This window comes from Mauremys reevesii, unplaced genomic scaffold, assembly GCF_016161935.1.
Source record: "Mauremys reevesii isolate NIE-2019 unplaced genomic scaffold, ASM1616193v1 Contig136, whole genome shotgun sequence".
NCBI lineage: Eukaryota > Metazoa > Chordata > Testudines > Geoemydidae > Mauremys > Mauremys reevesii.
Window position 1 is genome coordinate 1 of NW_024100756.1, and position 101,049 is coordinate 101,049.

The following is a 101,049-nucleotide window of genomic DNA, read 5'->3' on the forward strand; positions in this document are numbered from 1 at the left end:
ATTATTCAGGGCAGGGCAAACAGTTCGGGGAAGGGAAAATACCAGGGACGGGGACGTGGTCGAGGAGGGCAAAGGAACTGGTTTTTCGGGTTATGGGGATGTTTGTAATTACTGTAAACAGCCCGGACATTGGAAGAACGAATGTCCCAGACGGCCTGGTAATTCTGTAAATAACCAGCTAGACCCCTGCCAGCACAGCCAGTCAGTCCCCAGCCTTACTTTGTCTCACAGCAATGATGGGATGCCGGGAACCTCAGGAAATTTTAACTCCTTTACTACCACTCACTCCTACGGGTGAGTGTGTGTTAACTATCAATGATCTTTCTCTCCCTTTCCTTGTTGATACGGAGCTTCACTCTCTGCAGTTCGTACTACTGATCTGCCTGCGGTTCCCCGCTCCGGAAAAACTGTGTCCGCTGTGGGCATTACGGGAGTCCCAACCTCTTATCCCCTTTCAAAACCTCTACCAGTCCAGGTTGGTCCCCTTTCTGCGGATCATGCCTTCCTTCTCTCTGATTCCACTCCGGTAAACCTTTTGGGTCGGGATCTGTTATGTAAGCTTGGCTGCACCATATACTGTTCCTCGGATGGGGTCTATTTACAAATTCCCCAGTCCTCTCTGAGTGATTCTGTAGCCTCCCTGCTGTCTGAAACTTCCCTTTCCACTCCAGTCCCTTGTTGCCCACTGGTCCCATCCCTTGAACACCTAATTTTGCAGGTCCCATCCTCTCTGTGGCCAACCCATCCCTCTGAGGTGGGCCGGCAAACACTGACCCCGTCTGCATTACTGTGGACTCCTCCAAACCCCTGCCTCGCCTTTCTCAATACCCTTTAAACCCTGAGGCAGAGGCTGGCATTGCTCCAGTCATAACTGCCCTGCGGGAGCAAGGCATTATTGTTCCCTGCTCCAGTCCCTGTAACACCCCTATCCTCCCAGTTCGAAAAGCTGATGGCAAATCATGGCGATTTGTTCAGGACCTCCGAGCCATTAATCGTATTGTCATACCCGCCTTTCCTGTTGTCCCAAACCCAGCAACGATTCTGGCTTCTATCCCACCAGCTCATTTTACTGTTGTTGATTTGTGTTCTGCTTTCTTTTCTGTTCCAGTTCACCCTGACTCCCAGTACCTCTTTGCCTTTTCTTACAAGGGACAGCAATATACATGGACCACGCTTCCCCAGGGGTATACAGAAAGCCCATCTTACTTTTCCCAGGCATTAGCCCGAGACCTAGCTGACCTTGTTTTCCCATCCGGGTCCACTCTAGTCCAATATGTGGATGATCTACTCCTCTGTTCCCCCTCGTTATCTGCCTCAAAAACTGATTCTTTAGTGCTCCTTACTGCCTTAGCAAACAAAGGTCACAAGGCTTCTCGCTCTAAACTACAGCTCTGTCAAGCCTCTGTCACATACCTTGGTTTTCTCCTCTCCCAGGGTTCCCGTATGCTCTCTCCCACCCGTGTCCAGGCTATCCTTAGCTTTCCCCGACCCTGCTCCCCACGCCAGGTCCGAAAATTTTTGGGCATGGCTGGATTTCTGAGGCAATGGATTCCCCAATATGCCTCCCTTGCAAAACCTCTCCAGGAACTCACTCGACTCTCTGTGCCTAATCCCATGCCATGGCCCCCTGAAGCAGACTCTGCCTTTGTTTCCCTCAAACAAGGTTTAGCTTCTGCCCCCGCTTTAGGGCTGCCAGACTATTCTAAGCCTTTTACCCTTTTCTGCCATGAACAATCTGGATGTGCACTTGGAGTTCTTACTCAGGTGCACGGAGAAAAGAACCGCCCAGTAGCTTATTTCTCTGCCACTTTGGACCCTGTGGCCCAAGGCCTACCCCCCTGCCTGCGTGCTGTGGCTGCCGCAGCGCGCCTAGTCGAAATGTCTGAATCCCTTGTCCTTCGCTCTCCCCTTACTCTTATGGTCTGCTCTGCTTGGAAACTCTGCTGTGACGTAACACAAGCCACCTCTCCTCCGCTCGCCTTACCAGTTACGAACTTCATACTGCCTTAAACTAGTATATCACCATAAAGCGTTGTTCTCAGTTAAATCCTGCACTCTCGCTTCCTTGTCTAATGATGGTGATCCCGCTGACTGTCTTGCAACTGTGTCTGCTGTCACTGTCGGCGCCCTGACCTTTCCGATGTCCCTCTCTAACTCTGACCTTGTTTTGTTTACTGATGGTTCCTGTTTTCCAGGAACCTTGAGTCTCGTCTCCTTGCAGGATACAACTGTTCTATCCACTCTCTGAAACCGCTTGAAGCTGCGCCTTTACCTTCTGTAACCTCAGCACAAGTTGCTGGTCAATGCGCCCCTCACCGTGCCTGCTTTTTGGCGGAGGGCTCCGCCAGCATTTACAGCTCCAGCTATGCTTTTGGGTTGTACATGACTTTGGCACCCTGTGGCAAGCTCGGGGTTTCCATACCTCCGCCAGTACCCCCATTAAAGCAGCCCCCTACATTGCTGCTCTCCTGTATGCAGTTTTACTTCCCTCTGCCCTAGCTATTGTTAAGTGCCCTGGCCACTCGACGGCAGATACTGATGTTGCTAAGGGTAACGCATTTGCTGATGCCTCTGCTAAACCGTCTCTGGCCGCCCTGCTTCACGGTGTTTCGCATGTCGGAAAGGAGGGGATGGTCTCTGCTGTAACTAAGGTGGGATGGTGGGCCCCCCCATTTCAGCTCTTTTGCAGCCTGCCACTGTGCCGCCTGTACCAATTGTCAAAGCCACAATATTGGTAAACCTGTAAAAGTGGCTCAGGGATTCCGGGGCCTGCCCCAAGCACCCTTCTTGCATTGGCAACTTGATTTTGTACAAATGCCCAAGTGCCAACGATATGAATTCATTTTGGTTATGGTATGCTTATTTTCTGGTTGGATTAGAGCCTTTCCTTGTCTAAGGCTGATTCACTGTCTGTTGCTAAATGTTTGTTAAATCATATTATGCTTACTGCCAAGGGAATTCCTGCCACTCTGTCCAGTGACCGGGGTACATTTTACTGAGGACAAATTGTTTCAACACTTGCATCATTATATTACATATCCACACATCTGCACTGCACTGTCCCTACCACCCACAAAGTGCAGGTGCTGTGGAAAGGCAGAAATGGTGTACTTAAGAGAATAAACTTGCTAGTTTGTGCCTCCACAGAGGTTAAGCTGGCCAGCAGCTTTACCACTAGCCACGCTTTATGGAAATGCGATCCACTCCATCGCCAAAGACATAAACTGGAGTCCCGCTTTGAAATTGTTATGGGACCAGCCACTATGCGAGCTGTGGCGCACTACCATTACTCCCAGTCCCAGACTTCGAACTTGACTCACAGTACGTTCCTTCAATGCTGCAAGGGATTAATGCAAGACTGTAAGTCACTTCCATTCACAGGTTCGAGCCGCCTGGCCGGCGGAACCCACCTCCAACGCGCACAACCTCGAGCAGAGTGACTACAGGTCTCACGTGTGGCACCATGTCATCGAAAACACCTTGATTTGGTGGAAGAGATTCCTCATCAGGTACTGCTTACTGCCCAGGCGGCTGCATTTCCGTGAACTATCATGGCATCGCGACGTGGATACATGCTTCGCAGTGAAAGACACCCTCCCGGCGAGACCAATCGTCATCACCTCAGGTTTCTGCGCATGAAGTCAATTTTGACTCAGAAGAAGATATGCTGGAGGAACAGCCTGCCAATACACACACAATCACGGCTCTGCGTAAGAGGTTGCCAGAAGCAGACTGACAACCTAAAGCAAGGCCCACCAAAAGAAGCAGTAGTGAGCCTAGCGCCTGCTGCCTGGTGGATGTAAAACGTGACTCACGGTTTCCTCAGTTGAAAGGTTGTCCAGAACCAGAAAGAGCCCCTTGCCTCCAACATGCACCTCTGGTGGCACGCCTGTTCGCTAAAGCTGCTGGGTGTGCTTCAAGGTCTGGGAGCCCACAATGACAATTCTTTTATCCAGCAGCAAAGTGCAAGATGCTCAGACCCTTAATATTTCTAAATGCTGGAGTCTTCAGCCACATCCCAGCCATTCTCAAGCTGGTATTCCTGTCTGGCTATCCACTCAATTCCCAGATCTCACTGGGGACACTCGTCCGTTTAACAAAACATGGAACAGCAATGACACTTGGGAAGCAGTGGGAATAAATGTAACTAACTGGATAAGTGTGGTGGAGGGAAAAGGGTCACTGGTGTTAGGTGTAGTAATGGGACAGGGGCTGGATCACTGGGAAAAAAAGCCACGTTGCCTTCAATATACTCGTAGCCAATGGTGTATGGGATTATTCAAACAAAAGCTAAAAAATGGCGTGGGCTGGGTATGGGGATATGAATTTTTCTCAGCCTGGGATCAAACAGAAAAATCAATCTCATGTTCCCCTTACAGTAATCTTAGTAAAATAATACAATCTTTCAATGCCATACAAACACTACCATCCTCGTAAGGAGAATTACCCTGTCCCCTTTGGAGGATATTACTCCTCATTTAGTAGACACCTATGTACATGAAATGGATGCAGTCCCGACCCTTCCCAGCCTTAATAGGCCATCATTGAGGTTGTGGAGACCAAAGCTTATACTGCATTACCAGCTAACTGGTCAGGTATCTGTTATCGCCCAACTCTTCCCACAATTCTGGAGTGCTAGGTTCCTTCCGAGAAACGCCTCCGTAATTTCAGGCGAAAAGAAAGGGACTTACAAGATGCCCAATGGGTATATAAATAACATAAGCCCCTTAACCTGGGAAGATGCCATTGGCCGGTTCCCCTTATCCGCCAGGGAAGTAATACACCATGCAAAAAAGGCTCCTGAGGTTACAAGCAGTAGTTGGGGAAATATTAGCCAAAGACAGAGCCGGAGAGGTTTAAAAACTCCTGGCCAAAGGGAGCAGAGGCGATCCGACAGGTGGCCCTTCAAACCGACCGTCAGGCATTGCTGGACATAAGTGCTGGCGGCCAAAGGAGGACCTGTGTGCACTCATTGGAAAAGAATGTTGTGTGTATATACTACTGACAATACCAATGAGGTAATAGATCGTGCTAGCACACTTAGAACCAAATCGCATATCTTCCCCATGAAGAGCCGAGTTCTTTATGGAAGTGGCTAAACAACCTGTTCAATTTCTCTGGCCTAAAACTGGTTTGTTTCAGGGAGCCCTAACTATCCTGTTTGGAATCCTAGTGATTTTTGTATGTTTTCAGTTAATCTCCTGTTGTATCCAAAATTGTATAAAATATGCCACTCAGGTGACTGCCCCAAAACAGAGTACTAATATGATGATTTTAAATATTGCTGATGAACAAAGATAAGAGCATGGTTCAATATATGGAATGACCCAGTCCATACGTTGGTCATAGCGTGAAGCGTGACCAAAAGGAGGAGATTGTGAAAGTGAGAATGAATTATATTACAAAAATAGAGTAGGATTAAAGAAATGCTGTCTGTACCTTTAAGGAAAATCGCTGGAATGCACGAAGTCCAGGTGTCAGGAAAGAACAGACATGGTAACATAAAACAATTGCACCGTTTAAGGGCAATTGTTGGAAGCGTGTGTAGATCGATAGGAGTTAGTAAGGAAGTAGGATATGTACTATACCCCAGGTGAATTTTGCTGTTTTACTCTTTTGTCCTTTGTTTGATTTCCGCTCTTTTATCTGCTATCGGCCTAAGACTGTGCTGGGCCTTGGCCTCCACATTATCTGGAGTGTTATTGGCGGAGCGCGCTCACGCACAATAAAACAGAGTGGTCTGACAAGTTGTGTGAGTCTTGATTCCCTAACTTTGACACTAGTAACATGGTGTACCAGTGCTGCCTAGGCCACACCAGAGCGATCATGATAGCGTGCGCTCTGTCCCTGCAGAGTTTTAGCAGGACCCTGTGAACCAGCGGGCACGGTGGGAAGCGTGCAGCAGAGGGCTCGCCCACGGCATCAGAAAAGCAGCCAGATCGAGCCCGGGAAGGCCTTGGAATGAGCAGAACTTCCCTCTCGTTTCTGTTTACGCAAGCGAAGAGGACTATGCGAGAAAACCCCATCATCACTTCCCGGAAATGGAATGGATAAGATCAACAGAATCAGCACTTGAGAGACAGGAAGGATCTGCTGAGGCGATCAGCCAAGTGCTCCGGACCACTGGGAGAAAGGACGGTACCAGGTCCATCAATTGGGCTGTGCAGGAGTCGGAGCTCTGCAAAGAGGGGAGGACCGTGCTCCTCCGTGCTTGTTTATGCAACGCTGTCCGTTGTGTTGTTTGTGAACACCGAGACACAACAGCCTTGCAGGTGCTGCTGGGCGTCTGTTACACAAGGCAGACTGCTCTCAACTCCCGGACATTGATGTACAAGGCCAGCTGGTGAGCCAATCAAGGCCTTAAGTGTGAAACTGCCCAAGTAAGCACCCCAGCCGAGAGATGGGGCGTCCATCATGAGGGACACTGAGGGTGAGGTGGATGGAACAGCATCCCTGCACATCAGGGAGGGCGCCGACCCCCAGTCGAGGAGCCTAGGGCGCTCGGGGATCGAGCGACCATGGCCATGTCACCTTTGGCCGGGTGGTACACTGAGGTGAGTCACGATTAAAGTGTGCGGGCGCAGCCTGGCATGTTTGGTTATGAGCGTGCAGGCAGCCATGTGACCCAGGAAACCTAGGCAAGTTCAAGCCACAGTTGTCAGGAAGGTCCATAGACCTTGTACAATGGTTACCATCGCGTGAAACCAAGGCGTAGGTAAGCAGGCTGTGCGATACTGGAGTCCAAGGTGACCCCCAGTTAAGTCTATTCCCTGTGTGGGAATCAGGTGGATTCCTCTTTATGGATCATCAGGCCTGAACGCAGGAATAGGACCTTGTCGACGCCCACATGAGTGGTAACTTGGGCCCGGTGGTCCCTGGAATGAGCCAATCGTCTAGATATAGAGAACGTGTATCCGCGGTGGCGGAGAGGTGGCGACTACAGCCAGAGCCTGTGGATACACATGGGCTGTATAGAGGCCAGCCGGGAGGACCGTAAACTGGAAATGACGGTTGGCCACAAACCGGAGGTACCTTCTGTGCGGAGGATAAGTGGCGACGTGAAAATATGCGCCCGTTATATCGAGGGCGGAATACCCATCTCCAGGATGCAAGGATGAGATGACGGTCCCATGGACACCATGCGGAACTCCAGGTCTATCATGAACTTGGTGAGCTCCCGCAGGTCTAGGGTAGGTCTGAGACCTCTCTTCGCCTTGGGGATCAGGAATCAGAGGGACTAGAACCCTTTGCCCCATTCGTCCTTAGGACCTCCTCTATAGCTCCGATGGTGAGGAGCGTCCGCACGTCTTGCAAAAGGAATTGCTTGTGAGAGGGGTGCCTAAGATGGATGAGGAGGGATAGGCTTTTGCCCGATTGGTGGTTAGGAGGACCCTGATTTTGGCCCCTTTGAGGTCCCGACCAACGCTTACGATTGCCTCAGCGACGCCTGCTGGCAAAGCCCTGTCTTTGTCTAGGCGCAGGGTAAGGGCAGTGAGGCTGGGCGGAAAGGTCGGCGGTGAGACATCGGTATGCATATGCCGAGAGGAGTGCATAGTGACCTTGCTGTCCTTGGCCTTGCAGCCTAGGGTCAGCTGTGAGAACAGGCCTTTGTCATTGAAGGACAAGTCCTGTATAGTGTGCAGCAGCTGCGAGGGAGGCTCAATAACTGGAGCCATGAAATGTGCCTCGTGGCTACACCGAGCCAGAGTCGTGGCTGGAGTCAGCTACATCCAACAAGGCCTGGAGGAAGCTCTCACCACTTTCGCTCCATTGTTCCAGGAGGGCATCAAACCCCTGACAGAAGTTCAGAGAAACCGACTCTGTAAAGTCTCCCAGCGCCGCCCATAGTAACGGCTGAGCAGGGCTTGCTGGTTTGCAAGGCGAAGTTGTAGGGCGCCTGCCGAGTACATCTTATGGCCCAGGGAGTCCATTTGCCTAGCCTCCTTGAATTTAGGGGCTGGTACCTGTCGGCCATGGCGTTGCATGTTATTGACGGACTAAGTGGCAAGGGAGCAGGGGAAAGATGTACCTATAGGTACCCGTCACCTGGAGGATACCATGCACACGCATTCGGCTCCCCGAGCCCACGGGCGGGATAGTGACCACTTGGAGATTCATAGTGAACGCCACTCGTCTCGGGAGGTCCTGATGGGCCCCCAAGCCGATTAGGGGGAGGCCGAAGGAGTACGCTCCTGCCAGCGCCTCATGTGGGGAGGAGGAAGAAGAAAGGCCAGGGACAAGTGGGTCCTGTGTGGGCTCACGCTCCTGGACGACCTCCTGATCCAGTGGGATGTAGGGAATCCGGTGGCTGAACTGGGCTTCCTCCATACCGGTCGGAGGGCGGCCAACCGTCGCCTCTGGCACCCAGTGCTCTGACAGAACAAGCGAGATCGGATCACAGGTAGGCCCTTGGCCTGGCACGCCGAGACGTGCAGGGTAGCCACTGATGGGGTTAGGGTCCTGGCCTGGGGCACGTGGGAGACTCTGGTGTGCACACCCGAATGGATGGCCATGGAGGAGCTAAAAGCCCTGGGCATAGTCTACCTCTCTAGCTGATGTCGTCTCAACACGGTACCGGGGATCGGTACCGGGAGGCATACTGGTATCGGGAGCGAAAATGGGACCTGCGACTGGAGCGGTGCCAGGAGGTCGACCGAAATCTCGAGGCTGGATGCCAGGAGTGGCTACGGGAGTCCAGAGCCTGGAGCGGTGCCAGGAGCTGGATCGGCACCGAGTGTGCCAGGTCGAACAAGGCGCTGATCGGTGCCGGTACAACCAGTACTGAAATGGAGAAGCGGTGCCAGGACCGTGGCGGTGCGGCACCTGGCTTGGCGGCGGGACCGAGAACATCTGCGGGACGCGATCGTGAGCGCTGCTGCTCTGAGGTGCCGGCGGAGGTGGTCTGAGCAAGGCAGGCTTGCCGATTGACAATATAACCCGCACGGCGGTGCTGGACTCGGCGGCTCTTGCGTGGCGGAGTCGACGGTGCCGATAATGTTGGTGCGCAGCAGGTATCAGAACCGGGCAGACCAGCGTTGGTATAGCGTTCAGGCTGCGGAGCAGGCGGCTCCGGCGCAGCTGGAGAGTAAGCTCAACCACGGCTTGTGCGGGAGCTTTCGGTACCAGACTCGACAGCTCTTGCATGGCGGAGTGAGCGGTGCGATACCGTCGCTGCCGCAGCAGGTATAGGTGCGGCCAGTGCAACAGGAAGCGCTTCGGGCTGCGGGCAGCGGCTCTGGCGCAGCTTAATGGCGAGCTCGACCGCGGTTGCGTGCCGGGAGCTTTCCAGCACCGGACTCGGCGGCTATTGCATGGCAGAGTTAACGGTGCGGATATTGTCGGTGCGCGGCGAACATCGGTGCGGGCGATCCGACAGCATAGCGCTCGGGCTGCGGGCAAGCGGCTCGGGCGCAGCAAGAATCTTGTGCCTCTTCATACTCCAGGAGAGGATCCATGCCGAGTGGGCGTCGGAGCCAGCGGCGGCGGTGCGAGAGGCCTTGGCGGTACCAGCGATCGGTGCCGAGGGCGCTCCTTGAAGACTAACCAGCGCTCGGTGCCGAGGCGGAGGAGCAAGAGCTGCCTCCCTCAGGAGCTGCTTGAGACGAAAGTCCTGCTCCCCTTTTGTTCTCGGATTAAAGGCCTTACAAAAGCGGCACTTATCTGTTAGGTGAGATTCCTCAAGGTACTTAGGAGAGGATCTCTTGTCGGCATCGGCTTGTGGCGGCGAGCATTGTAAAACCGTGTGGACTGGGCCCCTATGAATTAAATATTCTAACTATACTACTATAGAAATCTGAACTATAATTAACGAGAAACTATGAGTAGCTAGGGAAGTGGAGGTCAGCTAAGCCGCTCCACTGTTCCAACGACCGACACGGGCGGTAGAAGGAACTGAGGAGTGGGTGGAGTGGCTGGTGTATATATCCGGCACCATGGTGGCGCCATTCCAGGCGCCCAGCCGACCCACTGAGTTGCTAGTGTAAAAGTCTTCCGACGAGCGTGCACGCGCATTCACACACCTACATGGAATGGATATGAGCAATCACTCGAAGAACAACCAGGGATTGCATAAATTAACAACAAGCAGTAGGGTGCTTACACTGTTTCTTTACTGAAAATCTCTCAACAGCTTGACGATGCCTTTCTAGAGGCCTCTGAGAACTTACACATCGGTAGCCCTGTGGGAAAAACTATATCGTGCATCAGCTGTTTTGCTCATGCCTGAGACACAGATCTCAAGAGGAAAATCTGGAAAAGGACAAAATGGAAGAATGAATTGTAGTGAGATGAGGCCTGAGGCCTGATCTGAAGTAAGTCAAGATGTTGCTAAGCAAATTTAGGCTGTGAGCCAGAGGCAGGCCCTGCTCACAGAAATTGGCAAAAGAGGGCTGCTAGAAGAGGAAGGGTTTCAGCTGCTGTGTACAGATGTGGTCTCCTCACCTCAAAAAGATATTCTAGCACTAGAAAGGTTCAGAAAAGGGCAACTAAAATGATCAGGGGTTTGGAGAGGTCCCACAGGAGGAGAGATTAAAGAGGCTAGGACTCTTCAGCTTGGAAAAGAGGAGACTAAGGTGGGATATGATAGAGGTATATAAAATCATGAGTGATGTTGAGAAAGTGGAAAAGGAAAAGTTATTTACTTAGTCCCATAATACAAGAACTAGGGGGTCACCAAATGAAATTAATAGGCAGCAGGTTTAAAACACATAAAAGGAAGTTCTTCTTCATGGCGCACAGTCAACTTGTGGAACTCCTTACCTGAGGAGGTTGTGAAGGCTAGGACTATAACAGCGTTTAAAGAGAACTGGATGAATTCATGGAGGTTAAGTCCAGTAATGGCTATTAGCCAGGATGGAGTAAGGAATGGTGTCCCTAGCCTCTGTTCGTCAGAGGATGGAGATGGATGGCAGGAGAGAGATCACTTGATCATTGCCTGTTAGGTTCACTCCCTCTGGGGCACCTGGCATTGGCCACTGTTGGTAGACAGATACTGGGCTAGATGGACCTTTGGTCTGACCCGGTACGGCCGTTCTTATGTTCTTAGGAGCATTATGCCAAAACAGCACCAGAACAGCTGAGTGCAGACACATCCCACACAGATAACAAGGAACAGGCAGACCCAGCCTAAGGACAGTTAAAAGCACAATATGATGAATAGACAATAGGAAAGGATAATATGATGGACAGACTGTATAATGGAAGGATTTGTTCGAAACGACCTGTGCCAGGAGAAAGGCAGTAATGCGCAAAGGGGCTGCACCTCAATGCATCAGGAGTGATGAGTAATCTGTTCTGCACCTGTGTATAAGAATACGTGCGGAGAGCACATCTTTGTCCAGCCTAGGGAGCAGTGGAAATCCCACCACTGACTGAGCTGTGTCCATTGCAGGGAGCATCACACCAGTAGCTACTGACAACAGGCACCAGCTCAGACTCCCTTATGGTAGGGGTCATGGCATCCATTTTTACAGGCGGCGCCACAAGGTTGTGTTCAAGCAGGCGATTAATAAAACATATTTAAATGTGTCAATACGAATTTGTCCCCGCTCCATACTTGTGTGAGTAAAACATGGTACATGACATGGATATAAATTGGCAGTCGGGAAGTTTAGGCTTGAAATTAGGCGAAGGTTTCTAACCATCAGGAGTGAAATTCTGGAATAGCCTACCGAGGGAAACAGTGGGGGCGAAGGACCTCTCTGGCTTTAAGTTTAAGCTTGATAAGTTTATGGAGGGAATGGTTTGATAGGATAACACTATTTAGTCAATAGGTAAATAACGTGCCGCCACTGCTAATTAGTACCGAGGGTCAATGTTGGGATATTGAAAGTCTTTTCCCGAGTGTCTGGCTGGAGAGTCTTGCCCGCATGCTCGGGGTTCAGCTGATCACCATATTTGGGGTTGGGAAGGAATTTTCCTCCAGGGTAGATTGGCAGTGGCACTGGAGGTTTTTCACCTTCCTCCGCAGCATGGGGCAGGGGTCGCTTGCTGGAGGATTACCTGCTACTTGAAGTCTTTAAACCAGGATTTGGGGACTGCAACAGCTGAGTCAAGGAGAGAATTATTTCAAGAGTGGGTGGGTCAGCTGTTGTGGCCTGCATTTTGCGGGAGGTCAGACTAGATGATCATAATGGTCCTTTCTGATCTTAAGTTCTATGATTCTATGTCTCCACAGACGGCTCTGTTAAATAACTATATTACACCCCCCCGGAAGTTGGGAGCTTTGGTGGGGTGACCCCTACCATAAGGAAGTCCATTTTGTCCTTTTCCAGATTTCCCTCTTGAGATCTGTGTCTCAGATGTGAGCAAAAACAGCTGATGCATGATAGACTTACTCCCACAGGGCTACCGACGTGTAAGTTCTCAAAGGCCTCTAGAAAGGCATCTGTGACAGGTGGGATCACAGAAACCCCCTGGGAGCTGCCACCTGATGTGCCCAGACTACTGCTACCCCTGCTTTCCCTGCCAGCTCAGGACCCCAGCACCCTGTCTTGCTGAGCCACACACTCCCGTCTGCTCCAACACAGACCCAGGGTCTGAATTACTTGCCCCAAGCTGCAGGTTTACCTGAAAGCAGCTAACAGAAGTGTTCCTGTCTTTAACACTCAGATGCCCAGCTCCCAATGGGGTCTAAATCCAAATAAATCCATTTTACCCTGTATACAGCTTAAAATGCGCAAATCTATATCTAATCAAACTGAATACAGATAAGATCCCCACCAGTTCCACAATGCTCCTTTGACAGACTAATCTCCTTTTAGCCTGGGTCCAGCAATCACTCACACCTCCTGCAGTCACTGTCCTTTGTTCCCATTTCTTTCGGGTATCCTGGGGTGGGGGTGGAGGCTCTCTCTTTAGCCAGCTGAAGACAAAATGGAGGGCTCTCCCAGGGGTTTAAATAGACTTTCTCTTGGGGGTGGAGATCCACTCCTCACTCCTGTGCCGAGTCCAGCTCCAAGATGGAGATTTGGAGTCACCTGGGCAAGTCACATGTCCATGCATGACTCACAGTTTTTACAGGGAGCATCCATTGTTTACATGCTACCTTGAACTTCCTCAAGTAGACTTCTTATGTGGATTGGAGCATTCCAAGATCCATTGTCCTTTCAGTATTTCTTGATTAGGTACTTAATTTCCCCAGGAACTGACCAAATGCTCTACTAAGGTTATTTAGAAATCAAGCCGGTACACAGCCAACATTCATAACTTTGAATACAAAAATGATACATGCATACGAATAGGATTAATACATTCAGTAGATCATAACCTTTATGGAGATATGTTACATGGCATATGTAGCATAAAACACATTCTAAGCATATTTCCATAGAGCCTTATGGGAGGTACCGTCACACCCTCCCCCTGAGCTTACTGCCAGAGACTTGGACACTGTTCATCGCGGAGGCAGTACATGTAAAATCCCTCTTTGTTTTTGGTTCCACTCCTTTCAAGTACCTTTATACCATATGATGTCATTCCTAAGGGTCCTAGCCAGTTTTGGGGGTCCTGGTCCTCAGATGCCAGAAAACAGGTTGGGGTGTAGTATTGTTAACAGAACGCAGACAGCGATATCTGTTACAGCGGAGGCGTTTTGGCAATTAGCCACCAATGCCATGAGGCAGTGTGCCTCAGTTTCCCCTTCTACACAGCAGCATGGGGCTGTTATGCTTTTGCTGCTGTTCCAAGCTTCCAGACTGTTTACAGGCGTAGGCTGAAAAGTAACTTGCTTGTGGGGCTCTCCTGTCACCATCCCTAGCATGTACAACAGTTTCTTCCACAAAGCAGGTATGTCCCACATCTTTAAAGGGTTTAACACTAGTACGCATTCCTTTGTTTTATCCCATAGGTGAATTAGCAAAAGACACAAGGTTAACAGCAAATCTACGGTGGACAGGCTTCGTTCACTCAGTTTGACTCCTTTAGTGTCTATTGCATTTTCCCAGCTCTCTGTAGCCTCTGGTAGGCACTCTGCCTCTTTGGAGAAGGCTTTTAATTCAGGCATGTGGTTGAGCCTTTGGCAGGAGAGGGTGCACTGCCACCATGCCTGCCCTCGGCCCCTCCCTCTGGAATGTCTCTGGGCTGGACCGCACTCCCTTGTGAAGTGCCACCCATGCAGAGATTCCCCACCACCCCCATCTTGGAGAGAGAGTTTTATCTCTTACAGGTGCAGAAAGAACACCACCTTTCAATGGGGGGCTCTGGACCCCTTGGGCACCCACTTTCTGTTCCCAACAGGCCAGCTGGATGGACTCCCCCGTTCAGGAGATCTGACCCTCAGGTTTCCCTTACAACATGAACCATAGGAGAAGGGGCTGGCATTTTAAATGCAAACTTTTCACCCTCCTCCTGGGAAGGTCCTTCCCACAAAGGTGGGCAGACTCTCTGCCCCCTTCCATCTGGGCTTCCTCTCTGGGCTCCCCTCTGGGTCAGACACTCCTGTGTCCCCGAAAGGAAGGTGACCCTGGTCCAACTGTGGGCTCACAGCTACCAGCTATGGCAGACTTTTCACTGGCCAGCAAAATTCCCCCCTTTTCACTCAGGTTGGGTTTGCTTCCAGCTACAGCGATCTTGGGGTCTGTTTCCACCACTGTGGTCACCAGGACCCCAACTTCCACCTTTGGCACACACCTCTCTATGCACTCCAGGGCAGGCCCTGCCCTCTGCTGACCTGCAATTTCCTGGCAGTCAGCAGCTGTGGTGGCCCCTGTTACAAGGTGGTTCCTCCCCTCCCCTGGGAGATGATTACAGGACAGGAGCTGCCTTCATCCAGCCCCTCCCTCTGGAACTTTCCTTGAGCCCCGGGACTACAGAAACTGGCCACAACCATCCCTGCCCCCAAAGCTGCATTCTTTACTGCTGCAGAGGAATCTAGGAGACACCCTCCTATTCCCCCAGCAGTCCATGTGACTTCACCCCGCACCGACCCCGACTGCTAACCAGCCCTGGGACAGATTCTGCCACACTGGGAAATCGTTTCCCAATAGAAACGGTGCAAAATTGTGTCCCACCGTTGCAACAGTCGGTTCAGCCTGCAAATCCTTAGTTTGCATGTGTACTTTAGCTAAAGGTGCAAAGACTTTGTAACCCGCTAACAGCTCTAATTCTGCCATTTTACCTGGCAACAGATCCTTCTTCTGGATAAGGTCCCTCCTGACCACAGAAATCTCAGCACCTGTGTCCCTCAGTCAAACTGGACCTTTTGTGTCCCTCAGTCCAAGAAGCACTGCTTCATGTGTTGCTTGTTTCTACTCAGAAAGGGACACTTAGTCCTCAGGTGCTCAGTTGACTTACAATCATAGCACCTCTTGGGCTCCTCTGCTTGCACAGGAAATTTGGGACGAGTTCCAGGGGTGGGAGGTTCCCAGCCTCCTTTTTCCCAGGGGTAAAACGGTGATTCTGCTTTCCCCCAACCCTGTACCCCTCTCCCAGTGGTTTATGTTTGATTGCAGCTTGTGCTTGCTCATAAGAGTCTGCATACCCAGCTAATTCACCCACTGCATTTACCTTTTTGTCCCACAAATACTGTTTTACATCTTCCCTGCCCATATTCAGGAAGTGTTCCTGAGTAACCAGATCACACATCCCTTGGAAGCTTGTAATGCCCTTCCCCCACACCCACTTGTCTACCAAATCTCTCATTTCATTGGCATAAACCACATTACTCAATCCAGATCCCTCTTAAGACTCCTGAATTTCACCCTGTAGGTTTCAGGTGTAATCTGAAACTCTTTCAAAACCAGATCCTTAAATTTACTGTAGTTTGAAGCATCATCAATAGGCATCTTACTGAATATGTCCAGAGCTCTACCAGTCCATTTTGCTATCAATGTGGTCATCTTTTGATCTTCAGGGATGGCATGCAGGGTGCCCAGTCTCTTGAAGGTGATGAAATATTCGGCGATCTCGCTGGATTCCTCATACTGTGGACACAGTTGCTCCCATTTATGAATTTTTGGGGAAGTGGAGCCAGCAGGTGGAGGTTTTGTCTCTTTGACTCCGTTACAGCCAGTTCATGCTTCTGGGCCTTTCTCTGGGCCTGCATAGCTCTCTCGTGGCCAGCCTCTTCCCTGGCTTTTCTACCTCCATCCTTGCTGTCTCTGCCTCCATAGCTCTCTTGTGGGAAGCTGCTTCTGCCTCCACCCTTGCTGTCTCTGCCTCCATTGCTCTCTCGTGGGCAGCCTCCTCCCTTCCATTAGTCGTTTATGTTCATTTTCTTTCTCTTTTGCTTCCAGTCTAGCCAACTCTAGTTTGTAAGCTGCTTCACTGCTAGTCATTTTCCTGCTTTCTTCTTCTGGGCCACATCCCCTCTGCAGTTCACTGAAAGTGGGATGCACTCAGCTCAGGGGATTCTTCATTAACAGAGACTTTCACAGTGCCCTGTGTTCAGCCTTTCTGGGCAATTTGCACCCTGTGCAGTTTAGCATCTTCAGATCTTGTCTCTTACTTATTTTGCTTCCTTTTCTGTCCCTACTTCCCTTACCCAAAATAAGCAAATAGAAAATAACAAACCAGTAACCACTTGGGCTGTTCTTCAGCCACCGACCACACTCAAAACTCACTTAAAATCACTACCAGTACCTCAAAGCAATCAGATGTGCACAGATTCTGCTGACTACGCCACTGTAACAGGCTGGATCACAGAAACCTCCTGGGAGCTGCCACCTGATGTTCCCAAACTACTTCAAGCCCTGCTTTCCCTGCCAGCTCCCTGTCTTGCTGAGCCAGACACTCCCGGCTGCTCCAACACAGACCCAGGGTCTGAATTACTTGCCCCAAAGCTGCAGGTTTACCTGAAAGCAGCAACAGAAGTGTTCCTATCTTTAAACTCAGATGCCCAACTCCCAATGGGGTCTAAACCCAAATAAATCCCTTTTACCCTGTATAAAGCTTATACAGGATAAACTCATCAATTGTTTGCCCTCTGTAACTCTGATAGAGACATAGGCACAGTTGTTTGCTCCCCCAGGTATTAATACATACTCTGAGTTAATTAATAAGTAAATAGTGATTTTATTAAAGACAGAAAGGAGGATTTAAGTGGATGCATGTAGTAAAAGACAGAACAAAGTAAGTCACCAAGCAAAATAAAAGAAAATGTGCAAATCTATATCTAATCAAACTGAATACAGATAAGATCCCCACCAGTTCCACAATGCTCCTTTGACAGACTAATCTCCTTTTAGCCTGGGTCCAGCAATCACTCACACCCCCTGCACTCACTGTCTTTTGTTCCAATTTCTTTCAAGTATCCCAGGGAGGGGGAGATGGGGCTGTCTCTTTAGCCAGCTGAAGCCAAAATGGAGGGCTCTCCTAGGGGTTTAAATAGACTTTCTCTTGGGGGTGGAGACCCCCTCCTCACTCCGGTGCCAAGTCCAGCTCCAAGATGGAGTTTTGGAGTCACTTGGGCAAGCCACATGTCCATGCATGACTCACAGTTTTTACAGGGAGCATCCATTGTTTACATGCTACCTTGAACTTCCTCAAGTAGACTTCTTATGTGGATTGGAGCATTCCAAGATCCATTGTCCTTTCAGTGTTTCTTGATTGGGTACTTAATTTCAACATTCCTTTCCCCAGGAACTGACCAAATGCTCTACTAAGGTTATTTACAAATCAAGCCGGTACACAGCCAACATTCATAACTTTGAATACAAAAATGATACATGCATACCAATAGGATTAATACATTCATTAGATCATAACCTTTACGGAGATGTGTTACATGGCATATGTAGCATAAAACACATTCTAAGCATAGTTCCATAAAACACATTCTAAGCATTATTTCCATAAAGCCTTATGGGAGGTACTGTCAAAAGCCGTATAGGAGGTACTGTCACAGCATCGTTAAGCTGTTGAGAGATTTTCAGAAAACAAACAGTGTAAGAACCCAACGGTTGAGTCAAAGGGTCCTCCTTGGAACTGTCATTGAGGTAGCGCTTTCTCCACACAAGTCTAAAGGTGCTCGGGGTTAAAACAAAGTCCGAAGTTCTCATGGGGGTGGTAAAGGAGTCACGTTTCCTCTCAGTAGCCTTTCCACAATTTCTAAAAAACGTGTCCTTGGTCAGAGATGGCCTCCTCTGCCCGGAGCTGGGACTTATGGGGTAATGGTGCTGCTCTCTGATTGGCAGAGGGCGTTGGGAGGAGTTCTTAGAGGGTCACGACCCACTTCGAACAGGTCACCCCACCCCAGAACTCACTCTGATTGGTCAAATCTCCTCTGAGGAGGTCCTATCAGGGTGATCCCCATCCTGATTGGCAGAGGGAAGTAGGAGGAGTTCTTAGAGGGGTCACATGACCCACATCCAGATAGGTCACTCCACCCCAGAACTTGCCTTGATTGGTCAAATCTCCTCTCGGGGTGGTCCCCAGCGGCTGAAACCCTTCCTGAGTGGTAGAGGATGGTCACGTGACACACCTTGCTTCCGGTCATGTGGCATCTTGACCCTGGGATTAATACCCCCCGGAGCGGGACTTCTGGTGACAGGTGAGTGGGGTCTAAGGGGTCAAGGGGCAGAGTTTAAGGGGTCAAGGGGTGCGGTTAGGGTTTGTTTCATGGTATACTACTTATACTACTCAGGTTTACTGTACCATACAGTTTTTGTCTTGTTCATTTTGATCAGGTAGTTTTTGTGTGCTCAAGGAACATCTGCCTTGGTGTGTGTTGAGATTCTCCCTCAAGTTCTCAGCAACAGCTTGTGTGTTTTGCTTCTTCATGCAAAGAGGAGATCTTGAACTAGATTCCATGGGTTCAATAGCTGTTTCTGCTTGGCACTGCTGAGTATCATCTACCTGCAATACAAAGAAAAAAATTCTCATGCTTTAGTGGTATTGGAGAACCTTGTTAATTACCAGCAGGAAGTGAAAGACCCATTCCAAGCGACTGAATAATATGAATTAGCAGACACACGCAGAATCTTCAATGTTTATAGTTATCACTCTGAAAATACAACAGCGCTATGCAGAATGCTTTACAGCAACTACCTACTCCTCACCATGTTCAAGATAGAATGGGCATTATCATCCATGCTTTACAAATCACAAGTCACATAATTTAACAAGGTATAGGCAAAGCTAAGGAGTAGTACACAGGAGTTCCTTGTCTAGTCTCTTCTTGCTCAATCACTAATCTGCAGAACTGTATTTTGAGATATGTAATTTAAGTTTAATTACTGATATTTCATAATGAATTTGTAAATGTCCTATAGTTTATTCTGTAAATATGATAGCACTTGAAAAAGTTGTTTAGTACTGAAGCATTTACATTGGCCTGCAGAGGATATCCTGTCCAGACGTATTATGAACTATTCAGGAGAATGTCATGTCATTCTAAATATTTAACATAACCTTCACAATATGTTTGTTGTGATGGTCAACACTAGCTTTGTAAAACTGTTGAAAAATTTCACAATGTGTACACCTTTGGGGTTCTCTCAAATTCCAGTCCCCACTGCTATTACAATCGTCCTTGTCTCTGCACTCCCTGCACTCCCCACCAAATTCTGACATGATTTTAGCATCAGTTAGCTAAAACTTCAGTAGTTATATATGTGTGCTTCATGACCATTGAAATCCTGAATGCCAAAGCTTCTGATAGTCTAGGTAATTGGCCCCAATTCTCATCCCATTTACACTGATGTGGGTCCTGTGTGAGAGGTGAGCATCAGGGCTTATCCTTCTAGTGCCAGCAAAACAGAATTGTTACCAACATATATTACTGGCAAAGCTAATAGGACCATTTATTATTAAGGGTACCTGACTCCTCCCATTACAAGAAGACCCTGTTTTCTGCTGCTTCTAACTTTACAAACTTTAATTGCTTGGGCTGAAATTTTCAGGGTGGGGACAGAGGCAGAATTTCAGCCAAAATGGTTAAGCTATTCCCAAGACCAAGGCTAGGAAATCTACATTTTCTCATATTAAAATATTCTGGCAACTTTTCTTTGAAAAACTCCATGTGTTGGAGCAGGGACTTGTAATTTGGCAGGGGGTGGCCTTTGTGCAGAGAATGTGCTTTTTGCCATCCCCATGAAAACCTGCCCACATTTGGCCAAATTATAAGCCTTTGAAAAATCACAGTTCACAGATACTCAGAGAGAATTCTTAGACTTGTAGCAGCTAAAATCTCTGAAGATTTCGTCCTCGCTGAGTATACTTGAATCTCGCACAGCCCTTAGTGCTAACCAAACTGTGCATGAGCTATTCCCCACAGACTGACTGCACATGCTCCATTTCCACACAGCTCCTGGATGTGAAAACACGGCACACTGTGCCACCCATGAAGCAGTTGATATGCTCCAGCCCAGGCCTCTAAGGATCAAAGCCAGAGTTTCCCTGCAACGGTTCTTCCCAGCTGCTTTGGTCCAGGCACCAGAACTGAGAGCAGGAACTTTTCTCTCAATAAACTCCCAATGACCCCTCCAAGCTGCTGCACAAGCACGCTGATGGAGGAAGATACTGGACTCAAATGCAGAGGGGACAAAAGACAAATGGAGGAGCAGGGGCGGGAGGGGCAGACTGGGACAAGGAGTATGCCAAGATTGGGACTGGAATGGGAGTGCGGGGAGGGGGCCAAGGACAGGGAGCTGGTAGGCAATGCTAGGACTGGAAGACTATGAGAGAAGGCCGGGGAAGGGGGAAAGGAATGTAGAGGAGACACTGAGAGAAGACACAGAGCTAAGAGGAGGAGGAGGAGGAGACGGGAGTTTGTAGGGGGACTTTGCAGGGGAGACTAAGAGACTTAAGGAGAGGAATTGACAGGCTAGTGAAGGGAGTGGGTGGTGTTCTGCCAATGTTCTGGTGCCTGTTGGGGTTGTTTTGCTGTAGGTGGTGGTGGTTCGCCGGTTTGTGTTTCCTGGACTTACAGGTTTTAGGTGGGAAGGCTATGACCGATACAGAGGCAGCAGTGAAAGACAGAATGAGGCTGACTGGATATGGAAGCTGCTGCATGTACATGATCCTGGAGGGGGTACCTGTAAAGAGTTTCGTCTGCCTGACGTGCCGCCTGATAGAGCTGATGGAAGAAAAGATCCGAGGACTGGAGATGCAGGTGGAAACTCTGTTGAGTTTAGAAGGGGATTCGAGCGGATGATGGAGCAAAGACATGAGGAGGCTGAAGGGAAAAGCTCAGTCTTGCAGATGGAAGCAGGACCAAAGAATTCTGAGGGGAGACTGCTGGGTGAGGAAAGTGGATGGTGGAAGCACGTGACTAAGAGAACCAGGCAGAGAAAAAGACGGGCCAGTGAAGGAGAAATAGAGCTCAGGAACAGGTTTGCAGAGTTAGAAAATGAAGAAGACGCTTAATGAAATTGAGGCTCAGGTGATCTTCAGTGGGATTCTGCCTATTCCTAGAGAAGGGCAACAAAGGTGTGAAAAGATTATGGCGATCAACAGATGGCTCAGGCAGTGGTGCTATAAGGAGGGCTTTGGGATGTATGGCCACTGAGAAGCATTCATGGACAGAGGACTGTTCTCTTGGGATGGACTTCACCTGAGTAAGGAGGGAAATAGACTTCTAGGATGGAGGCTGGCACAACTGATTAAGAGAGCTTTAAACTAGGAATTTGGGGAAGATGGTTGGGAGATGTCCAGGTAATCTCCAAAATTCCCATAAAAGGGTAATCTCCCTTCTTAGCATTGAGAGGGAAGAAAACAGAGTAAGAAAGGATACAACCATGGGTCGGAGAATGGAAATAAGGAGGAAGGGTAGTGTAGATACCAGTCTAATAAGTGATACTGGGGGTAGAATGTCTGTGCCTAACCGGGTAAAGAATGTCAGTGAAGCCAAATGGCAAAAATTAAGATGTTTGTACACTAATGCGAGGAGCCTAGGTAACAAAATGGAGGAAGTAGAGCTTCTGGTGCAGGAAGTGAAACCGGATATTATAGGGATAACAGAAACATGGTGGAATAGTATTCATGACTGGAGTACAGGTATTGAAGGCTATGTGCTGTTTAGGAAAGACAGAAATTAAGGCAAAGGTGGTGGAGTAACACTGTATATCAACAATGAGGTTAACTGTAAAGAAATAAGAAGTCATGGAATGGACAAGACAGAGTCTATGTGGGCAAAAATCACAATGGGAAAGAAAGCTACTAGAACCTCCCCTGAGGTGCTTGGGGCTAGCTAGAGACCACCAGGATCTGATTTGGATATGGATAGAGACCTCTCATGTTTTTAATGAAGTAAACATTAATGGGAATTGTGTGATTATGGGAGACCTTAATTTCCCAGATATAGACTGGAGGACAAGTGCTAGTAATAATTATAGGGCTCAGATTTTTCTGGATGTGATAGCTGATGGATTCCTTTACCAAGTAGTTGAAGAATCAACAAGATGCCATTTTAGATTTGGTTTGGGTGAGTAGTGAGAACCTCATAGAAGAAATGGTTGTAGGGGACCACCTTGGTTCGAGTGATCATGAGCTAACTCAGTTCAAGCTAGATGGAAGGATAAACAAAAATAGATCTGGGACTAGGGTTTTGATTTCAAAGGGCTAACTTTAAAGCATGAAGGAAATTCGTTAGGGAAGTGGATTGGACTGAAGAACTTGTGGATCTAAAGGTGGAGGAGGCCTGGAATTCCTTCAAGTCAAAGTTGCAGAAACTATCAGAAGCCTGCATTCCAAGAAAGGGGAAAAAAATTCATAGGCAGGAGTTGATGACCAAGCTGGATGAGCAAGCATCTCAGAGAGATGATTAAGAAAAAGCAGAAAGCCTACAAGGAGTGGAAGACGGGAGTGATCAGCAAGGAAAGCTACCTTATTGAGGTCAGAACATGTAGGAATAACGTTAGAAAGGCAAAGGCCAAAAGCCATGTAGAGTTGGCCCTTGCAAAGGGAATTAAAACCAATAGTAAAAGGTTCAATAGCCGTATAAATAAGAAGAAAACAAAGACAGAAGAAGTGGGACCGCTAAACACTGAGGATGGAGTGGAGGTTAAGGATAATCTAGGCATGGCTCAATATCTAAACAAAAACTTTGCCTCAGTCTTTAATGAGGAGCTTAGGGATAATGGTAGGATGACAAATGGGAATGAGGATATGGAGGTAGATATTACCACATCCGAGGTAGAAGCCAAACTCAAACACCTTAATGGGACTAAATTGGAGGGCCCAGATAATCTTCACTCAAGAATATTAAAGGAACTATCACATGAAATTGCAAGCCCATTAGCAAGAATTTTTAATGAATCAGTAAACTCAGGGTTCTACTGGACAACTGGAGAATTGCTAACATAGTTCCTATTTTTAAGAAAAGGAAAAATGTGATCCAAGTAACTATAGGCCTGTTAGTTTGACATCCGTAGTATGCAAGGTCTTGGAAAAATTTTTGAAGGAGAAGGTAGTTAAGGACATTGAGGTCAGTGGTAATTGGGACAAAATACAACATGGTTTTACAAAAGGTAGATCGTGCCAAACCAACCTGATCTCCTTCTTTGAGATGGTAACAGATTTTTTAGACAAAGGAAACGCAGTGGATCTAATTTATCTCGATTTCAGTAAGGCAATTGATACGGTTCCACCGGGGAAGTTATTCGTTAAATTGGAAAAGATGGGGATCAAGATGAAAATTGAAAGGTGGATAAGGAACTGGTTAAAGGGGAGACTACAACAGGTCATACTGAAAGGTGAACTGTCAGGCTGGAAGGAGGTTACTAGTGGAGTTCCTCAGGGATCGGTTTTGGGACCAATCTTATTTAATCTTTTTATTACTGACTTTGGAACAAAAAGTGGGAATGTGCTATTAAAGCTGGGAGCCAGAGAAAGACCAGGATATCACACAGGAAGATCTGGATGACCCTGTAAACTGGAGTAATAGTAATAGGATGAAATTTAACAGTGAAAAGTGCAAGGTCATGCATTTAGGGATTAAGAACAAGAATTTTGGTTATAAATTGGGGACGCATCATTTGGAAGTAACAGAGGAGGAGAAGGACCTTGAAGTATTGGTTGATCACAAGATGACTATGAGCTGCCAATGTGATATGGCCATGAAAAAAGCTAATGCGGTTTTAGGATGCATCAGGTGAGATATTTCCAGTAAAGATAAGGAGGGTTAGTACCGTTATACAAGGCACTGGTGAGACCTCATCTGGAATATTTTGTGCAGTTCTGGTCTCCCATGTTTAAGAAGGATGAATTCAAACTAGAACAGGGACAGAGAAAGGCTACTAGGATGATCCAAGAAATGGAAAACCTGTCTTATGTAAGGAGACTCAAAGAGCTTGGCTTGTTTAGCCTAATCAAAAGAAGGCTGAGGGGAGATCTGATTGCTCTTTATAAATATATCAGAAGGATAAATATCAGGGAGGGAGAGGAATTATTTAAGCTTCGTACCAATGTGGACACAAGAACAAATGGATATAAACTGGACACTAGGACGTTTAGAGTTGAAATTAGATGAAGGTTTCTAACCATTAGAGGAGTGAAATTCTGGAACAGCCTTCCAAGGGGAGTAGCGGGGGCAAAAGACATATCTGGCTTCAAGACTAAGCTTGATAAGTTTATGGAAGAGATGGTATGATGGGATAGCCTAATTTTGGCAATTAATTTGGCAATTGATCTTTGATTATTAGCAGGTAAATATGCCCAGTGGTCTGTGATGTGATGTTAGATGGGGTGGGATCTGAGTTACTACAGAGAATTCTTTCCTGGGTGTCTGGCTGGTGAGTCTGGCCCACATGCTCAGGGTTTAACTGATTGCCATATTTGGGGTCGGGAAGGATTTTTCCTCCAGGGCAGATTGGCAGAGGCCCTGGAGGTTTTTCACCTTCCTCTGCAGCATGGGGCATGGGTCACTTGCTGGAGGATTCTCTCACCTGGAGCTCTTTAAACCACGATATGAGGACTTCAGTAACTCAGACACAGGTTAGGGAGTGGGTGGGTGAGATTCTGTGGCCTGCGTTGTGCAGGAGGTCAGGCTAGATGATCAGAATGGCCCCTTCTGACCTTAAAGTCTATGAGTCTAAGAGAACTGGGGCTGGCTGAGCAGGGAGATTGGGACAAGGAGCCTTAATTCCAGCATATACGAATTTTGAGTGCTTTGCGTGTAATCCATATATGCACGCGCACACCCCCCCCTGCTCTAGGCATCCAGGCCTTTCAAGAAATAATCAAATATTTGGGATGAGCATTAAAGTGGGAAGATTGACCTCATTCCCATTTACCAAGTTAATGAGCACTTGGCATGAGATCACAGATTTGATCATACCAACAATTTTAAGTTTACCATTATGCCCAGATCTTTGTTATGTGCCAAGCTTTATTCATTTTATTTACATTCACTATATTCATGGCAGATATAAAGGAGGTATGAATAACACGGCATATCTTCAAACTCACTTGGAGAGATAAATACATTATGTGGATTTCCCAGGCCCTGCACATTCAGATACATTTTGACGATCAGTTACCTTTGGTGATTTGCTGCCACCAGCTGTCGGTTTAGAGATCTTGGCAAAATTAGCTGACCTGCCTTTTTGTAAACGTTGGCCATATGGTGACAAATTTTGGCTTTGAGCAGCAAGACGGGCACTGGTCTTTAGGTTTAGCGCTGTTCTGCGCAAAACACAGGGGTTGGTTTTCCCAGTAGGAATATCAGCAAAGCCTGAAAAATAAACAACAGCCATTAACCACAGTTGATTAAATTACTTTATTGTTCCAATCAATCTGATCTTGCTCAATTCAAGATGGAGATGACAACGGGTAATAATTTAAGAAAGTACAATGGAATTTACTCACTGAATAACAGAATGGGGGAATTATTAGGACTATCTTGCGTTCCTGGAATTTTATAGGTGAACTCAGGCAAGGGTGTGGATCTGTGTAACAGCAACTCTACTAAAATGGCAAAAAGAGTTTTCCCCAAGCAAATGTTCTCTTTTTCCTTTAAAGGGACACCATTAACTGGAAAATCATTTCCATCTGAAAACGATGTCTCTCCTATTGTTCTACATAGAGCCGGCCAGAGGGAGACAATTCTGTTTTGTTACCCCTTTCGAGGTTTCACAATTTGTTTTTATTCTAGATTGGAATGAAAACATAAGCCTTTCAAATGCTTTCATAAAATGAAATTGAATCAAAAAACATCAGGCTTTCAATTTGGGGTCTCCTCCTGCTCAGCAAAAACTTTGTCTGAATCAATACATCTCCGTAATACATTTCGGTTTGACAATGCAGCACATTTCAATGAAAAACATTTAGTTAAAAATGTTTAAGCAAAAATTTCCTTCCTATCAACCAGAAGAAAAGGTGTTTTATAATGGGAATGGCTGGGCCTAGAATCCCTCTCTTGCAACCTATATGAGGGCTGGATTTGGCCAATGATGTCCAAGTTTTTACAATGCTTCCATGTCACACCTATGACAACACGATTATTTAGATAAGCGTGCGCGCACACACTCCCCACAATGTGGACCATTCTCCTCTAAAGAAGTAACAATTACCTTTTCTGACCACCTCTGGGAGTCCATCTGGCTCATACTCTGGCTCGTTGTCCTGGGTCAGTGAATGTAGGTAGATGGCAACCTCATCAGCACCTGACCAAGGAAAGAGTCGTTACCTGTACAAATAACTTTAAGGAGACTCTGGAAATATGTGTTTAGAATGCAATGATCTCAATCATTCATTTGTTAATTAAGTACATAAGACGTGTGCTTGTGCAACCACAGTCAACTATAGCAGAGCTTCAGAAACTATACTGATTTATGAGGATCTGGCCCCTCATCTGAATCAAATGTAATAATGGAGGTTTTGAAAACATGTGTTCTAAATAAATGCATTAAGGTTAGAAACAGGATCATGATTAAGGCTATGTTTTAGTCGTTGGTATTTTTAGTAAAAGTCATGGACAGGTCACGGGCAATAAACAAAAAGTCAGGGCCCCGTGACCCTCCATGACTTTTACTAAAAATACCTGGGACTAAATCTTACCGCCTGGGAGAGGGACGCTCCTGAAGACTGCTGGGGAGTGGAGAGAGAGAGCAGGGCAATGCTGGTGCGGGGGGAAAGGGGTGGCTCAGGGCCCCACCACCACTAGTCCCAGACTGCTGCTCCAGGGACCGTGCCTGGGGCTGACTGAGCAACGGCCAATGCGGCTGGCTTCTGGGCTTCCCCAGCTGCTGGGATCCTGGCATCAGCTGCACCAGCACTGCAAAATTCACAGAGATCCCAGAAACCGTGACTTCCATGAATGATTTGCAGCCTTACAATCATTCTAGTATAGCATTTCCTTCTTCAACTACCCCATACTTGGCTTGTGCTCCTTTAATAGAGCATTATGGTCAGCAATTTGTTTCGGCAACATTTCTTTTTCCTTCCCCAGCTGCTTACAGGATTGCATCCATGTCTTCAGTTTACTGTCAGCGAATCCATTTTGCTTCTTCAGTTGATCTAAAGCCTTCAGATTGTCTAGCTATAAAATAAAAAAAAAATTTTAGTTGCTAATAGGAAAATTCATTCTTCTGTCTAAGCATTATACTCTCACTAATGGCATCTCACCTACCATTAAAAGTTCAGTGCAACTAAAAATCCAAACAAAAGTTATAATACGAATTTGTACAGTAGAGTTCACTTAGTAATATACAATTGAATTATAGCAGCTTCTAATTCCAACAGAGAAACATTAAAGTCATGTTTATTGGAAAGCTACGTGTGTGTAGATTTCCTTGATAGAGAAATCATAATCTAAATATAATATTCAAAATAACCAAATGACAGAACCCAGCCGAAAAGCATGTGGTCCAGGCATGTTTGTCCACCTTATGTGCATTGGGGTGCCAAAATGAATGGATGGTAGATATCTGGCAGCCTTATAAAACACACTTCAGGATAATGTAAATATCAAGCACAGTGCTCCATCAGCTGGGCATGGAGTGAGTACTGTCACTCAATGCCTGCTTGCCACAATACCGGCTCCACACTGTGCTACATGAGTGCTTTTTGATGTGTTTATTTCTGAAGCGAGAGCATAGAACTACAGTCCCTCATTCACCATAAATGGAAGTAGAAAAAGATTGCAGACTAGAAAATGCAGAGGGAATTGATAAGAAAAAATTCACCTAGATGGACAGGTTTAAAAACTTTTCCCCTTCTGCTTGGCAGTAAACACCCAACCTATGCGTGTTACAAATAAAACTTCATATAGTCATTACCAGAATTTCTCTTTGCAGTGGCACATGGAATTGTTCACATGCCTATCTAAATTATTAGCAAGAATAGTGCTGTCATAAGAAGAATCACTTCATTAATAATTTAGATGGAAATTCTGCATACATCAGAACTGATATGCTCTCCCAAGTCGAGTGTGACATAAGGAGGTAGTAGAAGCAGTTTAAAGATAATAGGGGCATGTCTGCCCTGGGAAATTTCAGAAGATATTAATTAATGTGTTCATTAACACGATGTTACAACATGCAGTGTAGACACTGCCCTGTTATGTTTAATATCACATCAGTCAGTTACGGTCAACCTTAGGGGCAGAGTGAAAAGACATGTTTAAACACGGTCTCATTTTGAAGTAGAGACCCTGGCAAGTAAGGTATTGTTTCCTTTGCACCATAAGTGAAACTTTACCAGAACAATGAATGAAAGTTCCTGATTGAATTCTGCCTGGATACCAAAATGTATCAGTCAGGCTAAAAAAGTGTTTTTAATTTATAAGGAGGTGGGGGTGCACTCAGAGGCTTGCTATGTGAAAGGGGTCAACAGGACAAAAGTTTGAGAATCACTGGGCTAAAGGATAATCTCTGCTGAACTACACTTTCCTTTTGATATCCAGGCTGTCAAACTGTAGGCAGCTCAGGTACAGATGAAATAGAGGCCCATGCGTCAAGAGATCTGTTTTTTCTGCTGGTATAGTGGAGATTCCTTAGCTATCAATCAATCATGTCCAAAAATTCCCAGAACTTCTGGCTAGTGAAGAACTAGAAGGATGATTTCAGCTCTTTCCTCTTCCCTTTATGCGAAATGTCTTGTAAAGCAGCGGATTCTTCTCGACATCTGACATTATTTCCATGGCCTCTGAGAGAAGTTCTGACCTCTGGTTACTCACTTATGTTGAAAGGGATATAAACATTCATACTTCAGAGCACAAGCCAACCTCTAACAGGAGATAGGAAGAAATTTCCCTTGTGGATTAGTTATTCCATAACTGCCCTCTACAGGTTTCTTGAACCTTCCTCTGAAGCAACTGCTACTGGCCACCGTCAGATGACATACAGGAGACTCAATGGACCACTAGTTTGAACCCATCTGTCCATGCCTATGTTTTTGTTCCAACACTACTGAATTCTGTAAAAGTAAACATACTGAAAAACGGTACAGCACAAGGTGTGCGGTTCAGAAAGCTGGACGCTCTTTTTTTCTGTGACACCCACCATAACCCTGGGGGCATCTTGTCTTCCAGGTATGCTCTTCACCAAGTGAGGTGTGTTCCTGTAGCAATCATACAAGGGCCAAAGTGAAAACTGGGTTGGCTTAAAGTATGTTCCTTGTACTTACCTGCCCCAAAAGAGACATTTGGACAGGATCTGAGAATGACGTGTCCACAAATGGAATTTCTGGAGACACATTGAGAAATCCCACTCAGAGGACATTACCAATGCATGGCATCAGCAAACCTGGTCACTGGGGAAAACTAGCTCCGGGGTGACTGCTGCCAGGATACAATTGATGAGATGAAGTTTTGGGTCTTTGTAAATCTTTACCAGAGTGGTAAATTTAGAGTCAAAGCCATGCCTATTTTAACCTGGTTGAACAATGTCCTGCACTGGATTCAGAATATTCTGATTTTGAACTCCAGGGGGGTTGGAATCCTTTCTAGCAGCTGGCAAGTTGGGAATGGATCTGTTTCGCTGGTCAGGGCACAAACAGTGATGTTGTCTGTAAATGGACAGGGTTGTGTAACTTGAGACCTCAGCCTTGCTGTGATACTACCAGCCATTTAAACCTCTCAACACAGAGGATAGGTCAAAACGAAGAGTCTTGTATAGGAATTGTAAACTCTTCACACACAAATGCTCATTTTGTCTTTGTGATGCTGAAGATTTAATTGTTTGGGAAGAAAAAGATTTAGGTCATCTATGTGAGCTTCTGCTTCATACTCTCCCCTCTGCATGCTAAAATAAATTTGTTAATCTTTAAGGTGCCACAAGTACTCCTGTTCCTGCTACTCTGAAACCATTCCCTTCATGAATACCTTTGGTGTTGGCAGTGACCAATGGATTACTATGCCGGCTTTGACAAGGAGGGTTCAGGCTTCTGTTGTCTCAGCTACTAATTTCACTGGTTCCCCAAATAGCCTTGCACTTATGAAAGTGGATGCACGGGGTATGGATGATTTTTTTCACGTTCATGAGTGTAAACAGTTTCCTTGTAGCCAGAGAGTAAGAATGCTTTGCTACAAATCACATCAAGATACAGAAAAAATTGCCATGAAAGAATATCTTACACAACACCTCAAGGATTTGACAAGAATGTAACCCAGAGAACTCTCACAATCAAATTGAGGATCATACCCTAGAGACGATGGCCCACTTGCTTGCCACCAACTAGATTTTCCTTACTAAGTCTAAGAAATGGCCACAGTTGGAGTTTTGAAATGTGCTGTAGTGTCCTCACTCTTTTGGTCAATGGAATCTTTTGGAAGGAACCCCCTTCTGGAGGCATGGCCATGTCTCTCTCAGGTAGGACTACTGCTGCACTTAGGTTCCCCAAACTTACACATTTTCCTTATCTTTTTATATAACATTTTAGTTTAACATCTAGATTTAACCGGAAATGAATGGAATTCTTATGTGCCTCTCTTCTGGGCACACACTGGCTAAAGTGCTCTTTAATCCTTCAATGCTGAGCAAGCCTATGGAGAGGGAGAGGAGACTCCAAACTCCTTTCCTTGGTAAAGCCTGAGTCCTTGACCTGATAAACAGACAGGGACAATTCCCACTCCATTGTGACCTAAAATTTGGGTCCCCTTCCCTGCTTGAAAGAGGGTCCCAGGCTGAAAACAGAGATGAACAAACTATATTACCCTGCCACCTGAGAATGGGATTCACAGAAGTAACACATCTCTCTGCACACCCAGATATACTTGGGGGGGAGAGAAGGGAGGCAGCGAGTCTGATACAGAGCACTCCAGGAGACCCGTATATAGGAGAAAACCACAGCAAACACATCCTAAGGGTACGTCCAGACTACCTGCCCTATCGGCGTGTAGGGATCGATTTATCGGGGATTGATATATCGTGGCTCATCTAGACACGATATATCGATCCTGAACAACTCCCCATCAATTCCAGAACTCCACCGGAGCGAGCGGCGGTAGCGGAGTCGACGGGGGAGCCGTGGACATCGATCCCGTGCCGTGAGCACAGAAGGTAAATAGATCTAAGATACTTCGACTTCAGCTACGCTATTCACGTAGCTGAAGTTGCGTATCTTAGATCGACACTCCCCCCCACAGTGTAGACCAGCCCTAAGGGTGGGAAGGCAAGAGAAAAGATTTAAAGACTGATGTTTATACAACCTACTCATTAATGGTACGCATTACTTCTTTACAAAGGGGACAATTCTTTTTGCCTTTTTGGGACCCAGCGCATACGGAGTTTCCAAGTATTATTCCTGAGCAGACTATGTCGGGTTCTCATCTCCTTGAGAATCCTCATGCTCCTGATCAAGCCTTCTCACAATGGAGTCAGGGCTTCCAATGGGTGTGTTTATGGACGCATGCATGGCACTAGTGCGCTGGTCCAACAAAGCCCCGTCCCCTCACAGAGCAAGGGTTGGTGGCTTGGAGCAGCAAGACATAGGTAATCCTCTAAGCCCCCTAAAAAGCTGCCCCCTGAACTACTTGGACTTAGCTTGATCTTGCAGGGCTTTTCTAGCACTGCAATAGCGGTCAAAGGGAGTTACTGAGAGGTGCCGTGTTTGCGGATCCACAGAACTTACTTGAGGAAAGGGAAAGAGGAGCAAGAAGTTGAAATGAAATCAATATGGCAGAAAAATGAACAATAATTAATTAGAAAACAAAGTGTTGGGAGAAACTGAACCGCCAACTTGTTCTGCTGGTGGACACAATTTCTGGTGGCCTGAGGTGAAGGGTGGAGCTTAGTCCGGGGACCTTCAGCAACAACACTGGTCCACCTCCCAGTTCTACAGGGGAGAGGAATCACCTCTTTGTTACCAGTGAGGAGAAAACCTGGGCCACAGAACAGACAAAACGTGCACAATTTTATCACGTTTTCAGGTGTCCTGCTAAAGACCTCCTGTATCTTTGATAGCCAGAAGTTGAGAAGATAACAGATTTAATCACATTTCCATGCTACTAATGGAGAAGTTATAGCAAATGTTATCTTAGAATAGAGAATAGATATTAAAAAGGACACAATTTAATATTTGGGCTCTTAAAAGCTAAATGCCTCATTAACTGTCAGCAAAGGATATTGATATTGCTCTTATCTGGCATTGATAACAGAGACTGAAAATAACATGGCTTTGTTAGTTTCCGTATTGTACCATTTCAACCAAGATATAGGACAAATCATTTGAAATAGTTTCCATTTTCCCTGTCATGAACTAAGTAACGTGCTACTGATTCATTCTTTCTTTTTATTACCTTGCTCAGTTGCTCATTTTCTTGAAGCGAGTTGTTAAGTTGCTCTTGAAGTTTCTTTTGCTCTGCCTTGATGTTTACTATTTCCTTTTTTAAACAAGCCAACTCGGCTGCAGATAGATTTTGGAGATGAGCGATCTCAGCTTGTTTAAGTTGCAACTCTGACTGCACTTTCTCAAGTTCCTCAGTCAAATCTTGATTTTCCCCTCTAAATCCCGAATCTCAGCTTCTTTCTTTTCTAATTGTATTTCCTGAGACAAACTCTTCTCTATAGTAATAAAAAAAAATAAGTGCTTAATTTGTGAAAGCAAACTATGTCAAATATGCAATATTAGCTTTTATGGATAACACTATAAAATGGCAATATTGCCAATTTTCAATTTTTCACCTAGCAATACATTTTCTTAGTATTTCAGAATATAATTACTTCTGTGTTCTAAAACTGCCTTTATTCCCAAACCATGACATTGGATAGCTGAGACAATTTTAGCATTGCCAGAATTCAGTTTTGCAGAAAGAACATACTGCTAGTCAAATCGCTCTATGCTTCACAATTGTAACTCTTTCTACAGCCCATCTTCCCTGAGGTCCGATGGCTTGTACTCTGAAACTCATGGTTGACAGGTAACAGTACCAATGGCTAGATAAAGAATGTTGGTGCCCTATTTGTCCATTTTCCTCTCTTTAAAATCCAGCATATATAAAAATGTTCAAGGTGTTTGATAAACTGATGTATGGAGTAAAATTAAGAGACATGGGCAATACAAGAGATTTCCTGTATTGCAAAGAGAATTCTATTGAATAACACCAACTTACCATATGAAACAAGACTACGCATTCCCTTCCTACAGGACAAGGAAAATTCAATGTCTCCAAGACCCAGAACTTGGTGAGAAAGAGGAGCAGACAGAGGGGAAGGGAAATGATAGCAATCAACAGTTATTTGAAATATATCAACACCTAGGGTGGAGAAGGATTATTTAGGGTGGTGATTCAAAGGGGGGAGGGGTGGCAGGCCGGTTGCCCGCTCTAGCCCTGAAGGGGTTGGAACAACCCTGCAGAGGGCTGTGGCTGGGGAAAGCAGCAAGCCTGGGCTGATTGGGGAGGCAGCTACAGCTGGGCCAGTCCCCAATCAGGCCACAGCTGGTCCTTATAAAAGGGCTGTGAGCCAGGCACTCAGTCAGTCTCCCTCTAGCTCTGAAGGGAGAGGGACCTGGCTGCTGGGGTACTAGAGTGAAGCAGGGCTAGGGAAAGCTCCAGACTGGCAACTCCCCAGGCCGCAGGGCCTTGTCCTAGTCCCACAGAGGTACTGAGTTGCAGGGAAAGGCAGCAGGTCCAAATCCCCCAGCCAATGATGAGTGGCCATTACAGACTGCAGTCAGCCTCAGTGAAAGGGGGCTAGATGGTACTGGCAGTAGCCACTGAGACAAGGTGGAGAATAGGGGGTGGGGATTCCCTGGGGTGGGGAGACCCAGATAGTGGATTTCTGCTGGGAGCAGGAGCCTGACGGGGAGGGCACTGGGGTCTGGGAGGGACATGGGGGCCAGTGAGGAGAGGGATAGTGACCAGCAGAGGATGCTCCAGCTAGAAATGAGCTCAGTCCCTGGATGACCAGAAGGAGGCACTGCAGGGGTGAGAGGATAGTCAGAGACTTGTTAGAGAGGAAGAACTGTCCGGGGGTTAAGGGTGACAGCCTAGGACTCTGAGCACCCACATTCAGTTATGTTTCAATTAAGACGAGGTATTGTTGGTTGCAGTGCACAGCTACAGCACAAACATCTTCTGACTTATTTTTGTTCATAATTATTCCTTCAGAAAATGGAGATAATGCTACCATTTGACACCGTAAGAACCACAGCTAGAAGATAGCGAAAGCAAGAAAATGGACTTAGAAGGCGTTACATTTTATTAGCTAGCGAAAGTGCTGCCACTTGCCAAGAATAAGATCAAAACACAAAGCACTTATTTGGATGGCCTCATGGATTGAGAGTGCAAAATACTGATTAAAATGGGAGCAGGACTGGGTCCATACATTTAATTTTGAAATCTCATTAAGTAAGGTTAGACTTCTACAGGGATAAGCGGGAGCAGTCTCCTTCTTTACAATGGCTATTTAGCAGAATTACCTGTTCTCTTAAACCTCAATCTGCAAATTGCATTTTCCCAACCAAATAGACAAATGTAGGGAAAAGTCAAATTACGGCTCGGCAGGTAACATTTCACCACGTTTAAGCTTGATGGCGTCCATACACAAGCTAAAAGGATAATAGTTTGAGGTATATTTGTTTGCTTGGGATTTTAAAACACAGGAGCACATTGTAGTATTTAATATGCTGACCATATAGTTCTCTTTGGGACATATTTATTCCTCATTTTAAATTGCTTTAAAACCATATAATTTTATGAGTTAGTACTATATATTTGTATAAAGAAGTTCCATCTCAGTTTGGAAAGAGAATTGCGTGTATTAGCTGAAAGTTAATTTAACTATATCACACAAAGGGAACTTTTTTTCCTTGGGTATTCTTCAAATCACCATTGATAATGAGGTTTAAAGAACTTCCACACTGAAGTAATAGTTTGCAACAGGATTTAAATAGGTAGAAATGTGTATCTCACTTTTCATCTCTTCCGCATAATTCTGGGTCTCCTTCAGAAACTGTTTAGCTGTTTTCAGTTCTTCTTGCAGCTGATGGATTTCTTGAGATTTTTGATCAGACTGGCAGCGAAGAAGGTTTTTTTCCTCCATTTCCTACAACAAAACATTAGTTACAAAACAGTTGATTAAGTCAATAAACTGAGAGTAGTGTGATGTGGAATACTACCCATCTGAGTCCCATGAAGACTCTGGAAACATATACATGAGTTAGGAACACAAACGGCACTCTTGGCAGTCCTCAGAGGGCAGACAATCCTTTTGGGACGTCTCCCAGCTGGCACAGATCACAGCAGTACTTAGGTGGCTCAGGATACGGAACCAGGGAGCTACAACCAGTTCTCTGGTGCCTGCCTATAGCAGATCTTGACACAGGATAGAATTCAGCCCACAAAAACTGAGCGTCAGTGAAGTTAAGTGACTTGCCCAAAGCCACAGAGGGGAGTCAGTATCAGAACACAGGAGAACTTTCCAGTTCTAGCTCCTGTTCTCAGACCACCCATCTCTCAGCGTGGATGAGTCAAATATATGAAGTTGCTCTTGGTAGCAAGGTAGCATTTGAAGTAAAGTATTATTAGTCAGTAATACCTGGGGGCTCGGGATAGTACATTTTCTAAGCATCTTTTTTTCCAAATATTTTAAGAAAAGTTAAAATACCCCATACAACTATGTCCTACCTGGGAACTGAAATAAAAGTTATTTCTAAGAAACTAACTCCTTCCACCCAACTCCTGCATTGCTGGGTAACAGACGGCATGGCACTGGTGGGAATCTACTGGAAGCAAGCCATCATTTCTTCATCTACTTACTACGAGCAGATGGGCACCAGTGCGCAGAAGCCAAATTCAAGAAAAGGGAGGGTCTGGATGGAAAACAAATTAAAACCTTGCCGACACAGCAAGTCTGTATTTTCAGCTATTTAAACAAGTCACCCAAAGAACATAACTAAAACCGTTGATGCTTCCAGTTATTTTCCTTTTGTCTCACAACCTTCTAGTCCAAACTGTCCAACTGCTATACCGTAACAAACACACACACACACACACACACACACACACACACACACACACACACACACACACACTCTATCAATCATTCTAAAAGACACAGGTGTCAAGCGACAACATTTTCAGACAATGCTGATGTATGACAAATGTTTCAAAGCTGTATGAATTCTCAGCTTCCTGTGTTCAAAATATCAACAAAATTCAAGGGGTTTAAATGGCTGAAACTCACAGCCCTCTTGCTGTGACTCAGCACAAGTGGCTCTGATTAAGAAGCATTCAACAAAAAGCTGGAACCAACAACCTAACATAGCTGCACAAAAAAATCCCATGCTCTGATGCAGGACGTTCACAAAACCATTTACAAGAAATGCATTCTCCTACCTTAATCTGGTAAGGCTACATCCCATCATTTGTATTTACAATTTGGCCTCAATCGCATAGGCCATCATTAACTCTTGCTTGAATCATCGCAATCCAATGTATTTAGACTTGAATGCTTCTGCCCTGCAAAATCTGCAAGAGTTACAGAACACAGCAGCACACCTCCTCAGTAATACAGGTTCACTTGAGTACATCAGTCCTATGTTTCACTCACTCCGCTCATTCCCCAACAGAACACTGAATCAAATCTCGGTCTTTATTTTCAAAGCTGTAAAGGAAATGGGCCCAATATACCATCTTACTCTCTCAGACTTCAGTAGCTGTGTTCCTCAGGAACAACTGTCTACACATCAGAAGTAAAACTAGCAGATGCAGCAGACAGGGCTTTTTCAGGAGCTGGCCCAATACTATGAAATTCACTCCTGCAAAAACTTAGAATGACAACTAACATCACCATTTTTCGTATTTACACTCCCCGCGCCCGCTCCCGCCCTCCACACTTTGCCCTCTGGGACAGTGGTTTTCAACCTCTTTTCCATTTGCAGACCCTAGAAAATTTCAAATGAAGGTGCAGACCTCTTTGGAAATCTTAGATATAGTCTGTGGACCCCCACAGGCCACGGCTTGAAAACCACTGTTCCGTTGTAACGACAACCTTTCGAGAACCCCTTAGACAGTCTGCAAACTCCCAGAGGTCTGTGCACCACAGGTTGAAAAGTGCTCTGGGGGATATGGGAGAAATAGAAACCTCAAATAACAGATGCTAGTCACTTAATTATTCTTAACTCTGGAAAGCTTTCAGATACAACAGCAATTGGCACATTAGAAGAACTTAAAAAAACCTAGTCACTGATGTTGCTTCTACGACTATTTTGAGTTCTCTTCCCTTTCATTTTCCTTCTAATGCCAAATTAAAGGAAAAATCTTTTAATCTACAATCAAGGTTTTTTAAAAATCAAAAGTTACAGCCAGATGCTTTTTGTGTAAATTGGAATAACTTTACTGATTTCAATGGAGCTATGCTGATATATGCCAGAGCAGGATCTGGCTTCATAGTTAGAATTTTGTTGATAATGCTAGTCTATAGTCCTTGAAAAAGTTAAAATGTATAAATCATTTGGGGGATTTTCTCTTGCTTTAAATTGATTGTGTGACCAAAAAAGTACCCACTCCTCCATGAAATCTTAGAATTAGGCAAAACACACTTATACTTAGGAAGCAGCTACTGATTCTAGAAGTTCCAAATGAACTCAGATATTTAATATAGTCTATTTTTTAGGACTAAACAAAGAGTCTCTTGAACCATACTACATAATTAGATTAAACAAATAATTCCATATGAACTGTAACCCTATCTGTAGTATGCTGGTGCAAAATCATTTTTTAAACTCTGACCATACAACCAATTTTTGGCCTGGGGTCAGTACACATGGAATTAATTGAAAAAACTGCAAGATCGGGGCCTTATCTTGTATCACAGCTATAGGTCTTGTGACAGGGTCGGGCCAGAGGGCTACAGGAGAGTGATCCTATTGGGATGCAGGAAGTGGGGAGCCCACTGCTAAAAGATCCCCCCAGCCTTAAGGGGGGGATCAACAAGACCTGGAAACCAAGTGGTTTCAGGGGACAACTAATGAAATAACAGGGACAGACATGCTGTCAAAGGCTCAAACGAAGGGAACCAGATGGGGACACCGAGCAGAGAACCCCGGACAGCGCCCACTGCTCCTCGAAGGCATGAAGGGAGTCAGTGGACGCCTCCCAGAGGATTTCTGCCCGGTTGCATGAATGGATGGAGGACCGGAAAGAGGCCCCACAGTTACAGGAGACTCCATCGGCCAACCTCCTCTCCCTGGTTTTATAGATGGCCATTTTAGCCAGGGCCAGGAGGAGGTTGACCAGGAGGTCCCGTGACTTTGTGAGGCCACCGATAGGCAGTGCATAAATAAGGAAATGAGGGGGAAAGTGCAGCCAGAAATGCAACAGGATATCTGTGAGGAGACAGAATAGAGGCTGCAGCTTGGCGTACACCAGGTAAACGTGCACCAGAGTCTCCCTCACGCAGCAGAAAGGGCAGGTGTCCAGGATGGGGGTGAACTGCACCAATTACACGCTCGTGCTCAGACCCTTGTGAAGAAGCGACCAACTGACATCCCCGGCGGGCCTTGGGAGCAGGGTGGAGTATAGGCTGGCCCACCGGGCTCCTCACCCTCTAGAGGTGGCAGGAGGTCCCTCCACTTTGTGTCAGGTGGGGACAAAGGTGAGGAAGTGCAGAGTGTGGAGCACGAGCGCGTATAGATGTTTCCTTGGCGTGGTCTGAAATGAACCGGCTTTAAGTCGTGCAGATGGCTTATGATGAAGGGGCACGGAGGCGGTTGGGTCCATGGGGCAGGGGCCGCTACAGGAGAATGAGAGAAGGCAAATATATTAGCCCCCGATTAAGCAGGTCCCTTTTCCCTGGGTAAGATAACAGGGGCAGTTCCAGAAAAATCAGGAATTTGCTGGAACCAATGAAGGCAGGCAGGCTAATTAGGACACCTGGTTTAAAAAGGACCTCACTTCAGTCAGTGAAGGGTGCGCAGTGCTGAGAGAGAGAGGGCCTGCGGCTGGAGAACTGAGGAGTACAAACGCTATCTGGCATCACGAGGAAGGTCCTGTAGTGAGGATAAAGAAGATGTTGGGAGGAGGCTATGGGGAAGTAGCCCAGGGAGTTGTAGCTGTCACACAGGTGTTACACGGAACACTGTAGACAGCTGCGATCCACAGGGCCCTGGGCTGAAACCCAGAGTAGAGGGAGGGCCTGGGTTCCCCTCATTCCCCTCCCTCCTACTGGATATAAGAGGAGTTGACTTGGACTGTGGGTCCCACCAGAGGCGAAGATCCCTGGCCTGTCTCCCTGGCCCACTAGGTGGGTCAGCAGAGACTGTGGGGATTGTTCTCCTTCCTTTTCCCCATGCTGGCAAGTGATGTGGTTAGCTGAGTGAATGGCAGGTTTGAGCCATAAAACTGGCCAAACTGAGGGCTGCCCTGAATATCTGAGGTGAGCAAATCCGCCAATAAGTGCAGGACCCACCAAGGCAGAGGAGGAACTTTGTCACAGTCTTTTAAGATGCTCCAAAAAAGGACAGCCAGAATAAGACAGTATCGAAACACAACTTCTGGTGGAAATACACTATTCTCCAACATAGAGCTTGCAGAGTTCCCCTGGGAGTCGGTAAGGCATAAATGGCACCAGTTCTTACTGATTTCCAGTTTAAATTATTCATTATTCCAGTTCCTTTGACTGGTTTGCTAGTAAAGCCTGTTCTGCTCTGCACAGCTTCTGTGTTAAGCTCACTGGAGTCCTTTTCCAAACAGTGTTTCACTGCTATTGCCTATGAGGAAAACACATCACATTTTATTTGTAGTTATATTGAATCTATTTTAAAAAATTAAAAATTCCTGATGTCCCTTTCAATGATGAGCTCCAGAGATACCTTAGAAAACAAAGCCAAAAGAATAAGCTACGTTCTGCTTCCTCCTACAGAAAGAGAAGTTTGGAGTAACTGTTGACTTCTGTGTTGTATAACTAAGAGCAGAATTTGGCCCTAAACCTTGAAACTCAGCATAATGGCTTTAAAAAAGTGCAATTAAAAAAAGCCCAAATATCTGAAAAATCCATCCTCCTTTCACTGTCCAGTCCTGGGTTCTAGATAATGTATCATACCAAAAACAGTACAGGTTAAGGTAACATAAATCTTTAACTCAAGACTGGGCAAGGTTATGAACAATATTTTCAGGCACATTTTCAAGTATATAGTTGTAATGTATAAATATATTCATAATTTAAGCCATAGTCATAGTACAGTCTGGTAATCATTGGGAATCCTAACCAGTGCTTTCTTTTAAGCTCAATCATAAGGGCAGCAGATTTAACACTTGCTCTCCATTTTTTTTAACATAACATATTTTGTCAAAGCGAGCACCTATTGGGCTTAGAAGATGCTTCCCCATTCCCACTCAGTCCTCAGCTGCTCATTTGAGAGGTAACATTTAGGTGTTGGACTGATGATCAGCTATCACCAAATATGCCATTGAACAGCCAACAAACAGAAAGGATCAATACCAAACTAGACTCAATTCGGTACAATCCAAATACCAAGAGATTGACAAATTACTCTACCTTTTCCACTTACTATATACTCAAGGAATAGGTTACATGTTGTGAAAAACCAGTATTTGTACATCTTAATTCCCCATATTTATGGACCAACAAAGACACTCAGCTTGCACCTCTGTCTCCATAACCACATTCTTCAGGGGAAGGGAAATTAGTGTCGTGCTATCCTCTATCTTAAATTTATCACCTGACTTTATATCGCAAGGATAGGCAACTTATGGCATGCGTGCCACAGACGGCACACGAGCTGATTTTCAGTGGCACTCACACTGCCTGGGTCCTGGCCACTGGTCCAGAGGCCTCTGCATTTTAATTTAATTTTAAATGAAGCTTCTTAAACATTTTAAAAACCTTTTTTACTTTACATACACCAATAGTTTAGTTATATATTATAGACTTATAGAAAGAGACCTTCTAAAAACGTTAAATTGTATTACTGGCACGCAAAACCTTAAATTAGAGTGAATAAATGAAGACTCGGCACACCACTTCTGAAAGGTTGCCGACCCTGTTATGTCGCTATCTAAACCAGGAAGTTAACAAGATCATAACTGTACCACCACCAAATTCTAACTGGTTTTCAACCTTTTTAACCTGTTTTATATCAGTCATAATAGCTCCATAGTACTCCAAATTAAAAAGGAAGTAAAAAATGAGAATGAAATAACCTAGTTCCATTCTAGAAAGGAGTAGGCTTTTCTGGATAAAAACCTATAGATGTCCAAGTTTGAGTATGAATCGAGTGTTTCAAGAGTAAACCTGGAAAGAAGAGTATGTGTAGAGAAAATACTAACCACCTCTGTAGAAAAGGTTTGATTAATGTGCTCACACAGCTAGGATGACACATAGCTATGCCGGACAGCTATCGTGGACAAATTTAGAACCTCTGTATGAAGTCAGTGTAGACCATGTCTATCATAAATAAAAAAGCAGTTTTCTATTAGAGAGTGTGGATAGAAAAGAAGCCGTGCTCATAACCGAACACGGCTAACGGGAAGGTTGGTAGGGCATTACCCCAGATTGCCTTTGGGCCCATCTGCTACCTCAGTTTACCTTTAATCTTGCATCAAACCAGATATCACATGTGGTGATTTTACAGTAGTGCTCTCTTCCAGGTTGGTTTATTATCATAACACAAGACTCAAACATACCCTTAACCAGCCTCAATTATTCTTTTCCGCATATAATGCCTCAAGTTTTTCCAGGTCTTGATCAGAGCAGGCCCATCCTTGTAGTCCCACCCTCTCCTAGCTGGGACTTCTGCATCCTGCAAGTCCATCAATGGAGGCTTATCCCTGCACAGTTTCCAGTTCCTTGTAATTCTCTTTCCCCAAAGGCTTCTGCCTTGGAGTTCTGGAAAATTGTCACCTGTCCTCTTCACAGGCCCTCTGCCTGGGCTCTAACGAGAGAGTCTCTCTCTGAACTTGTGGGGCAGGGGGGAGGGGTCTCTCTCTCTTGAATGACCACAGGCTGCCCTTTTACCTGCCAGCAGGCCCGGTTTAGATGCATGCTTCTGTCACATGACCCTTGTATTTATTCCCATCATACAGGGAGATGGGCTAAACCTGACAAAGGTGCAGCTGTGCCCCAGTCTTTTAATGGACCAGCTCACCCTGTGACAGGAACATACTGCAGCTTGCTCTGACCTGTGATATTTTTAGTTGCACTTAAATATTAGTCATGTATAGATCTTCAAGCACAATAAAGAGGACAGTTAAATTTTACATAAAATAAAAACTCAGCATCACCACTTCCATTTGAATAGTTCAGATATTAAAAATCCTACTTTGTTGAGTTCTGCTCGTAGAGCATCGTTGGCTTGCTGCAAGTCCTGGTTTATCTGGTCGCACGGCAGATCCCCTGTCAGTAAGTCATGTAGCTGATGAAACACTTCTTAGAAATGTAGAAGACTGGGGGGAGGGTAGGAGAGAAACACTATATTTACATGTTTCTTGTCAAGTTACTATAACTATTAACACTGGAAAACGTGGGGGAGGGACTGTAAATTGCCTCTTTAAAAAGTTACTAATTACACTAAAGCGCTCTCTGACAGAAGCAAAAAGAGTTTAAAACCCATTTTTAAGTAAAGCATAAATTCTGTTATGGCCACTAATGGCCATGACTCACTTTGGCCAATCAGAGTAGCCTACTTCATCTGCTACACCAAGACAGGTGGATCAAAAAATACTAGCAAATAATGGAATGAAGCTTATATATCGATTCAAAAGTAGATCTCCATAACAACATTGAGCATTACAACTAAGCAACCAGACTAATCCCCAATAATCATGATCCTTTGGGGTGCGGGGAATTCCCTTCTTTGCTATGATTACATGTTTAGCTTATTGCTGTCAAAATGTTTTTCATGAGGAAAATGCCTTAGTTATTTTCAATTTGACTTAACACATGACTGGGCAGCAACAGAAGTTTGGTAGAGGGGCATTGACTCCTCCCGCCTCAGGTCTGGGGGAGCAGAACTTCACTAATGCACACCTCCTAAGATCCTTAGGAATCTAGCCCATCTCCTGCAACCATTAGGAGATGCAAAGTAGATATCCATCTGGGTATAATTCGTTTTTGAGGCTTCTTCCAGGCCCCACGGTCCTTATGGTTGGGGCTCTACATGAATTTGAGAGGGGATTTATATGAGGGAATAGGGCTATGAGGGGCACAGGACTTTTAGTCGGGGGTGTTGGGGTTGGTAAGGAAAAGAGAGGGCTGAGTGGGGGAGCAGAAAGCAGAGGAAGATAGGGAGGGAAAGCACTAGTGGCGTCTCCTGGCAACAAACCTCTCTGCCAAACTTCTCTTGGCAGCAGCTGCAGGACTCCCCTCTAACAAATCATAGCAGGTTTGTCAGCTGGAGAAGATAGTGAAGTGCTAGTGCTTCCCCTCAGCTTTCTCCTAAGCACCCTCCTATCCTCCAGCAAGACACCTGCTCCATCCCATGTCCTCAAGCTCCCCCACAGCCTGTTCCCACTCTCATTGCCAGCCAGAGACCCATCCTATGAAGTCCCCACCCTCTTGGATCCCAGTGATCCATTTCCCCAAATCTTTATGTCTCCCCACCCCCTTATTATACCCAGCCTCTCTGCCCTCAGACCCTTTCCAAAGGCCCACTCCTACCCTGGCTTGGCCTGCCAGGAGCAGAAGAATGCAGGCGGGGAGGGTCAAACTCAGGAAGAAGTGAGCAAATTATTAGCAAAATGTTCAAACTTTTTTCTGATTTTATTTTTTGTCATCGAACTATAAATTAGAGGTGAACACATTGGTAGCCTGCCTGCCCAGCCTACCTTGAAGAAATACGGATTCACTTCCTCTTACCAAGTTATAACCACCAGACTACTATTATCACCAGCTAGGGAACATGGCTTTAGTCAACTTAATTCGTGGTAGGCCAGTAAATTGTTTCACTAACAAATACAGATCCATTCAAGGAACTGAGAGGGCGTGGGACCAGCAGGGCCCCATGTACCGGCGCATAAGCACAGGGCTCAGAGGTTGCCAAAGCTGGCCCTGGGGTACCATTACGGCGAAAAATTCTGACAGCGTGCATGTGGGCGCACACATCAAATATGGAATCGTCAGCGTTTTTTCTTCTACATGGACAAATACTCAATGAACAACTTGTTCGCTCTGGTAATAGCAGTCTGGAGGCAACTTTAAACTTGTGAAAAATGGGTCTTGTCTTACCTTTTCCTTTTCTTTTATTTTCTGTTCTAAGGACCGACGATTATTTTCGACAAATTGTCTCTGATGACTCAGTAGGTCGTCCATTTTTTGCTCCAACATTTCACGCTATACAAAGTTTAATCATAAATCACAGTGATGCAAGGGTAATATTTATTATTTGTACTACAATAGCAATCCCGCCCCCGCAATCAGGATTGAAATCCCACTTTAGTAGGCAGTGTTTAAAAAAAAACAACAACAAAAAACGACATACATACGAGGAAGTCATGGTCTCTGCCCCAAAACTCCTTACAGTGTTCCATGACTTAGTGAACACTCACACAGGTATCCCATACCAAACTGAGAACAGATTACACTTGGCTAGAAGACAAGTGTGTGCTAAAGTTTTAATAAGTTTTTAGGCACAGGAGATAAATTCAATGCAACTTTAAATTTACAGAGAATCGGCACATTGATTGATCAGAAAAAAATTACTGAACTATTTTGAACATATTTACTAATATAATCTGCAATTCAATCGGATTTCAAACTCATGTAAAGAAGCTAGACTATAATAAGAAAAGCTCTCAACAGTCACAGCTAGAGGTTATGGTGACAGCTATGCCAGTAACTCAGGTAATTTACAAGTAGCATCACTGTGACATCAGAAGCAGCAACCAATCAATCTTTCCTCTGCACTTTGCTATCAGTCAGTGAAGTGGAGAGGGCCTATTCACAGGTCAAAAGTTCTCATCGTTAACTTACTTGAACATCTGTATACAAACATGGTAATAACCCTGGATTGACTCATTGTCCCTGGCCTCAACCTACTCGCAGCCAAGACCTTCTCTCAATGGGGTCCTCACAGAGGTAGCAAAGAACAGCCATTACCGTACCTCTGCAGAGGCAAATTCTTAACCTCCATTCATATGATGGTATAATCTTCAGCATCCCGTATATAGCATCCGGCAGCGCGCCCCCTGCGGCATGCCGCCCTGCTTGGGGCGGCCGGATTACTAGAGCTGCCCCTGCCTTTAATTAGGGGGTTAGAGTAGAATATATATGCATAAAGACACAGATGAGGTAGCTTCCTCTACTGAGTCTGCGCAAAGATACAGAACAGAGGATTAAAAAATAGATGATTGACATAATAGTGGAGAAGAGACAGAGGAAAAATAGCCAAGCATAGCAGAGATTTGAGAAGAGTCACCCTGTCCCCAAGAAAGATAACTTGAGCACTTTCTTGTCTTGCCTTATCTTTTTTTGCATGTTTATGTAATTCATACGTGATAGTAGCATTGTCTAAAAACATATATAATAAAGGCTAAAATAAATTGTTTAAGCCTAAATTGAAGTGGATTTGGTTTTCACCCAACAGGTTGACGTTTGCATTTAAAGTGGAACTAAAAATCCCGGTTTCACAGTATAATAAATGAATCTACTTTCCAAGTTCAGCAGAGTTACACTTTAGATTACATTATTTTTTGCATAAAATAGTTTCTTACTTTGCCAGAGACATTTTTTTAAAAATCACAATATTAATAAAATTCACTGCTTGTTCTCTCACCTTATTCTTGGCTTTGATTATTTCAATGACAGAAGACCCCAAACTCTTCATGTATTCCCTAGTTACTAAAAGCTCTCAACAGTCTCAACAGAGGTGATGGTGACAGAGCTATACCAGTAACTCAGGTGATTTACAAGTAGCATCATTGTGACATCAGAAGAACCAACCAATCAAACTTTCCTGTGCAATTTGCTCAGTAACTCAGGTGATTCATAAGTAGCATCATTGTGACATCAGAAGTAGCAACCAATCAATCTTTCCTCTGCACTTTGCTATCAGTCAGTGAAGTGGAGAGGGCCTATTCACAGGTCAAAAGTTCTCATTGTTAACTTACTTGAACATCTGTATACAAACATGGTAATAACCCTGGATTGACTCATTGTCCCTGGCCTCAACCTACTCCCAGCCAAGACCTTCTCTCAATGGGGTCCTTACAGAGGCAGCAAAGAACAGCCATTACTGAATTCTTTCCTGTCATGGAAGGGATCCAGAGGTACCACCAGAATTTAGAGGGTCCAAAGGATAGAGAAAAATCTGTCCTGGATCATGCAGGTCTGTGACTCTAAGTGGACAGCACTGTTCTCTTTTCTTGTTTATGTACCAGCCTCACAGACTGCAATACAGTTCTACTAATAGGCTTTATTAACTTCTGCCTGTGCTGGTGCTGCATAAGCAAAAGTATGAGATGTTTTAGCTCATATAAAGCTATTTAAATCTTTTAAGGGCATAGGGAAATGGTGGACTTAAATATACAGTAGAACCTCAGAGTTACCAACTCGAATGGACGTTGTTCGTAACTCTGAACAAAACATGATGGTTGTTCTTTCAGAAGTTTACAACTGAACATTGTCTTAACATAGCTTTCCAACTTAACTATGCAGAAGAAAAAATGCTGCTTTCCCTTCATTTTTTAGTAATTTAACACAGTACAGTGCTGTATTTGCCTTTTTTAGCCGGGGGTGGGGTGGGGTAGAAGGGATGTGTCTCTGCTGCTGCCTAATTATGTTCTTCCGGTTCCAAACGAGATTTGTGTGGTTGACTGATCAGTTTGTATCTCTGGTGTTTGTAACTCTAAAGCTCAACTGTAAATTATGGAGCCACCATTAGCAAGCACATACATAGTTAAGCTTTGTTGGAGAACTGTGTAATGAATTGTGTTAGTGAAATGTGTACTAAGTAATGTTAGAGAAATTATTATATACAATTCTGGAAGAAAATAGGAATGTTTGCTTTTTGTATGTAGTTCTGCTGCTTGAGATTGTCAGATTTTGCTGAAACAGTCTGTAAATCAGAAAATTGGTTTTTGTGTCTCATCTATAAAGTTCTTGACCAAGCAGATAGCAGGGTAGAGAAGAGAGCTGTTAGCTTTCAGTAAGTCAGGTACAATCCCTCATCCCCCCACCCATCCATTCAATCAGCTAACAAGTTTTTTTTTAATCACAATATTAATAAAATTCACTGCTTGTTCTCTCACCTTATTCTTGGCTTTGATTATTTCAATGACAGAAGACCCCAAACTCTTCATGTATTCCCTAGTTACTAAAAAGCTCTCAACAGTCTCAACAGAGGTGATGGTGACAGAGCTATACCAGTAACTCAGGTGATTTACAAATAGCATCATTGTGACATCAGAAGAACCAACCAATCAAACTTTCCTGTGCAATTTGCTCAGTAACTCAGGTGATTCATAAGTAGCATCATTGTGACATCAGAAGTAGCAACCAATCAATCTTTCCTCTGCACTTTGCTATCAGTCAGTGAAGTGGAGAGGGCCTATTCACAGGTCAAAAGTTCTCATTGTTAACTTACTTGAACATCTGTATACAAACATGGTAATAACCCTGGATTGACTCATTGTCCCTGGCCTCAACCTACTCCCAGCCAAGACCTTCTCTCAATGGGGTCCTTACAGAGGCAGCAAAGAACAGCCATTACCGCATTCTCTGCAGAGGCAAATTCCTTAACCCCCATTCATATTGTTGGTGTCACTAGGCCTAAGTAAACCAAAGTTGTGACTACAGGCCTGAGTGAACCAGAGGTCTTCCATGCTGTGAACTTTAACCAGCCTAAGATGCTAACAGACAGCAAGCAAAATGTGTAACTGTCAGCTGTTTCAGCTTGCAGATGCAGGAGTTTGAAGGGGAGGAGGGGGAGAGGGGGGAGAAAAATCTGTATGCGTTTGTGCTGTGAAGGCCAGAGATAAACATGCGGATGAGAACTTTTCTAACACGCTGAAATGTAATGCCTAATGTAACTGCTGTTGGGAAGGGAGGGGTGAGGGAAAAACCGAACAAAAGGCTTACACAAACAAGGGGGGTATAAATGCTGGGATCCCGCCTGCGCAGGTGGGCAGGATTTGAGAATGGTTTCTCCCTGGCACCTTATTTGGGCTCAAATAAACCTGGTTTTTGCTTCTCCACCCTGGTGTGATAATTAGTGCTACGCACCAACGAACCTGCTGTTGTTCGCCGGCCTTTGAGCCGGCAACAATATGATGGTATAATCTTCAGGGATGTAGGAAGCAGCAGAATTTTCTAACAAGCAGCAGCATTTTCTGTAGGCAGCAGAATCTGCATGCATAGATAAAATGCAAAGAGTGACAACCAAGAGTAGGTGACAACCATCACTTACAGAAGACATATGTGGTGGTGCCTTTCCCACAGCAACATAACTTCTTTAATCTAAGTGTGTATGGAGGGGCAGAAAGGGGATGGGAAAAGAGTTAAGCTAAAGAGAAATATGAAGAATCGTGGAATCCATGACTTGCATGAGTTATAATGTTCTACCCAATACACACGGAAACTGTGGAGCTGCAGCAATTGGCAGAGGCCAAAACATTCAGCTGGACTAACTTCCCCATGTTCTCAGGCATTCCTGCACCCCTCAGAGTTTCTCCACTAATCTCAACTCAGAGTGCCTGCAAAGTTCAGTAGCTCCACCAGAACCTCCAGTTCTCCTGGTAACCACAGAACCTGAGGGACCCCTATCATACTTCTAAGTATTACAATGTTCCCCGTTTCTTAGCTCCCCCATTGTTCTCTGCATAACACCGGGAGCTCTCTGCCAGTTTCCCCGTTCTAGCTCCCCATTGTTTCTCTCATAAACACCCGGAGCTTCTCTGCTTTTCTTTGCATGGGAAAGATTTCAAAATGTCTTAAAGAAATTATCAAGAAAATCCCCAGGCAGAAACCAAACAAAACAAATCATTAAACTCTGTGAGTAAAGTTGAGAAACACTGGTCTCCCCCATGAAATCTGTATAGAATAGGATAAAAGTACACAAAAGACCAGATTTCATGGTCCGTTTGGACAGAAGCCGTGGCCCCGTGCCTGCTGGGGATAGAGAACTCCAGGGCTGTGGGCGCCGGTGCTCTCTGTCCCCGGTAGGCACGGGGCCGCGGCTTCTCTCCCCTGCTCAGGCACTAGGCACTAGGGGCACTAAGCACTAGGCAGAGCACATCAATGAACCGCATTGGGGACCACTGACTTAAACTGACCAGCTTGAAACCCCGCTATACTGCGACCCTGCATTTATCGCCATGGAATTTTTTGGACCCCAAACATCGCGTTATAATGGGGTTTCACTGTACTTACAGTATTAGTACTTTAAAGCAGCCTACACATTCTAATTAGACACTTGATAAGATGCAAATTAGAAAAAAACTATTTAAAAACTGCTTATCAGGTTAAATATGTAGCAATATAAAAACATTTTAAAAATCTATTATCAAATTGGAAAAATTGAAAGGCCTTTAAAAGTCTGGTTGGCACAATTTATATTTATTTTTTGAACTTGGATAGTGGCTGTAGATCAGTTTCACTTTGTTTTTTACTAGCTTCATTTTCTGATTCTTATGCATTGGCACAACACTGCAGTGTTTAGGCCACAAATTTTGCAGAGGTTCTTTGTCAGGGGTTCTCAAACTGGGGGTTGCAACCCCTTAGGGGGTCGTGAGGCTATGATGTGGGGGAGTCTCAAGCTGTCAGCCTTCACCGCAAACCCTGCTTTGCCTCCAGCATTTATAATGGTGTTAAATATATTTTAAAGTGTTTTTAATTTATATGGGGGTGGGGGACTTGCTATGTGAAAGGGGTCACCAGTACCAAAGCTTGAGAATCACTGCTCTTTGTTTATAAGAACTACCTCCACTGGAATTTTCTAAAACATTATTAAAACATTTCTATTTGGTCTTAAGTTTTGAAAAAGCTGCTTCTGAAGAAAAGCTATTAGAAACCTATATTTGGGGCCAAATTTAACCCAATAGTGTTCATTTAACTTATTCAATGCATGTCTCCCTTTTTGGAAGGGGCCTTTTGTAAATATCATATAGGGTCTTTTTTTTTCACATCACTAAAACCACTTATCTAAAAATCAAAACTGTTTTTTTCATGATACACGTGTGTGTGTTTGGGGAGGCTCAGAATCTATAGTTTCTTTTCCACAGACTTCAATGGAATTTTGCACATGAAGAACAGTAGTCATCAATTTCAGATTATTAGCATGTGAAATGAATGATCTGATCATTCTTTTATGAGGACCTATTCCACTGGTACTCTATCTGCGAACAAACAGATGGCAGCCAATGGCAGTTGAGAATTTTCCTTTTTTCGGTCACTGACCCTTCTCCCTGCCCCATCCCCTTCCTCCCCCCCCAACACCCCCCAAAAAAACCCAGACAAACTAACAAACAAACAAACCAACCAACCAACCAACCAACCAACCCTTCAGGCTTCCAAAGCTGAAACTTCATCTTAGGTTTGCAATTAACTTTACAATGTGACCGTGCACATAAACGAAGCCTTGAAATGAAAACTCTTCTTTAAAACTAACAGTAAGCAAAGGGTGAGTGTTTGAATTGAGATAACTGACCTGCAGAACAGCATTACCATTTAAAAATGATCTTTTCAAAGACCACTTGCCAATGATTTTGGCTTAATTGGATTAAAGCAGAAATCTAAGAAAGGAGACCCATCCATTCACTGAAAAAATGGAGGATACAGACACTGTCCCAAACACTTCCAACAAGGTAACAAAATTTACTGACAGAAAATCTGAAGACCAAAGACAGAATGGCAGAGCAGAAGACATGAAATGGCCTGTCACCTGTCACCTTATCTGCTGAAGATAAGGTTCTTCCTATAGTGTTTATTAAATGTTTACAAAGACTTCCAAGTGGGTATCCTGCACAGCTGCACTGACACTAGGGCTACACTACAGCTTAAGTCGACATAAGGTTTGTTGCTCAGTTGTGTGAAATTAGTCACCCACCTGAGCGACATAACTTACACAGAGTTAAGCGTCGGTGTGGACAGCACTGTGTCGACAGGAGACATAGCTGCCACCGCTTGCGGGGCCCGGATGAATTAAGCCAACGGGAGACCTCTAGACCTCTATCCCATCGGCTTAGAGTGGCTACACTAGAGAGCTTAAGCTCAGAAGACTTCTCAGTTGAAGAAGCTCCAGATGCTCATTCTACTATGGTTCTAGTTTAAGCAGGCAAGGATCTCCTGAAAATGACTTCTTGATAGAACAGATTACTCTACAGAACCTGCCAAAGAATTAAATTCAAAACACAATAAAACAAGTCAGTTTCTGAGCTCAGTTAATTTTTTCATACTGGAAAAACTTTATAAACCAAGAAAATAATTAATAAACATGTATATAGGGTTTTTTACCCAGAGATCTCCAAAAGTCTTACACGTTGAGTAGGTATTTTACTCCCCTTTTATATATAAAACAGTCTTCAATGAAGTCCTTAAACACAGAGGGTTTTAATTCTCTTTAAAAAAAATAAGATGTTCTTATTTACAAAGTAGATTTAAAGTCATAACTACACTTGCAAGATACCTTGGTTCTGTGTTTTTAACTGCTCGATGACGGAAGAATTACCACCATTTTCAGGGAACTTGTTGTTGAAATCTGTCTTCTTTGATCTTAAGCCACTGTGACTAGGAATTGCCTCCTATCCCCATGGAAAATGGGATGAAGTAAAATCCTCTCTTTAAAGGGTTTCTTGACTGCTGGATGAAGGACAGCTGTGTGTCTTTTCTTGTTGCCACGAGAACACTGATGAAGAAGCCTGATGCCGAGCAATCTTTCTGTGACTCTTAGTACTTTGAGGATGAGAATGATTTATTTTCTATTTAAAAAGAGTGGGGGAAAGCATATCTACCTTTACATAGCTGACAATTCATAAGAGAATTAATTCACTTCTGTATGATGGAAATAAGATAGGCAATTGGTCAAGCTGTCAGTTGCAATTTTGGATAACAGAGTCCGCGACACAGATCGTCCATCAGCACAAAGTACTATATGATTTACACCAGTCTGCTTTTATACCCCCAGCAGTCAACTGACTGGAATACTTTGCTGATTAACATCACAGGCAGCTGAAGAGGGTTGGGGGAGTACTATCTGCAGTTCAGATATATCTAAGCTGGCCAGCATCTCAATGGCAAGAAGTTTGACCTGTGGTTCCTTATATTTAGTATATCAAGTTTTTTGTTTTGTATTTTAAGAGAGGCATCCTATCAGTTAACATTGAGGTACCTTCCTGCACATTCCTCACGATCAGATCGGTTTTGTCAAGCTAGCTGTTGACAGGCATAATATTCATTTTTGTATTTCGCTCTAGACTTACTGTGCATTAGAACGGATCCTCATTTGTGTTCTGTGGACAAATATAGCTACATTTTAGACTGTGGGCTCTAGTCATCTCCAAATGTGTGGTGATCCCATTAGCAAGAATTCTACATGTAAATCATTCCACACACAAGAGAGAGACACTCATTTATTTGCACTTACTTTTACAAAATCCCTGGACTCAAAAAAACATGCTTTGGCTCTAATATCAGATATTTTTCTTTCCCTAAACCTCTGACTGCCAGAAGCCGGGACTGGATGACAGGGGAGGATCACTCAATAAATTGCCCTGTTCTGTTCATTCCTCTGAAGCATCTGCCACCATCCAGAAGCCAGGATAATGGGCTAGATGGACCATTGGCCCTACTGGATCAGACCATTCTGTTCTAAAAAAACAACAAAGCTGCTATTGGTACTGACAGAACTTGGTTTTCAAATATGTCTAACATTTGAATGGGGTTTTGACTAAAGCACTAAGGGCCCCAATACTGCTCCCCAAAATTCACAAGAATGTAATCCCTGACATCAGTAGTGGAGCAGCTTCCCCCCTCCAGTAAAGCAGGGCTTCAAAACAGCCAAGCGAAGCTGATTGAGGAAGCAGCCACAGCTGTGGCCAACCCAATCAGGGCCCAGCTGGCCCTGATAAGAGGCCTGTGAGCCAGCACCTGAAGGACTCTCTCTTCAGCCCTGGAGGGAGAGGGGTGAGCTGTCTGCAAGCAAGGTACCTGAAGCAGAGCAGAGCTGGGGGAAAGGGCAAGGGGAGCTCTAGCCTTGCAACTCCCCAGGCTGCGGGTCTTGATGGAGGTCTATGGAGGTACTGGTGCTGCAGAGGGCAGCCCAGGAATAGGCAGAGGCAGCTGGTCCTAACCCCTGGCCAATGATGAGTGGCCATTACAGACCGCGGTCTGCCCCAGTGAGTGGGGGCAAGAGGATGACTGGCAGTAGCCACTGAGGCAAGGTGGTTTTAGAGGGTTGGGAGCTCCCCTGGGAGGGGAGACCCAGAGAGAGTGGGGGTATTGCTGGGGCAGAACCCTGAGGAAAAGGGCACCGGGGTCTGGGAGGGACATGGGGCCTGAGGCTGGCGAGACATCCGCCGGCAGAGAGCGCTCCAAAGGCTGGAAAGAGACGAACAGCAGGAGGTGCCACAGCGGTGAGTCTTCGCCGCTACAGAGCGCTATCAGTCTTTAAAAGTGCTACAAAGGAAGCACCTACTGAAAAACAGTAATGGGAATATTCCTGGATATTTACACTGAGTTTATCGTGTAAATCAACTTCTAAATTTACTAGAAAGTGATTGTACACGATTTCATTAATTTTGTTTGTAGGTTTTCAGTACACGTTTCCTAAAAAAAGGATGTAAGCATGTTGAAGTAGTATAAATATTCTTAAGGTGGTAAAACAACTGTGCCCAAGTTGAGTAGGTTAGGTTTTTTGTTTGTTTTGCTTTTAAAACAGAAAACATAAGAGATCATTTTCAGATTTTAAATGCAAAAACATATACATTCCATATAAATTCTATACATCGTTATAAATAATTATTGAGAAATTCTCAGTCGTGTGATTATTTAAAAGAAAACAAAATGTTTAAAAGTCCTTTTGTGTATTCTAATTAGTACTAACTTTTCAAAAATGCTGTCAGGAAATTAACCATACCCCCTGCTTACTCTTCTTAAATCTACACTTTAATCTCAATGGTATGAACAATGAGCACATTTAATGTTACCACTTTCCCTGAAAAATCATATGGCTAATTTTGAAGAACTGCACCTTTCTCCATGTCACACATTAAATGAGATTCTAATGCTGAGATACTCTAGCCCCATACTTTAATCTGGATATTTCTCAGCTTTTTTCTTTCTTCAACTTCTTTATTGTATTGTTCTTGGAGTTCTTCAAACTTAAAACCTACAAATTGACAGTGAATATTTGCTAATAATCTGCCTCATTTCATACATAATCTTTCCTTTCCATTTCTTATGCCTAATATTAGACAAGGGTGATAAAAGCAACAGCCCTCATTAATCTCTAGTGATATATTAAGACAACAACTCAACGGGAGTTCTTCTAAAACCGAACTGCTCAGAGACTGAAAACTGAGATCTGGAACTCAGTGCCACAATGAAATTGCAACCACTAGACTGAGGGACCAATACCAGGGGTACAAATGTATATTGTAATATCTCCTGAATGAAGAATTTTTTCCGCTCCCCGGGCATTAACATTCATTTGTAGCGTGAATTAAAAATCAGGCATTAAGGTTCAAAGGAGCTTCAAAAGAAAAATCAGTGGGAGTTGGACACCTAACTTCTTGCTAATGGGACTCACCACACATTTGAAAATCTCAGCCTAAAGTCACATCTTGCTTCTCCACTTTAACTCCTACATAACTGTAGCAGCCACTTTCTCAAGGAACACCATAGCCAGAGTGCTTTGCCTCTTCCAAAAGCATCTGAAATCTCAGCTTTCAAATGAGAACAAGGACTGGGGATCTCCAACTCCAGCTAGGTAGCCAAATGCAAGTTTTGGCAGTACCTTCTTTTGGTGTCCATGAAATCTGAGTGTTTTTGTTTTATATTGTAGAGTCTGAATTTCACAACCCTAAACTCAAGCAAATTGTGTGATGGTACCTTGTCACTGGTATTAGGCCTAAATAAAATGTAACCAAAATCCAGTTGTGTCAACCTGAACAAAGTCATGCTAACACCCTAACATAGGTTTATGGGTAAATCATAAGTGGAAAGTCCCAGGAGTTACAGGTCTGTCTCTCACAAAGTTAAGCAACCATGAGATAAGAAAGGGACTGTATTCCTAGCATGGTACCAAACGTACTGAGGTAGAAACAATTCGTTTAAAGAACTCATAAGAAGCCAAGTTTCCAAACTTCCAAACTCCCTGTTTCTGTTCTATGTCTATTCCTAACAATTACATTTTAGATTGATTAGTGATTGTTAAAGTATCATAAATCATGTAAAACATTTAATCTTGTAGAACATAAAAATGAATGTATGGTAACAGTTTCTAGTTTCAAAAGAAGGGGAGTGACTACTTAACTAGGTAATTGCAATTATGATGATGCGACGGAACTGTCTATATAAACCTAGGTTATTTTGTAAAGAGGTTAGCTGGTTCTCTTTGGAGATGAGCTCGCTCTCTATTGTCGTGGTGCACTCTTCAATAAAGAGCATTATATTTGAACTTTGCTGGTGTTGCCTGTCTCTCGCGGTCAGACAACGAACTTTGCCGTTTGGGGTACCAGAGTCCCCAACACTGGTAAGCATTTCCAACTCTGAGCACTTACTACTAAATCCCTCAAGCCCCCGATTCACCAGCCGGCAAAACTGAATTTCAATTATTTTGAATGAAAATTTTACCTGAATATTTTGTTATAGAACATAATTAGTTAGGATGTATGTGTGTTCATGGGCGCCAACTTATATGGGCTCTTGGAGCTAAAGCCCCAGGAATATTCATAATCAGGGGCTCTGCTCCACCAATATTTGGAGCTAGATTTTTTCCCCCTCCCCGTAGCTTCCCTGCCTGAATGTAAAGAGAGCGCACAGCGCGTCTCTCTCTCCTTTGCTGCTGCTGCCGTAGCCTAAGGGCTGCAGCATTAGCATAAGAGGAATGCTAACTGCTGCTGAAGCACTCAGGAGGGGGAGGGGAGGGGGCCTCCCCTCCCCTCCCCTCTCCTCTCCTGCCCCTACCTGGAGGAGACACAAACGGGCCAGGAGACACACATCACTCACCTTAGCAGCTGTTGGGGCTTCCGTGAGTGTTTGACCCTATGATTTTTTATTATGTTTGAGTGTTTGACCCTATGATTCCCCCCCTGCCCCAGCCCCAGTCCCAGCCCCTACTCCTACCCCCAGTGAGGCACAGCAGGCTGCACAGGGGAGGCAGGAAGCCACATGTGAAGGCAATGCCCCCTCCCCCAGCACCCACCAACCCACCCGCCACAGGAGGGATGGGAGACGGAGGCTTCCTAGACCTGAGCAGCTAGGGCTTAGGTGAATTTTATGACACCTTGCTCCCCCGTCCCATAGCCAGCCACCACCCTGCCTACCCCACTTCTGCCCCATGCTGGGCAAGGGGCAGCCCCATCCACAGTGAAGTTATGGTGAGGGGCAGCAACATGGAAGGCCACCTATGCCCCCCCCAGTACCCATCATAGGGGAGGGGAGTGAGCTTTCTGGACCTGAGAGGGGCCCTAGGAGCATGTGCAGAGTGTGTGTGCCGTGGGGGGCAGGAGGGGTCCCTCCCCTGGAGCTTGCTGCTGCCAGTGGTGGTGATGGGGAGTCCTCTCTGGCCCTAGCCCTGGGGCAGCCTGTCTGCACCCCAAGTTCCTCATCCTCAGCCCTGCCTCACCCCAAAGCCTGCACCCCCAGCACCGAGCACGCTCCTGCACTGTGAACCCCTCATCCCCAGCCCCACCCCAGAACCTCACCTGAGGGGAAAACATGCACCTTAAATTTGGTGGTCACTTTGGAGTATCATTGTATTTAGCACAATATTTGATTATTTTACACCCTTCAAAGTATGTAACTGGTCATATACAGGTGTTTTCTCTGAATACTGTCTGTGTGCCTCAGTTTCCCAATGCATTTCTTAAGGCTCTAGATGGTGGGATAAGGGGGTGTGATTGTTGTAAAGCCCTAGAGGGCCAGTGTGATGCCGTCTTCACAGAGAATGGCTGCAACCCTGCCTCCAGGCAACTGATGGCCTGGGCCACTCTCCTGCAAGGTGCCAACTGAAGGTGTTGGAGAACAAAGAGATCAGGTGGCCTCCTAATGCCTGGAAAAGAGACAAAGGCCAGAGGAGGGAGTGTCAGTGCCTGTGCAGACTTCCGGGAAGCGCATGGTGTGGAAGGGGATGCTGGGATGCTTTGGAACAACTCCATACAAAGCCAGTCAGGACTCTGGGGGCATGGGCGGCGAGTTCTATGGGCCGGTGGAGCCCAGGGCCCACCTATGATCCTAGAGGGGCGGCCTGCTCCAGCAATGTTTAGCCCCAGGCCCTGTGCTTTGGGGGGGGTCCCTGCGTTGCAATGCCAGGCGCTCTCACTGCAGCAGCAGCTCCCGGCAGAGGCCCCAGCAGCGACTGGGCTCACAGCCCATTGGCCGGGAACCCCAGCCAATGGGAGCTGCCGGGGGCGGTGCCGGAGCTGCCTGGCCACGCCTCCACAGCAGGGAGGGGGAGCGAGCCACCGGCAGCGTCTGAGCCCTGAGCCGAGCAGCAGCAGCGTCTGTCCCTATCAGACAGACTCAGCCGGTGAGCTGTGGGGGCAGCCAGACACAGAGACACAGCCGGGGAGGGGGGATTGGTGGGGACAAACAGACACAGCCAGGGAGTTGTGGGACAGACAGACACAGCCGCGGGTGGCGGGGGCAGCCAGCCAGACACAGCCAGGGGGTTGTGGGACAGACAGACACAAGGACACAGCCAGGGGGTTGTGGGACAGACACACACAGCGGGGGGGGGGGGACAGACAGACACAGCCGGGGGTGGTGGGGGCAGCCAGACACACGTACACAGCTGGGGGGTTGTGGGACAGACACACACAGCCGGGGGTGGTGGGGACAGACAGACACAAAGACATAGCTGGGGGGGGCGTTGGTGGGGACAGACAGACACAGTCGGGGGTGGTGGGGACAGCCAGCTAGACACAGCCGGGGGTGTGTGGGACAGACAGACACAAGGACACAGCCAGGGGGTTGTGGCACAGACACACACACAGCCGGGGGTGGTGGGGACAGACAGACACAGCCGGGGATGGTGGGGACAGACAGACACAGCCGGGGGTGGTGGGGACAGACAGACACAAGGACACAGCCAGGGGGTTGTGGGACAGACAGACACAAGAACACAGCCGGGGGGTTGTGGGGACAGACAGACACAGCGGGAGGGGGGGGACAGACAGACACAGCCAGGGGTTGTGGGACAGACAGACATAAGGACACAGCCAGGGGGGTTGTGGCACAGACACACACAGCCGGGGGTGGTGGGGGCAGCCAGACAGACACAGCCGGGAGGTTGTGGGACAGACAGACACAAGGACACAGCCAGGGGGTGGTGGGGACAGACACACACAGCCGGGGGTGGTGGGGACAGACAGACACAGCTGGGGGGTGGTGGGGACAGACAGACACAGCTGGGGGGTGGTGGGGACAGCCAGCCAGACACAGCTGGGGGGTGGTGGGACAGACAGACACAAGGACACAGCCAGGGGGTTGTGGCACAGACAGACACAAGGACACAGCCAGGGGGGTAGTGAGGACAGACAGACGGACACAGCTGGGAGGTTGTGGGGACAGACAGATGGAGCCGTGGGCGGGGAAAGGAGCAGCAATGGGCACCCCGGGGCTGGTATAAAATACACAGGATGGGGGGGAGCTTCCTGAGGGGACTATAGCAACACCCCCCGCAGAGCAGACCCAGGTTGCAGCTGGCTCTGCCCATCACAGCCCCCTGCCCCACAGATACCCACACAACCCTCTGCCCCCTCGAGAGACTCCCAATGACCCCTGTCACTCCTCTCCAGAGAGCCCTCCCCGTTGTGCCAGCCCACTCCCCACCCCCACTGCCTTCCCTCCTCCAAAGCTCCCTACAATCTCCCCCTTTGCCTTCCGCCCCCCAGCCCAGCCCAGCCCAGCCCATTCCATTGGCCGGGAGGCTCCCAGTCTATTGGCTATCAGGGCCCACGGGAGCTGCACCTGAGGCAGGGTGCCTGCTTACAGATGCAGACCTGCCTGGCTGTGCCTCCACAGCACAGGGAGCGGGAGCCACAGGTGAGCAAGCCCTGGTCATCATCACAGGCCCAGTAATTCTCTGGATATTTAATTTCACTGAGGCAAAATGTGTGCAATTTTATGGGTTGAATGATTGAATGACATAATACCCACCTGCCCGCATTGTCCATCACTAAGTCCAGTAATTTTGTCAAGTGTTTGTTGCACAACATGATGGTGCCTACCCCTACCTTGTGCTTCAGGGGGTGATGGGGTCCAGGGCAGCCTGTTATAGAACTACCTGATTAGTAATTGGATATGTTGGCTGGCATCTTTTTTTACGTGTTTGCTCCCCCTGACGTTAGAACCTGGCTACACCAATGGGGAGGGGAGCTTCCTAGACCTGTGCAGCTGGGGCTTAGGTGAATTTTGTGATACTGTGCCCCTCCCCAGCTACCACCCTGCAGTCCCCACTCCTGCACCATGCTGGGCAAGGGGCAGCCCCATCCCCAGTGGCAGCAGGAGAGGCCACACGTGATGGCAACCTCCCCCCTCGGTACCCACCATAGGGGAGGCGAGTGGGCTTTCTGGACCTGAGAGGGACCTAGGAGCATGTGCAGCGAACTGCGGGGGAGAGGAGGGGTCCCTCCCCTGGAGCTTGCTGCTGCCAGGGAGGGTGGAGGGGAGTCCTCTTTGGCCCTAGCCCTGGGGCAGCCTGTCTGCACCCCAAGTTCCTTATCCCCAGCCCTGCCCCAGAGTCCTCACCTGACGGGAAAAACACGCAACTTAAATTTGGTGGTCAGTTTAGAGTATCATAGAATATCAGGGTTGGAAGGAGCCTCAGGAGGTCATCTAGTCCAACCTCATGCTCAAAGCAGGACCAATTCCCAACTAAATCATCCCAGCCACGGCTTTGTCAAGCCGGGCCTTAAAAACCTCTAAGGAAGGAGATTCCACCACCTCCCTAGGTAACCCATTCCAGTGTTTCACCACCCTCCTAGTGAAAAAGTTTTTCTTAATATCCAACCTAAACCTCCCCCACTGCAACTTGAGACCATTACTCCTTGTTCTGTCCTCTGCTACCACTGAGAACAGTCTAGATCCATCCTCTTTGTAACCCCCTATCAGGTAGTTGAAAGCAGCTATCAAATCCTCCCTCATGCTTCTCTTCTGCAGACTAAACCATCCCAGTTCCCTCAGAAGTCATGTGCTCCAGCCCCCTAATCATTTTTGTTGCCCTCCACTGGATTTTCCAATTTTTCCACATCCTTCTTGCAATGTGGGGCCCAAAACTGCACGTAGTACTCTAGATGAGGCCTCAACAATGTTGAATAGAGGAGAATGATCATGTCCTCGATCTGCTGGCAATGCCCCTACTTATACAGCCCAAAATGCTGTTAGCCTTCTTGACAAAGGCCAGAGGAGGGAGTGTTAGTGCCTTTTAGGACTTCTGGGAAGTGCATGGGGTGGAAGTGGATGCTGGGATGCTCTGGAACCACTCCTTAAAAGCCAGTCAGGACTCTGGGGAGCCTCCTCTGAGCAGACTGTCTCCAGGGCAAGAAGCTTACACCTTCCTGGGTCTGACCTCAGAGCATTCAGCATGCCCTTCCACACCATGCACTTTCCGCAGTGAGTCCGCCCAGGCGGGTCCTGGGGCAGCCAGAGGTCCCTGCACCCCAATTCCACAGTCAGATGTGACTCTCAGCCAGACAGTAAAACAGAAGGTTATTAGATGACGGGAACACAGTTTAAACAGAGCTTGTTGGTACAGAAAACAGAATCCCTCTGTCAGGTCCATCTTATGGGTGGGGAGCCCAGAACCAAGTTCTGAGTCTCTCCCCATTTCCCAGCCAGCTCCAAACTGACACTCCTCCTCTGGCCTCTGTGTCTCTTCCGGACAAGGAGGCCACCTGATCTCTTTGTCCCCAACACCTTCAGTTGGCATCTTGCAGGGGAAACTGAGACACCCACACAGTATTCAGAGAAAATATTAAGAACATTCCCACTTCATCACAACAGGTGCAACAAAATATAATACTGTATATTGAAGTAGGCAAGTGCTGCTTCTGACTTTCCACTTTTAATTGACCCTTGTAATCTTGTGGCGCTGACGCGTTGTAGCTTCATTTTATATCGGCTTACAGGGCGGGAGCGGGGGGGCACCACCATTTTGGGCCCCACCAAAAATTATACAAACCTGCCGCCTATGCACCCAACTGTCATTCTGCACATGCTGAGCTGGTAGCTGAATCTTTCCTGGGTGCTGTTGAGGTGGATGCCTTCATGAGCCAATGGCGCAAGGGGTAGGTTGGGTCCTCCCAGTATCGCTACTCACATTTCAACATTGCCAATAGTAATCTGCCAGTCAAGAAAGTCTCTGATTGTAACTTTCAACAGTCTTGTGTTCTTAACAATGCAAGCATCACGTATCTTCCCTAACCAGCCAACACTGACATTGGTGAAGCATTTTTGATGACCCACAAATGCTTGCACAACCATATAAAGGTAGCCCTTTCTGTTGGTTGAGGAGGGGTGGCAGGGAGAGGTGACGCATACAGGGTAAGGGGGCCAAGGCCAGGGCTGCTGCTGGAGGGCAGGGTCTAGCGCCAGAAGCAGGTCCAGGGTCTGGGGAGAGAGGCTGGGGGTGGAGCCACAGCCAAGCTGCCTATGGGGCTGGCAGATGAGCTCACAGGCCCCATACCCTTGAGGTGAGAAGCCACTCCAAGAAGCAAGCAACAGGGAGAAGTCTTAGGCCACGCATCAGGGCTGGGGTTACATGTGTTATAAAACCCTAGCGAAGACATGCCCTAGATTAGCTGTGTCCTCAGCTCTACCAGTGAGTCTTATCCCAGAACATCCAGACATTCTGGAAGGCTTTCCATGAAGATCTGAAGTGAAATCCTCAACAATTTAATAAACAGCACCTTGACCCTAATCATACAAACTTGTAAAGACTCTGGACAAGTCATCCAAGGTGGCAGCAGGAAAAAAGAGGTAACATCCTATCAGCAGGCCAAATTGCTCACCACTTGCTGCAAAGAAAGAAGAAGTTTTCTTACAACAGTTGGCAGCAGTCACAAGAAAAACAGTGCAACAGGAGTCAGAAGATGCTAAACAAAGCGACCTGCACACAAACAAACAGCTTTTCAAGCAGGGGTGTACACGAGGGGGCCTGAGAAAGAGGGACCTGCTGGCACTTGCCGTGGAGTGTCTGCCGCAAATCGGCTCCTACTGGCCAGCGCCGCCCACTGCCCGGGAGCACGGGCGGCCCGTTATAGGCCAGGCTCACACACGCAGCTGAAGCCAGGGCTGCAGCGGGGGGGCTCAGGGAGGCTGATTTATACACAGCTGGTGCTGGGCAAACACCGCCCCGCCCGCCCCGCCCCTTGTCCCCGGGCAGGAGCTGGTTTTACACAAACCTTTCCAGGGACGAAGCCTAAACCGCAGCCCAGAGACCGGGGGGGACAGTGACCTCCGAGCGCCTGGGGAGAGCGGGCCAAAGACCCGGCGGTGCCCACGGGGAGCGGCCGCAGCCACACTGCGTGACCCAGGCAGGAGGAGAAGGGCCGGGCCGAGGCGCCCCCCAGCCCCGCTGCCTGCGCGGGGACCAGCGCCCGCTCCTTCACCCCGCCCCCGCCCCGACAGGAGGCGGTGCCCGGCTCCTCGCCCCGCCCCACACTCACCGGAGCGCCCGGGGCTGCCGGGTCCCCGCTCCCTTCCCCAGCGCCCAGGTTCCACCAACCGGCGCCGCACGGTCAGTTTTTTACACCCCCCCCCCAGGATAGCGCTGATTGGCCATTAGCGCAGCCACTCACGAACCTGCTGCCACCATGGACCAATGGGCTGTTTATTAGGGAGGTTCGGCAGCAACACGTCACCCAGTGTGGCCAATGGGAAGGTAGATCGCTCAGCGAGCCAGGGCTGCGTTCTGTGGGGCGGGGGAAAGGCAGCGTGGAAATGTTCTGGTGCCGGATAGTGAGCGGTGCGTCTGTTCTAACTGTGCACATCTGCCCCCCCCACCCCCACCAGGGCTGACCCTGCAGCTGGGCTCCTACTTACCTCAGTGGGACTCTTGCCTAGAGATCAGCTGCCTGGCATGGTGCCTACAAAGCCCGCTGGTCTTGGCTAGACAGGCGAGAAGCTGCGCCTGTTCCTTTCCTTACGCCTTTCTTTCCTTCCTCTAATGCCTAGTTCAAGGGGGGGGGAACATCCCCACAATACAAGTTGCTCAGAAAGCTCTGCCAGCTCTTCACCCTACTTCACCTCAGGGCAGTGCCCGGGCGAGGGGAGTGAGGCACTTGCCTCAGGTGCAGAAACTGGCGGAGAAAGAAAAACACCGCCGCTGGCCCGGAGATATTTATAACCCAGGTGATCCCCTCCTGGCCCCACCTGCTGCCCCCACGCCTCCCATGAGTGCCCCCGGCCCCAACTTCCTCCCACCCCCCTCCTCCGGGACAGAGCAGCTCCATGCTGCCACCCAGCCGCAAATGCTGCCGCAGGGTCCAAGCGCCCCCCAATTCCCGACCCGGAGCCGGCCCTTCCACCTCAGACTTTTTCATTTTCCAACGAGACCTCCAGCAGCACAGAGCCCTCTCCCTCCGCCTGCAGTCACTGCTCCTGCCCCATGCTGGGCAAGAAGGTAGCCCCATCCCTCGCCCTCAGTGAGGTTACAGTCAGGGGCAACAGCAGGGGCAGAGCCGCATGCAGCACCTCCTGGCACCCACCACAGGGGAAGTGAGGGAGATTCCTGGACCTGAGAGGGTCCCTAGGAGCCAATGCAGTGACAGTGGTGGAGGTGAATGTGCTGCTGGGGGGGCAGGAAAGGGGGGCTCCTCCCCCAGAGCTTGCTGCTGCCAGCAGGGAAAGGGCTGGGGGAAGTCCTCCTCTCTGGCCCCTGTCCCGGAGCAGCCTGCCTGCACCCCAAACTCAGCCCCAGCCCTGCCCCCCCCCCCAGCCCCCACCCCAGTCAGAGCTTTCACCCTCCACTGCACCCTCTGCCCCCACCACAAACCCTTCATCTCCAGTCCCAACCAGAGCCCTCATCCCCCTGCATGCTGCCCCTCTCCCCCAGCCCTGAGCCCCTCCCATTTCCAGCCCCAGACGGAGCCCTCACCCTGAGCCCCTCCCACACTCCAAACCTCTCACCTTCAGCCACAGTCCTCACCCCTGCACCCCGTCCCTCTGCACCCCTTCCATCCCCAAACTCCCTCCCAGAACCTGCACCCTCCCTCCGCACTCCTCCCACCCCAAACTCTCTTCCAGAGCCTGCACCCCATTCCCTGCCCCAGCCTAGGCCTGCACCCCAGACCGCTCCCTCACCCAAACTCCCTCCCAGAGCCGTGGGCAGAGTTTGGGCAGAGCGGGTTCTGGGCACCACCAAAATTTCTACAAACCTGCCACCCTTGATCCTGGCTGCAAACCTGAACTCCCAGCATTCTCAGGACACATGCTGATCCCTAGTGGCCACTGCTGATATCCAGCACCTCCTCCTCTCTTAACCTGTGAGTCCCTCTCTGCATTGGAACTAGACTGGAACCAAAGACCATCTTGGAAGCAACATTACCAGCCCAAGCAGTCAAAAATCATGAGTTGACCCCCCCAAAATCACAGGTTTTACTGCCGCCACTTCATTCATTCTTCGGCGGCAGGCCCTTCCCTCCGAGAGGGACTGAGGGACCTGCCGCCGAATTGCTGCAGAAGAGCCAGCCCTGGGGGAGGGCGCAATTTTATATTCTTGCCTGGGGCTCAAAAATACCTAGTAACGGTTCTGCATCAGGGGTCTCAAACTCAAATGACCATGAGGACTAGTACATTGTCCTGAGGACTGCATTTACTGACACACCCCCCCCATGCCTCCTTCGGCCCCCCCCCCTTTCCAACCCCTTCCCAAAATCCCCTCATCTCTGCCCCTCCTGTCCCCAGGGGTGCAGGAGGGGTGAGGGGTGTGACAGGGGGCTGAGGGCAGGGTGTGGGGTGAAGGAGGGATGCGGGGTGCAGGGTGAAGCAGGGGGCTCAGGGAAGGGGGTCAGGACAGAGGATGCAGGGTGCGGCACGGGTCTCAGGGCAGGGGGTCGGGGTGCAGCAGGGGTTTCAGGGCAGGGGATCGGGCCAGGAGGGGTGCGGGGTGTGGCAGGAGGTCGGGGTGCAGCAGGGGTCAGGCAGGGGTTGGGGTGCAGGAGGGGTGTGGAGTGCAGCAGGGGGTCGGGCCAGGAAGGGTGTGGGGTGCGGCAGGGGGTCGGGATGCAGGAGGGGTGCGGCAGGGGGTTGCAGGGTGCGGCAGGGGTTTCAGGGAAGGGGGTCAGGCCAGGAGGGGTTCGGACAGACTGCGATCTAGAAACACATGCCATTGTGCCAGTACTCACTTCTTATTTATAGACCCGGCGCCCTCTCCTCGCTTCACAGGCAGGCATTTTTTCAGGGCTTGGGGAGGTGTTGTTTGACTAAATGGAAAAAGAGAGAGAAGAAAGGCCCAGACCCAGGATGGGTTTGCTGCTGCTGTGCTCAGATTCCGCGCGGAGCGGAGCCTGGCGTTCTCCCTGTCCCTGGAGAGGTGTGTATGATCGTGTGTGTGTGTGATCACCCTGTAAGAGAGAGATCGCTCTGTGTGTGTGTGTGATCGCTGTGTGTGTGTGATTGCCGTGTGTGCGATCAGCCTGTCTCTTGTGTGTGATCATGACCTTGGCTGCGTGTGTAAGATCACCCTATCTGTGTGAGATCAGTGTGTGTGTGTGTGTGTGTGTGTGTGTGTGTGTATCTGCGTCCCGCTCTCGGTCAGCGTGGGCGGGGGCCGGTCTTCTCTCGGCCCCTCTGTCTTTCTCTCATGTGCATCTCAGCCCCGGTGCCTGCTTCTCACACGGTGTCTGTGCCCCCTGCTCTGTCACTTTGTCTCAGGCACTGGGCATGGGGTGCCTGACTCTGGGTGCAACTGTGTGTGTGTGTGTCCTTGCTCTCCGCCTCTCTCTGTGTGTGTGGGCACCCGCTCCTCTCCTCATTCTCTTTCTCCCGGTGTACCCCAGCCGCTGGGCTGCCTCCCTCCCTCCATCCTGCTCCAGCGCCAGGGGCAGCTGCACCCTCATCTCGGTGAGCTGATAGGCATTTCTACCGTGGACCTTCGCTCTGCCGTGCAAGGACCAGGCTGAGTCAGATGCTTCAGGGATGAAGCGGGGAGAAGGAGGTTAAGGGAAGAGGTCCGCCTAGGAAAGATAAATCCCAAACTGGTGGGCGCTGACTTGGGAGCCCCCGGGGGAGCGCAATGGGGTGGAGGAAAAGCCAACAGCCACCCCCACCACCGAGACACAAGACCTGCTCCTGGTCTTCGCCACGGCCCCTAGGGGATCTTCCTCCCACAGCTTCCCAAGGGAACTTTTGAAGGGGACGAAATATCACTGTAGCGAGCAGAGAGCCCTCAGGCCAGGCTTGGGAAAGTTTGAGTGTAGTGAGCTCCCACATCCCGGGACCCTGCCTATTTCTTCCTCCTCCGCAGCTCTGCGCTGTAGTCTCCGAGTCGGTACTTTGCTGGGAGGAGTTTATCACCTGGGATCAGAGAGTCACCGCTGGTACCTCTCCCATACCATGAACAAGCTTCAGCTTGCTTCCCCTTTAAATCGGCACTATAAAGGAGAGACTCCGCTTCCACTGAGCTTTTAGCCCTTGAGACGCACGAGATTATTGTTATGTTTGTCACAGACTGATCTGAGGTCTCCTGGTTATCTGTCACCTGTGACATTACCCTTGGGTCCCTTTCACAAGTGGTTAATTGGTGGATGCCCCTGCAGGGTAAAATGTCTGGCTACAGTACCATCCATCTGCGACCCTTCCTCCCCTGGCCAAAAAAAACAAAAAAAAGAACAAATACAAATATTCAAGAAGCAGGAATAATAAATTGGTTTGGGTCACAAACATTTGAAGCCAAAGACTGTCTCCTTAAAACTGCAGAAGTACGGCATTCCTCCCATAGTTCATAGGCCATAATCCTCCTTGAATCAGAAACACTGTCCCTGAACTGACTTATTTTAAAGCCTCTCACTATTAAAGTTACATCATACAATTGGACAAATGGATACATTGCTGAGTTACCCAGAACTCTGATTGCAGAAGTATCCATCATGCAAGTATTCTCTAGGGCATTTGTGTCTCTACAAGACTCAGTGTATAACTGTAAATCTCATCTGTTGTTTCAGTCTGAGCTTTGTAGCTCACTGGCCACCACTGTGGCCTAGCAAAACAGTTGTTGAGTAATAAGAGACATTGGGCCAAATCCTAAAAATCCAGTTGCAAGTTGTGCTTAAATCACACAGTACCGCTTTCTTGCCTTAAGAGCCCAATCCTGAAACAATACAAAACAGGGAAGTAACTTCATTCATGCAAGTATTTTACTCAGACTTGTCACCTGCGTAAACTGACTCATTAGCTTAAACAATTGCAGGATTGGGCTCTAATACTACTGAGGAAAGCAAGGGTTTGCAGGGTCAGGTCCCCTTTAGTAGAGAATCCAGAGAGCCTGGGGGTCACTGCTTATTTACATGACCCAGCTCTCTTCCTTTAGCGTGGAACATTTCATACATAAAACAGCACCATCTTTTCCCACTCCCTAAGCCTGTACAAATGCTTTCTGTTCTTCTCATGTGGCAAATAATCATTTCATAGGATTCCTTCCAATCCCTGTGGGATAAAGAGCATGAACACTTTCTTCCACACAGTGCTGAGACAGTAAGGAATAATATGGAAAATAGTACCACATGCCTTTCTTTAGTTATCTAACTATTTTGAATGGGATTCTTTTCCTGAGTCCTTACAAAGTGCTCAAATGGGGCCAGATCCACTGCCCATAATTTTAAATCGGTGGAGCCTTCCAACGACTTCAGTGGGTTTGGATCAGGCCCTAAATCAATACGTTTTGTGAAACAGGTAGAACCTATTTTGATTACCCAAGAAACTCCACTCCAGGAATGACTGTATTGTACCCACAAATCTGATACCTGAGAAGCAGTCTCTAGGAAATTAATATCAATCTGTCAACTGCATACAATTTTAGCTATCACTTTCCACCTGAGGCAATCGCTGGTAACATTCTTGATTGACGTCTATTGCTTTCGTAGAAAGGAGTCTAGCTGTGCCGTGGCACCCACTTTCTCTGCACTCAGCGCTAATGCTACCAGATGTGGCATTTTTATGAGAGGCTTTTTATGTAACCCTTCTGCCCCTCTGAGTTGGCAGCAACAAGGGCCGGGTTCAGTATCCAGGGTTCCGCTTCAATAACACAATGCAAAACCGGCTCGAGCCCCCACCCAGTGACCTGGGACAATTACCTACCACTCTCGGCGCCTCTAGGAGGCAATACTTCCCCACTCGCAAGCACAGAGTCTGAGTGTAGCAAAATCCTTTTAATAAAGGAGGGAAACAATGCGGCATCACGTTGGAGAGACACCACAAACAGGACTATACACAAACCATAAGCAAAAAAAAACCCACCTCCAAGTACATTTGGCACTGTCCTCTCCCCCTTAGGGTCTTAAGTCCAATCACCTCAAAGTCCAACAATCCAAGAGTCTCTGTCTCTGGTCAGTGCCACCCCAGAGTTCAAAAGTTTATCTGCAGAGTTTTACCCCCCCCCAGCCTGGGTGGAAATGGGGGGGGCACACACAGGGTGTTAAGGGACACCTTACATGGGCCAGGGCCGACTGCCCCACTTCTCCGTGGAGTTCTGCTGCAGCGCCGCTCCTCCAGCCAACCCGTGAACCGCATCAGCCATCCACGCAAACCGCTCCACACTGCTCACTGTTCCATGGGCTGCACCAACGTGCTGCAGACTGCTCCGCTCTGCCAGCTGCTTAGCGATCTCAATCTTCAGGCTCTGCCACTCAGTGATCTCAGCTCAGTAAGCTTAGCTCTTCTAGTGATTTCAGCTTGTAGTAGAGGAGCCCCAGTGCCACCTTGGGCCAACATGAATTCAGGTCAGCAGCCTCCAGATGGACTCCTAAAGGATTCAAAATTAGCTCTGCTCTTTAACAGTGGAGAGAGGAGGATGTGCAATTGGTGTTCCAGGCCCTCAAAAGGGGCCCATACCATCAGGTACACACACCAGTCCCCAGCCTCTCTTCCTTCACTGGGTTTTGGAACCCATGTCCCTTGTCTAGCAAGTACTATTTAATGTAGGTTGAGTCATTTCTGTCATAAAGCAGTCTCATAGTTCCTCATTCACATAATTAAGGTAACAGCCCTTTTTTTTCCTTCCTGCCCCAATAACAAAGAAATTGGGGATTCCACAGTGTGAAAATAACTATCCCATGCTGCTGTGTGTTATGCTAAGTGGAGTGGGTTTACCAATGCAAATGCACATTCCTAAAATTCCTTTGCCCACTCCTCATAATGTACCACCAGATGTCAGGGTAGATCTCATCCTGACTCTGCTTACATTTAAAATCCAGAAAGAACAACGTTTCCGTTGGTGGGGTACAACAAAAATTGTTGTGTAGAGGAACTCCTTTCTTGAGGCCTTCTAGAGCTCCTGCATCTATTCTGTAGAGTCATGACCTCCTATGCATTTGTTGTAACCTGCACCGCACACTGTTTGAATATTGTGTGTGATCATTTTTCCCTCAGAATTGAAGCTGACATTTGAACAGTTTGAAGTGTCAGGATTGTAGCAGTTCTGAACTTTACTGAACAAACACACTGAATGCAGCTCACTTCTGACAAAACATACCACCACCCAGCATGGACAGGATTAAATAATAGGAGGGGTTACAACAGGAGAATCTAAAAGGAGAATCTGCACAAACTCAGAAGTTCTAAAGTGTGCAACACAGGGAAGTAAAACAGTACAGGAAAGTGTTGTCAAAACTTGTCTATTACATGTTAATTACAGAGAGAGTGAGGGGACATATTACTGGCAGAATGGCAAAATCAATCATATACAGTGTCTGCTGAAAGCTGCTCAAAAGGTGGGATATGCTAAAAGTAGGTTCAGCAGAGATGGATGGTTGGGAAGAGTGCAGGTGAAGGAGTCAAAGTTACATGATAAACAAACAACATATTCCTACTACAAAGAGCTTTAGCCAATCTAAATATAGATATGACAAGAACATACCTGTGGGGAAATTTGGTTGTTTCACAAAAATACATCACCATCGACAGAGTTGTTTCAGTGTAACAGGAAAAGGCCTGACTGCCAAAATAGCCCCATCTCTTGGGGGGACACTTCCTTTATTCAAGTGCAGGGGCACTTCCTGTCTGAAAGGCTAGTCCTTCACCCTTAATGAAAAGCAGTTGCATGAAGTCTGGAGTTAGTGACTTCCTTAGTCCTCTCATGGCTCACTTGTGGCAACTTCTCCTCCCTTTCTGTCTCTGCTCAGCCTGATAACAGGCTTGCAGTGCAGTTTTAATACTTATTTGGTCATTTGGTGATAATTTCTGTTCCCAAAGGATTACCACAGTGTGATTTCACTATGGGGGAAAATTCTACTGCCCTCCCTGCAAGACAGTTTGGGGACCCCTGTCAGAAACACAGCATCCCAGACCTAACCACACAGGAGAGGCGGGATGCTTGGCAGAGCAAGGCAGGACAAGAAGCTGGGCATCTTTTCCTACCTGCAGTCATATCTATGCACCATCTTCCTGCCAGTGAACAGGAGTGCAGCTCTGGTACTGAAGTAGTGGTTGTGAAGTGGGTTTTTTGCAACTTGGAAGAGGATTTGCACTTGAAGTGCCATGTTTTTCCTTACAAATTCCTTGACTTTGATGGGACTATTCACACACTTAGAGCTCCACATATGCTTAAATGCGTTATGGTATAGGATTCAGGCTGTGTGTTGGGGGGTATGCCATCTGGCCCTATAAACATAGAGTAGCTTCTGTGTAGCAGGAGTGCAAATTCACTGAAATGCATAGAGGCAATTTGAGACTTTGGAAGAAGGTCAGACCCTAGATCCTTTTGACGTCAATGGCAAAACTTACATGAAGTTTCATTACAGCTGAGTTCAATATAAGCAAGTTCTACTGTATTTGGTTTACAAAGTTAATTTTAAACCTCATTTTATTCATTCAGCAGGTCTTTTTTTAAAATAGTCTGTCTCTAAGTTTCTTTGGAGACATTAAGACGTACCTGTCAGGTCTAAGGATGGCTAATGAGAATGAGTATTAGTCATATCCTTCCATGGAAATCTGCATTAATAACAAATTAATGACCTAGGGCCAAGGTTATCTTTTGTTTATTCTGCTTTCTCGTAGCTGATCACTATTTGCTAGGCCTCTGGCCTCTTGACCAGACTCTGGACTTTGGGCCTCTAAAAGCGGACGCAATCCATATACACCTCTACCCCGATATAATGCTGTCCTTGGGAGTCAAAAAATCTCACCGCTGCTAGAGGTGAAACCGCTCTATCGAACTTGCTTTGATCCGCCGGAGCGCGCAGCCCCGCCCCAGAGCGCTGCTTCACCACGCTCTAACCGAATTCGTGTTATATCGGGTCGTGTTATATCGGGTAGAGGTGTACCAAGTTGTTATGCACACAGCACGAGGATTTTAACCCTTCAGAGCTGAAGCTGCAGACTCAAAGGATCCAGTGAGTGGGTGGGCCCAGAACACTGAGGGCTGTGGGCTTTGCAGTGCACAGATCAATCTCAGAAGCATTCGTGATAAAGATCTGACAGCTTGTCAGGCATGCAAAGAAGACAAAACAATGCAAACACATTTGAGGACACTGAATTGTTTTAAAGTTACCACGCTAGCTTTTCAAAATGCTGTTCAGTTTCTGAGCACATTATACATTGAAAAGTTTTATATAGAACTGTACCATCTTTGGAACCGCAGTCTTACCAGTTCCATTATGCTGCAAATCCAGGAATTTACCTAGGGTTTATAAAATCAATTTCAGTACTATCATGGTTGAGATTATAATATAATCCACATTTTATAGAAGACAACCAAATACTCATCAGCATCACCAGAAAATTTAAAAACTTGTTTTGAACAACTGAACTCTCCACAGAGGATTGAAAGCCTCAGCAGATCTTGCTTAATAAGGCTGTTGCTAGGTAGGCCATGTTTTCCTTCATAGTAGTGAAGGGAATTAAAGCCATTACAAGGGTCAAGTTGGCCTAAGTCCTAATGAACGGGAACACGAAGCAGGCAGGCAAAACCAGTCACAGAGGCAAATCTATAGAGCTGGTGCCAAGAAGGGCTGTAATCTACACCGAGAGGCAATAAGAAGTTTTTCTTCAGGACAGGGCACATTTACCTTGTTCTGACAAGTTTTCATTTGTAAAATGAGCACATTTGTAATTCCTAAGGCAAAGAAAATCCAGTTTAGTACATGTTCTACTTCCTCTCAGATCGTCATCTAAGGATTGTAGGACTATGTGGAATTATATTCCAATGTACATGTGACACAGGTGCGTGCAATCAATATCAGCAGCAGACAATAGAGCGAAGCAGAAAATCAGCAAGATGGACGGCGTTAAAGCATTTCTTCGCTTTCTCAAGAAAAATCCTTACAGGACTAGTAAATTCTGTGAACAGTGCGATGTATAGTTAGCATTAACTGCTGCAGTGGTGTACACAACAGGGCAGCCCAGTGTTCCTTTGAATAGTGGCGCTCAAAACGCAGCATAGGATGAGGTTTGGTAAATGCATTTAATTCATTTGAGAGCTAGATATGTGTACTGTTGGGCATGAATGAACTAAGTTACTAGGTGGGCTGTAGTTGTCATGGCAAATGTTGAGAAATCATGATAAGTGGAGAAAGTGAATAAGGAAGAGTTATTGCTTCCTTCATGTAACACAAGAACCAGGGGTCACATAATGAAATTAATAGGCAGCTGGTTTAAAACAAATGTAAGGAAATGCTTCTTCACACAGTCACTTTATGGACTGTCACTTTATGGAACTCATTGGCAAGGGGTGTTGAACAGTCACTTTATGGAACTCATTGGCAAGGGGTGTTGAAGTCCAAAACTATAAAAGGCGTTCAAAAAAGAATGAGATAAGGTCATGCAGGATGGGTCCATCAATGGCTATTATCCAAGATGGTCATGTTACCAGATGTGCCCGTTACTTTGGGCTATGCCCATTTATTAGGGTCACTCTTCTGGGTGGGGAAGGAGGGTGCTGTAAATCTGTTAATATGCTGCTTATGTCATTTGTGTGTTCATATGAAGCTCTACTTTTCCCTTCTGCAAGGTCCCTCCCAATGGAGCTACCCTGCAGGACCTAGGTTCCCCAGGGCTGGGTTCCTCCAGCCCTAGAATTAGATGAACACACACACACACACTCCCACCCCTAAGTCTGAGTGGACCGGGTCAATCAGCACCTCCAGCTGATCCCCTCATGTGTCTCTGTACTCAATGGGCTGGGTTGAGCAGCACTTTCAGCTGCCCTCCCCTTATGTGCCCCAAGTTTAACACGTCCCTATCCCACTTTCACGTTACAATAGTACTGGTAGTAACTCACTTAATGAGCAAAGCCCACAGTATTTTTGGGCGCTACAGGGATCTTTAGCTTAGGTAAAGGAAGTGTTGCTGCAGAATTAATGGGGGAAGCTGAAAACACAAAAGAGTAAAATTCAGAGAGAGAGAGAGAAGCAACCAGCTGAACCATAAAAGTAATTTATTGAATAATAGTGATAACTGCACAAGGAGGGCTAAATAAATATAACAGTTACATTTTAAAGGTTAATACCTGTGGTAGAAAAGAAAACAGAGAGAGAGAGAGAAATCTCACCCACTCCATGAGGCTTGAACTGGTCGGGGTTCCCACGTGATGGTGGTAGCTCTGGGTCCTGAGTGCTGGAGACTGGCAGAGCCCTCAACATGATCAGTCAGGAGATGGTGTCCAAGTGGAACTGATGCAGAGTTTGAGTCTATACATCAGAACACTGACTTGGGCACAGGTAGGGGTTTTTGTAGAGAAAATACAGTAGTTCAAGGGAGAACACTAGATTTCTTTGTGGGTAAACTGATGACTCGAGGGTTTTTTTTAGCTAGACAATAGGAACTGATCACTCTTGGCTATGGGTAGTGTTTTCTTCCAGGGAGCTCACAATGCAACTAGGCTCCTTCAGTATTTTGGGATATCAATTGAAGATTTATTACTAGAATTGGTCTGATAATTGCTAAGCTGAGTGTGTGCAGGCGTAGGTTCATTAGCACCTGGAGCAGGGATTCCCATGATGCACTGTGTCCCTGTTTTTCTGGTCTCAAAGTTTAGTGAGGTTCTCTGTTCCTCATTCATTATGCTAATCCCTGTCCCATCTTTCATGCAGATGAGGCTAGAGGAGTTGTCTCTGTTCTTCATTCTGTATGCGAATAGAGATGTCTTAATCTTGTCACCCTTGTTAGGAGGGGTCTAGGTGTGTCTCCCAATGCCCTTCATTGTTCTCTGCAAGCCTTTTCTCTGATTGGTTTTGGCTCAAACAGAGACTGGAGGGGGGTGTCTTTCATGAGTCAGACAGGCTAGATACTGTGCCCTGGTTCCCCAAAACACAGAGCTGGCTGGTATCAAGTCCCCCCGTTGATGGGGTACTTGCACTGAGTGAGTATCCCCATCGCATCCTTAACGCCGTGGTACCGGGTCTGATCTTCCATCCATTGCAGCCGCTGCATCAGTCGTTGTATCCAACAAACCAGCAGAATCAGACCAATTGCTAGTATAATTTGGAAACCAGTGATCACCAAATGGGGTGAAGCATGAGATTTAAAAGACCTGTTGCACTGGGGCTCCACCAAAGCAAAGTCTCCCACCAAGAGTGATGGCCTGTGTTTTTACCTTAATGGCAATGAGACCCATTCCCAGTGAAATGGGAGAAACCTCCTTGTAGAGCTCAGGATAGGCATTTAACTGTTGTACAGTCCATATAGGCACAGTAAATGTACTATCACAACCAACAATGATGGTTATATTATAGAAACAGCGATTAGCATAAGGCCCCATGGGTTGGACCCAGTGCCCATTAATCAACACAATATTACATCATGTCCTTACACACATACCTGCTTTGCCAACATAGACAATAACAGACCCTTCTGCGTGGATAACATTGAAGGAAGAGTGAGAATATTCCCAGGTTACCCATTCATCCCAATCCTTATGGCTAGTTTCAATCAGGAGAGCACATGCAGGTGCAATGTGAGAGCTATTCATGCCCTTTAAGTGGATTTGACCCTCCTTCAGAGAAGTCTGAGGTGGAAGAACCAAATGTTCTTGTTGATCCAATTTTAACACCTGGGGTCCTGAAACTGGGGCTCTTAAATGTCAGAAGGGAGCACAGTTTGTGATCAGAGGGTTGGAATTTAAAGCTGTTTTTTGTTGTTGGCCCAAATCCACTCTGTACAAACCGGGCTCATGAAATCTCTCTGAAATGGCAATGTGCCTATAGAATTTACACCAAATTGCTGGCATGAGCTTGTCACAATGTGTGTCCTTTAATGGAACTGTCCAGTCTGGGGGACCTTGCTGAATCAAGTCATGTGCAGCTAAAGTCCAGTTCAGCAGTTTACGAGGAACCATGTGATATTCTTGCCTGCTGGTGTGATCAGAGACAGCTGCAGTTCCTCTCCAGGTAACGGAGGTGTCTGAGTTCCAATGGCAATGATGACACGTAGGGGCATGGTTGTTCCTCAAACAGCAGAGGAAACCAGGGCTACCCTGCACCTTTCACCACCCAGGAGGCTGTCACTGAGTGTGTTTGTCTCCTTCGAACTGATAGTGACGCTGCAGGGCCAGGGGGTTGCTCCCATTCCCACAGAATCCATGCATGTGGCACAGCAATTTAGCTTCCTGGGCTCCAGCTGGCAAGCACCTCCAGAGGCTCAGAGGGGTCACAGGTACAGCATAGAGCCTGGACAGCATCAGACTCCAGACACTTATGAACAGCAGGGTGCTGGCACACCAGTGGGATGTCATGGCTCATGGACGGGCCCTGTGAGGGGGCAGAGAAGAGAGAAAAACTTCCCACACTCCCGTATATATTGGGAGAATCTGGGATCAATATTACAGAGTGATCATGAAGCGTGACCTACGTGAGGGTGGGCATAATAAGTCAAGGATTTTTCTGGCCTTTTCCTGTCTTAACATCAGGGTAGGCACTGACCAGCCCACTTGATGCTTATTTTCCAATGGCCCAAAGTCGTTCCTTCTTGCTGGCCAAGATGGGTGGCCAACAGGATGGAGAAGACAGGGTCAGGTGGTTTATCCTTCCATACTTTGAGCTGTGAAGAATGAAACCATTTTCGCCAGGGTTTCCATTTTTTCATTCAGGATTTCTCCTGACACACACTGGGGCTGGCCCAATTCACCAAAAGAGCAGCGGCCATCCCAGGTGCATGTAAAGAACTGCTTAGCAGTGACAGAGGCGGTGTGGGTTTTAATAGGGATGGCTTCCACCCTGGATCTTTCTCAAACAAAGTCAGTGGATTTATACACAGTTGAGGAACTGTGACAGCTAGAAACAGGGCCGCCCAGAGGATTCAGGGAGCCTGGGGCAGGGTCGGGTCTTCGGCGGCACTTCAGTAGCGGGTCTCTCTCGGAGGGAAGGACCTGCCGCCAAATGCAGACGAAGAATGAAGTGGTGGCAGTAGCGCAGCCTGAGTACAGCCGATCGCGGCTTTTTTCTTTTTCTTTTTTTTTTTTTTTTTGGCTCCCGCCGCTTGTGGCGCTCAGACTACCGGCTGGCGCCCGAGGCTTTGGCAGCACTTCAGCAGCAGGTTCTTCACTCGCCCGAGTCTCCGCCACTGAAGGACCCGCTGCCAAGACCCGAGCGAGTAAAGGGCCCACTGCCAAAAACCCAGAGCAGCTCGGGGCCCCTGCAGGGCCCGGGCCTGGGGCAATTGCCCCACTTGCCCCCACTCTGGGTGGCCGTGGCTAGAAACTGAACCAAATTTCTCAGCACCTACACTCTTGCTTGCTACAGGCAATGATTCATTCTGAGCTAACTCAGTCAACTCACTTCCACACCCTTCAGTTGCAGCAAACTGCTTGCAAAAGCTACATGAGGTTTTAGTCCTTCAGGAGCAATTTTAGGCAACAATTCATTTCCCCCAGAAATGTTGTCCTTTCCCTTTTCAGCTAGGGGTTGCTCTAGAGAAACATCTTCCTGAGCATCTTTCTGGGTTTCAGCTGAATCCAGAACAACTTCTGAGACAACAGACATATCCTCCATCAGCATAAGCTGAGAGCATGGGTGGCAAGTTTGTAGAAATTTTGGTGGTGCCTAGAACCCGCCGCCTGTCTGCCCCCCCAAACTCTGCCTCCCACCTGCCTAAGGCTTTGGGAGGAGGTTTGGGGGGAAGTGTGGGGTGCAGATCCAGGGCTGGGGATTAGGGTACAGAAGGGGTGCAGGGTGCAGGCTTTGGGATGGAGTTTGGGTGCTGGGTGCAGGCTCTGGGCTGGGGCAGGGAGTGGTGTGCAGGAGGGGGTGAGAGGTGCAGGCTTTGGGATGCAGTTTGGGTGCAGGCTGGGGTGGGGCGTAGGAAGGGGTGAGGGATGCAGGCTCTGGGAGGGAGTTTGGGGTGGGAAGAGGTGTGGGAAGGGGAGGGGGTGCACCTCTGGGAGGGAGTGTGGGGATAGGAGGGAGTGCAGGGGTGAGGGCTGTGGGGCTGAGGATGAGGATTCATGATGCAGGAGGGGCTCAGGCTGAGGCTGAGGATTAGGTGCGGGGGATGAGGGCTGGGGCTGAGGATTAGGTGCGGGGGATGAGGGTTCTGGCTGGGGATGAGAATTAGGTGTTGGGGCTGAGGGCTCTGGCTGGGGATGAGGATTTGGGTGTGTGTGTGTGTGTGTATCTATCTATCTATCTAGTTTCTTGTCTGGTGAAAAAAATTCTGGAACCTAACCCCACCCATTTATATTAATTCTTCTGGGGAAATTGATTTGCTTAACAACGTTTCACTTCAAGTCATATTTTTCAGGAATGTAACTACAATGTTAAGCGAGGAATTACTGTACTGCAATGTTGCACGGTAGCTAAACATGGGTGCTGACAGAGGAGCAGGAACTGTCTGGAGAGGGTGATGGAAAGAAGAATTCTGGGAATTTCAATCCACAACAAAGTCCCCAATGAAGAGATCAGACAGCAGAGTGGAGTGCTGGGCATTGTTGTTGAGAGCATGCATAGTAGAATGCGATAGGCCTGGCATATAGTGAGGCTCACTGACAATCGATGGACTGCAGCTGCACTCGCCAAACTCCAAAGAGATGGGAAGATGTTATCATGAAAAGACATGGCCGCACATGGGGAAGGAAGGCCATGATACGAGAAGAATGGAAGATGTGTTGTGATCGTGCAAATGAGACGACGGCTGAAGGACTGATCGATCAAGGTGAATTTCTAGTAATAAATAGTCTCAAAATGTGTTTTGGAAATTTAATGAAACATTGATATACAGAAGGAATACTGCTAATGTAATGTGTGGTTTGGTACTTAACTGAATTTCTATTAAATTTTATTTCAAACAAGTTTCTACACAATTATTTACAGAACATTGTACAACAATCACCTATATTAACAACATGTTGAGAAATAAAATGGATCTGTCCATTCATTCAACACAGCTTTACTGACATAGTTATCAGTAAATGTTTAACAACAAGATGTGTAAAAATGATTTCGTGTTGAAAGTATTATACAAATTATTTTGACAAAAATAGTGAGCATATAGTTTTCATACCCTCTAAGAATTCCTTCCACTGCCCTCTACCCATCAAGATGGGTTTTGTCCCATTAGCAGTGCCCTGTGAGGAGATTTGACCAATCAGGGTGAGTTGTGGGGTGGGGTGAGCTGTCCATAAGTGGGTCGTGTGACCCCTTAAGAACTTCTCCCACCATCCTCTACCAATCAGGAAGGGTTTCAGCTGCTGGGGACCACCCCAAGAGGAGATTAGACCAATCAAGGCAAGTTCTGGGGTGGAGTGAGCCATCTGGAAGTGGGTTGTGTGACCCTCTAAGAACTCCACCTACTTCCTCTACCAATCAGGATGGGGTTCGCCCTGATAGGACCACCCTGAGAGGAGATTTGACCAATCAGAGTGAGTGCTGGGGCGGGTGACCTGTTCGAAGTGGGTTGTGTGACCCTCTAAGAACTCCTCCCAACGCCTCTGCCACTCAGAGAGCAGCATCATTGCCCCATAAGTCCCAGCTTTGGGCAGAGGAGGCCATCTCTGACCAAGGACACGTGTTTTAGAAGTTGTGGAAAGGCTGCTGAGAGGAAACATGGACTCCTTTACCATCCCTTTGAGAACTTTGGACTTTGTTTTAGCTCCGAGCACCTTTGGAATTGTGTGGAGAAAGCGCTACCTCGGTGACAGTTCCAAGGAGGACCTTTGACTCAACGTTGATGGATACGTTGAATCCGACCAAAACTTTGTTAGGCATCCCAATTAGTGTGAAGGCCTCTCATTGTCCACCCTCGAGGTGGAAGGCGATCATGGCTTGGGGAGTCACCGCAGACAAGGTGAATGGAAAAGACGCCGCCGTTAAATGAATGATTAAGAAGCGACGGTCGAGGATGGGCTGTAATGGGGCTAGGAAAAGACGGTTACTCACCATTGTAACTGTTGTTGTTCGAGATGTGTGGCTCGTATCCATTCCATGTAGGTGTGCGTGCGCGCGCATGTTCGCCGGAAGACTTTTACCCTAGCAACTCAGTGGGTCGGCTGGGCGCCTGGAGTGGCGCCACCATGGCGCCGGATATATACACCAGCCGACCCACCCACTCCTCAGTTCCTTCTGCCGCCACTCCAACAGTGGGGAAGGAGGGTAGGTGGAATGGATATGAGCAACACATCTCGAAGAACAACAGTTACAACGGTGAGTAACCGCTTTTCTTCTTTGAGTGATTGCTCATATCCATTCCATGTAGGTGATTCCCAAGCCTTACGAGGCGGTGGGGTCGGAGTGAGATGTTGCAGAATGCAAACTGCTGAGCCAAAGGCTGCATGATCTCTGGACAGTTAGACCAAAGAGGCAAAGGTCCGGTTCGAGGACCAGGTAGTAGCACAACATAGCCCCTGGAAGGGTATGTGAGTCAGGAAGGCAGCAGAAGAAGCCTGAGCCCTTTCCAAACGAGCAGTAAGGTGGCTCGATGGAACATGGGCCAAGTCACAGGAGGTGCAATGCATGACGTCATCCAAGATGAAAACCTCTGGGAGGAGACAGGTAGGCCCTTCATCCGGTCTGCCAAGACAACGAAGAGTTGGGGCGCATAAAAGGGCTTGTCCGCTTGACATAAAAGCGAGCGCCCACGGCGCCTAGAGAGGGCAAATGTGCTCCTTCACGATGAATGTGGCTTCGGAAAGAAGACCGGAAGGAAGATATCCTGGATGATAGGAAAGGTCAACAGCACCTTAGGGAGGAAGGCCGGACGTGGTCACAACCGCACCTTGTCCTTGCGAAACATAGTGCACCGTGGGTCCACTGTGAGAGCCTGAAGCTTGGAGACTTGTCTGGCCGATGCAAAGGCTACAAGGAAAAACTCTCTCAGGACAGGTATCTCAGCGAGCATGTTGTCAGTGGCTCGAATGGGGCAGGCATAAGACTGCTTATAACCAGGTTGAAGACCCAGGTTTGGCGGGGCGGCAAAACTGGGGGTATAAATGCCCCAAGCCCTTGAGGCCCTTAATGATGAATCGCGCCAGGCGCTGATGTTTGAAAGATCAGAGGTAATCCAAGATGAAATGTATCGAACCTCGGTGGGAGAAACATTGTGTTTCAGAGCAGCAAGAGAAACACTTCCAGTTGGCCAGATACGTTAACCAAGTGGAAGGCTTCCTACCACCCAGGAGAATCCTGTAGAACCGAGGCAGAGCAATGTGACTCGATCGGTTTAGACCTGCAGCAGTCATGCTGTGATATTCAGGGATTGCTAGTCTGGGTGGTGAAGTTTGCCGTGATCCTGCGTTATGAGGTCTGGGCAAAGAGGCAGGGGAATAGGGTTGGCTATCGACAAGTCTAGTAACATGGTGTACCAGTGCTGCCTAGGCCACGCCGGAGCGATCACGATAGCGCGCGCCTGTCCCTGCAGAGTTTTAGCAGGACCCTGTGAACTAGCGGGCACGGTGGGAAAGCGCACAGCAGAGGGCTCGCCACGGCATCAGAAAAGCAGCCAAGATCGAGCCCCGGGAGAGGCCTTGGAATGAGCAGAACTTCCTCTTGTTCCGCTTCTCGCAAGAGCGAAGAGGACTATGCGGGAAAACCCCACTTCCGAAACGGAATGGATAAGATCCGGAGGAATCAACCACTTGAGAGACAGGAAGGATCTGCTGAGGCGATCAGCCAGAGTGCTCCGACCACTGGGAGAAAGGACGGTACTAGGTCCATCAATTGGGCTGTGCAGGCGCCCCGGAGCTGGATAGCTCCCTGCAAAGAGGGGAGGACCGTGCTCCTCCGTGCTTGTTTATGCAACGCGTGTCCGCTGTGTTGTTTGTGAACACCGAGACACAACAGCCTTGCAGGTGCTGCTGAAGCGCCTGTTACACAAGGCAGACTGCTCTCAACTCCCGGACATTGATGTGCAAGGCCAGCTGGTGAGCCAATCGAAGGCCTTAAGTGTGAAACTGACCCAAGTAAGCACCCCAGCCGAGAGATGGGGCGCCCATCATGAGGGACACCGAGGGGTGAGGTGGATGGAACAGCATCCCTGCACACATCAGGAGGGCGCCGACCCCAGTCGAGGGAGCCTAGGACGCTCGGGGGGATCGAGGCGACCATGACCATGTCACCTTTGGCCGGGTGGTACACTGAGGTGAGTCACGATTAAAGTGTACGGAGGCGCAGCCTGGCATGTTTGGTTACGAACGTGCAGGCAGCCATGTGACCCAGGAAACCTAGGCAAGTTCAAGCCACAGTTGTCAGGAAGGTCCATAGACCTTGTACAATGGTTACCATCGCGTGAAACCAAGGCGTAGGTAAGCAGGCTGTGCGATACTGGAGTCCAGGGTGGCCCCCAGTTAAGTCTATTCCCTGTGTGGGAATCAGGTGGATTCCTCTTTATGGATCATCAGGCCTGAACGCAGGAATAGGACCTTGTCGATGCCCACATGAGTGGTAACTTGGGCCCCGGTGGTCCCTGGAATGAGCCAATCGTCTAGATATAGAGAACGGTAGCCGACGGTGGCGGAGAGGTGGCGACTACAGCCAGACACTGTGGATACACATGGGCTGTATAGAGGCCAGCCGGGAGGACCGTAAACTGGAAATGACGGTTGGCCACAAACCAGAGGTACCTTCTGTGTGGAGGATAAGTGGCGACGTGAAAATATGCGCCTGCTATATCGAGGGCGGAATACCCGACTCCGGGATGCAAGGATGAGATGACGGTCCCATGGACACCATGCGGAACTCCAGGTCTATCATGAACTTGGTGAGCTCCCGCAGGTCTAGGGTAGGTCTGAGACCTCCCTTCGCCTTGGGGATCAGGAATCGGAGGGACTAGAACCCTTTGCCCCATTCGTCCTTAGGACCTCCTCTATAGCTCCGATGGTGAGGAGCGTCCGCACGTCTTGCAAAAGGAATTGCTTGTGAGAGGAGTGCCTAAGATGGATGAGGAGGGATAGGCTTTTGCCCGATTGGTGGTTAGGAGGACCTTGATTTTGGCCCCTTTGGGGTCCCGACCAACGCCTACGATTGCCTCAGCGACGCCTGCTGGCAAAGCCCTGTCTTTGTCTAGGCGCAGGGTAAGGGCAGTGAGGCTGGGCGGAAAGGTCGGCGGTGAGACATCGGTATGCATATGCCGAGAGGGAGTGCATAGTGACCTTGCTGTCCTTTGGCCTTGCAGCCTAGGGTCAGCTGTGAGAACAGGCCTTTGTCATTGAAGGACAAGTCCTGTATAGTGTGCAGCAGCTGCGAGGGGAGGCTCGATAACTGGAGCCATGAAATGTGCCTCGTGGCCACACCCGAGGCCAGAGTCGTGGCTGCGGAGTCAGCTACATCCAACAAGGCCTGGAGGGAAGCTCTCACCACTTTCGTTCCATTTTTCCAGGAGGGCATCAAACCCCTGACAGAAGTTCAGAGAAACCGACTCTGTAAAGTCTCCCAGCGCCGCCCATAGTAACGGCTGAGCAGGGCTTGCTGGTTTGCAAGGCGAAGTTGTAGGGCGCCTGCCGAGTACATCTTATGGCCCAGGGAGTCCATTTGCCTAGCCTCCTTGAATTTAGGGGCTGGTACCTGTCGGCCATGGCGTTGCATGTTATTGATGGACTAAGTGGCAAGGGAGCAGGGGAAAGACGTACCTATAGGTACCCGCCACCCTGGAGGATACCATGCACACGCATTCGACTCGAGCCCATGGGCGGATAGTGACCACTTGGAGATTCATAGTGAACGCCACTCGCCTCGGGAGGTCCTGATGGGCCCCTGCCGATTAGGAGGAGGCCGAAGGAGTACGCTCCTGCCAGCGCCTCATGTGGGGAGGAGGAAGAAGAAAGGCCAGGGACAAGTGGGTCCTGTGTGGGCTCACGCCCTGGACGACCTCCTGATCCGTGGGATGTGGGAACCGTGGCTGAACTGGGCTTCCTCCATACCAGTCGGAGGGGACGGCCAACCGTCGCCTCTGGCACCCAGTGCTCTGACAGAACAGAGCGAGATCGATCACAGGTAGGCCTCAGCCTGACGGCACGCCCGAGACATACAGGATAGCCACTGATGGGGGTTAGGTCCTGGCCCTGGGGCCCGTGGGCGACTCTGGTGTGCGCGCCCGAAGGGATGGCCATGGAGGAGCTAAAAGCCCTGGGCATAGTCTACCTCTAGCTGATGTCGTTTCAACGCGGTACCGGGATCGGTACCGGAGGCATACTGGTATCGAGCGAAATGGGACCTGCGACCGAGCGTGCCAGGAGGTCGACCGAAATCTCGAGGCTGGATGCCGGAGTGGCTACGGAGTCCAGAGCCTGGAGCGGTGCCAGGAGCTGGATCGGCACCGAGTGTGCCAGGTCGGCGAACGGACGCTGATCGGTGCCACGAGTACGACCAGTACTGAAATGGAGAACGGTGCCAGGACCGTGAGCGTGCCGCACCTGGCTTGGCGACGGACCGAGAACATCTGGCGGACCGCGATCGTGAACGCTGCTGCTCTGAGGTGCCGACGCAGGGTGGTCTGAGCAAGGCAGGCTTGCCGATCGACAATATAACCGCACCGGGCGGTGCTGGACTCGACGGCTCTTGCGTACGGAGTCGACGGTGTCGATAATGTTGGTGCAGGTATCAGAACTGGGCAGACCGAGTTGGTATAGCGTTCAGGCTGCGGAGCAGGCGGCTCTGACGCAGCTGGAGAGTAAGCTCAACCACGGCTTGTACCGGGGAGCTTTCCGGTACCAGACTCGACAGCTCTTGCATGGCCGGAGTGAACGGTGCCGATACCGCCGGTGCCGCAGCAGGTATAGGTGCCGGCAGTGCAACTTAGGAGAGCGCTCGGGCTGCGGAGCAGGCGGCTCTGACGCAGCTTAATAGCGAGCTCGACCACGGTTCGTACCGGGGAGCTTTCCAGCACCGGACTCGACCGCTCTTGCATGGCCGGAGTTAACGGTGTGGATATTGTCGGTGCCGCGGCAGACATCGGTGCCGGGCGATCCGACTTAGCATAGCACTCGGCCGCGGAGCAGGCGGCTCGGACGCAGCAAGAATCTTGTGCCTCTTCATACAACAGGAGAGGGATCCATGCCGAGTGGACGTCGGAGCCAGCGACGGCCGGTGCCGAGGCCTCGTGGTACCGGGCGATCCGTGCCGAGGAGCGCCCCTTGAAGACTAACCAGCGCCGTGCCGAGCGGAGGGGCAAGAGCTGCCTCCTCAGGAGCTGCTTGAGACGAAAGTCCCGCCTCCCTTTGTTCTCGGATTAAAGGCCTTACAAAAGCGGCACTTATCTGTTAGGTGAGATTCTCAAGGTACTTAGGAGAGGATCTCTTGTCGGCATCGCTTGTGGCCGGCCGAGCATTGTAAAACCCTGTGGACTGGGCATCGCATCTGCACCGGTGTCGGGAAGGTAATCCCCAACCTCTGAATTAAATACTCTAACTATACTACTATAGAAATCTGAACTATAATTAACGAGAGAAACTATGAGTAGCTAGGAAGTGGAGGTCAGTTAAGCCGCTACCCACTGTTCCAACGACCGACACGGGCGGTAAGAAGGAACTGAGGAGTGGGTGGGTCGGCTGGTGTATATATCCGCGCCATGGTGGCGCCACTCCAGGGGCGCCCAGCCAACCCACTGAGTTGCTAGTGTAAAAGTCTTCTGACGAACGCACGCGCGCGCACACACCTACATGGAATGGATATGAGCAATCACTGAAGAAGAACCAGGGATTGCATAAATTAACAACAAGCAGTAGGGTGCTTACACTGTTTCTTTACTGAAAATCTCTCAACAGCTTGACGATGCCTTTCTAGAGGCCTCTGAGAACTTACACATCGGTAGCCCTGTGGGAAAAAATATATCGTGCCTCAGCTGTTTTTGCTCATGCCTGAGACACAGATCTCAAGAGGAAAATCTGGAAAAGGACAAAATGGAAGAATGAATTGTAGTGAGATGAGGCCTGATCTGAAGTAAGGGTCAAGATGTTGCTAAGCAAATTTAGGCTGTGAGCCAGAGGCAGGCCCTGCTCACAGAAATTGGCAAAAAGAGGGCTGCTAGAAGAGGAAGGGTTTCAGCTGCTGTGTACAGATGTGGTCTCCTCACCTCAAAAAAAGATATTCTAGCACTAGAAAAGGTTCAGAAAAGGGCAACTAAAATGATCAGGGGTTTGGAGAGGGTCCCATAGGAGGAGAGATTAAAGAGGCTAGGACTCTTCAGCTTGGAAAAGAGGAGACTAAGGTGGGATATGATAGAGGTATATAAAATCATGAGTGATGTTGAGAAAGTGGAAAAGGAAAAGTTATTTACTTAGTCCCATAATACAAGAACTAGGGGGTCACCAAATGAAATTAATAGGCAGCAGGTTTAAAACAAATAAAAGGAAGTTCTTCTTCACGCAGCGCACAGTCAACTTGTGGAACTCCTTACTTGGGGAGGTTGTGAAGGCTAAGACTATAACAGCGTTTAAAAGAGAACTGGATGAATTCATGGAGGTTAAGTCCAGTAATGGCTATTAGCCAGGATGGAGTAAGGAATGGTGTCCCTAGCCTCTGTTCATCAGAGGATGGAGATGGATGGCAGGAGAGAGATCACTTGATCATTGCCTGTTAGGTTCACTCCCTCTGGGGCACCTGGCATTGGCCACTGTTGGTAGACAGATACTGGGCTAGATGGACCTTTGGTCTGACCTGCACGGCCGTTCTTATGTTCTTAGGAACGTATGCCAAAACAGCACCAGAACAGCTGGGTACGAACACATCCCACACAGATAACAAGGAACAGGCAGACCCAGCCTAATGACAGTATAAAAGCACAATATGATGAATAGACAATAGGAAAGGATAATATGATGGACAGACTGTATGATGGACAGATTTGTTCGAAACGACCTGTGCCAGGAGAAAGGCAGTAATGCGCAAAGGGGCTGCACCTCAATGCGTCAGGAGTGATGAGTAATCTGTTCTGCACCTGTGTATAAGAATACGTACCGGAGAGCACATCTTTGTCCGGCCTAGGGTGCAGTGGAAAGCCCCACCACTGACTGAGCTGTGTCCATTGCAGGGAGCACCACACCAGTAGCTACTGACAACAGGAACCAGCTCAGACTCCCTTATGGTAGGGGTCATGGCATCCATTTTTACAGGCGGCGCCAAAAGGTTGTGTTAAAGCAGGCGATTAATAAAACTTATTTAAATGTGTCAATACGAATGTGTCCCCCGCTCCATACTTGTGTGAGTAAAACATGGTACATGACATGGATATAAATTGGCAGTCGGGAAGTTTAGGCTTGAAATTAGACGAAGGTTTCTAACCATCAGGGGAGTGAAATTCTGGAACAGCCTACCGAGGGAAACAGTGGGGGCGAAGGACCTCTCTGGCTTTAAGTTTAAGCTTGATAAGTTTATGGAGGGAATGGTTTGATAGGATAACACTATTTAGTCAATAGGTCAATAACGTGCCGCCACTGGTAATTAGTACCGAGGGTCAATGTTGGGATATTGAAAGTCTTTTTCCCGAGTGTCTGGCTGGAGAGTCTTGCCCGCATGCTCGGGGTTCAGCTGATCGCCAGATTTGGGGTCGGGAAGGAATTTTCCTCCAGGGTAGATTGGCAGTGGCCCTGGAGGTTTTTCACCTTCCTCCGCAGCATGGGGCAGGGGTCGCTTGCTGGAGGATTACCTGCTACTTGAAGTCTTTAAACCAGGATTTGGGGACTGCAACAGCTGAGTCAAGGGAGAGAATTATTTCAAGAGTGGGTGGGTCAGCTTTTGTGGCCTGCATTTTGCGGGAGGTCAGACTAGATGATCATAATGGTCCCTTCTGATCTTAAGTTCTATGATTCTATGTCTCCACAGACGGCTCTGTTAAATAACTATATTACACCCCCCCCCGGAAGTTGGGAGCTTTAGTGGGGTGACCCTCTTGAGATCTGTGTCTCAGACATGAGCAAAAACAGCTGATGCATGATAGACTTACTCCCACAGGGCTACCGACGTGTAAGTTCTCAAAGGCCTCTAGAAAGGCATCTGTGACAGGTGGGATCACAGAAACCCCCTGGGAGCTGCCACCTGATGTGCCCAGACTACTGCTACCCCTGCTTTCCCTGCCAGCTCAGGACCCCAGCACCCTGTCTTGCTGAGCCAGACACTCCTGCCTGCTCCAACACAGACCCAGGGTCTGAATTACTTGCCCCAAGCTGCAGGTTTACCTGAAAGCAGCTAACAGAAGTGTTCCTGTCTTTAACACTCAGATGCCCAGCTCCCAATGGGGTCTAAATCCAAATAAATCCATTTTACCCTGTATACAGCTTAAAATGCGCAAATCTATATCTAATCAAACTGAATACAGATAAGATCCCCACCAGTTCCACAATGCTCCTTTGACAGACTAATCTCCTTTTAGCCTGGGTCCAGCAATCACTCACACCTCCTGCAGTCACTGTCCTTTGTTCCCATTTCTTTCAGGTATCCTGGAGTGGGGGGGGGGGGGCTCTCTCTTTAGCCAGCTGAAGACAAAATGGAGGGCTCTCCCAGGGGTTTAAATAGACTTTATCTTGGGGGTGGAGATCCCCTCTCACTCCTGTGCCGAGTCCAGCTCCAAGATGGAGATTTGGAGTCACCTGGGCAAGTCACATGTCCATGCATGACTCACAGTTTTTACAGGGAGCATCCATTGTTTACATGCTACCTTGAACTTCCTCAAGTAGACTTCTTATGTGGATTGGAGCATTCCAAGATCCATTGTCCTTTCAGTGTTTCTTGATTAGGTACTTAATTTCCCCAGGAACTGACCAAATGCTCTACTAAGGTTATTTAGAAATCAAGCCGGTACACAGCCAACATTCATAACTTTGAATACAAAAATGATACATGCATACGAATAGGATTAATACATTCAGTAGATCATAACCTTTATGGAGATATGTTACATGGCATATGTAGCAGAAAACACATTCTAAGCATATTTCCATAGAGCCTTATGGGAGGTACCACACACCCTCCCCCTGAGCTTACTGCCAGAGACTTGGACACTGTCCATGGCGGAGGCAGTACATGTAAAATCCCTGTTTGTTTTTGGTTACACTCCTTTCAAGTACCTTTAAACCATATGATGTCATTCCTAAGGGTCCTAGCCAGTTTTGGGGGTCCTGGTCCTCAGATGCCAGAAAACAGGTTGGGGTGTAGTATTGTTAACAGAACGCAGACAGCGATATCTGTTACAGCGGAGGCGTTTTGGCAATTAGCCACCAATGCCATGAGGCAGTGTGCCTCAGTTTCCCCTTCTACACAGCAGCATGGGGCTGTTATGCTTTGCTGCTGTTCCAAGCTTCCAGACTGTTTACAGGCGTAGGCTGAAAAGTAACTTGCTTGTGGGGCTCTCCTGTCACCATCCCTAGCATGTACAACAGTTTCTTCCACAAAGCAGGTATGTCCTACATCTTTAAAGGGTTTAACACTAGTACACATTCCTTTGTTTTATCCCATAGGTGAATTAGCAAAAGACACAAGGTTAACAGCAAATCTTCGTGGACAGGCTTCGTCTCACTCAGTTTGACTCCTTTAGTGTCTATTGCATTTTCCCAGCTCTCTGTAGCCTCTGGTAGGCACTCTGCCTCTTTGGAGAAGGCTTTAATTCAGGCATGTGGTTGAGCATTTGGCAAGGAGAGGGTGCACTGCCACCATGCCTGCCCTCGGCCCTCCTCTGGAATGTCTCTGGGCTGGACCGCACTCCTTGTGAAGTGCCACCCATGCAGAGATTCCCACCAGTGCCACCCCATCTTGGAGAGAGAGTTTTATCTCTTACAGGTGCAGCAAGAACACCACCTTTCAATGGGGGCTCTGGACCCTTGGGCACCCCACTTTCTGTTCCCAACAGGCCAGCTGGATGGACTCCCTGTTCAGGAGATCTGACCTCAGGTTTCTTACAACATGAACCATAGGAGAAGGGGCTGGCATTTTAAATGCAAACTTTTCACCCTCCTCCTGGGAAAGTCCCTTCCCACAAAAGGTGGGCGGACTCTCTGCCCCCCCTTCCATCTGGGCTTCCCTCTCTGGGCTCCCCTCTGGGTCAGACACTCCTGTGTCCCCTGAAAGGGAAGGTGACCCTGGTCCAACTGTGGGCTCACAGCTACCAGCTATGGCAGACTTTTCACTGGCCAGCAAAATTTCCCCCTTTTCACTCAGGTTGGGTTTGCTTCCAGCTACAGCGATCTTGGGGTCTGTTTCCACCACTGTGGTCACCAGGACCCCAACTTCCACCTTTGGGACACACGTCTCTATGCACCCCAGGGCAGGCCCTGCCCTCTGCTGACCTGCAATTTCCTGGCAGTCAGCAGCTGTGGTGGCCCCCCGTTACAAGGTGGTTCCTCCCCCTCCCCTGGGGAGATGATTACGGGACAGGAGTTGCCTTCATCCAGCCCCTCCCTCTGGAACTTTCCTTGAGCCCCGGGACTACAGAAACTGGCCACAACCATCCCTGCCCCCAAAGCTGCATTCTTTACTGCTGCAGAGGAATCTATGAGACACCCTCCTATTCCCCCAGCAGTCCATGTGACTTCACCCCGCACCGACCCCGACTGCTAACCAGCCCTGGGACAGATTCTGCCACACTAAAGAAATCGTTTCCCAATAGAAACGGTGCAAAATTGTGTGCCACCGTTGCAACAGTCGGTTCAGCCTGCAAATCCTTAGTTTGCATGTGTACTTTAGCTAAAGGTGCAAAGACTTTGTAACCCGCTAACAGCTCTAATTCTGCCATTTTACCTGGCAACAGATCCTTCTTCTGGATAAGGTCCCTCCTGACCACAGAAATCTCAGCACCTGTGTCCCTCAGTCCAAGAAGCACTGCACCATTCATTTTAACAGCATGCATATGCTCATTGCTTGGTTGTGTGGAAGCAAGCTTTACAAATCCTGTGTGGAAAGAGGCCACAGCCTGGCTCTGAGAAGCCACAGCTTCATGTGTTACTTGTTGCTTGTTTCTACTCAGAAAGGGACACTTAGTCCTCAGGTGCTCAGTTGACTTACAATCATAGCACCTCTTGGGCTCCTCTGCTTGCACAGGAAATTTGGGACGAGTTCCAGGGGAATTGGGAGGTTCCCCAGCCTCCTTTTCCCAGGGGTAAAACGGTGATTCTGCTTTCCCCAACCCTGTACCCTCTCCCAGTGGTTTATGTTTGATTGCAGCTTGTGCTTGCTCATAAGAGTCTGCATACCCACCTAATTCACCCACTGCATTTACCTTTTGTCCCACAAATACTGTTTTACATCTTCCTGCCCATATTCAGGAAGTGTTCCTGAGTAACCAGATCACACATCCCTTGGAAGCTTGTAATGCCCTTCCCCCACACCCACTAGTCTACCAAATATCTCATTTCATTGGCATAAACCACATAACTCAATCCAGAAACCCTCTTAAGACTCCTGAATTTCACCCTGTAGGTTTCAGGTGTAATCTGAAACTCTTTCAAAACCAGATCCTTAAATTTACTGTAGTTTGAAGCATCATCAATAGGCATCTTACTGAATATGTCCAGAGCTCTACCAGTCCATTTTGCTATCAATGTGGTCATCTTTTGATCTTCAGGGATGGCATGCAGGGTGCCCAGTCTCTTGAAGGTGATGAAATATTCGGCGATCTCGCTGGATTCCTCATACTGTGGACACAGTTGCTCCCATTTATGAATTTTTGGGGAAGTGGAGCCAGCAGGTGGAGGGTTTTGTCTCTTTGACTCCGTTACAGCCAGTTCATGCTTCTGGGCCTTTCTCTGGGTCTGCATAGCTCTCTCGTGGGCAGCCTCTTCCCTGGCTTTTTCTACCTCCATCCTTGCTGTCTCTGCCTCCATAGCTCTCTTGTGGGAAGCTGCTTCTGCCTCCACCCTTGCTGTCTCTGCCTCCATAGCTCTCTCGTGGGCAGCCTCCTCCTCTCCATTAGTCTTTATGTTCATTTTCTTTCTTGTGCTTCCAGTCTAGCCAACTCTAGTTTGTTAGCTGCTTCACTGCTAGTCATTTTCCTGCTTTTTTCTTCTGGGCCACATCCCCTCTGCAGTTCACTGAAAGTGGGATGCACTCAGCTCAGGGGATTCTTCGTTAACAGAGACTTTCACAGTGCCCAGTGTTCAGCCTTTCTGGGCAATTTGCACCCTGTGCAGTTTTAGCATCTTCAGATCTTGTCTCTTACTTATTTTGCTTCCTTTTCTGTCCCTACTTCCTTACCCAAAATAAGCAAATAGAAAATAACAAACCAGTAGCCACTTGGTCTGTTCTTCAGCCACCGACCACACTCAAAACTCACTTAAAATCACTACCAGTACCTCAAAGCAATCAGATGTGCACAGATTCTGCTGACTACGCCACTGTGACAGGCTGGATCACAGAAACCTCCTGGGAGCTGCCACCTGATGTTCCCAAACTACTTCAAGCCCTGCTTTCCTGCCAGCTCCCTGTCTTGCTGAGCCAGACACTCCCGGTTGCTCCAACACAGACCCAGGGTCTGAATTACTTGCCCCAAAGCTGCAGGTTTACCTGAAAGCAGCTAACAGAAGTGTTCCTATCTTTAAACTCAGATGCCCAACTCCCAATGGGGTCTAAACCCAAATAAATCCCTTTTACCCTGTATAAAGCTTATACAGGATAAACTCATCAATTGTTTGCCCTCTATAACTCTGATAGAGACATAGGCACAGTTGTTTGCTCCCCCAGGTATTAATACATACTCTGAGTTAATTAATAAGTAAATAGTGATTTTATTAAAGACAGAAAGTAGGATTTAAGTGGATGCATGTAGTAAAAGACAGAACAAAGTAAGTCACCAAGCAAAATAAAAGAAAATGTGCAAATCTATATCTAATCAAACTGAATACAGATAAGATCCTCACCAGTTCCACAATGCTCCCTTTACAGACTAATCTCCTTTTAGCCTGGGTCCAGCAATCACTCACACCCCCTGCAGTCACTGTCTTTTGTTCCAATTTCTTTCAAGTATCCCAGGGAGGGGGAGATGGGGCTGTCTCTTTAGCCAGCTGAAGCCAAAATGGAGGGCTCTCCTAGGGGTTTAAATAGACTTTCTCTTGGGGGTGGAGACCCCCTCCTCACTCCTGTGCCAAGTCCAGCTCCAAGATGGAGTTTTGGAGTCACTTGGGCAAGCCACATATCCATGCATGACTCACAGTTTTTACAGGGAGCATCCATTGTTTACATGCTACCTTGAACTTCCTCAAGTAGACTTCTTATGTGGATTGGAGCATTCCAAGATCCATTGTCCTTTCAGTGTTTCTTGATTAGGTACTTAATTTCAACATTCCTTTCCCCAGGAACTGACCAAATGCTCTACTAAGGTTATTTAGAAATCAAGCCGGTACACAGCCAACATTCATAACTTTGAATACAAAAATGATACATGCATACGAATAGGATTAATACATTCATTAGATCATAACCTTTACGGAGATGTGTTACATGGCATATGTAGCATAAAACACATTCTAAGCATAGTTCCATAAAACACATTCTAAGCATTATTTCCATAAAGCCTTATGGGAGGTACTGTCAAAAGCCGTATAGGAGGTACTGTCACAGCATCGTTAAGCTGTTGAGAGATTTTCAGAAAACAAACAGTGTAAGAACCCAACGGTTGAGTCAAAGGGTCCTCCTTGGAACTGTCATTGAGGTAGCGCTATCTCCACACAAGTCTAAAGGTGCTTGGGGTTAAAACAAAGTCCGAAGTTCTCATGGGGGTGGTAAAGGAGTCCATGTTTCCTCTCAGTAGCCTTTCCACAATTTCTAACACACGTGTCCTTGGTCAGAGATGGCCTCCTCTGCCCGGAGCTGGGACTTATGGGGTAATGGTGCTGCTCTCTGATTGGCAGAGGGCGTTGGGAGGAGTTCTTAGAGGGGGTCACACGACCCACTTCCGAACAGGTCACCCCACCCCAGAACTCACTCTGATTGGTCGAATCTCCTCTGAGGGAGGTCCTATCAGGGTGAACCCCATCCTGATTGGTAGAGGGAAGTAGGAGGAGTTCTTAGAGGGGTCACATGACCCACATCCAGATGGGTCACTCCACCCCAGAACTTGCCTTGATTGGTCAAATCTCCTCTCGGGGTGGTCCCCAGCGGCTGAAACCCTTCCTGAGTGGTAGAGGATGGTCACGTGACACACCTTGCTTCCGGTCATGTGGCATCTTGACCCTGGGATTAATACCTCGGAGCGGGACTTCTGGTGACAGGTGAGTGGGGTTCAAGGCAGGGGTGAGCTGCAGCGGTTCGCACGGGTTCAAGATTTAACCCGCTGTTAAATTTTAGCAGCCATTTTAGAACCGCTTGTTAAGGGCTGCTAAATTTAACAAAAGTTCCCGCCCAATCCTCTCCTGCTCCGCCCCCGTCTCCTCCCCGTCCCCTGCTTCCCGCGAATCAGATGTTCGCGGGAAGCCTGAACACGCAGCATGGAGGCAGCCAGCAGGTAAGCTGGGGCGCGGAGGGGGAGAAGAGGTGCGGCGGGCTCAGCAGCTCCCGGTCCCAGACCGCGCTCCTCCAGCCCAGCGCCGCCCGGGAGTCGGGCCCCGCAGCTGCCGCCGAGCGGCCGGGCCCCGGTGCCGCCCGCCCGGGAGTCGGGCCGAGCGCTCGGGCGAGCCGGGCCCCGTGCCGCCCGCCCGGGAGTCGGGCCGAGCGGCTCGGGCGAAGTCGGGCCTCGTGCCGCCCGCCCGGGAGTCGGGCCGAGCGGCTCGGCGAAGTCGGGCCTCGTGCCGCCCGGCCCGGGGAGTCAGGCCGAGCGGCTCGGCGCGTCGGGCCCCGGTGCCGACACGGCCCGGGGAGTCGGGCCGAGCGGCCGGGCCCAGTAGGAGGAGTTCTTAGAGGGGTCACATGACCCACATCCAGATGGGTCACTCCACCCCAGAACTTGCCTTGATTGGTCAAATCTCCTCTCGGGGTGGTCCCCAGCGGCTGAAACCCTTCCTGAGTGGTAGAGGATGGTCACGTGACACACCTTGCTTCCGGTCATGTGGCATCTTGACCCTGGGATTAATACCCCGGAGCTGGACTTCTGGGTGACAGGTGAGTGGGGTTCAAGGCAGGGGTGAGCTGCAGCGGGTTCGCACGGGTTCAAGATTTAACCGTTGTTAAATTTTAGCAGCCATTTTAGAACCGCTTGTTAAGGGCTGCTAAATTTAACAAAAGTTCCCGCCCACTCCTCTCCTGCTCCGCCCCCTTCTCCTCCCCCTCCCCTGCTTCCCGCGAATCAGATGTTTGCGGGAAGCCTGAACAAGCAGCATGGAGGCAGCCAGCAGGTAAGCTGGGGCGCGGAGGGGGAGGGGAGGTGCGGCTGGCTCAGCAGCTCCCGGTCCCAGACCGCGGCTCCCTCCAGCCCAGCGCGGGCCCGGGGAGTCGGGCCCCGCAGCTGCCGCCGAGCGGCCGGGCCCCGGTGCCAGCCCGGGGAGTCGGGCCGAGCGGCTCGGCGAGTCGGGCCGTGCCGCCCTGCCCGGGAGTCGGGCCGAGCGGCCCGGCGAGTCGGGCCCGGTGCCGCCCGCCCGGGAGTCGGGCCGGCCCGGCCCGGGAGTCGGTCGTGGTCCTGGCAGAGTGGACCCGGTCCCCAGGCAGTGTGGTAAGGGGGCAGGGAGGGGTGGGTTGTGGGGGTGGATAGGGTCAGGCAGTCAGAGGGCAGGGAACAGGGGATTGAATGGGGGCAAGGGTCCCGGGAGCAGTCAGGAAAGAGCAGGGTTGATGAGGTGGTGGGGGCACTCAGGGACAGAGAGAAGGGGTAGTTGTATGGGGTAGGGGTTCGGGGGGGCCATTGAGAATGAGAGGAGGGGTTGGGTGGGGCGGCAAGGGGCAGTCAGGGGACAGGGAATGGGGGGATGGGTCAGGGGTCTCGGAGTGTGTGTGTTAAGGAACATGAGGGGTTGATGGGGCACGACCTCCCACGGAGGGGGAAGGAGGGAACCCGTTGTTAAAATTTTGGAGGGAGGAGGGAACCCGTTGTTAAAAATTTGGCAGCTCATCACTGGTTCAAGGGGCAGAGTTTAAGGGGTCAAGGGGTGCGTTAGGGTTTGTTTCATGGTATACTACTTATACTACTCAGGTTTACTGTACCATACAGTTTTTGTCTTGTTCATTTTGATCAGGTAGTTTTGTGTGCTCAAGGAACATCTGCCTTGGTGTGTGTTGAGATTCTCCATCAAGTTCTCAGCAACAGCTTGTGTGTTTTGCTTCTTCATGCAAAGAGGAGATCTTGAACTAGATTCCATGGGTTCAATAGCTGTTTCTGCTTGGCACTGCTGAGTATCATCTACCTGCAACACAAAGAAAAAATTCTCATGCTTTAGTGGTATTGGAGAACCTTGTTAATTACCAGCAGGAAGTGAAAGACCCATTCCAAGCGACTGAATAATATGAATTAGCAGACACACGCTAAAAGCAAGAATCTTCAATGTTTATAGTTATCACTCTTAAAATAAAACAGCGCTTATGCAGAATGCTTTACAGCAACTACCTACTCCTCACCATGTTCAAGATAGAATGGGCATTATCATCCATGCTTTACAAATCACAAGTCACATAATTTAACAAGGTATAGGCAAAGCTAAGGAGTAGTACACAGGAGTTCCTTGTCTAGTCTCTTCTTGCTCAATCACTAATCTGCAGAACTGTATTTTGAGATATGTAATTTAAGTTTAATTACTGATATTTCATAATGAATTTGTAAATGTCCTATAGTTTATTCTGTAAATATGATAGCACTTGAAAAAGTTGTTTAGTCCTGAAGCATTTACATTGGCCTGCAGAGGATATCCTGTCCAGACGTATTATGAAATATTCAGGAGAATGTCATGTCATTCTAAATATTTAACATAACCTTCACAATATGTTTGTTGTGATGGTCAACACTAGCTTTGTAAAACTGTTGAAAATTTCACAATGTGTACACCTTTGGGGTTCTCTCAAATTCCAGTCCCCACTGCTATTACAATCGTCCTTGTCTCTGCACTCCCTGCACTCCCCACCAAATTCTGACATGATTTTAGCATCAGTTAGCTAAAACTTCAGTAGTTATATATGTGTGCTTCATGACAATTGAAATCCTGAATGCCAAAGCTTCTGATAGTCTAGGTAATTGGCCCCAATTCTCATCCCATTTACACTGATGTGGGTCCTGTGTGAGAGGTGAGCATCAGGGCTTATCCTTCTAGTGCCAGCAAAACAGAATTGTTACCAACATATATTACTGGCAAAGCTAATAGGACCATTTATTATTAAGGGTACCTGACTCCTCCCATTACAAGAAGACCCTGTTTTCTGCTGCTTCTAACTTTACAAACTTTAATTGCTTGGGCTGAAATTTTCAGGGGTGGGGACAGAGTGGAACCAACCTGATCTCCTTCTTTGAGATGGTAACAGATTTTTAGACAAAGGAAACGCAGTGGATCTAATTTACCTCGATTTCAGTAAGGCACTTGATACGGTTCCACCGGGGAAGTTATTCGTTAAATTGGAAAAGATGGGGATCAAGATGAAAATTGAAAGGTGGATAAGGAACTGGTTAAAGGGGAGACTACAACAGGTCATACTGAAAGGTGAACTGTCAGGCTGGAAGGAGGTTACTAGTGGAGTTCCTCAGGATCGGTTTTGGGACCAATCTTATTTAATCTTTTATTACTGACTTTGGAACAAAAAGTGGGAATGTGCTAATAAAGCTGGGAGGTATTGCTAACACAGAGAAGGACCAGGATATCACACAGGAAGATCTGGATATCACACAGGAAGATCTGGATGACCCTGTAAACTGGAGTAATAGAAATAGGATGAAATTTAACCGTGAAAAGTGCAAGGTCATGCATTTAGGATTAAGAACAAGAATTTTGGTTATAAATTGGGGACGATCATTTGGAAGTAACAGAGGAGGAGAAGGACCTTGAAGTATTGGTTGATCACAAGATGACTATGAGCTGCCAATGTGATATGGCCATGAAAAAAGCTAATGCGGTTTTAGGATGCATCAGGTGAGATATTTCCAGTAAAGATAAGGAGGGTTAGTACTGCTATACAAGGCACTGGTGAGACCTCATCTGGAATATTTTGTGCAGTTCTGGTCTCCCATGTTTAAGAAGGATGAATTCAAACTAGAACAGGTACAGAGAAAGGCTACTAGGATGATCCAAGAAATGGAAAACCTGTCTTATGTAAGGAGACTCAAAGAGCTTGGCTTGTTTAGCCTAATCAAAAGAAGGCTGAGGGGAGATCTGATTGCTCTTTATAAATATATCAGAAGGATAAATATCAGGGAGGGAGAGGAATTATTTAAGCTTCGTACCAATGTGGACACAAGAACAAATGGATATAAACTGGACACTAGGACGTTTAGAGTTGAAATTAGACGAAGGTTTCTAACCATTAGAGGAGTGAAATTCTGGAACAGCCTTCCAAGGGGAGTAGCGGGGGCAAAAGACATATCTGGCTTCAAGACTAAGCTTGATAAGTTTATGGAGGGAACGGTATGATGGGATAGCCTAATTTTGGCAATTAATTTGGCAATTGATCTTTGATTATTAGCAGGTAAATATGCCCAGTGGTCTGTGATGTGATGTTAGATGGGGTGGGATTTGAGTTACTACAGAGAATTCTTTCCTGGGTGTCTGGCTGGTGAGTCTGGCCCACATGCTCAGGGTTTAACTGATTGCCATATTTGGGGTCGGGAAGGATTTTTCCTCCAGGGCAGATTGGCAGAGGCCCTGGAGGTTTTTCACCTTCCTCTGCAGCATGGGGCACGGGTCACTTGCTGGAGGATTCTCTCACCTGGAGGTCTTTAAACCACGATATGAGGACTTCAGTAACTCAGACACAGGTTAGGGGTTTGTTACAGGAGTGGGTGGGTGACATTCTGTGGCCTGCGTTGTGCAGGAGGTCAGGCTAGATGATCAGAATGGCCCCTTCTGACCTTAAAGTCTATGAGTCTAAGAGAACTGGGGCTGGCTGAGCAGGGAGATTGGGCCAACAAGCCTTAATTCCACCATATACGAATTTTTGAGTGCTTTTGCGTGTAATCCATATATGCACGCGCACACCCCCCCTGCTCTAGGCATCCAGGCCTTTCAAGAAATAATCAAATATTTGGGATGAGCATTAAAGTGGGAAGATTGACCTCATTCCCATTTACCAAGTTAATGAGCACTTGGCATGAGATCACAGATTTGATCATACCAACAATTTTAAGTTTACCATTATGCCCAGATCTTTGTTATGTGCCAAGCTTTATTCATTTTATTTACATTGATGACCTTGTCTTCACTATATTCATGGCAGATATAAAGGAGGCATGAATAACACGGCATATCTTCAAACTCACTTGGAGAGATAAATACATTATGTGGATTTCCCAGGCCCTGCACATTCAGATACATTTTGACGATCAGTTACCTTTGGTGATTTGCTGCCACCAGCTGTCGGTTTAGAGATCTTGGCAAAATTAGCTGACCTGCCTTTTTGTAAACGTTGGCCATATGGTGACAAATTTTGGCTTTGAGCAGCAAGACGGGCACTGGTCTTTAGGTTTAGCGCTGTTCTGCGCAAAACACAGGGGTTGGTTTTCCCAGTAGGAATATCAGCAAAGCCTGAAAATAAACAACAGCCATTAACCACAGTTGATTAAATTACTTTATTGTTCCAATCAATCTGATCTTGCTCAATTCAAGATGGAGATGACAACGGGTAATAATTTAAGAAAGTAAAATGGCATTTACTCACTGAATAACAGAATGGGGAATTATTAGGACTATCTTATGCTCCTAGCATTTTATAGGTGAACTCAGGCAAGGGTGTGGATCTGTGTAACAGCAACTCTACTAAAATGGCAAAAGAGTTTTCCCAAGCAAATGTTCTCTTTTTCCTTTAAAGGGACACCATTAACTGGAAAATCATTTCCATCTGAAAACGATGTCTCTCCTATTGTTCTACATAGAGCCGCCAGAGGGAGACAATTTTGTTTTGCAATTCCCTTTCGAGCTTTCAGAATTTGTTTTTATTCTAGATTGGAATGAAAACATAAGCCTTTCAAATGCTTTCATAAAATGAAATTGAATCAAAAACATCAGGCTTTCAATTTGGGGGTCTCTCCTGCTCAGCAAAAACTTTGTCCGAATCAATACATCTCCGTAATACATTTCGGTTTTGACAATGCAGCACATTTCAATGAAAAACATTTAGTTAAAAATGTTTAAGCAAAAATTTCCTTCCTATCAACCAGAAGAAAAAGGTGTTTTATAATGGGAATGGCTGGGCCTAGAATCCTCTCTTGCAACCTATATGAGGGCTGGATTTGGCCAATGATGTCCAAGTGTTTACAATGCTTCCAAGTCACACCTATGACAACACGATTATTTAGATAAGCGCATGCACACACTCCCCACAATGTGGACCATTCTCCTCTAAAGAAGTAACAATTACCTTTTCTGACCACCTCTGGGAGTCCGTCTGGCTCATACTCTGGCTCGTTGTCCTGGGTCAGTGAATGTAGGTAGATGGCAACCTCATCAGCACCTGACCAAGGGAAAGAGTCGTTACCTGTACAAATAACTTTAAGGAGACTCTGAAAGATGTGTTTAGAATGCAATGATCTCAATCATTCATTTGTTAATTATACATAAGACGTGTGCTTGTGCAACCACAGTCAACTATAGCAGAGCTTCAGAAACTATACTGATTTATGAGGATCTGGCCCTCATCTGAATCAAATGTAATAATGGAGGTTTTGAAAACATGTGTTCTAAATAAATGCATTAAGGTTAGAAACAGGATCATGATTAAGGCTATGTTTTAGTCGTGGGTATTTTTAGTAAAAGTCATGGACAGGTCACGGGCAATAAACAAAAAGTCAGGGCCCCGTGACCCCTCCATGACTTTTACTAAAAATACCTGGGACTAAATCTTACCGACTGGGAGAGGGGACGCTCCTGAAGACTGCTGGGGAGTGGAGAGAGAGAGCAGAGCAACGCTGGTGCTGGGGGAAGGTGGCTCAGGGCCCCACCACCACGAGTCCCAGACTGCTGCTCCAGGGACCGTGCCTGGGGCTGACTGAGCAACGGCCAGCG

At 47.6% G+C, this 101,049-nt stretch overlaps 2 long non-coding RNA genes across 9 annotated transcripts; both read right to left on the reverse strand.

Moving 5' to 3' along the window:
• Nucleotides 1–18,725: 18,725 nt before the first annotated feature.
• Nucleotides 18,726–26,502, reverse strand: LOC120393019. Its single transcript, XR_005591874.1, has 3 exons — nt 26,448–26,502; nt 25,416–25,609; nt 18,726–18,792 (listed from the first exon to the last, which is right to left on the reverse strand). It is a non-coding gene; the product is annotated as an uncharacterized LOC120393019 (long non-coding RNA).
• An 862-nt stretch (nt 26,503–27,364) lies between these two features.
• On the reverse strand, nt 27,365–63,207 carry LOC120393018. 8 transcript variants are annotated; one of them, XR_005591866.1, is made up of 8 exons: nt 63,101–63,207; nt 62,363–62,449; nt 61,615–61,775; nt 44,505–44,609; nt 42,601–42,724; nt 35,231–35,363; nt 32,615–32,879; nt 27,365–27,415 (listed from the first exon to the last, which is right to left on the reverse strand). It is a non-coding gene; the product is annotated as an uncharacterized LOC120393018 (long non-coding RNA). The 8 variants fall into 8 exon arrangements; XR_005591873.1 differs by lacking the exon at nt 63,101–63,207 and adding an exon at nt 62,837–62,861; XR_005591870.1 differs by lacking the exon at nt 61,615–61,775.
• Between the last annotated feature and the right edge of the window lie 37,842 nt (nt 63,208–101,049).